Below are 144179 nucleotides of genomic sequence, written 5' to 3'. Positions count from 1 at the left end.
GCACACTGAACCACCATGGTTACCACAGCATCCTGCAGCAACATGCCATCCGATCCTGTTTGCGTTTAGTTGGAGCATCATTTATTTTTCAACAGGACAATGACCCCAAACACACCTGCACTGGAGTGATGTGCCAGATGGCCTGGCCTCCACAGTCACCTGACCTCGAGATGGTTTGGGATGAGATGGACTGCAGAGTGAAGGCAAAAGGGCCAACAAGTGCTCAGCATCTCTGGGAACTCCTTCAACACTGTGGGAAAAACAATTCAGATGACTACCTAATGAAATTTAAAAACTAATATTGAAAGAAAGAAAGTCATAAATAGATAAACATTCTTAAATTTACATATGTACATTGTGTAATATGCAGCATTATTGCATATGAGAAGAAGATAAGCAACACTAAGCACCAGTACCAATGTTAGTTTTTTGCAGCATTGCAATTACTGTATTGGGCATTGTATTACAGTGATGTGACCAGGGGCGGATCTAGAAGGGTGGCATGGGGTGGCAAGTGCCACCCTAAAATGATCTCTTGCCACCCTAGTTTTGCATATGGCAGTGTTGTTTATTAAAATAAGACAGAATTAACACTTTGTGCGTAGTTACAGTTAACAGTCAATATAAATGCTAAAACTGAATATATTGCCAAGTGTTACCCCCATCCACCATTAACAAATGGCTCAGCCCATAGCGCAGACTGTCTTTTTTCTTGTTTTCAGTAGCAACCGATGCTTATGATTGTGCCAGAGCACATTTTGAACAACACCATGGGAATTTCAGAATCCAAATGGAAATGGAATGAAGGTGAGTGTTATTAGTTAGACTTATGTTTGTAAATGAACCGCCCCATGTTGTGTAGCTTTCTGTATTTTATTCTTATTGGGCTACATATTTATTTATTATACAGGCTACACAGTACATAAGATCAAAACTCACATGTTTTATGTAACTAAAGTGTTTAATTATGTGGGCTACAGACAGTAATTAAGTTATAGACTATATTTATATGAAAAGCATGTATGCTTACTCCATTTGAATAATTTTAACCATATGTAACCACCTGCATATGTGTTTGAAAAAAATGCTTTGATTTTGCCACCCCCATTTGATTTCTTTGCCACCCTCATACCACCCTAAGAAAATTTCTCTAGATCCGTCCCTGGATGTGACAGTGTATGTTGGACTATATTTGACCATACTTGAAGACAACAATAGGACCAGAAACAGTGCAGTGAGATTCATCAACTGTGGCAGTTGAGGAATCTTATGACTTGATAATAAAAACTGTCCTTTTGTCATAGTCACTTTGTCTTGGACCCAGAGATTAGACCCTTTTACCTTCCAAGAGAGTTCAGTTTAGTTCCTCTTCTACCTGTTTACATCCCGCCACAAGCTGACAGATCAATTAGGAATAAACTGTACAGCATCATTAGTGGTTTAGAGAACTCTAACCCAGAGGTGGTATTCCTTGCTGTAGAGAGATTTTAACAGAGTCACTATCAAAGAATTTTAATGGACAGCAGCTCAAGAGCTGAAGAGTAGGGCATTACTTAGACACAGACATCCTTGGCACACCATGAGCTAAGCATAAAGCACACAAATCCTCCCCCTGACTTGCCCAAACCCTTCGATCTGTCTGAACAGTGAGCCCATTGAGTGTAATGACGCAGTCTAACACATTGGGCCCCAGCCATGTTGCTGTGAATGCCAAAACAAAGCAGTTCCTAGTGTCTTTTTGATGTACATCCACGTGCTGAGGTCATCTAGTTTGTCATCCAGGGACTGAATATTAGCAAGCAGGGTGCTGAGCAGGTAAGGCTTGTGTATTTACTTGGTTTGACAAAGAACTCTGGTGTGCTTCCCTCTCTTTCTTTTTCTTCATTTTTGTGTAAGTAAACCAAAGAACCAAGATAGAGCAAGGTCTGTGATATCAAAAGTTGTTATAAAGTCTGAACTGACTAATGAAAAATAGCTCCAAATATGTTACTGGTCATAGTGAATGACTAATAGTGCTGTACCCACAAAAGGAGCTACTAAATAAAACTTGAACAATTTAGAAAGGTCTCGTTGGTGACATTAAAAGTAGAATTTAATTGTTCCCATAAAAGTGATTTTAACGCGCTGACTCATCACCTTCTGATATACGTACAATTGCAGTTGGAATAAGAACAGCACAAACTGAAAGAGCAAACACAAACACAAAGTTTGTTCATGTTAATCTTTGGGCTTATTTCACCTTCTGTTGTATCAACAAAAATGACAGTTATTATTTTTATTGCTCACCTGCATCAGGTGAAATTACTTCAAGTGGTAACAGGAGAGGGTTCTCCAGGAGAACATTATGAGGCTGATGGAAACTTTCAGAAGCCTTTGGAAGGCTGGGCTAAAGGCCATTGTTCACACCCAACTGTAGGAGAAAATGGAAAATAATTGCAGCTCAGATGCCCCAAGAGCAAAAGTTCAGAAAAATTGAATCTTGCTTTTTCCCCCTGCTTTTCATATTAAATTAAAAGGTGAGGTCATTATAAAGTTCAACAAAGAAGGAAAGAAGAAAGAAAGAAGGAAATAAGTGCAGAGAGTGTGGAAGCGATGTGTTTTAGCTTCCTCAGACCTCAATTACTCGCTGATGAGGGATCTTTATCAAAACATTAGATTTCCTGAAACACTACTTTAAAATTGACCTTATAGAGTTTTGTTAATACGCCAATTCAAACACTTTTAGTATTTTAAACACTAATTTAACAAATTCCTATCACTGCCATATTTTTGAACAGCATGAAAATGAAACAGCATATAATGGGTGCAAAATTTCATCAATGATGAAATTGAACATTAACAAAATGGTTTGAGTAAATAAAAAAGAAAAAAATAACATAATCTGCACTTTTCTTTGCAGTGAAGTATTATTTCATTTAGGATAACAACAAGAATGAACATTATGCTTTATGGATGCTACAGCTCAAGCTTCCAAGGCTAGACAAGGAGGCATGAGAGTGACTTAAAGCCAGTTTCATTGTTAGGATAAAAACAGTTACACAGTTTCTGTTCAGATCCTGAAAAATGGAGCACTAGTGCTTAATTATGCAGGCAAAAAGATCATTTGAAGTAAAACTAATTTACATTGGAATCCAGCCCAAAAAACACCTTTATGCTGGCATGTTGAATGTGAAGTATCCATGATGGCACCTGGACTGCTCCTTTTGTGGGCACAATTTGTAAAAAATCTTTTTATTATCATATTTTTCAGAATTTTTTCTCCAACAAAATCTGCTCTTGTGACATAATAACAACAATATTTTGAGAAAAAAAATTGAATTTGTCAGCAAAGTTTTAATGCAGTCAGATTTGACTGGCCGTTCAATAAGTGCAATTATTATTTCCTAGTACCTTGAGATAAGTTAATTTAGATACTTTAAAATAGACAAAGAGGAAAAGAAAGGCTTACCAATATACGGGAGGCTTTTCAAGATGACTGCTTAGTTGGGATCCTTGATTCCTGAAGGACTTTGGTAACACTCAAGTATTGTAGCTATAGTATGTCTTCTTTTAGTGTCAATCAGGGGCGATTTTAGCCCATTTTGGGGGGTGCTGAAGAACCCCCAAAATGAATCAAAGCACCCCCACAGATTTCTTACTTTTTTGACAATATTTGCTGTTTGTGTGACACACTACTAAAAATATAAAAAGCATACAGTACTTGGTTGAGACGTAACATTTTAACAACAAAAGTATAGAAATCCCCCCCCCTCCTAAAATGGTTTGTTCCAGCTCACCTCTCCCCTACTCTGACTCTAGCGCTCTAGTGGCTGAGATGCAGCAGAGCGGAGGTGTAAGTGCCTGGCTTAAAACAGGACATATTAGCTGCATTTAACCTTGAGTTACTCTTTATATAGTTAGGTAGTTATCAGACCATGTTTCTTTTTAGCTGAAAAACATTACACCCAGGTAACCTGCAGTGTTGAAAACATGTTTTCCGACAATGTTTGCTACCCTACAATCCATCCTCCTGTAGTAAAATCAGCGACATTTGGCCATCCTGTTGCTCCCATTGAAATTTATACAGCCTATTTAAAATCTAAAACTTAAAATTGTTCGTAGCCTACTGTTGTTACCACTGTCCTGTTTGAAATGGATACTAACTGACTGAATGCCCATTAACCTTAGAACACCTGTTGTGTGTGTGTGTGTGTGTGTGTGTGTGTGTGTGTTTGTGTACAGAGAGACAGCCAGGTTCATAATAGATATAAGAAAGTTTTTTCAAAAAAAGGAGCCACATTCAGGTAAAAATGTAAAATCAAATGACCTGTGAATCAGGAATAATGTTGGATCAGTGTTTCAATATTTATCTTTTATTAGATGTTCATGTGGTTTGGTTATTTGCCTTTTGGTTTAAAGTACACTGAGAGAGGACTTTTTGTTAGTGATCTTAATAGAATTTTTTCATATTAATATCATTTTTCATCTAATTGAATACAATCTATTTCTGTATGATTGTCAGTCCAAAGAGGGAGAGAGGAAAGAGGGGAACGTGAGGAGAAAGTACAAGGTCAGGAAGAACCAGGTAAGAAAACAGACAGGGAATAGTGACAGGCACAACAGAAACTGTTAAACTGACAAAGAGAAAAAACCTGATTTTACTCACACAATCTGGAAGTTGTGTTCTCCCTATATTAAAGCTGTTATACAGAATCGGCAAAACAAACTGGGTTGAAACATTTTTGACCCTCTTTAACAACATTCCAACATAACATTATAATTGATTGGGGAGATTAAAATTAATGATATATTTTTAAGTGGTTCAGCCACAACTCTACTAAAACCTCAGCCAGTAATAGGTAGGCCAACTTTTCGACCGTCCACTTGTCTGTATGACTGCCGCAGTACGTACATCACATTTGCACACTATCAGAAAGTGCCAAACAGCCCTGGTGGAGTGAGGAGCTGTAAAGAGAAGCAGAGTGCTCTGTTTATATTCTAAAAATGTTTTAAGCTAGCTTGTTTCAAAAGATTCTGTACTGCAGCTTTAAATGTTTTCCAAAAGCACACATACACTTATCAGTGTTTCTCAAGCGTTTTACAGTGTGTACCACCTGATAAAATGTCAAGCTCTCCCAAGTACCACTATGAATGTATGAAACTCATAAATCTTACAACACAAAATTAGTATTATTAAATTAGTAAAATTAGCATCTGCAGTAAAGATTTTTTCATACATGTTATACATTCTACCACAGGCAAAGTTGCCTCCATTTTTATAGTTTTTTAAAATTAATATTTTGTAATAATTTATTTGTAATAATTTATGATGTTTTGGGAGTGTTTTTGTATGTATCCAAAAAATGCACTCAGTTTACTTTTTACTCATGTCAGATTATAATATTATTTTATGCCATGTTAGACCCTTAATTAAAGATGGTGAATTATTATGTAGTTTTAGTTTGCATTATTCTCCTGAATTAGAAGAAGGTGATAACTATTGCATTTGTTAAGCTGAGTTGCATTACATTAGACTGCTGGTTTATTGTGAATGAATGATATTGTTTTATGATGCATTATACTGCTGAGTTATGAGAAATACTGTTTGCAGAAAGTCATCGCCTTATTTGTCTGATTAGAAGAGAACAGAACATACTGGAGTTTTCTGCCCCATCTCAGCAGGAGCAGATAAACAGGGAGCCAAGGTTGTAGCTTAGGCACTGTGTGAGAGAAAGAATGTGAATGTTTAGGCTTTTATGATTAGGTGGGGGCCACTAGAGGCTATAAGAGTTTGATCAATGCTCCACCATTTTGAGATCTGATGCTGTCTGCGTACGGTGCCCATCTCCCACGCGTGTGATCATTAAAATCATCGTTTGACTCAACCCGGCCGGACCAGTGTTGTTATTTTGGTTTTTCCTCTTGTATCCATCCCCAATATTTACACAATATATTAAAAAGAAATAGTAAGTGGATGTTTTCAGAATCTGCGTGAATTTTTGAATCCGTAACACTCACTATGAGCATCATTCATTATTCTCCCCCAGTAATTAAGGGTAGGATTAGGGATGGGTATCGTTTAGGTTTTATCCGATACCAGTACCAAACCGGTACTTTTGAAACGGTGTCGGTGCTTAAACGGTGCTTGAACCGGTGCTTAAAGAATGGAGAACACAAAATTGGTCCAAAAACCTCTCATGTTCAGCTGTTTTTTTGTAAAAAGATAACAATGTTAGCCTTTTCTGCAGCTATAGGGGATTTATGGTATCACTCTTGGCTGGAAGCAGTGCTTAATCAATGGAAGAAACACAAACTTTGTCCAAAAACCTCTCATGTTTAGCTGTTGTCCACTTTTTCTTTGGTCATTTTAGCCTTTTTGGCCAGTGTGAAGGGAGTATCTGCCATCAAACAAGAAGACAGCCGCATGTAACTACGAAGGTGTTTGCTAGTTCACCTTACATGCATTAATTTAATAACGTGGTTAGCCTACACACGAACAACATTAAGCTACTCACGCAGAGAAGAACGGCTGCTGCTGCTATCATCATTCGTCATCATTTCTGCTACACTGGCAGGGCTAGGGGCCAGGACTCTACTCTTCGAGTTCTTGGGGGATGTTGCTAACTCCAGGTCCGATAACAGGCACCACACCCGCAGTAGATGTGCTCCATGTGAGGTCTCGCAGCAAGCTATCAAATACGGCGCATTTCTCGGCTTTTAACAAAATGCTATACGTCGCCAGGTGTTTCATCAGATACGAGGAGCACTTGTTGCAGGCTGCTGAGTTTGCATCTTTTGCTGTGAAGTACAGCCAGAATTTGACCGCTTCGCCTTGGGCATTTTTAATCTGTAGCTCTGCTCTAAAAGAACGTACGTACCTGGGCCTGCCTACTATCCTCGGAAAGGTAAAATGATTGGCTAGAATCCAAAGTGTATGACATCTCAGGAAAAAAAAGCACCGAAATAAAGCACCAAAATGTGCGCTGCTTTTCGGTATGGTTACTACAGTTTATGTCAGAACCGGTGCCATTACCGGTACCCATCCCTAGTTAGAATATGTATTTTTTTATTCCAATCCATTCTTCTTTTGCAGCATTTAAATAACCTTTATCAGATTTGATGGTTTTGCTACAGCCTTTTCAAAAAAGTGTTTTGCTTTTCTTTCACAAATGTGGGGATTAAATTGTGTTAAAATGTACAAAACAGTGATGTCATGTTTTGTGACGAGGACCCAGGCACAGAGAGACTTGATGAATTTAAGAATCTTATGATTTAATAAAGAAATTTGCAGACTTGCACAGAGATGGTAAAATTATGATGACTGATAGCGGAGACAAAGATAACAGACGGCGAGGACAGGGAGAAACAGGGGTTTTAATGCACCAAGGAGACATTCAGAGACAACTTGGGACAACTGGAGACATTTAAGGATGCAGGGACTGACAGAGATGGGGAAGAAGTCTCATCATGATGTGTAAAGTTTATCTTGCCTGGCTGGGCAGCTCTCTGGGTGCTCAGCACCCCCAAAGCTCTGATCCTAGAATCGCCCCTGGTGTCAATACATTTTGTTCTTTTTTCAGTTTTTTTCTTTATTTCTATGCTGTCTATTCTGTAACAACATGTACTGTCTGTCATAGTGAAGGGAATTCCGGCTCTTTTTAGAGAACTGGCTCTCTTAAAATACAAAAAACTAGTATTCACAATTCAACTTTAATTTAAATTTTCAGATTTTTCTTTTGAAACCAATTTAAAAGGAAACAACATAAGACACTGCAAACCACAACACAATAAAATATTGATTAAAATATGCAAAACAAAAAGAAAAAAAATAAACGTTGGCATTTAGAAATATTAATATCACACTCAACTGACTGTGTTTTATCTTCCCATTGCACTGATGGGTGGACAGTTTTCAGGTGCTTGTGCATGTTGTTTGTGGAGCCGGCTCTATATGATAGTCTTTTCTTGCAGACTCTACTCTCTGCCTTTGTATTGTCATTAAAATTGAAATGGTTCCAGATTTTTCTTCTTTTCTTGGTGTCACTCATTTTCTTTACTGTACCTTTCCAATGTGACGGTGTTGTCTCTTGTTGTTGCTCTCGCCTCTCTTTCTCTCTCTCTCCCTCCTGCTCTTTTCGTGTGCTACTGCTGTTGCCAGTGTAACTACCGCCCCTGCGTTAGTTGAGCAGAGGGGGGGAGGGGCACAAACGCAAGGCTCTGTTTGTGCCCCTCCTGTCTCTGCTCAGCGCAAACACAAGGCTGACGTGAGAGAGAGGGCAAGAGAAAGAAAAAAAAAAAACCCAAAAAAACACGAGCCGGCTCGCATTGTTTACTTCAGAGATCCGGCTCTAAGAGCCATTTCATTCGCGACCGACCCATCGCTAGTCTGTCAGCAACCTTTAACACCCAAAGAGCCATTTGGACCCGGTTTCCACGCAAAAGAAAACACTGGGAGCCGCAAATACTTTTTGACATCTAAAATGAAGATAACATTGTGTATATATTGTTTTTTACCTTTATGCTTTGTGTGAACAACTAAGGTGTGTTGCTTATGAAATCCATGAAGTGCTACAGAGAAAATTACATTTTATTTATGTAATTAACACATTTTGAACTCTTAAAGAAATATAACAAAAGGAAGGAAACCCCGCTGAACTAAAATGATCCATTTAGCAAACAAAAACTGTTGTGAGCCCCCACCCTTATATCGCCTTTGGGCTTTTGGAGCCTTGACCTGACTTTAAAAAAATAATTTGGAAAAAAAGTATTATGCTGCTAAAAAAAAAAAAGAAAAATAGATATTTGCAAAATTCTGCCTAAATATGTATTTTACCTGGTTAATGTGTGTGGCGGGGCGTGGTCTGCTGCGCCGCTGCAGGGGAGGCGGACGCACGTGAGCGGCACCCGCAATCATGCCTTGCCGCCTTAACGTCTGTGCTATGTTGTGTTGGTATGTGTCGGGCTGTGAGCTGAAAAGCTACAGTATGCGTACAGCAACCGTGTGTGAAAAGTGGTCAACTGTAAGCTGTCATCTGTGAGCCGTGAGCGGTGTTTGTTTTTAACATAGTTCACAGTGGAGAATAGCTGCTGACATAATGTGGATCCGAAGATCCATAATTGGCCTACCTGGGGTTGAAAGTCTTGATAAATGCACAGCGTTTTGGCGGGTATACCGGCTTCCGCGAGTGTGACGCTTATTTTGAGCGATGAAAAAAATAATAGAATATAATTTTATTTTTATATTTCAATATCACAATAATCTTCCAATTTAGAACTACAAGTTAAAAAGAGCTAACATAAATAAAATACACTTCAGCTAAATACTTCTAATTTATTTTCCGAGCCGCACTATAAGGACTAAAGAGCCGCAGGTTGCTGACCCCTGAAATAGAGCAATAAATAACTGGGATCTCACTGTTTTTTTCACATTAGCCATCCCTATAGTCACTAAGATGTAAGGTGAAGTGAATTTTATTTTATTTTATTTTATTTTTTGCCTGTCCCGTTTGGCTCTTTTACCATCAGAATTATTGTCTAAAGGCGAAGAAAGATGCCCAACGGATTTACTTTACCAAATGGACCATCCTGGCCTTGCCGTAATGATCTATTTGATTCACCTTTTATTGTTTATTTTATTTTATTTTCACTTGCTAAATACGGGACAGACTTGACTGGGGAAAAGAAAGGGGAGAAAGAAAGAGGGAAAGAAAAACAGCGGGGAAGAGGGACGGGGATAAAGGGCAAAAAACAAAAACCAACAAAATAAGCAGACAAAAAATACATATCAATCACCTGGATCACCTGTTGAGAAAGAAAAAAGAGAAAACAAGCAGAAGGAAAAAAAAGAGCAACATAATAAACAACATCACGATGATCTATGTGAATATAACAGTAAATACTAAATATTAAACATTATTGTGCAGCACGTAAGATTGACAGCACACAGTGTGCTTTGAGGTAGGAGCCAAAAAGGGTGTAGTTTGTGTGTGTGAGCACCCGTGTGTACACCTGTGAGCATGAGTGGGCTTGTATTTAAAAAGTTCCTTCATATAATGATCTGCTAGAGGGTGTGGGGAGCCACAGCCCCATCCTCCAGGGCATGAAGCAGGTATGGAGGAGATCAAGACTCCAGACATCCAGAGGTCCTCAGAACACAAGAGACCAAGGAAGACCAACAGAGGGGCAGCCGCGCCACTATCCCAGAAAGAGCTGAGGAGAGTCCCAGATGAGGGGTCACTCAGCAGCCGCGGAGCAGAAGCCAGGGGGGGGTTGCAGTGACGTGCCCGTGAGCTCCGCCGGCAGCCAGCTGTGCCAGAGTGACCGAGCCTCAGGCCGAGGGCACCCCACCCCCGAAGTGGCCCGAGCGAGCCCCAGGCTCCAGGCTCCAGGCCCCAACAAGCAGCCACCAAGGAGTGAGCCAGTGTGTACCTGGACGCCCACCCCCGGACACAAAGAACCACCAACGCACCGATGTCTGAGGGCGTCTGCCACTGGCAGGGGAAGTGGTGGGGGGGAGATAGGCCTCCATACCTTGGAGGGCCTGAGATGTCCCCAGAGAGGTGGCGTCTGATACCCAACCTGACATATAGACACAGACATACAGGCACACACAGATACAGACATCCATTCCCACCCTCATGCTCTCATATGCAATTACTCAACACTCACCCAACGTGGAGGCAGCCATAAAGAGACACTGTAATCACAATCACACTCCCCAAGCGTACTCTATACCCCAGGTCTAGGTACCCCTGCCCCTGGAGGGGGAAACTGCACCCAGCTCCAACAGGCTGCAGAGAACAGGGGTGTGTGAAGGTGAAGTGAATTTTAACAACACTCAACGCTCATCCATACTCATCCAGTACAGTCACACTCTACAACACACCAGCTCAACATCGCACCTTCAACATTGAGGGGGGAAGGAGGGGCATCTTCCTACACTCCTGTTTCACACACCCTGCCTGGGACCCAGGTCTATAGGCAGTTTGTGGCACGCTTTGGCTTTGTCCAGATTTGCTGCAGGGCGGCATCTGCTCACCGACACCACAGGAGAGGGGTTATCAATGTGTCCATATGTGTCCTTGTCCTTCTGTGTGGCACCAGTGGGTGGGTAAGAGTGGGTGAACGAACGGTGTGTGTGTATGTGTGTGTGTGTATGGCGGGCCTGGGGCTTGCTGGGCCTTGGCCCCAGGACAAATGTCACTGGATGCTTCTGCCCCTCCCTTGGAAAGTGGATGCTTGTTGGTCCTGGTCTGCGTGTCTGGATGTTCTAGTGTGGTCGTTGGCCCATTTCCTTGGTGGCTCGGGTTGTCGTGTTGTCCTGGACCTCCCCTGTATCAGGGGACCTCCCCTTTATCAGGGGAGGTCCAGGGGAGGTGACTGGGGAGGTGCCAGGGGAGGTGCCTGGGGTCCTGGGACCCTGCTCTCAACTTGTACTAGGGTGCTGGCCCCTAGCAGGGTCGACTGCCCATTGCATCCAGTCCTCTGGGACTCTCACCCTTTCGTCATAGTCACCCCATTTGGGGCCTCGCCCCTTCTCCTGCTGGATGGGCATACACACACGTACACACACGCACACAAGCACACACACTGTGTACTGTGTACTTTCTGATTTTTTGTGTTCCAGGTGCTATATGTTTTGTTTGTTTTTTTCCCTCTTACAGGTGCAGCAGTTGGCGATACATTGTGCATTTCTATTTTATTTCAATCCCCCCCATTTCTACCGCCTCACCCCCACCCCTCTCTTGTCTTGGCCTTAGATATAGTCATTATATATATATATATATATATATATATACTGTAGTTACTATACGTAGCCATTTTATACAATAGTTGCTGGTTTTACTTACTTTGCAGTCAAATGCATTCCAAACCATCTCACTAGGGTTATAGTTATTGAGACCAGCAGGTTTTTTTTTTTTTTTTGAGCAGATTACAGGGCAGCAGTCTCGGCAAAAACGCGAGTACGCAAAATCTGCTTCTAAATCAATAAAGGCTGGTGTACTGATGTGACTGTGTTAGGAAGGTCATGTAGTTCTCACCTGGAGTCTTTTCTTATAAACTGCAAACCTTTTAATTTAAGGAGCTTGGAAAGAAAAGTGGTTGGACTTCTTTAAGTTTCTTCAAGACGTTTCACCTCTCATTGGATAAGCTTCGTCAGTTCTTCAGATTCCCAGGTATTTAAGCTCTACTGGGAGTTGTCCCTTAAGAGAGTCGTTCATGTGCCTCATCACGTGAGTCAAGGTGTGATTTGCTGCTCAAGTGATATATAAGGCCCTGTCATGACAATGACTGATGTATATTGCACATACTGCCTATTTTTAAAATAATTCATTGCATGCACAAGACAAAATTGAACTGCAGTCGAATTCCTGTTTTGACACTTGCAGTTGGGATGTAAAGTGAAATGATTAGTAAGAGTTTTGCAAAAATAAAGATGATTCTGATTCTAGTTCTGATTGTGATACAGCTTCTCCAAAGTCAAACACTCCTAAAGAACCTTAACGTGTGTTCTGCTGGAGTGTAATGTTGTGAGAGGGCCAAAGCAGTTTGCTCCTATGTTCTGATTCACAGAGTCTGCACCCAACAGCTGATTCTGGGCACACATTAACATTAATGGAACCTACATCAGTGCCCAGAGGCATTTCGCTTGGTTCTAATCAAAACTGCTGTTGACTATTGATTTTCTGAGACTGTTCATGCTAATGAAGTCTGCAGGAGAGAGTACTCTTGCTTCTTTTTTCCTGGGACTGTCTTTTTTCATCAAACTGGTGATTTTCTTTCCTTGTCTAAAGAGGCTCTTAAATATCTTGATTTTTTTTACTATTCATGTATTCAGTATTCATGAACTGTCTACTCTTTAAAACACTAAGATGTTACTGATTAATGTACTAAAATAGGGATAGTTTTCTGGATACCAATGCAAATGTAAACAACTAACATTTTCAAACACATTTAGGTCATGAGAAAGTTATCTTGTCTTATCTTTTCAAAAATAAACTGAATATTGTCACTAACACAACATCTAGATAAAAAAGTCATACATTTACATCTAATTTTGGTGAGAGGCACTCTACTCTTCTTCAAATCTCCACCAGCTTTTCAGGCAACCAGAACATTTTTGCTGTCAGGTGTTACTGATTAACCAGCAAGTTGTGAATGCCCAGAGGCCCAAATAAACAAGTTCAGAATGCAATGCGCAGACATATAGACATATTTTTAAAGGCCCTGTTGCTGATCCACAATGACTAAACAGAAAAGAAATTCTATGATGATGTATTGTCCCTTTTGGGTTACCAGTTACAAGGAAATGTATCATCATTACAAATAATGACTGCTAAACTGTGAAATGTTTGATGAGTCGTTTGCTTGTTAATATTGCTGAAATCTCAGGTGATCATGTGACTTCTTAAAGTTTAAAAAAAGGATACAGGAAGATTGATAACCAACTGGCTATCAATGGAAACACAATTGCACTAGTAATTAGCAGGAATAGAGTGAGCCATAGTACCACTAATCAAAACACAGTGGGACTCTCTTTTAATTAAACACAAACAACCCTGTTGTTAAAAACTAAAAATAAGTGCTTCAGCCTAGGAACAGCATTAAAGTTACTAATGAAAGTCAGATTGTTTTTGACGTCTCAGAAAAATGTGTAAACATTTCTCAGGAAAAAACACTGGCATCCTCCATGCCAACAAGCGTCGTCTCTCTCAACCAAAAATAAGAAAAATTAAGAAAAGTACTGTGTGTTCTGCGTACATTTCAACTTAAATGTTGATTTTAGATAAGAGAATATTCCTGTTGAAATTATTTTTTCATTATTTATTTACCATTTATGATTTTAGTTAATATCAATTCAGTAATTCACAATAGAAAATAATCATTTGTTGCATTTCATTTCACAAAGTCAGGAAAGGAATGTTTAAGTCTAGACTGCTCTAATTTCCAATTCAGTTAAATTCAATTTTATTTCATTTTATCGACTGGAAAAAGACTGCACAAAGCAAACAGCAAAAAGGAATTATTTAATTATGGTTAAATCCAAAAACAAAAAGATGTATACAGAAAATATAAGCTAGGCACAGCTGTGTCTGCAGGATGGATGCAAAAAATTACAGTTTCAGTGATTAGTATTGCTGCAATGTAGCTGTTTTCTTCTCCTTTCTGTATTACATTATGTTACACTCCAATAAACTGTTTTAATCTCTCACCCTCTTTCTATTTAATATCTAATTATACTAGTACACGAAAGAAAGTCTTCATTGGGGTGTACGTTTCTAAATAAATAAATACACCATAAAAACTAGAATCACATTGATCCGTAATCATGCAGTGTTGAAATTATTCCAGGAAAGCCACTGTTATGATGAATTTATGACTTTGAATTTTTTATTCTCAGCAATGTATTTATTGTCCATAAAAACAGGCTTCCATCTTAATCTAAAAAATGTTAATGGGGCAGACTTTAAAAGCCAGAGGCTCATGTATCACTATGCAGGTCATCAAACATGCTCTGCATGAGGAATATGACTGTTCATAATCCACTTTAACATTATAGACTAATAATAATTTTCTATGAGCCATCCACATTTCATCACACATCCCTTATCATGTTTATTGTTTTCTTCAGTGTCTGTGTATTGCCATTATACATTAAGGAACACTAGAATTAAGGCCTTTAGGTCTTGGATTATTGATAGTTGATGCAAAGACACGACTTCAAACACCCAGGAAACGATGAAAGAAAAGCTAAAGTTTCCTCCTTGTCTATCATCACAGTATCAGACTGCTTGCTGTTTAATTTACTAAGCATCCTACTTTTCATGTAAATGTCAGATATCCTTCATGCCACTACTACTTATTTCCAAGGTATATGGTACAAGGTATTTGGCATTGAGGGGATGGAAAATTTTGATGAAAACACTAAACCATAACCTGTGTTATTAAAATATGTAATATACCTTTTGTAAGCGTTAAGCTAAGTCTTTGAAATTAAATTAATTTAAAATAAATAGATTTAAGAAAATGAGTTTTATACTAAATATTGATAATAAAAAAAAATATAAGAAAAAAATTGAAATACAAAATCTATGCCAAAATACAGAAGCAGTGTCTGATGCATGTTGAACAACCTTTAGCAACAATAACTCGAAGCAATCATGTTCTGTATAACTTTATTAGTCTCTCACGTCACTGTGGAGGAATTCTGCCTACTCTTCTTTGCAGAGCTGTTTCAACAGAGCTCTTTTAAGGTCCTGACACATCATGTCAATTGGGTTGAGGTCTGGACTTTGAAACACCTTTACTCTTTTCTTTCTTAAGCAGTTCAGTTGTAGAGTTGCTGGTGTGCTTTGGATCAGAACTCAATTTGGACCAAGGTTTAGCTCTTGGACAGATGGCCTTATCAATGGTTTGAGAATACTTTGGTATGCAGAGAAATTTGTGGCTAACTTAATGACTGCAAGCTTCCCAGGTCCTGTGGATGCAATGTGCTGATATTCTGTCTTTCATTCTTGCTAAAAAAGGACACTGTGCATTATGGCCAAACATTTCCCACCTGGTCCTGTTCAAATACACCATTCTGCGAGTGGTTTGTTCAGATATAAACCTAAGCCCTTTTCCTTTACAGAGGAAAAAATATTTTCCTGGCAACTCTTCCAAATATCCTATACTTATACAATCCTCTCCTGATAACAATGGCAACTGTGTTGAATGTTTTCCACTTGTGAGTAGCCTTTCACACTGTAGAATGATGGATTTCAAATTGTCTGGAAATGGCCTTATAGCAACCCAGTATCATGACAAAATGTGTAATAGACACGCATGTCCACCGTGTCCATTTCACACTTTGCCTCTCCAAAACATGGAATGGACACATATGAAGAAGTTGCTCAACTGCATGCAGAATTTGCATTACCAGCATGGGGAGATAGTATGGTTAAAATCCACAAAGTCTGTAATGAGCAAAAAATGTATGAAGTACATTCCATGGTCCTTAATCGCTGTGAATGATTAAGCTAGGCAGCTAATATGTATTTACAAGTAAATGTGCTAATTATATCTGTTTAAATTCTTTCCAGTGATTATTTTCATGTGGGCTTGAAATAAAATATCTCCCTCTGCTGTTACTGCAGCTTCCTGCAACTTCTGCATGTGTGTACATTTCACATTTTGGATAGGTAAAGCATGAAATGGACACACCAGCATGTCTTTTACACGTTTTGCTTATACAGTACAGTGGGCAGCAATACTTGCTTCTCTAAGATCCTTCTTCACAGTGTATAGATGTTACAGTAACTGGAGGGACTCAAACGCAGGACTCCTTTGCTCAAAGGAAGAACAGAGGGTTTATTCACAAACACCAGGTGAAATGTGTGACAGTGACAAAATGCTAAATACAAGGGTGCGGGGATCAGGGCTCCAGGGAATCCACAGGGAAAAGCAGGGGGACACTCTCACTCCTCTTCAGTCTCTCTTGGTATCTCACCAGTCTCTCCCTCCTCTCTCGCACCAGGATCTCTGTAGGGAACAAGGGCAGGTCCAGGGTGTCTGTATACAGGGAAACAATGTGTTAACGCAAGAAGCAAAACCACGGGAACTAGACTGCAATGTCCTAGCCAGGATTTCACTGACACAGGTCAAGCAAAGATTCAGCGAAGAGCAGTCTCGCTTCTTCCCTTTAGTAGAGGCCAGTGAATGAGACGCAGGTGTTGATCATCTCCCAGGTATGTAGGCCAAAGGTGGGAGCCCACAATGAACTCTGCCCAGGCGACAGAGGGAGAGAGGGAGAGAGAGGAAGAGAGGAAAAAGAGAAAACAAAGCAGAATTTCTCAGGCAGATCTGCTGGACCGTGACAATAGATAGATATAGATAGATATACATATATAGCTTATGTCTTAATGTGCACTTTTTTAAAGGGACTTTTTTTCACATTTTCACATCAGTCCCTAAGGCTCTCAGTATTCACCTTATGCCTTTTAACATCCTCAACCACGAGCAATCAACTTGCTAGTGGTTGAAGTAATTTTACCTTTTAGAGCTGGATATTCTGCCCACACTACCAGCTAAAAGTGGCAGAAAAGTAAAAGACCTTGCTGATGACTTGTCCAAAAATGGAATTGGGAAAGGGGAAACGACAAAGGACAGGAATAATATGATGAAAATAGATGGGCTAATGCAGGTAGGAATGTAAATGACATAACATAGGCAGAGTTTAAAGAAAAAGAACACAATGTCAAGTTGTATTTTTGTTCAGTTTTTTCTTCGTTGTTGTTTTCTTTTAGGGGTGTACGGTAGAGGGTAGCTTAGCTCCTGAGTGGTTTCCTAGAAAAGCCATGCATATAAGCTTTGACGATGTAGGAGTTTATGGTTTATCAAGGCTTTTGAAGAGTGTCCTTTTAATTCTGAACCATTAATGGAAAATGGTAATTTGTTAAAAAAGAATAAATGCACCACAGTATGTGTGAGACCTTGGGAAAGCTGCAGGCATCTGAAACATACGATGTCTTAATGTGCAGTTATAATCCATTGCCAATTAATTTTGTACTTAAGGTGAAGAATCTATCTCACTTGCTCTCCCTGTTTTCATGTAGTAGTTAAATGGATTTTATTGACGTGGGAAAGGCAATGCAAGGGACAACAAATATTATATAAATATTATTAGTTCCTCATAGTGTGTGCGGCCAACCCATTTTAAAGGTGTCTGTTAATATCATTTTGTCAGAGCCACTGACTCGCTTAAACACAAGGTATCCTTGTGTATTACTTGACACAACATATCTGTCATTCATAAACCTAACCAAGACGTTTTCAGTGAGTAAACCTAATCACTGACTTAGAGCTAAAGAAAAAAATACAATTTTTTTTTTTAATTAAAGTGAAAATAAGGCAAAAAAGAGTAGCTCTTTTAGGTTTTAGTTACAAATTCATACAGACCAGCCATTTAGTCAGCCAGTGCACACCGTAGCAACTTCTGCTCGCTAGGGAAAATTGTGTGTTTCTCAACTAGAACTACACATGATTGTTAAAGTTGCCCATAGTTTACATGCGAAACATCAGCTCCCCTCGAAACACTTTCTTCACTCTCTCAGCTGAGAACATGTAACTTCATATTAAAGGTTGGACCATTTGAAATGTGTTAGTTGCAGTGGTTAGATACTTGTGACATGTTGTCTAAATAGGGAGATGCGGGCTGATTCTAACAAAATGGTACTATGAACAACATAGTATGAACCAGGATAAGAACATCTTAGTATTTCTCACCAATGGACAATAAAGAAAGAAAAATGTGTACCACATAAATCTGAAATATTTCCAAAAAACAGGAAAAAGACCAAGGCTGAGTGTTGGCATATGGTCTGGAGGTACACAGAGCCACGCACAGCAAGCTGGGATGCACTTTGTCCTGACACTTGTCTATCAAAGTCAGCTTTAACATTTTGAGTACTGCAAGCTTCTTTTTATGGTCCATGGGTGTCCATAACCCATTTATCATTTTAGTATCTACTAACCTAAGTATTTAATACCCCACAAGACACTGGATCAAATTTGACCCAGTACCTATCACAATTTAACCAGCATATTTAACACACCTTTTAATAAATGCTACTGTAGCAAACTAAAGATCCTCTTCACTATATATTATTTATTTTATGCATATTTTATGAATAGATCTGTATTTGTTGTTGGGTTTTTTTGCAGACCATTTCAAGATTAGTGAAAACACTTCCTTTGCATTTGATTTACCCATTGCATATCTGAAGTTGCTGCAACTGCTATACTTTCAAATAATACAAAAACAGTTAGTCAAGCACTGTGTTATTATGGCAGGCAGGCCACAAAGTTAATTTTAGCTGCAAACCTGGCAGATTAGCTGAGCCCACATCAACTAAAGGATCAGCTGACACCATCCGACATATCTAGTTAGCATGTCTTGTATACTGTGTGCCATTTAAAACTAGGTGTTTATTATAGCACAAGAGTTTTAATTAAAGGTTGATTTCTCAACACAGCTTGACTAAAGTGAGTGCTGGTGGACTGATTTACTGCTATGTATCAAGAACAAAATGAAAAAGCTAATATGAAATGATGAAAATATCACAATACAAAGGTGCAGTAATAACACCTCTTCTTAGTGTGTATTTGAGATCTCTCAGTAATGTGTGGTGTGACTAATATACAGAGCTTGCTCAACATCACACAGGTTCAAGAGCTGCAAAAAAGACAACGAGCTTTTGTCATCCTTAGAAGATCTGCCAGAGAACAAAGACAGCACACACATGCTTTAGGGAATAGCACAGCAGAGTACTTTACATGCACTCAGCAAGTAAAGACTCAAACTGAAAGTGTAAACTTCAAAGATAGGGAAAACTTCAAAGTAGGAAAAATAGGTTTTCTGTCACGCAGAAGAAGTCCATGCTAAATTATGCCTTTGGGTGAGGAGGTGGGGTATTGTAGCTACTGTAGCCTCATGTTGGCTGTCACTACCGTATGAACCAAAGCAAAGCAAAGCAAACATGCATATCATGTTGTTGTTGTTGGGGCTTCGTCCTGATTGGTTGATCTTTGCGATGCTATCTAGCTCAGTATCAAAGGCAGTGACGTAACTCTGGCAGCTGCTGTACTACAGCTGACAGTTTCTCAGCGTTCTGAAGATGCTGTAGTATATCTTCACACTTGTGTTCTTTGCTTATCTGTAAGCTACATCAGCAGTACAGCAATCACTCCTACATGTTCCTCTGCTGCCATACTACAATCATAAACAATATATAATAGTAAAACATATGAAACATTAGAGTTAAATAAAGTGATGTTGAGCTTGGAGGGAATTGGATTGATATATTCAATCTGTCTTTCACTGTGGTTTACGATTAAATACCCTCAGCTTTGTGGATATTATCAAAATTTAGCATGCGAGCAAATGGAACTAGAATAGAATAGAATAGCTCTTCATTGTCATTGTACATGTACGACGAAATTGTGGATGAGATCATCTATCCATTAGTAGTTTAAAAAGCAAATTTTCACTGTAATAGCTTTTTTTTTAAGTAATAAACAATAATTACAATAAAGTGATAAATACATTCCAATAAAATACAAAAAATTATTTAATAACTGAGTACTTTTTCTTTGAAGGAGGAATGATGGTGTGTGTGGGAAAACAATATATGCCAGAAAGCTGCAACTAAACAGGGTAAGCTTCCACCCTTCAATGGGGGTCTGTTGGCAAACAACGAGAACAGCCAGTATTGATAAGTGGTCGCTCATGCCACCAGTAACCAAGCAAATGCCACCAGCAAAAGCACTAAATCAGAGTTGGCTTGACAGATAGCAAACCCCAGCATAACAATAAATCAAAATTTTAATACCTTAAAAATTTCAAAAATAACTAGAAAATAGAGGAAACTGTTTTATGCACATCTGTGTGGAAATATAGAAACCAATGAGGAATGAAAAAACTGAAAATATGCAAAGACATCTTTGTTTACCAGCTGTATTCTTCAGTATGATTGACTACTACAGTCAAACTTAGCTTTGTATGGAACATTTATAACACTTGTTTAATGTGTTATAATGTGTAATGCTGCAAGAATGCAAAACATTTAATTTTTGTGTACAGTGATAAAAAGCAGAAGATGACAGACGTGGCATCTGGATTTCTTTACCACAGTAAATGTAAATGCATATTAACCCTGCACAGGCTGTTCCTGTTCATACTAGCCAGTTTTTGTTTAGAATCTGAATATGTTTGAACACATGTTCAAAATCAAATGTGAGGAAAAAATATTCAAATTGTATTGACTCTTATTAGGACGAGTAGCACAATATTTTTGAAATGCAAAGACCTTTTGAGCTAATGAAAGTAAAATGATATCAATGAAGCACCCTTTTAGAGGTTTGCTAATTGTTTTTATTGGCTACTGCATCATGCATTTGGATCTGCATTAGTTTTATCTCATTCCAGGTTTAGATTATATAAAGCTTTTCATTATTTGAAGCGCTTTTTCTTCCTGTGAGCAACCAAGTATTTAAATACAAAAAGGATCAATCAGTTTAAATACTGTAAGGCTCAGGACGGTACACTTGCTGGTGTATGATTACATGAGGGTTAGAGGTAGGATTATGGTTTGGTTCAGTTGCCCTTTTATATCGAATTTTCTGCTTTAATTATAATATTTTCAACATTCAGGCTGGAGAAAACAACTCATTATCAGGCATTTTGTTAGGTATAATTATCATCCCAATAAACACCAGAAGTCTCATGGAGGTTTCCCCACGAAGGCAAAATTAAATGCATAAAAGTTAGCTGTTCAATGGCAGTTTTTTTCCCCCATTACCAATTTCGAGTTCAGGTTTAGTCAAAGGACTAGAAGTATCACACTGTAAATTTTGTAAAATGAATCACCTCAACACTTAATCACAGATCATTACTTAGCCAGTGTTCATGGCACAGTTCAGTTTTCATCTGGCAATCCATACATTTGTTTAAGGCAGTGTTTCCCAACCACAGTGCCACAGCACATAAGTGTGCTATGAGAAATGATCAGATGTGGCATGGAAGATCCAATTTCACCTTATTGGTGCTCTAAGCGAGCGGTGTATATTGACAGGACAATTACATTCTCTTCCACTAAAGAGCAGTACAACTTCTTGCAATTCCAGTTAAGTGGGTTGCCAACCACCAGTGAAATGGATGAAGACGAAGAAGAAATATGATAGTCCAAAGTCGAATGGCATAACGGGGAAAACCTGCAGTCAGCTGAGACTGAAAAAGTCACTTGGATGAGTGATGAAACATTTCTCTACATCCAGATGAACAGAATCAACCTTTTGGGATTTACTTACCTGGATGATTGACCATGCATCAAGACATTAAAAAGTACCTGAGGCTTGTGGCTATTTGTGGACACTAGGTTTGAGACTTTGCCGTTTTTACAGCCTCTTGGTAAGCAGAAAGAGAGTTCCTAAGAATCTGTAAAGAAACACAGCCTATCTTTTTTCCATCTCCTCACAGCACGTCTGTAATCGCATCTAAGGGAGCACGTATGTTCATTCAACCATGGCTCTGATAATAGCTTAGTGCGCACAGCCCTGAGTGGAGCAATTGAGTCCAAGATATCAGTGCAGGTTAAATTAAAAGTATCAGAAAGGTCCTTGACGCTTTCACAGCTCAAATTCATTATTCCAGAATCCATAAATGCAACTGAAATTTTAGGCGCTATTAAAGCATTAAGCGCCCATCTTTTGCATGCTGGAGCATACGGCATGTGCTAAAGTGAACAGCAATGATAAAGTGAACAGTGCAGGAAAATGATCAGGGAGGCACAAGCCGGATGTTTCTGTGATGCACACATCCAAACCCTGGGTTAGCACCAAGTCCAGTATGTGTCTTTTCTCATGAGTAGGACCGGTAGCCCACTGAATCAGGTTAAAAGAGTCAATAACATTTAGAAAGTCCTTGACCAGAGGTTTAGACTCAGAACAGACATGATGCTGCTGTGACTTAAAGAAGTTGTTTAATACTAAAGTTTTGTTTACTAGTGATCTTGCATTCAATAAAGCCATTTGAAGGGTGCAGATCTTAACATCCAAAGCACCGGTATGGGCAAGGGGTTTCTGTGATCCACAGGTTTCTGTGATCCACACCGCATCCAGAGGTCCAAGCCCACTTAGGAAAATAGAGTACTTGGAGCAGCAGATCCAATGTTGTGGGAGCCCCGGGGGACAACAGGCAGGGTCCATCTAAACGTGTACTCCCCTGGTCCTGTAGTTCCACGAGAGGCATGGTGGAAAACCTTGACTCTGACGAGTGTACCAGCTCACTTTCCTTCCTTGGATGCTTCTTCCAGGGTGTGGCATGAGGGTGGCGGCACAGGTAAACTGGAACAGGCGATTCAAAAGCAGTTGGAGGAAGTCCATAACCTTGTCCTGTCGCAGTTTGTTTGAGAATTAGATTTTAAGATGCTTTGATTTCTAAAAGCAACTGGCAATTATACACACGTAGTCCTAGGACATTTTGAGACACTATAAAAAAGAAGAGGGCTAGCGTCAACCAAGACAAAACTGGCAAAGTTGACAGACGCAATGCTGACAGACAGGAACTGGGTAACCGTGAGGGAGTGCAAAGGGGCAGGGGAGAATGTAGCTTGGTAGCATTGAATGAGTTTGGAAACCAAGAAGAGGAAGTGAGTAAAGGTAGAGCTGGGATTAAATAGTGGAAGTTGAAGAAGGATGACTGTTGCACAGAGTTGAGAAACGAGTTGAGATGGACAACTGGGCAAGTACAGGTGATGACCCAATGCGCAACAGGTTAGGGTTATTTAGGATAGAGATGGAAATGTATGATCAAATTAGAAGAGTGTGCCGAGAAAGAGTTATTTGATTTAGGGGGGCAATTACAAAATACTTTAAAGACATAAGCACTGCTAATGTTTTTAGAGTACTTTGAGGAGCTGATGAATGATGAAAATGAGACAGTGAGGAGGACAGATGGAGGACACATAGAGAGTCAGGAAGTGCAGAGGATTAGTAGGGAGGAAGTGAGGGCAGCTATAAAGAGGATGAAGAGTGGAAAGACAGTTCGTCCAGATGACATACACATAAAAGAGAGGGCAGTGGACCAGATTGTGTAACACAATCTTGGAGAGTGAGAGGATGTCTAACGAATGGGAAAAGGGTGATGTGCAGAGCTGCAGTAACTACAGAGGGATAAAGTTAAACAGCAATGCCATGAAGCTATGGGAAGGAGTTGTTAACGTATGTTAAGGAAAGAGATGACAATCAGTGAGCAGCAGTATAGCTTCATGCTGAGAAACAGCACCACAGATGTAGCGTTTACTTTGAGAGTATTGAGAAGGTCCAAGAGCTTTATTTGCATTCATTTGTTCAAAGAACTTTTCAAGATCTTTTCGGTGCCAAAAGAGTAGTACTGAATGAGGACATCAAGATTGCCAGAGAATTATCTGAGAATTCAGAACATGTATGAGGACAGCAAGACTTTGGTGAGGTGTGTGATAGGAGTGACAGATCAGTTTAGAGTTAGGGTAGGACAGTAGGTTACATCAGGGATTGTCTCTGAAACGCTCCTTGTTTGCAATAGGGATGAACAGGTCATATAGTTATTGTTTTTGTGACATTTAGGCTTTTCCAGATTGGAAACAGTCACACCATGTTGCAGAAAAACAGGGGGAAAAAATGTATACATACAGTTCTTGAATATTTACAATATTTAAACATAGCCAGCACACGAGTAGATCAGCAGAATGACAGAAATATGAGCACATATACCAATAAAATTATTTCATGATGACTTCATTTATGAGGGAGAAATTAACAATTACATTGCAACTTCTTGAGGTTTGCGCAGCATATTCCTTAACATCCTTTTCTTGTGTATTAATAGGCTGAGAAACATTTTCACTAAACGAAAAATAAAGGTATCAATCAGATAGTCCTAGTGTAACAAAGCAATGCAGAAATTTGAGTGCTATATTATTAGAAGGAAAAGCTATAGTAGAGGTTAAGTTCTACTATAGCTAGGTTATTTATTCCACAAAGTATGAGGTTTATTAGGCTGAGCTGGGAGGGAATCATACCCAGCACTGTTAAATGTAGAGGACCATGTAGTTTCAGCATGAAGATAAAAGAGGATTTACTGAAGACACTAGAGTTGCTTATTGGAAATAAAACTTGTTCAAGTTCTGTTAGAATGAGGCAAATTAAAGTGCGGTAGTGTTTCAATGGAAAACACAGTACTACAAAACAAAATCACATTTGTTTTGTAGTACTGAAAAAAGCATTTGAGGCAATAACAGTTGAAATTTAAGTAACAACGTCTGACCTGGAAAAAATAAAAATCCACATAAGCAAATGACCTGAGAACAACACTATTCTCCTACAAATTTACCACACATATATCTACACTAACACAAAGCTTTGCCAGGAGTAAGTGCATTATTTTCTGTAAGACCATTTGAGTACAAGGTCTTAATAACGATGTTGTCATCCCCACTATCTTGGGCAACCTTGGTATCACCCTGGTAACCAAGACAATGAAGGAGCAGCTGGTTGCCTTCTCTCATTTGGCATGTTAGCAACTCAAACCCAATAAAAGCACCACTATGTAAAGGCAGTATAGGGATTTTATGGATTCATGTGAATTCAGGCTATTCTTCAAAGAGAAAAATAATTTCTTGATGTTGAATAGATTCTAAAAATGTGTTTAATTTATATTTATACTTTGATTTACTTTGAAGTATTTCTTTATACATATAAAATATGCAGTATACCCACTAATAAATGATGATTGTTTGCTTCTTTTGAGCCAAAAATCAGTTTAGTCCTACCTCTTCCAAGTAAGAACCATCACAAGAATTCAGCAGATCCCCATGTGGAAAAAAAACATCATTGCTGGATTGGAGAAATCTTCTCAAAGAAATTTTAACAAGACAAATTTAAACTGGACCAGCTTGAAACATACCATGTTCTAATGCCTCTCATTTATTCTGTATTATGATCATGTTGACAGCGGCTGGCTGTACTCTTCTGGACATCTTCACCTCTCTACAATTAATGTATTACTTTGATAGTTTTCATTGAAACATTTACCATTAACTGTCAATGACAAGTGCTGGAGGATGTTTTAGAACCATTCATTTTCTAAGAATAGCAATACAACACTGAAAAGGTTTCACTACATTGGCAAATTGCATTAATTATCAAAAGGTGTTGTTTTTCTAAAATTTCCCCCATCAGATGTTTAAGGTTTAGCTTATTTTAAATTGATGATTCTGTGTGCATCACTTTCTAAAATAAAAAATGCTTGTACTCAACGTCCTGTAAGTATGTCTAAACAATCAGCTCTTAATAAGCTCAGAAAAACAGGCTTACATCTTGAAGTATTTTGAAATTTGAATTTATTGGAAACAGGAAGTGTAGAGAACAGTGAGAAAAGCATGCCTGCACTTTTGAGGCAATTTATGTAAAATCCAAAACAATCCTACAGATGAGTCCTGCAGAAAGTAATAGCTGTAAGTTCTATTAATTCTATGTTTATCTAGAAATTAAAAATAGTGTGTTTTGTGACATTTTTCCCCCTCTTTACAAATGTAGTAGTTTTGTACGTCGTAGCCTGTAAGCTAATGATACAAGCGTATGCTTACCTCTTGCTAGCTTGTTATCTGTTGTATTAATATTAGATTGTATATCTATAAGATACTTATTTTGTACTCTACTGTGTTAGTGCCTGATTATATGATAGTCTATTAAGAGTTGTTTTATGTGTCTTTCTAGTTTTACTCCAGTTCATTGATGTCACTTCACTGTGATTGCTGTGTATCAAGTCATCCAAGGAGCAAGCACACTCACTTTCCTGGCTCTTGAAAGGGAGTTTGGCAAGCTAATCAATGTTCACACTCAGAGAGTTTAACATATAGCTAGAACAGTACAGTGAAAATCCATATCATCAGAGGGATTCTTCAACGCAGTTATGCATGTCAAAACTGCAGACAAGAATGACAAAGTATCAACAGTCTCCAGCTTTAAGCACACCTCTTCCTTAAAACATTCAGTAGCCAGCGATGCTGCTAAAGCCAGAGCTGGAGCTGGAGCTGCGCATACCAGAACTATATGTGCACAAAGGCAGCTTGAACTAGTGGTGTGCGATACTGCAAATTTTGGTATCGATCCGATACCAAGTAAATACGGGCCAGTATCATCGATACGGATACTTTTCAATAAATAAGGTGGATGCATCATTAAATTGCTAAATCTCAATTAATTTTCGTTAACGTAAGTGTTTCTTGTCATGTTTCCTTTTTTTATTATTAAATAGTAAAAACCCAGGACATAATTAGCAAAGTTTATAATTAAATAGAAAATGCTTTATTATTGTGGTCTGCGATGCTGCTGCAGGTGTCTACAAGCCATCTACAATCACGCCTTGCCAGCTTAAAACCTGTGCTCTGCTTGTGTTGTTGTTGTTTTTGGTGGTGATGTGTACGGCTGGCAGTGGGAGAGCTGCAGCCGTTGAATGTACAGTTACAGCAACCGTGTGATTATTTTAAGGGTGAACAGTGCGCTGGAAGGAGGCACGGGCGGCCCCCGCAACCACCTTGTCACAGGTGCCGCTGGATGCGCGGGTGACCGCCAGAGTGGACAGTTCCCCGTCGCTGGGCCTGGGCATCGGGCACCAATGGTCCGGGCCGATTCCCTCACTTGCTCAGCGGAGTGCGGCCAGATGATGGGGGTATGTGGTGGGGCATGTTCTGTGATGCCGCTGCATGTAAGATGGACTCACCTGCACAGCATCTACAATCATGCCTCGCCGGCTTAAAAAGTGTGCTCTGCTTGTGTGTTGTGGTGACGTGTATGGCTGGCAGCGGGAGAGCTGCAGCCGTTAAATGTACAGTTACAGCAACCATGTGACTATTGTAAGAATAAATGATGCTGCGAAGCATGAAAATGCCATTGGGTCTGCCATGGTGTTTTAGTTATCAAGGTTTTTTTTTTTTTAAATATTTTTCTAAAATAAAAAGTCCACGCAAACCAGTAAACCAGTACTATAATACAACTAGTGAAAATATAATTAATATGTAAACAACTTAACAATCCCCAAAGCATCTAAGTCACGTCACGAGACAGCACAACACCTAAACAGAAGAGAGGGGAACAAAGTGAGCCTGCTCTGCGTTGACACAGGAGCGGCGAGTCCGGCGACCTGGCTGTTTCATCTTTGCCGAAAGTACAGCATTGCAAACAAAGTAAAGAATCGATCTCACCAGGCTAGTATCGATCCAATACCGATGCCGACTTGGTATCGATACAGTCTATATTCGGATCAATGCACCCACCACTAGCTTGAACTAAAAAAACAAAAGACCAAATTGAAATTGGAAAAGACCAGACTTGAGGCAGATCTGGAAGCACATGAAAAAGCAGATGCAGCTGCTGCTGCAGAGGCATAGGTTTTGGAGGCAGCAGCAGCTATGAAATGTGACGATATACGGAGCATCACGAGCAGTATCTCATCATCGATCATTAAACAGCAAACTGAAGCATACCTTGAAAATCACGTGCATGTCAGTTTCAAACCCATCATAGATTCTCCAGGCACCCCAAGTCTCATCTGTGTTAGGAAGCCATCACTGTCAACAGAACTCCCAGAATCTAATACAGAATATCATGCATCACCTTTCAAAACCAGGGTACTCACTGCTAATTGAGTATCAACCAGCTACAGGACAACACCCATTCTTTCTTCAGTACACCACATCACATGCTCACCATACTTTTAAGGCTTCTTCACAACAGAGTCCATGATGTATTCAGATACTGCCCAAAGGATATAGGATATATAGCAACATTCTCAGACTCCATCTCCACGTAAGCATGCAGGAAATTAGTAACTACAGGTTTGATCTAACTACAAATTCAATGAAGCCTGAGGGCTTCAGAGCTTGGCAGTCATCCTTCCTTAACGGCATTCAGGACTTGGAGCTGACAGCTAGTGAAGAGTTAGATCTACTTGTTAAATGGATTGGTAGGGAATCATCAGATCATGTAAAAAGGATTCAAGCTGCTTATATCATTAACCCAAAAGCACCACTTTATTTATCTTCAGAAATGTTATGCAACCCCAGAAGTGATAGAGTGCACTCTCTGTAAGTGACTTTAAGGAAAAACATAAAACTAAGGGAATTGAATCACCTATTAATGGAGTTGTTGGCAGCTGTTACGACCCGGCTCGAAACGATCGTAACAAGAGTGGGGTGTCCCGTGACTTCCCACGCCCAAACAGACACAGCCACAGCATCGGACTTTTAACAATAGTTTATTGACAACAAGGGCACTCACAGTAGTGGGAGTGTATAATTTCGGGGTGAGCTAAGGCCAACACAACAAACAAAACTCAACCTAGGCTTCGGTTCCCCTCTGACCTGTTTACGGAAAAGAAAAGAAAGAAACAACACAGTCTGACCTCCCTGGTCTACAAACACAGGAGAAAAGAAGGCTTCGCAAAATAATCGGCAGCTCACCCCTACTTGCTCCGCACTTCACACACATGCCCGACTTTTAACCAAACAGCTATTGCTACGGCTGCTACGGCTGCTCCGCCTGGACCTGAGGCAAGTGCACGGGAAGTCTGCCACACCCCCCACACCGCAGCTGTTCGGTCGCCCTTTTATAGTCCATGTGAACAGCAGGAACCAGTTACATCAGGCCGCTCCTTAGGTCCACCAATCACAGCCGAGCCCCTGCACAGGTGAATTTGCATACACACATTAAGACACAGATAACCCACCAACACAGGCACGTAACAGCAGCCAAGAAGGATGGGTATTTACCAGGTTTTAGTTATTTGGATACTCAGCGGAGCATTAATCCTATTGTTGTAAGACTGCAGGTAAACCTACAAGAGAAATGACTCTCTGCTGGTTCACAGTACAAAGAGCAGTACAGGGTATGCTTTCTCCCATTTGTTTTTTTGTTAACTTTGTCAACAGTGAGGCCAAGGCCAGAATGATCCAAGTTTTGTTTTGGAGAATAGCAGTCGTTTTTATGATCGGAATGAAAAACTGATGATAAAGCATGATGGTGGGAGAACGGCCAAAGCTGTAAAGACAAATGTATCTGCAGTAGCTGATTCAATCTTTGGATGTAGAGAAGAAGCAGGTAGGAAAGGTGCTAGTGATCCTGCTTAATACTGTCCACTTCGCTGTTGATCCCATCCTCCTTCCTACCTGCTTCACAGAATGCAAGAAGCTATTAAAAGACCACATACAGTGCTTTAGATGATGCTCAGTAACTAATATTGCCAGAAACTCTCAGGTGCATCTACAGTCCAACGAGTGCAGAAGTGAAGAAGAATTGCACTGCTCTTCATTAGAGACTATATCGCCAGAAGTGTTGCATCCCGCATCAGGGCCAGATACAGGCCAGCAAAACAACTCCACACCAGAGATTACCTCAAAGTGCACTAAAGTCTGTGGAGGTGGTTTCATCATCTGGTAGGATATGCTCAATGCGAGTTTTTTTCAAAGGGACAGCGAGAAGGCTTAATCAAGGTGTACGTTATTTTTGACGACCAGAGCAATTGCTTATTGGCCAAGCCAGCATTTTTCCAGCTCTTTGACATCTTTAGTGACTTTTCACCTTATTTGCTAAAGACGTGTGCTGGTAACAATTAGATGACAGGGAGGAAAGCAGTTGGATTCCAAATTGAGGCTTTAAATCGTGAAGTGTGCTTAGACCCTCCACGCAACAGGTGAAAAATCCCCACACCAGAGGTTGCGCTTTCACATGCCCACTTGGTACCATGGCACCTTATATTCCTGAGATAGACTCTAAAGCACAGATTTTGATCTTATTTGGAAGAGTTCTCATAAGGGTTCGCAAAGCAAAGCAACAAATTAACGGACCCCACAATGGTCTTTTGGACAGCGTTTAGATTTTGGGATGGGTCATAGTTGGGGAAGTTTGCGTTGACAGTACTCACAAACCCACTGTAGCTGTCTACAAGACTAACATCCTGCAGAATGGACACCCATCTTTCATGCTGCCATGTGAAAGATAAGCTGGGCTATGGCAGGGAGCACAGATCTGGTATCTACCGTCGCCCATACAGCTATGGGTCTAATAATGTGCCTGTTGAAAAAGAACTTGGGATAAGTGTATTTACAAGACACACAAAGGATAAAAAGCCTGTTTTGTCCATTGAAGACGAGCGCTTTCTGAACGTCGTGCAGGAGTTCTGCCAGAATGAGCAAAAGAGCTGGGTTGCTCCCCTACCATTCACATCACCCATACCATGCCGACCAAACAACTGTGGTCAAGCTCTCTCTCATCTCCACTCCTTGTATTGCACACTGGGCAAAAATCCTGAAATGAAAGTGCAGAAGGAACCTACTCTCCCAGAGAACATACAGCAGCCCTTGTCCACCGTTACATATACTGAGCTCTGTGTATTTTCTAACGCCTCAAACTGGGCCATAGGAGCAGTAGCTTATCTGAAAGTCATCACTACAGATGACAGCGTCAAGATGGTTTTGTACTCAGAAGAGCAAAGCTAGCTCCTAAACTTTTTCTCCGAAGCCAATTATCCTTCACATTGAACTCTGTGGGGCAGCGCTGGCTGTGGAAATGGCAGAACTAATCCTCGAGGAGCTTGCCCTTAAACCTGATGCTATGAAGTTTTTTTGTTTTGTTTTGTTTTGGGGCTTTTTTGCGACAGTAACATAGTTCTTGGATACATCCACAATGAGACTAAACATGTTTATTGATATGTGCACAATCACGTTCACTGAATCCAACGGATGACTGCTCCTCACCAGTGGCACAGATCAAAATCCAACTGATCTCGCCACCAGATCTGTTCCAGTGTCTCAACTGACAGAGACTGTCTGGGTTACAGTAAAGCTTCAAAGCTAAAGGAATGCAAGATGATGAATCAGTGAATCTTGTGTAATTAAGTGTTAAAAGACAGAATTATGACTTCACAATTAAATTCATCTCCCAGCCCTGTTATTAATTATTGCTATATTATTATTGCTATAACTGTGGGGAAAATACTGTGGTCTCAAAGATCCATCTTTTAGCACTTGCAAACTTCAGGCATAAGCGAACAACTCAGATATGGACTAACAGCATGTAAACAGAGTGCATCTTATTATGCAATGCTATACGACAGATCAAGACAAAGTGTAACAACTTTGGTATACACTATATCCATAGTGATCGTTTTTGATGTTACAATGGCCCATTTGCTTCTCAAAAAGCCCAAAACAATTATTACTTAATGTCTTTTTATGCATAAAAAGCCAAATAACTCAAAGTCAAAAATCTCCTCAGTCTCTGATAACAAAGTTGATTTATTGTGTAAAATCTGTAGCTGTAGATACAAACTCCATCAGGTTTCTTTGACTGCAAACTTTATAAGTGTTTGCAAAAACAAAATACGAATCAACTGAGCAGTTAGAAACTAAATCACATCTCCACTAGCTCTACCACACCTGCAGCGTAACTAGCAGATGCCCCACTCCTCTAGGACTGGGAGCTTTTATCACATAGAAAATGAATATGATTCCTACAGGAATTTTACTCTAAAAGACATTTCAAAGTTAACTTTATCATAGACAGTGAACTATGAAGTACACAGTGGTCTATTAAGAGTTTAGCAGCTTGTTTGATCTCGCCAGGTTTCCATTTAACCTTAGTATTAGAATTAAAAATGAGATGTGTAGATTTGGCAACTCTAAATGATCCTTGTGTGCAGTAATACTGACAAGTTTGTCAGTACAATTTGCCCCATTGTCTTATTAGGATAAAACAATTCAGATTTTTACTTTACTGGTTGGGATGCACTTGTTGGGCTAGTAATTTTATAATTTTATTTCTCAGTCAAAACATTTGATATGGTTGCTACATGTTACTGTAACTAAAATGTGTGTTTGTGGGATTTGCAAATCATTGCCTTCTGTTAACTGCAGTTTACAGAGCCTCCCAACTTTTTTAGATTTGAGGTTGTATTTATTTGTCAGTGACAATGTAGAAAAACATTAATGTTAGTAAGAGAATCAATGGATTGTATTAGATCTAGCTGCTAATTTCCATCCATAGTCCTTGCAGTTTCCGGTGTTATGCACAAGTGATGCTCCAAATGGATGCCCCACCTCAATTTCTTTGACTTCATGACATTACCAGCCTCTTAAAAGGGATGCTTGCTTTTATTCACCCACTAACCAACTAACCATCTTTCAGCTCTATTGGACATGCTAAATATGAAATACACAAAACTGTCTATATTTGGGCAAAGAGTGGAATTTAAAGAGTGCTTTAAATAATTCATTCTATCAGGAGTATTTTTGTTTTTAAGAGAAACCATTTGTATTTCCCATATGTCTCTTTTACACTTTTGTTTCCATATTAAAAATAGCTATGATAGTAATGATCATAATCGCTTCAGTGTGATGTTGTTGTAAATTCCCTCTAATCTTCTATACATTGTATTTACCCTTCACCCCTACCTGGTAATTAATACTTGCTGGCAGACCATGGGAATGACGACAGTGGTAGTGTCACATCATCTCTATGGACAGTAACACTGCAATGAAAAGGTTATTATTACACATATTACATAACATACGTATCATCTTTCTGGCATTTCTGTGAGATCTGGAGATCACCAGCCAGGTTTTTCACAGCTTCTGACCTGCTCATTTTGTGCATCTGTTGCATACATAATGAATAATAACAGATATAATTTCCAATGATAAAATAGCTCGATGTTTGTATGCAAACAGTAGCAAATTGAACAATAATACTTTAATGAAATTCATTTTTGGCAAGATTCTGGCTCTCCTGCACTAAATGCTGCACTTGAATAAGATCCTTGAACTTGATAAAATAACTCTTAACTGTTAATTAGTGAATTTATCTTATGGTTTAGAGGAAAAGTTTGGCAACCTTTAAAGGAGTCAGGTGTATTTGTCAGCTTGTGTGAAAGTACAATCTCTTAGTTTTGATGACACAATCGCAGAGTTTTTTTTATCCTACATTAAATCAAATGGGGGGTTTTCTGCCACCACATTGCAGGCATACAGACCACACTGCCTCCACATTAAGGTATGCAAGAATATATCTGTATTTCAAGTGAAAAACTGTTTTTTATTATTCTTTTATGTCCAACCCATCAACTGACGTTCAAAGAAAAGCTCATTAGCTACAGATTAGCTGCAGCCCTGCCATCCTTTCTAAATGCCAGTCCATTCCTCCTGGTAAAAAAAAAAAAAAAAAAACCCTCAATGAAAGGAAAGATTTAGAATAATTACAGCTCAACTTTAAAAGCTATTTTTTAAATTCTGGAGAAACCCGTTGCTTATTTCATTTGCTAAGCTCACCACAAGACTGGACACCTTCATAAATAGTTTAATTTCAGAAGCTTCTTCTTGGCATTCATCAGTCTTTTTGCCCACACGCAGCTTTGCAGCGCAGCAAATGGGGCAAATAACTCATAATCATTCAACTGGGGCAGGGGATGGCAACTTTTACTATCAAACAACAACATGCTTAAGGAATTCTTGTGTTATGCCCCATTGCAAGCCATAATCTTTTACCACGTATGACTCCACAGTGGGATATTCATGATTTAATATGTTAACTTTGCATTTTCATTACATTAATACTATCTTTTTGTTGCTTTCATTGAATTCTAGAATGAAAATAAATCAAATTCTTTGTTAATCATTTACTTAATTTTGTGACCAATGAGTGAGGGGAAGCTTACATTAAAACAGAAATACTATTAAGTAGGGGTGCAACGATACACAAAATTCACGGTTCGGTTCGGTTCGGTTCGATACTTTGGTGTCATGGTTCGATATTTTTTCGATACAAAAAAATGTTCATGCCTTTTTAATTTGTCATTTATTAAAATTATAAATATATATTTTAACTCAAAAGTACAGTTATTAAATTTAATGTTGCTGAAACAACAAAATAATAATTAAAAAAAAATCTATCTGATCGAGAAATCACTCATCTTTGAAAAAGAGAGTTTATTACAGAGAAATGGCTCTTTCCAAAATAAAAGCTATACTATACGCTTCTTCTGGGGTACACTCTCAGCAGCATATTAAACATATCAGGTCCCCATAAGGAGAATCATGTGCTAACGGCTGTCTAAATGACTCGGGTAAAGTTTGTAGCATGCGTGCTTGTTGTTTTTGTCTGCTTCCACTTGTCTTTGAACTAGGATGATGTCGGCGTAAATGTGCAGTCATATTCTTGTGTTCCCACTAGTGCTGTCAGCGTTAATCTTGTTAAAATGACATTAACACCATAACGTGGAAAATCTCCGTTAATGAGTTACCGCAGATCGCCCCGTGCGTGGGGCTGGACGGCGTCAACACGTTAACAAGCAAGCTAACTGCGCTAACGCACTAGTTCCCACCAACTGAGCATTGCGTGACACATCCGACATACTGTTTTACTTTTGTCCATGACGTGCTTACCATCAGGGTCATGTTTCACATGAAAACCAAGATAGTTCCAAACGCCAGATCTGAATGAGGGTGGGGGAGGTTCAGTTTCGGGTAGCGTTGAGGCAGTTGCCATGTTGCAACGAGCTTAGCTTCTGTCTTGCTAGCTTGCACTGCGCTCAGTGAACTCTCAACACAGACAGCATCGTCCGAAGAAAAGTTGATAAAATAAATAAAAAATTTTGTATTGTTCGATACATATGTGTACCGAAGCGAAAGCGCTGTATCGAACGGTTCAATATCGATACGAGTGTTGTTGCACCCCTACTATTAAGCTATGTGAGCTGTTTTGACCCCCAGTTTTGTTTGTGCAAATTAATAAAATTAAAAGTAACCTATTTTAATAATAAAAGTATAAGTCTGACGTTATTAGCTGTTTCCGGGTCCAAACTGGGTTTCAGGTCCCAAAGTCACAGTAATACAATCTAGTAAGTGGTCAGTGGTCAGTAAATTTTAATAAGGTGAGGAATAGTTTGCCCAGAAACTGGTGAAGAAGATATCCCTGTTTCACAAAAAGTCATTTTTTCAAAAAAGTCACATTATTGCTCTGTGGTTGTATCTATTAATGACCAACGCAGAATGAAGGCTCTGTATGGATCAATTTGAGTGACACTGAGAGTTTTACTAGTCCTCTTGACAACAGTGTGACAGATAATCTTTGCATGGCTCTATGTAGATGCTACCATGACACTTATTCATGTATTGACAAAATTAAGTGAAGCATATATGCTTGGTATTTAACGATCACGCACTTTGTTTCAGGCTAAGACAATTTCTATCTCATTTACTATCAGGCTAACAAGCAGTAGTTTTCAAGCATTTTGTGTCCAAGACACACAGAGGTGATAGGAAATATTTTAAGACACACCTGTATATTTTTATACCATGCATATTTGGTGTGGAGCAGCCACAATTAAGGGCTATTTTGTTCTGTTCTATTTTATTCTGTGTAAAATAGCCTCTATATCATAGCCAAGTTGCTAGGTCTTAATGGTATTGTCAAGGTAGAATACTTTTGCAGCATCTGGATCTACCTGCAAAATTTGTCTTTGGATTAAGCTCCACTAAAATACACCTTGCATCTACCTTGTATGTTCAACCTAACATGGTTTTACAGCCTGTAGTTTTGATCCAGCACTTCTCTAAAATAGGCCAGGTTTGATTTTGGTTTTCCAAGTAAGACGACTATTGATATCCTTAGTTCAGCTGAAGCCATAACAACTTTAACATTAAATAACTACTACATTTTCTGTGATAGCTAAATGTTTGGTTTATGCTAGCAGCTAAGTTAGGAAGCCACTGACCTCTTTAGGAGCCCTTCTCACTGTTCTGGAGACTACCCCCAGAACAGTCACCGAGACACTACAAATATTTATATGATGTTATCTTCAGTGAGCAATAAAACTCCAAGAACAGTGGGGGACTAAGAAAGCAACTCGTCATGATGTCATTTTCCAATTAAGGAGAGAAATGCAGAAGGCCAGATGGTAGTGGATTTAAACAAAAAAGGATGTAAATGGCTGTTGTGAAGAGATATTTCAGGAAGAAAGAGGGACATAACATGACAATGTACAGCATCTTATGCAAAAGGTTTAATATGAAAAAGGTAAAAGAAGGCAAGATGGTGGTAGGAGACAATGTAGCACACATTGAATTGTAGTCTACAGGATGACTTTTGACATGAAGACAGGGAAACAAGTGACAGTAGAGGCAAGGAATAAACGGTGGAAGTAGAACAAGAAAGGATGTTCTGCAGAGTTTAGGAAGGAGATAAGACTGGCTCTAGGTGGCATGGAAGTTACCAGATGACTAGGAAGGGAAACTGCCAAAAGGTGTTGGGCATATCTTTAGGTTTGAACAAAACCAGGTCTGATGTCCAGTATCTTGATATCATGATGTTATAGTGCACCCATACAGAGGTGCTGCATGGTTCAGCAGCAGGTTTGTCCTTAATGAACGAGGCTTGAGTTCCTGATGCAGGAAGAAAATTAAGATTAGGAATGGAAATTTTCTTGTAGAAAATCAGTTCCCAGTAGCCCATTCCTTAGAACGGTTAGTCTGCCTGCGCGCTACAATCAGCTGATTTCAGTTCACAGTCAGAGGAAGAAAATAGCCACGCAGTCCAGAGTGTGAATATGGACATTTATATTTATTGCACAAAAAGACAAGATACATGGCAATCTAGTAAAGAAACAACCACAGCATGCTAATACTAAGCTAGCCAAGAACCCAGAGTGAAAGCTGGGTGAATGCCAACCCCAGCTGCTGGACCCTTTACTTCAACAAGTAACAAAGAGATGAACAGTCAGGCTGAAGCCTCCCTTTCTACCTGTTCATGTTTCTAAATCCGAATCTCTGTGGCATTCGTTTTGTGTGTGTGTGTGTGTGTGTGTGCTGGTTTTCATCTTTGCTTTGTGCGGTCAGCTTTGTATTCTACTAAAAGAAAGATCTTAAAGATGTTTGTCCTTATTAGGGATTTGTGTCGGTTTGCGGGGTTGTGGCTACAGATTTATGTTTGTTGAATGGTGATTATGAAACAGTGTGTTTCAGCTATTTTACAGAGTAACATGAAAGTAATGTAATGAGTAATATAATGAATTATTTTTTCCTGTAGTAGTTAAGTAGGGTACTGGATTACTGTTAAGAAACATGTTCTGCATAATATGTGTAATAATTACTTTTTTAAGTAATGACTCCTACATTGATCACAACAAATAGGGAAAATACCTCAACAAACATGCAGAAACATTTGATACACAGCATGCAATTAATTTGCATGAATGTAATTTCTTTATTGCTGCTTAGCAATGGCAGTTACTCAGAAAACAGAGCCACTAGAAACCCAATCACAATCAATAAGAGAATTGATGAGGAATCGAATCGATAATTAATATCTATAATGGAATCGGAATAGCTAAATTCTTACCTATTCCCATCGCCTAATGAAGTTGCACAAATGATCCAGCAGGTTGAGAGTGCCAGGGGTGATTTATGACACAGGAATAGCAGCAAGATAGTAGTGAGATAGGTCTCACTACTATCTTGCTGCTATTCCATGATGTATGGTTTGGAAACAGTGACGTTGACAAAAAGACAAGACGCACAGCTAAAGGTAACAGAGGATAAGACAAAGTCAAAGAGACAAAGCTGAGAAGGCTAAAGAAGACAGAGAGTGGATATAATGGGCAAAGGATGTTGAATATGGAGCTGTCAGACATAAAGATAAAGAGGGATGGCTGGTTGGTTTGACAGAATAGGATGGTATGGATACAGTGAGGTGGAGGCAGATGTTCTGCTGTAGTCACCCCTAAAGGGAGCTCCCAAAAGATGATGTGCAAATTTAGGTTTGCTTGCAGCTTTCTGTAGCTTTTGTAAGAATATGCTGTATCTATGATGTAGTGATGAGATCTGGCTCTTTTCAAAGATTCTGCTCTTTTGGCTTGTTTCCCACTTCAGAACCTTCTATTTAACCTAATTTCACAATTATGAATGGTTTGTGTTTTGTGAAGCAATTTTTTCTTCAGTGTTTTCATAAAAACTTAAATTTTATGCATATGCAACTGCTAGGTAGAAAATACATGGAGTTTAAGGCCTGGAAAAAAAGTTTTAAATCTATTGTCCTCCACAATGGCAAATGGTTGAAAAAATAAATGTAATTTTATCTTTGCATTTTCCAATACCAGTGAAATGCAGTCAGATGCTTCTTTTCATGTTTCACTCATTTCATCACTTTTTAGTGAAAGTAACGTTGAAAATATTGTTATTTTCCCAACATGCTGTCTCTGAAATCGCTGCCCGCCTTCCTTCTTTCACATAATGGTCTGTCTTTGCATGTGATTGGCCACATGGTATGGCAGTCAAAACAATATCCCATCCCTACATGCATGAGTTCTCAGTAGGGTATAGATGTGGCTCTCCCTGGCTGGAGTCAGCTCTTGTCATTCGCTAGAAAGAATCGTCTCTTAGAACCAGCTCATTCACAAACGACACATCGCTACCATTATGGCACCTTCACTTTCGTTTTCTCTAAGGTTCTATTTTCTTTTTCATTCCTTTCTGCCTGTGAACTAAGAATAGGGATGCCATGGAAGACTGTCAGATTTTAAAACGTTTCCCTGCAATACTCTCTAGCAGAACATATTTGCTTCATTTTTTTTAACTGTAGCTGTGGATAAAATATACATATGTCTGACAAAAAATTGGGGTGGCTTTCACACCAGTTTTATTGTGCCCAAATTTTACTGAGAGACAGCAACATAAGATACTTGCAATATAAGTCACAGGGGCACTGCTAAAAGGGTCAACAGTGGACAGTCAGAGACATGACATTTCTTTTAAAAGCTTATATTTTAGATCTTATATTTTAATTATAAAGACTTTCTAAACATTTTATGCTATGCCTAAAAGCAGGTAGTGCTTATAAATGACTTTTCAAATTCCCCACATTTTTAATAACAACTAATTCAGTCATGAAGGTTGAATAAGTGCTTAAATTGTCTTTTCATTATTAAAACTAAGAAGCTTCTCCTTACAATTTAATGTTGACACACTGTTTTTCCTTTAAAACAAACCTAGGGTAAGTGACTGCATAGAAATTGTACATGATTCAAATCTGTTTAAGTTAACTCTGTTACTAAACATTATAAAAAGGAGTTAGCACTATTAGTATTTTTGCCTGTTATTACTATTGGATTGTTATCTTATATCACACCAGTAAAATGTGTTTTACAAAAATAGGAGAAGAAGAAAAATATATTTTTTCCACAAACAGTTCAATATTCAATCAATCAATATTATTCTTTAATTTGGTGAATTTGGGATAAAAAAAACACATACAGAAATGTGAAAAAGTCGTGAACAACCCCTCATGTCTATATTTTGCTCTCCTCCACGGTGTAAATTAGCTTTTATACGTGTTTCATGTTTTTCATGTCCACTTTAAATTGCATCATTAGGCACCTTAGTATCAGCAAGGTGATTCCCAAAGAGCTAATACCTGAAAATTTACCTGAAAGCATGCTGTGCAGTATGTCCATATAAATTTGAGGAAACTGGACAAGTGGAGGTCAAAAGGATAAGCGGTGAATAGTATCTGAAAGTCGTGTTATTAAGCAGTATGAAATAAGGCGCAAAAGACCTGACACAGCACTGGAGACATGCATCTAACCCTAGCCCCTCATTTGATCCACCTACTGTTTGCTGAAGCCTTATCAAAAATGGTCCCAGTAGAAACATGGCTGTTAAGAAGCCAGTAGCAAGTCAGAAGCAACATGTCTTATGACGTGATTAAACAAAATTTGAAATTTTTGGTTCAAATTATCATTAAGGATGGGGTGAGGAGAATGGTATCACAGTGTGTTTCTATAGTGCGTAACATCAGATTTTGATTGACTATGCAATTTCATCTGGAAAGCATCTGATTGGCAACAGTTTCAATTGTCAGTTCAATGGTGACCCAAAACAAATTGTCAGTGCGGAAAAAGCAGGTCTGGATACAAAAGCATACATCAATCATGAGCTGGCCTCCCAGATCCTAGACCAACATAACATTATTGAAGCAGTGTGGGATCATCCTGACAGAGAGCAGAACAAAAGGCAGCCAACATTTCCATTAGCCTGAAGAACTATTCCTTCCTAAAGAAATTACAGGAAAGCTGCCTAAGAGAGTGTTGAAGCATAAAGGTGATCATACCAAATGTTGACTTTCAAGCCTGTTGCAACTGTAAAAATATATAATTGTTTTCCTATCAAAATATACAGAAATCATAAGTGGCTCAGACTTTTGCACCATGCTGAATGTTGCATGTTGGGATTTTTCCTTTCCCCCTTTTTTAGACAAATGACTATGAAATTATCTTTTTAGAGAAATATTATTTTATGAATCCCACAAATCTTAATCATATAACTAAAACAATAGCCACTGTTAAATAATCCACTGGTTCTATTTCTATTATATACATTTGTATTGCTTTGTAGGGGACCCAGGGCAGCAACGAGAAAGCTATGTTCTGTTTCATCAGAGTTTGGAGGGTGTCATGGACAGGTTGTTGATGCTCAGCAGAGTCACACAAGAGAAATTATCTTGCAACACATAAACAATGCTTTAAAGCCTTATATAATGTATGAGCAACACATGAGCACCCAGGCTTGAGGGAAAACTGAAATGATATGCATAAAAGAACATTAAAATCTTTAGATGTACAACTTTGCGATAAACAATGTGGGAAAAATGTCAAAAAGAGGTGAGCCTACTGCTGTGAAATAACCATTAGAATCATTTTCTCCTTCTTGTCCAAAGGAGTTCACACTGGGAGTGGATCATGAGCATAATCATTATCTGGGGCCCAGAGTAAAGTCTGGTACCCTGTTGTGGAGTCTCCGACTTACACATAACATCATTTCTTTCTGCTTGTAAGGCTGACTGAGAGAAGAAAGAGGACAAAAGCTTCTTGGAGAGAAAGTTAAGGGTTCAAAATAAAATAACAGAGAAAAACAGCAAAGAAGAAAAAAATTATATTAGAAACCATACTTGAAATTAAATTCCTTTAATTCTTGATGCGTTGTTGCATCGCACTGTTTGTTTCCAAGGTGAACCATAAACGGACAAGATGGAACTAACGGACAAAGTGAATGGTCGTGCGTCATCGCAGCAGCACCAATAAGCGAGCACGCCTTCTGTCGTGCCAAATTATAAAGGGTGGTCTCCTCTGACTTAAACCAGAGCGAGTCGCGTCGGCACATATCCACTCGGCTTGCTCAGTTGTACCTTTTCGTTCCATACCTTCATGAAGAAAAGCAGAATGGATTTAAACTTCACGCTCTCGGGGAGCGACTTGATCGGCTTTGGCTCGTTGGCGCAGAAACTTTTTGCGAATAACTCACTGCCTCCATTTGATAACAGCACCGTCGGTCCCACAAGTAATGAGGAGGACCTGGAAGTTAATACGAATGTGTACGCAAAAGTCATTGTCACTATCATTTACTTGGCTCTGTTCGCCATAGGCTCCCTGGGCAACTCCATCACCATTTATACCCTGATTACCAGAAAGACGCTGCAGAACCTCCAGAGCACCGTACACTATCACCTGGCCAGTCTCGCCGTGTCCGACCTGCTCATTCTGATCCTCTCCATGCCCATTGAGCTCTACAACTTTATCTGGTTCCATTACCCATGGGTGTTCGGGGACGCCGTGTGCAGGGGTTACTACTTCCTCCGGGACAGTTGCTCTTATGCCACCGCGCTTAACATCGCCAGCCTGAGCGTGGAGCGCTACATGGCCATCTGCCACCCGTTCAAAGCCAAGAGCATCATGTCCCGCAGCCGCACCAAGAAACTCATCAGCGCCATGTGGCTTGCTTCCTTCGCTCTCGCGACACCGATGCCCTTCATCATGGGCCAAGGGATGCGTAACGGCGAGAAGATATGCACCACTGTGGTCTCTCCGGTCACGGTGAAGACCGTGCTGCAGGTGGGTGTCGTGGAAAGCTTTTATTATCGCAATTATCGGTCCCCACTGTGGTTTCTTTACGCATCGAGACAAAGTAAAAATCTACAGTACAAGTAGTACTTGAGCCACAAGTAGTAGGTGAGACGGCTGCGAGGGATCGTTCTAAACATGTGGGAGTGTGTGCTGTAGCGCTTTAAAGAACAGGGCTTTACGCGCAACTTCGCCTTTACCATTATCGTCTGTGCCCACCTATACATGTTGTTGTTATTTTGAGAGAAAAAAACTAAATGGTGGCCTGCTCATGAAAACATTTTAGTTATTAAACCGTGTATGGTCAACGAAGTCTGTCAAAAACAGTGTTTTCCTACTGCAAGCAAATGATCCGCAAATCAGTAAATAATTATTTTAGTCAAATTATTTAAACTATCGCGTCCTCAGTTTTTTTATATTTATATATATCTGTTGAAAATAAACATTTGGTGAGCAAATTCACTAAAGCCTAAATCATCTTCACATGTGAAGAAAGCACAGCATGTATGCCGCTACAGATGTCATTGTCTGTGTTGGCTCACTTTCTTCTTTGTTTTTAAGCTGGTAGAGTTCAAATGATTAGAGATTCATTCATAAACACACTTGAAAGTCAGATTATAGCTATATTTTTTCATACAGAGCACCAGAGATTTGACCATTACAGCTTATGCAAGCTGTGAAAATGAACAATACATAAATAAAAATGATCAGGTTCCAAAGATATTCTATTTCTTGAAATGCTTCTTGTAGAAATAATATCAGACCTTGGCAAACTGAATATTTTGAGGGTGGAAGCACCCACAGAACTGCTGTAGGTTGCTTTCATGTAGGGAACTAGCCGTCTTAGTAATGCATTATGCACTCTGTGATGGTGACAAGAGAAGAATATGTCACTTTACCTTCATTCATACAGTCCATGTTATACGATATAATATAAAAGCACAGGAGGACACTAAGGGAGTATTCTTTTTGAAATTCAACTCATCATCACAGACTAAATATCTTAACACCACGAAGTACAGGTACTGCCAAGGAATAATAAAAGAAATAGCCACTTCCCAAATTGCTAGAGAACTATAAAATACAGCAAAATGACAGCATAAAACAACATAAAGCACAATCCTATACACAACCCCCTGACCAGACCAGTTACAAATATAATTCAAAAAGGGTGTTGCTGTTCGTTTTTCTTTCTTTAAGGAAGTACAGCAGTTGAAATTATAAGTTACAGCATGCGGGACCTCAATGTGAATCGGTGGTCTGCTTCACAAAAAAAATGGGCCTGTAAGCGGGCATTACAGTTTTATACCACAACAAAAACAAGTATTATTACGACTATCTTCTTCTGGGAAACTGTCTTCTCCCCTGCAGATCTTCTCCTCCACTCCGTCCACGTCTGACCTCATCTACCATCTGCTCCTTTTCTGGAAAAAGATAGAGAAAGAAAAACACCTCCCTAACCTAACCTTACTGCATTAATATTATCTAACAATTCTCAGCCTACTGATTCTACGTATTATCTAAGACATTCTGTTCGGACTCCCTTGGCCCGGAAAAATATCAGCTAGACCCTATCTCTACATATGATGTGCAAGCATGTTTGCAGAGTCCCTCTGCAGCTCTATATGCCAGTCTCAATAATTCAATTCAATCATAGCATTGAATTAATGATTCTGACCCTTATTACATGTGAAATGTCACAATGTCAAATGTGAAATTTGACATGCATAATGTGAAACTTATCAATGATGGCCAGCTGTCTGGCCTCAAACCATGACATTACCACCACTGTGTCGCATTTAACCCATGCAGCCCTCAATCCAATGTGTCCCCATTAAATTGGCTTTCAACCACCAAAACTTTGAGAATCATAGCTTTAAACTCTGTGAAATTAATGGTAATGGACAGGGACACAAATTAGGGCTAAATATCATGGTTCTGTTTTCTCGAGCAACTGTCTGAAATGCCAGAGAAGAGAAAATGCCTTAAGTGCCTCAGTCCATGGACTATGTGCATTGTAGGCTGATCTGTGTCTGACAGTAGTTACCCTAGGAATAATCTACAAGTGCCTTATGGCAGTTGTCCTTTGAGCTCTGGATGTGTAGGTGACTGATAGAAGTCAAGACAATGAGCTTTTACTGAGAGCGCGGCACCCACATCTAATGAAAAGATATTTCTCAAAACTGTCTCCAGGCCTTCCCACAGAGCAACAAGCTTAGAGGTTGTGTAAGTGATTAGGCCAGTCTCCCTTCGCTTGACAGTCCACATACTTCACATTGACTGAAAACTTGTTGAGGTTGTGGAGAAAAGCGATTTTGGTTCCAGTGTAATCATTAGCGATCATCATGGTTAGTGCCCCCTGCTTCTCTGCATCGTGCTGAATATATTTTTCCATATCTGTTTTTCTGCTCTTTTGATGTCCTTCAATGTCTCATTTTTTGTTTTTTCTGTTTTCATCACTCCTGCATGACTAACTGAAGCTGTGCCAAGGATAGAAATTGTTATCTTGCATTGCTTTCATTCAGGCTATAAGTGAGCCAGGCTGCATTAAAAAGTCCACATTTTCCACACAGTTCTCTGTAGAAATATAAGTTGGAGTGGTGGGGTCTGGCAGCAGATGGTATCACACAGTCGAATTGCTACAATAACATTTTGAGTGTTTGTGTACATATTCTCTTTTGTCCATCTATGATACACTGCTGCAGTAGAGGGTCACCGCGCACACGCTCGGTCTGTTTGGACAACAGTGCAATACTCTGAGGGGAAAGAAAGGGTGTGTGTGTGTGTGTGTGTGTGTGTGTGTGTGCGCGCGCGTGGTTGCATGAGAAAATTGAAGAGAAGGAGAATGATGAAGTGGTCAGAGAGTGAGGAGGAAGCCAGAAGGGTGATTAATAAGAGGAGCATGGCTCTAACTCTGCTTGGGTTAGGAGTTCAGTCCTCTTAAAACTGCAGCACAGTGAGTTAAACTGTACTTTAAATGGCAAATATAAATAATGCAGGACTCCTGGATCTGCTTCTTAAAACTGTCAAACAAAATCTCTCAAAAATGTTAAATATTTTCTATACTTGTACTAATATTTAACTAAGATGTTAGTCCTTGTTGGCATTGTTCTCTCACTAGAGCTAACAACAGCTTACAAATGTGTTGGATATGGTGTTGTTCCTACAACATCATAATTAATGTCATTCCAACTGACCAATCAAGTTGGATCAGGACTGGGAAAATGATTTTCCTTCATGGCTTTCCCACATGGCTTACACTGTTAAAGGATCAATCAACAAAGCATTAAAAACATATCATTTAGTAAATGCTGGTATGTTCTAGACACACCAGGTGTACTTTAGCAGCAGTGCATTAGTGAGAAAGTGCTCTCTTCCAACTCCTTATTTTTTTTAGTGCAAAGGGTAGCTGCTGCGAAGGTGTATGTATTTTTACTGAACTTCCTCACCAAGTAGTTCTTAGTTCCTAAACCTAAGCAGCGAGTGAGAGTGAAAAAGACAGTAAAACCAAGTGCAAAACACATGAGAAGGAGACTTTATTATTTTACTTTATTCCACAGCCACCATTGCAATGTCCTTATGTGGCCTTTTCACATCTCTAACATGAGGACTTCCTCTCAGTGCCATTTAAAATGCTTTTTTGTGTTTTTTATAACAGAAATGGCTGAAGATTCTATTCTATTCTGTTCTGGTGACTGTTTAAAATAATTTATTGTCTCATCTCAGTCTTGATCTTGCCATGTAAAAATAAACACAGCAATTTCTGCCATGTAGCAAAGTTTAATTCTAAAAGAACTTTGGGTTGGTTATGAAAGCATTTTAAACAACAGAGGCTCTGTATCATTTCTACAATTTAAAAATTAAGAAAATAAAAATAAAAAAGGGAATGCACTGGGGGAAGCACCAGTCATGATCTAGTGAGGCTGTAGTTTGGGTATGTAAGGTGTTGTGGAGATGAACTAAAGCAAAGGACACCTGAGGCGTTTACTTCAAAATGGGATGTGGGCTTATCTAGCTACGTTTGGTGTTAACCCTGACTTTTTAGTACTACAAAGGCAGTTCAGGTCTAACTTATGCTGAAGGAATTGACCTTTTTCCAGAGCGGATAAGACATGAACTGGTATAATATCAGTGCATACTGACCAGTCAACTCTCCAGAAAACAAAGTCACCATTCAAGTCACCAAGAATTTCAGATCTGTGTGCACGGACAGTGGGAGGATCCAAAGTTTTGGCTATACTGAACTTTCTTTGTAGTACTGGGTCCTAGTATGAAAGGGCCCCTACCCTGTACCTTGACTGCCAACTAAAAAAAGCAACAGGTGTGCAAGGCTAGAATCCAATAGAGTAGTTATATTTTATCAATCAGTCAATTTGACCTTTTATCAATTACTTGAAAAAGCTACCCGAGAAACAAATATTAGCTGGGTAAACTGGGTACTCCGCTAGATCAAAGTTACATACAGATGACAAGAGAATTATTGCCCCCTGTAGAACTGGCAGATTTCACATGTGAAAAAGCACCGTGGCAGCATGTATAATTAAACTTCCTGTACCTGAACAAAGTGGATTTTAAAAAGATAACAGCCACAATATTTGGACATTTACCATTAATATAAGTAAATGGAAGAAAACACAAATGATTTCCAGAATGTTCTTGATGTTTAGTTGGTTTTCTTCCATCATAGAGGAAAAAGAACTGTAAAATGTGTGTGTATGTGTGTAAAATATGCAAGGTTTCCTTGCACAAAATCTAAATGTGCAAGGATGTGAATTTGTTTTTGTTTTTTTATTTCTTAATTGTTGCAGAGCGTGAGGAGCCTGAAAGTAAAGAAGACATTCCAGTGTAGCAGGGATTCATCTATATGCAGTATTGTAGTGCAGTGCTGCTGTGTGAACTGCTCCTGGGTGGTATACCTGTGAGCATGTTTACTGCTATTGCACTGAGTGGTCTCAAGCTGTGAGGGAGTGGGTTACTCAGGGTCTCATTGTTAGTGCAGGAGATTGAATTTAACCTGACCAATTCATGGAGGGAGAAGGATGTTTACATTTTTTTTCTGCTTGACTGAAATGTTCCTTTCACTGTGTGTTTTTTCCTGCATTGTTAATCGGGGTGTAGTTTTATTTTTCCTTTCCAATAACTGTGCCTCGCAATATTACTTGCATTAGTAATGTCTGGCCACTGTACACATTTTTATGGGCTTTCAAAGTTCAGTACACATGCTGTTTCTTTAAATAGATCTTGAGTGTGAAATAACACTTTCAAATGCATAAAAAATGCAAAAACAAAACAAGAACAAAATGTTTAACACTTCATGATCTTTCAAATTGAAGGTTTTAGTCTTTTTAGTTACAAAAAGAACATTTAATTCTATACGTTACAGGGCCCTATTTCAGAAAGCAGATTTACAACAACATGAAAAAATGACTATGTCAAGCCTAAAAAACTCCAGGTTTTCTCTTACACAAAGTCACAGTTAGGTATTTGTTTGGTGTTATATTTCACATGAGCGTATTTATAATTAAACAGTCATGAATGGCCGCTGGACAATGCCGATTTATTTTCAGCTAAGAATCAAATAGGCTATCTACATTTCTAAAACTTTGTGACTTGTGGACAAGTTCTCCGCTGCTGAACCATTTACTCTGTGTTGCTGCTTACATAAAATTAATCTGTATAGAGTTCAAATACACAACACACTAATGAGCCATGAATCATTTGTTGCTGTGTAATCAGTCACAATGAAGGAAAAAATCCTGTCACAGCTGGAATCTTGAAGATGTGACTGAAATGACTTTCAGTCACTATATGTAGTTTAAAAAGCAGGTTGCAGAATCTGATCCTGCGTTCTATGATGAAATATGTTCACACTTTGAAATGTGATCATTAAATGCTGTTGAGTAACAATTTGAAAGGTTTTAAAATTTAATATCTGAACTGCAACATTATTTCCACTGAAAATTGTGTACATCTTACCAGGTCTAAATAATTTGATACGTCATATCGGTGTATGTGTGTTCATCTGCTTTGTGTCCCTGTCAGGTTACAGATGAACAGTTTGATGTAAAAATCAAATGTGAAGTGTGGTATGCTTCCAGCTTTACCTATTAAGGAAAATTTGGATGACTGAGCGGATATGGTTGAAAAAAACATTCCACAATGCCATTTAGTATCTGATCTGTCCTTTTTACACTTTGCATTCTTAGGTACAATGAGCAATGTCTAGAAAAGTTTAGAACTGAAGTGCCTATGTGAAAAACCTTTAGTATGATCCCTTGCGATATATTGTCAGACTCCACTTTTCGATGGACCTTCTCTGGACTACGTGTATAATATTTTCTTCATGCAGACTATTCTACATATTCAGTATCCACATGTATTTTGTCACTAATCACTTTATCTTTACAAATCCAAATTGCCTTTTACCAGCTCCCATTTTGGCTTCGAGAGACAGAAACCCTCTCTTCTTTTAAGATTAGGCTTAAAACTTTCCTTTTGATAAATTTTATAGTTTGGCTTGGATCACGTGACCCTGAACCCTCCGTTAGTTATGCTGCAATAGTCCTAGGCTGCTGGGCCTTCCCAAGATGCACTGAGTGCTTCGTCTTCATTGGCGTATGTGTTTATATACCACTATGCATTTAATCATTAGTTATTATCAATTTCTGTCTTTCTTCCACTGTGTTTCTTTTGCTCTGTCTCGCTCCCCTCACTGCCAACCAGTCACAGCAAATGGCTGTCATTCCTTCCTCTGTTTGTGCAAGAGGTTTCTTCCTATCAAAAGGGAGTTTTTCCTTCTCAAAGTCTGATTGTTGTGGCTTTCGTTCTATGATTGTAGCATCTTTACCTTGCAATAGAAAGCGCCATAAGGTTTGGTGCTATATAACCAAAATTGAATTGAACTGAAATGAGATGAAAGTAGAATAAAACCTATCTTTCCTGGTGACAGTGAGGTCCTGGGGAATTTTAGACTGAGATAAATCAGAAAATGTATCACTTGTCCAAATAAAGTCAGCACTTTTTATAACACCCCTGCATTTCTTGCTCCCATCTCCTATTGTGTATGCTGTAGAGAATGTGTTTTTCCCACCTACCCATGACTGCAAATTCTAGAACCTTCAGCTGAAATTTAAGTGCAGGAGTATTGCATTCATTATGGTTTGTGTCAAAACCAATCTGTCTTTGCTGACATGAGCCATATTTTCCAGAAAGTCCCATCTGCTGCCACATTTTGCACAATTAATTTGAAAAAGAAGCAGATGTTGCTTACAATAACTGCAAGGCTACAACATAGTCTCAAAAATGATTTTACAAAGTTACATAGCATCTGCTTTGTGACCAAACGTATGGTTGATCAGCTGAACACCCAAGAGTCAGCTGGTTGATCGAATGGCCTTTGTACTGCAGAATGAAGTCTGAATAATGCATCGAATTGGTGTAACTACAATCTCACTATTGTCCTGTGTGTCTTCATGAAGTAAGAACCCGTTTTTTAGACATCTCTTCTCTGACTATAGTATATCCAGCCTCTCGTGCCTGGTCTTCCTCTTCACCGGAATTGGTCAAGACCTTAATGGACTGCAAGAAAAACAGAGCTTTGGTTATGTTTACATTCTCATAGCAGTGGTAGTTGAAATCTAAATGACATAATAAAATTTGGCCTCTCTACCAGCCTCATTGAAAGCAACAGAGTGTATTCACTCAAGTGCTGTGCTGCTTTGAAGCCCCTGCTGGTATTTGACATTTGATTTTCTAGCCCCATACAGAGGCTACTTTATGACAACTCTCGACAGATCTTTTAGATCTGTTTTACTAGTGTGTGCAATATCTTGTTGCTTCTCACTTGTTATAGTTATTTTTGGCTTGGAAGAAGCAAGTTGTGTAGGGTTGACAATTATTTTCCTGGTAATTCCTTCCTCCCACAATAGGAATTTTCAGGATCAGATGGAGATTCATCACCAATGTCTTGCGTTGTCTGTACTGCATGTGAGAAATATTTAACTGATTTCTATTCATAAAATGTTCACATAATCAAACTCACTTCAAATCCTATTTGTGGCTAGTGTTAAATCACTACAGAAGATAAGCAGTAGTGGTCAGAGGTTTGCACACACTCATCATAGGCATGAATGTTGTGTTATTTTACATTTTTAATGATTGATGAATTGCACAGCATACATATTTAATAACTTGGAAAAAAAACAAGATTTGGTTGCACAAGTTGGAATCCACACAGGGTCATAGTACACAAACACTCCCACTAATATTTGGTTAAATGTCCATTAGCAATTTGCAACTCAATTAGGCAATTTTGGTATGAACATAAACAAGCTTCTGACATAACTCTGGCTGAATATTAGAATCCTTTTCTTGGACATAATTGGTAGAATTAAATTAATTAATTTCCTGGTAGTATAGGCCACAAAATTTCAGTAAGGTTGATATCAGGGCTTTCAGAAGGTCATTCCAGAGGCCCAATGGGTCATTTCTAGACATCTGCATAAGAACAAGTTGTTAAAATGTGTCACCACTTTGTCAATGTCCGGAAGATGACCTAAGATCACCCTCAAATGAGAGGAAATTGGTTAGGTTGTTGAGGAGCAAAATAGTAAGCATCAAGGCTCAAGTCTGCAATGAACTGGAAAATCCTGGAACAGCATGCGTCCTAATCTGCTGCGTATCCTCTGTCTTTGCCACCTCTGTCTTTGCCGTACACCTTGCCTCAAAGTAATCTTCTCTTCCTTTTTCATCTCCCTGACTATCCCACTTTCTTTGAGTGCTTTCTTGTACTTCCTCATTCCACCATCAATTCTCCTTGTCCACTTTCTTCTGTCTCTTGCAGATTTTGCCTTCTGCATAAGATGAAGTCCACCTGTGTGCACCTTCCTCTACTCTTTTGTTACTCTGTTTCTCCCTTTTCTTAAATTACATGTTCACGACAGCCATTTCCATCCTCCATCATTGTAAAAATCCACCACCATCTGCCTTTCTTCTTTTCTCTCCTTAACAAAAAATAATTTAGAGGGAACAGTTGTGCTCTTCATATTACATCACCTCTCCATCTCTCTGCATGTATCTGCTCCACGCCATGTGCATGATGGAGAATAAAGAACTGCAGCAGAGTCTTGAAGTAAAATCATTGCAATAGAGAAACAGACACACCTATGTCATCGAAAAAGATAATAATATCTTATTAAGGCAGATAAACTTTGTTTCCCATTGCCAACTTCAAAGTTAGCTAGGTCGCATTGATGCAGGAACTTTTATTGATTAAACTTTTTTAGGTGAAAATGTTGACGACTGATTTCTTCATGTGTCTTCTTGCATATGTGAAAAACTGATACTGGTTTTATTTTGGAGGAGTTCATTAATATATAGTTAAGTTTAAAATGTGTAATTTTGAACCACTTACAAATTATAAGCATAAGCTCTCTTAACTTGAAACAAGTCTGGGGATGAATCAACAACTGAGAATTTGCTAAATTATTATAGTGTCACTGACGATGACTTTAACCACACAGCTGACAGAAAGTACTGAGTCCAAAGACCGCTTCACAGAAAAATGTTTTGGTGACATTATATTATATACATTATATACATTTGTGTGCCACCAAGTTCTGAAGACCAGGTACTTTGATTTGGTCTACAGTTTAAAAAGTCAGCCTTACCTTCTCATATTGTGTAGTGACTTAAAAATATATTCTTCTATTGGAGCTCGGGGCTTTTGTTTTTGTTTTGTTTTCTCAGATACCTCCCCATAAGAATTAAAAATTATGACAAGTTATTTGGTACTGAACATTTATTGTGAAAAAAAAAGAGAGAGCAAATCTCTCAATTTGCGTTGTAAATTTTATAATATTTGAAATAGCGTAAAAGCATATTTGTATTTCTCTGGGTTCTGCTTTAAGGATGTTAGACATAACACCAGACAAAAAACAGATTTGTTTACGTCAGGGATTGGGTCTGCATACAATTATAAAACAGCACATGACATGTGGCATGTAGCCTCTGCAGAGTGTTTTGTTTAAACTATGTCAACATTGATACAAATATTTGGATTATTCCCTGCTGAGAGTGACAGAGAACTATTACAAGCTCCTATTTTTACGAGCACAGTGTTCCCATAATGGCCTCAAACTGGCCATTATGGGAACACTGTGCTCGTAGAACAGATAAACGGCCTCTCAATTGGTTGTAAACAGCATGCCACCACCGCCACTGCCCGTTTTCTATTGTGGTCTACTAGATTCTGATCTATTGTGTTTACTGCTTCTCTTCATGAAATTCACAAAATAGATAAAATAGCTACAAATTTTAACACACTGCATTGACAAAAGTATTCACTTACACATTCAAATCATTGAATTCAAGTGTTACAATCACTTCCATGGCCACAGGTGTATAAAATCAGGCACCTATGCATCCTATGCTTTTATACACATTTGTGAAAGAAGGGGTCGCTCTCAGAAGCTCAGTGAGTTCCAGGATGGTTACGTGATTGGATGCCACCTGTGCAACACGTCCAGACATGAATTTCCTCACTACTAAATATTCCACAGTTAGCTTATAATATATTATAATATAGTATTATAACAGAGTGGGAGCTATTGGGAATGACAGCAACTCAGCCAGTCAATCGCTATAGACCTCTAAACTTCATGTGGCCTTCAGATTAGCTCAAGAACAGTGTGTGCAGAGAGTTTTATGGAATGGGTTTCCATCGCTGCTGCATCCAAGCCTTACATCACCAAGCACAATGCTAAGTGTCAGATACAGTGATGACGTGTTTTCAGGAGCAACGAATCATGATTCTCCATCTGGCAAGCTGATAGACAAGTCTGGGTTTGGTGGCTGCCATGAGAATGGTACATGTCTGACTGCACTGTGCCAAGTGTAAAGTTGGATGGATGGGGTATATAGTGAGTGGTTGTTTTTCAGGGTTTGGGGCTTGGCCCTCAGTTCCAGTAAAAGGTCTCTTGATGCTTCAGCATACCAAGACATTTTGGACAAAAAACCTGTGGAAAGCTGTTATAGCTGGGAAAGGGTTGGCCGACATCTTATTAAACACTATGGATTAAGAATGGACTCTCACTCAAGTTCATATGCATGTAAAAGCAGACAAGAGCAAATACTTTTGGCAATATAGTACATATTCATACATGAAGGCCAGTTATATTGACAGTCTTAAATAACTAAAACATAGTAACAATACTTGAATAATGGATTTAGAAGGAGTAAAAAGACACAAAGGACACACTTGCATCCTCAATTATAGCTCCAGGTGCATGTTAGGGATTGAGAAATCTTTAAACCTTTGTGTGGTCTTCATAGACAGAGTTATTTGATAACCACGGTTCAAAACAGAAGATGGCTGTACCAACGTACAGCATATGATGGTGGTAAAGCATATGTTCCTCCCATCCAGGCAACCATTATAACGTTTGGCAATGATGGTGCCCTTCCAGATCTGTAAAATGACAATTCCATAGGCACTGATACACCCCCATACCACCAGAGATGCAAGCTTTTTATGTGAGTGCTTTTTTAGTATCACTTACTTTTCTAGCCCCTTGTTGTCCTCTTCCAAACTTTTCTGAGACATGTTGCTGCCATCAAATCCTGTCCCAATATTTTTTCGCAAAATGTCTAAATTTAAACATTTAATATGCACTCTCTTTTATTGTGAATAAAATATGTGTTTATGAGATTTTTACTGATTTTTGGGGAGAAGTGAGGTTGTGCATTTAATATGAAAAGAAAAAGCTATGATACACAGTTGACAGTGAACCGAAGAGGAGGCAACATAGATATAAACAATATCCCTGTTCTAAGGTATTTTTGCCAATAAAAACCCTTCTACATTCTAAAAGAAGGAAAACCATCCAAAAGTTTGAATACTATTATGTGAGCAAACTGATAATAGTGTTCAAAGATCAATATTTAGGTTTTCTATTAATGAACATTCAATGAACAATGAACATTCAGTTTCATTGCAGCCTTTCCAGTCTGGATATTATCAAGCCCTACTCAGAAAGATCTGTACAACAGTAAAGCATAATTTATATACAAAGTGAAAAATAGTGGACCTGCTATTGAACCTCAATACTTACTTGATTATAAGCAACCATAGTTTGAACTTTATCACAGTTATATAAGATATTTGATTAAAGCTGGTTGTATCAGACATCCTAGCCCTATTATTATTTCACAAATTGTCAAGAGAAATATACAAACAGTGCAGCAGAGTGTGACGTTTTGTCAAATGAGTTATATAGGTAATGGATTGTGATTGCACTGGTTTTTAAAGCCTCACTGCTATAGTAGACGATACTGTTATGCTCAAAAACTTGTTGTCTCAACACCAGATCCAGATATCCATGGTTGGCTAATCTTTCCCCTGGAAAATGTCCTATTCTATATCTAAGTTTGATTTTTATATCTAACAAAAACCCCGCCTCTCGCCCTATGACAGCTGGGATCGGGTCCAGCGCCCCCTGTGACCCTGAGAAGGAAGCGAATGGATGGATGGATGGACAAAAAGATGACAAGTTTTTTTTTCTTTAGGCTTTTAAAAAAGGCTTCACTTCTACCTCATTTTAAGCTATTGCCAGTTGAATTATACAATGTGCTCATATTTTTGTAATGCTGTTCTAGTGTTGTTGACTATTCAAAGGGCTTTGGACTACAAGCCATGTAATCAAAAACTATGATATTTTCACCTGCAACTCAAAAAATTCAAAAACCAACACTTCTCTGCCAGAACATTACAAGGAAGCTCTGAGTAACATGGCAGATCTGAAAGCGTGGCTAATGGAACTAAAGACATTTAGAGCTTTGATCTAAACTTGACAGTATCGATGACCACTTAGTTAGGAATTGCAACGCTGTCACAACCATTGCCAGTAACATGACAGAGATGAAACAAAAAGTTGATTGCCATACCACTTAGAAAACAGTGGCTGAAAATTCAGTAACATTTTATAGTATATAGTATAGTCCTGAATTAACCAAAGCAATTAAACATCCATCCATCCATCTTCTTCCGCTTATCTGGGGCCAGGTTGCGGGGGCAGCAGCCTAAGCAGAGAAGCCCAGACCTCCCTCTCCCCAGCCACCTCCTCCAGCTTGTCCGGGGGAACACCAAGTTGTTTACAGGCCAGCCGAGAGATATAATCTCTCCAGCATGTCCTGGGTCTGCCCCAGGGCCTCCTCTCGGTGGGACATGACGGAACACCTCACCCAGGAGGCGCCCAGGAGGCATCCTTGACAGATGCCCAAACCACCTCAACTGCCTCCTTTCTATGTGGAGGAGCAGCGGCTCTACTCTGAGCCCCTCCTGGATGGCTGAACCTCTCACCCTATCTCTAAGGGAGAGGCCAGCCACTCTTTGGAGGAAGCTCATATTTTATCCGCAATCTTCTTCTTTAGGTCACTACCCACAGCTCGTGACCATAGGTGAGGGTAGGGACGTAGATCAACCAGTAAATCAAGAGCTTTGCTTTTACACTCAGCTCTCTCTTCACCACGATGGACCAGTACAGCATTCGCATCACTGCGGCTGCAGCACCAATCTGTCTGTCAATCTCCCATTCCCTTCTCCCATCACTTATGAACAAGACACCAAGATACTTAAACTCCTCCACTTGGGGCAGGAACTCATCCCTGACCCGGAGTGGGCACTCCACCTTTTTCCGGCTGAGGACCATGGCCTCAGCAATTAAACAAATCTGAGCCAAAGAAGAAATGTATGTTAGCTGGTAAATACTGAAGGAATTCATATAAAAAATAGTACTGGCTTGTTGAACTTGGATACCATACCATTAACAGAACTTTTGAGAAAAAAAGGCTTACAAACAAAATGTAAAATGTGCTCATCAGCTGCTTCCTAGCCTGATATTACTCGTTCTTCAGCTTGATGGCTCCGTTCATTCTGGTGTCCATCATCTGATTTTGGGCATTACCATCACAACAGGCACCAACCATCTTGCAGCCACAGCTCCTTGGAGCAGCGTCAGTAGTATGGTCCCTTTGGACTCAATGTCCTCAGACTCCCCAGCATGGTAGAGTAGAGTTTTTGCTGGGGGTGGGAGAATATAAAAAACTGCAAGTTTGAATGCCAGGGGATTAAGTAAACTGAAAAGAATTGAAGAAGGTCATAACTCAGATCAACCATGAGAGTTGCAGATATAAAATTGGTACAGAACAGATGGCCCAGTCAAGTGATACATACAGTTTCTTAAATTTAAACTTTAAAACTTAATTTTGTAAATTTCATGAAAATTTACAATATATGTGCAAAGCAGAGCATGAGCTGGCCTCCAATGATGACGTTTTCTTTGTGTCTATTTGGCTTCTCAGTAGGAGATAGGAAAAAGTGAAAGAAACAGCTGTAGTTAACAGACTTTGCATTACTTGTGTTTTCTTCTTGTCACATGTTGTTTCCCTCTTCGTTTATCATTTTGTATTCCTCTCATATTCTTTACTCCAATTGCTCCCAGTTTTAGATATGAGAAAGGAAAAGGAGACCGATGTAAAGAAGGGCTTACCAACGGGGGTACAAAACCCAAAACATTTTGTGAAATGAGAAATTCTCAAAATAACCATCATCTTCAGATCAGTTCTTTTAAGGCGAGTGTACATTATAGATTCAAAAGTGAAGCAGTCGTGTCAAATTAAGATGTTTTTAGCACCTAATCCAGGGGTGTCCAACTTCAGCCTTCGAGGGCTGGTGTTCTGCAGGTTCTAGATATCACCCTAGGTCAACGCACCTGAATGAAATGATTAGTTCATTACCAGGCCTCTGGAGAACTTCAAGACATGTTGAGGAGGTCATTTAGTCTTTAAATCAGCTGTGTTGGATCAAGGACACATCTAAAACCTGCAGGACAGGACACCCCTGAGGACTGGAGTTGGACACCCCTGACCTAATCTAAGTCAGGCTGATCTATTCAATTCAATTCAATTTTATTTATATAGTGCCAAATCACAACAACAGTCACCTCAAGGCGCTTTATATTGTACAGTAGATCATACAATAATAGATACAGAGAAAAACCCAGCAATCATATGACCCCCTATGAGCAAGCACTTTGGCGACAGTGGGAAGGAAAAACTCCCTTTTAATAGAAAGGGAGGGGCGGGGCCATCTGCTGCGACCAGTTGGGGTGAGAGAAGAAAAACAGGATAAAGACATGCTGTGGAAGAGAGACGATGTATGTTTCAGTGCAGAGGTCTAAATCTGATCTTTAATTTTCCTCAATAAAAACTTCAGCTTTCTAAACTCTCAAAACAGGCTTTCTTTAATGCAAATTTAATTTTGTAAATGTATCTCAATCCAGCTGTTTATATTTTACTTTTTTAAATATGACCTTGACATTGTCATACTTCATTTGGTTTAATGGCCTCCATGTTGAGAATTAGCCTGATTAACTCTGCTTTGACTCACCAAAGATTTACTAACTAGCAGAAGTTGATAGAAATCCACATAAATTCAAAATGTTGCTACTGAGCTCCTCAAAACTAGATTGATTTCTTTACTCACCACATCTGAGTTATAGATATCAGCAGGAGCTATTTTCCAACACCTTGCAAATTATCTAATTTCACTGGTTTTAGAGCAAAAATAATAAACTAAAAGTATAAGCAAACCCATTTTGAAGCATTTTGTTTGTTGATTACCATCACTAATCAGAAGGTCACTCAGCAATCATATCCTCCACCAAGACAAGTGCCAAATTTTGCAGTTACAAAAATGTAACTTAATTTGAATCTAATGTCCACTTTTTATTCAACTCCAAAAGCATTCTGGAAATTCATCGTCATCTTATCTTCCTGAAAAAAAGGAAAAAGCATTTGAAAAATGTATTAAAAAGCCTACTATTTGGCTTTCCAGTCAACCAGTTGCTAAGTTGCTAACTAGCTTACACCAGTTGCTAATGGTTACTTGCTACTTCCTATTGCTAGGGAAGTTTATATGTACATAAAACACAACAAAATGAATGGTTATCCTATTAAAGATATTAATATTATATGTCTGCATGTTCCCAGTATCAAGGTATGTGATTGACTATAGAAACATCCAATCTAATTTCCCTGGAAATGGACTGGTTGTACCTTTTAATCACACTGGGAGCATTTCAGGGCATTTAATCTGCTTGGGGTGTTTTATTTTGAAAACTGACCATCTTCTCTGTGACACTTATGTGTTTTGCTTTTGTCTGTAATAAGAGTCCGAGAATGCTTAAGTAAATAAATCCCCACATCCTTGATGTTGTTGAACCGAACAAAACTGCCATGCATTATGTGTTCTTGCCATAACTCACTGCCCACTAACTGACTACAGAAAAAATATTCTATTTGTACGATTAGAGACTCTTTGGTAAACAATAAAACGTCTGTGGTTGAGAGACTGAAAAGCTCAGAGATAATTATTGTCTCCATGATTACTTTATTCTCTCTGTGTAAAACCCTAGCATAGTGTGACTGATAACACTTTTAAATATGCATTGTGTTTCCTTAGAAAACGACAGATGCATAACACAATGGATGCAGTAGTTCTGAAGACATGAAAGTTGTATTAACTTCTGTTCTTCAACAGCACTGCAGTCCTGTACATGCTTCCATTGAGAAAGCAACAAAGGTTTTGAATTATGCTGTTACCCAACCCTGTGGGGATAAACTAGCTTTGTGTGATAGAAAGGTAAGACGTACAGCTGGTTCCATGATGCAGCGTGCCCATTCCAACTAAAGATTAAAAAAAAAAAAGAAAAGAGGTTGAGATTGAGATATTGTATATTTACCATTGTGTGTTATAAACGATTACTGACCACGCTGTGTGTCCTTTTGGCCAAATGACTGCTATCACTTGCAGTATATTACTGTGTGAATGCAGTGGGTCCAGAAACCAGAATGATAAAGTGCGTGTTTACTGAGCACACAGCATACAGCATTTTGTTCTGGTAAACAGCATTCATCATGTGAGACCCTGAGAGGTAGAGAAAAAAAATACAATTTCTTCCATTTCACAAAATATAACAGTCGTTGACAATAACAGTTTGTGGGAGCATTAAAATGTATTGGCAACTTTTTCTCTGTCCTAGCTGGCAGTGCATCCCTTGTTTATCAGTTCAGTTGAAAACACAGCGAGTATCTGATTATAAGTGAGGACAGTGAAACTGTCATCTCTATTGTCATTACTTTATTATGTTTCTGGAACTGATCTGTAAATCCCTTTTCTCTAATTGTTTTATTATTTTCTAACCAAATGTACATTTGCACAGTAACAGGTTAGTTATGTTCTCTTCAAACAGGTACCAGAAAACATTGGGTGACATTATGGTTGCGCTTTCCATTTTTCTACAGTGTGTTTGGTTTATACGGTTGTCTGGCACTTCAGCGTAGCTTCGCTAAAGCCTTTCCATATTAGGGAAGTTCTGGATCTACTGCAACCTATAAATATGTCATTATTAATAAAGTCACTTAAAGTAGGCTGTGTTCATGATTTGTGCTACCGGTGCTGAAGTACAATCTGCAGCCGCAGCAGAAATGGAGATTCCTATACCAGTTTTTGTTGAGCCTGTGCTACTAACATACTGATAAAACTGTCTTTTAAGTTGTAATTATTTATCAAATGACTGAAGACATTGCCAGCTTATTTACCTACAACCTGGGATAGACTGGACATTTTGTTCAGTCTGTTTTTTATGCACTAATCATACCATGACTGCATTCTGCATAAATTTGTTATGACCATGTAGTAAATGACACGTTCCAGAAAGAATATTAAAAGCTTTTTTAAAATGGTGGTGTGATAATAGATATCAATTAGTTTTTGGTATATGACTTTAGTGACCACCATATTTGTGCTGGATAAATCAAGCTGTAGCACGAATGCGAAACCTCACCAGAGAGATAAATATTAACGCAGCTTTATCCATAGGGGCAGCTCACAGACATGAAAGCAAGTCTGTTAACACCAATCGAGCATCTGCCATCTCTCATGAGCTTTGTCTAGCTGATCCAAGCTGAAAGCTGAGCTGCACAGGGCCAACATCTAAAGAGGCTGTTAAGAACAGTGATCAAAACTCAGCTGTATCAAGGGGCAGCTGTGTGGCTTTGGCTGCATGATGTTTGTGCCAAGGTGTCTGTGTTTATTTTAATAAGATAAGATCATTTATGCCAAAAACTTGAGAAATTTCTTTGTTAAAGAAGCCAAAACATTAAACATAGCTCAGTCATATAAAACTGTTAAATAAACATCTAAATACAATCTAAATTCAACAGAATATGACGTATAAACCTGAATATACTTGTATAATAGTATTAAGGAGCTAAAATGCTGTAGTATGATACAATAAGCTGCTGATCTGTGGCAATGTGCAAAAGGACCAGATGATGACAAGAAATAGAAATATGCTGCAGACAAGGTAAAAGCTACAATACATGTGATAGATTTCAAAGATTATACTTAGTTTCTAAAAATGTTCAATTTTGTGAGAAATTATGGCAACTAAGATTGCACAAACTGGATCATCATCACCACGAGTGAGTTAGACTCAGGAAGAAGAAAGCCTACAAAAGTCCAGGCAACAAACCACAGTGATTTTTCATCTTCTGGACATACTTGAATTTAATTTCAAACGTTGCTAAATGTTGCTGCTCACTCTGATTCTCATTTTCCCCAAGAAATCTGAGCCACTGTAGCAGTACATCAACTTTTTCTTCTTTCTAATGGTCTGCAGTTGGTGCCTTCTTGGGTAAATCCATTAATGGTGAATGGTGATAGTTAAATGCTAAAGTCAGGGCTTCACTATTAGTCCGTGTCTAAGAAGAGAACTAAGAACTAATGAGGCTGAGTGTTCTCTGTCCCACTGGCCATCATTCATTATTAAGGCAAAATTCCCCGAGCTTTGCAGCCATGCAGCTCTCAGCAACATACATGCCTGTCAGTATATTTGCCTAGTAGTGTAAAGGGTCTTGTGACTAAGGTGATGGCGTCGAGAGACAAAAAAATGAGAATAATAGCTGATGCTTCCATTGTTTCCATTTCTGGCTCACTTTGCAGTTATTATGAGAAATCTAGCAGAGGTTCCTTTGATTTTCAATTTCCTGCTTTAATGGAATATTAATGGGTATTCCAGGTGAAAATTTTCTCCATGAGGCATACAACGTTGGCTGTTCTACATGTGAATTAAAAAAGCATTAGTCCTCTTGTTTGTCGCGAGCTGGAACCCCTTCACACTCGTTCAGCAGTCAGATCACGTTTCCATTTGCAGACACTATGGGTTTACACCCACACATTTAAATCTGAGCTAAGCACACTACAGTATATCTCCTGCTCTGGTGATAACACATTATTTTGTGTGCTCAGTCGCACAAGCATTTAAAATTCGCAGCAATATCTTAATTGGAATGGATTTGCTCATAGGGATGAATTTGTAAGAGAAAAAGAAGTTTTGCATCTTTAAACTTTTGAACACTGACACTTTTAAAACTTAAAACCTCAAAGCCAAAATAATCTCTAACCACGGATGTAATTTATTGTCACATAAGGTGGCCAGTGAACAGAGAAAACTGCTGAAAGCTATTGGAGGAAGCAGACCAGCTCACTTATCAAGCAGAAGGAAAAAATGCCACATCTGATGTATTTTGGCACTTCACTTTGTCCCTTTGAGTAACAGCAAGATGTCTTGAAAATACTGACTTTTTAAAGAGAGAACTTCTTGTAGTCTTGATTGAGCCTCAGCTGACTGAGTTTTTGCTACAATTTCCTATAGCAAAAATCCATGTTTTGAAAAAAGCTTTGTGAAATGGTTCAGTAGGAGGTCACTACCTTGACTGGGAAAGGAAAACCATGGTCAAAACATGAAGCCAGACATGTGAGTGAAGCACTGCATTGAGCATCTTATGAGCCTTAACCACTGAGACTTATCCAGAAATACAAAACTGTAAACAAATGGTTATTTTCTTGGTATGTGTAAAACTGATTCAAGACAAAAACCTATTTTTTAACTGCAAACATGAAATAATTGCCACAAATTTCAGTTCTGTTTTCTTTTTAAACTGGAGTTTTTATTGAACCCTCTGACAAGTCAAAAAAAGAAGAAGAAATCAAATAGTTCATTTTTGCTACATCCAACATTTTTGTGCAGTTAATTGCTTAAATATTTATTGTGTAATTTATTCAGGTTTTTCAGGATATAAAAAAATCACAAAAGCTCATCAAATATGATACACTTGGTGTTACTGGGTTAAAGAGAAGGAAGCGCGATGAACACCAGGAAATAAATTAAATGTCATGAACGGAATGATTTGTAAAGGCAATAGAAGATATAATGACAATTTGCTAACGAACCCTGAAGAAATATAGGAGCATGGACATCTGCTCCTGATGCAGCATTTGACACTAAAATAATCATTCCATGGCCATAAAGAGAGCTACTCATGATAATCAAGACAGTTATGTCATCTAACAGAAAGCAGAACCACTTATACAAATTTGACCACAAGGTTCCAAATGTGGAACTGATTTACAGAGTTTCATTTGCCTCTCTTCATTCTTTGAGCCCGCTTTTGTAATCTTTTTCAGAAATTTCTGCAAAACTTATTTATATGTGTATGCTTTTGGCAGATGCTGATTGGTCCTCCTTATATTTTAGTGAAGCATGACTATAGTGACTTCCACAGTTTGACTTGGATTACAACCTGCCCCTCCTTGTCATATATTTTATTTTATTTCATGTACGCCAAAATGAAAAATGTGTAAAAGTTCATCTTGTAAGACTTGGTTTGGCGCGGTGAACAGCACTGAAACAGGAAGACAAATAAAAACATATTAAAAAGTCACGAGAAAGAAATACAATTAAAAAAAAGTGTATGTAGACAGATAGGTTTGATATTTCTTCTGCATGTGTCAAATGTCAGAACAAGGTTTCACCATAATTAAATGTCTAATATTTCAGTTTTCTTGCACTTTACTCCCAATTATCCACATTAGCTCGCCCCCATTTTTTTGGCTTTCCAGAATTTCGCATTAAAGCTGGAGTTTGGTCTCACTCTAAAGCTAAGGGTTTGATTTGCTGCACCGCTTCTGCTGTTCTCCTTATCAGCTTTAATCAGTCATTCTTGTCTAGGAGGCAGGGGGAACCTCAGAAGTCAGCCAGCCTGTTCATTAAAACCATTAACATTTTTCATTCATGATTATCCCTTTGAAAAACAACAGCACTGCATTGCTGTGTGCCTCTGTGCGAGTATGTGGTGGGTGGAGAGTGAATGCCTTTGGGAAGGAGTGATGCCAAAGCTGTTACACATACATTGATTAAGCGAATATCCACACAAATTAACAAGTCAGACATCAGCGCACGTTTTCACCACACAGGCAGCTCCACAGCAGCTGCAGCAAGATGTCAAACAGCACCTTCTCTCCCTTTCTTCTTTTTTACCCTTTCATTATTTTCCCTCATTAGTCTTTAATGCTGACTTTATTCTCCATTTTGTGTACAGCAAAGGTAGCACAGTTGGATGAAAATTATTTGGCCAAAAATCAAAGTTGGCACTAAAATGTAATTTTATTGAGGATTTTAAATTATTTCTCAGTGGAACTGTTGATGTTTTCATCATTCCTCAGTAACAGTAAACAAGAACTTCAAACTACTGCTTCATGCATTTGCCAAATTGAATAAATAAAAGATGCACAACATCGCATTTGTTGCAAAAAGGTTTTCAACAGCACCAAATCTCACCACTCACTTTTGTTGTGCTCCATCTCTCTAATTTTTCTCTGAATGTGCTTTTAATACCTTGTGTTTTCAGCATTCTTTTTAGATACTTTGTTTTGTCACTATCTCTCACATTATCTCTATTAATAGGCTTCCAATCTTATTGCTTTTCCACCAGTCAACGCAGTGGTTGCTTTAGAAGAATAATCCGAGATAGTTCCATAGAAATGTATGTTTGCATTGAGATGGCAATATATATTTTCACTGACTTCATCAAAATGTTCAGACAAGACAGAAAAGGTTCCAGTGAGAGTGATGCCATACAGGGTGATGTTTGGCTTTATTTAAAGTTTCATTGAATGGCAAATCACAAAAGATGCTGAAATACCTTTGAATCAGAGCGTATGTCAATTTTTCATCTCTTTGTTTCAGTTCTATTGTCAAACACAAGACTAGCATATAGTGTGTGTTTAGTAGCAATAAGCAATTTTCCCTGTTTTGTTAAAAAATTAACAAAAATATCTGATATATTTTTTGTGTTTCTTTCTGTTGCCGACTCTGTGGCACTCAGTCGGTCCTATTGTTGTAACCACAAGCCTGATGGCAGAGAAAGAGCGCTGTTACACTGTGGAAGTATTTGTACTATTGTCTGCAGTAATCATAATAAGTGTCTGGCAACTGCTAAGGAGGAGGTCATGTAATATCATTTAATTTGGGACCTCATGTCTACTGTGATGCAGCATGTAAAAACCAAGTCCAAAATTGGCTTCCTAAAATTTAAAATTGTTGGGCTCAACAAGCAAGAAACAGATTTCATTTATCAATTTATTTATTTATTTATTTTAAACTTGAAAATGTCAAACATTTAATTATCGTGGTCTAGTAACAATGCAAAAAGAAAATACACACTTGAAGCCAAGGTTCAATGTAGGCCGGAAGAACTTGGAACACCATTTAGCACTTTCAGCAAATCAGTATTTAAATCTTAAATTAACAGATTAAAAACTGTGCTGCGGTTTATTCCAGCTAATGGCAAAAAAAATATTTGCTTAGTACTGAACATCCCATGAACCACCTAAACCTTTTTTACATCCCTTTCCAATGGTGAATGTGTCAAATTTGGTGCAGGTGTCTTAAACAAGTAGATGCATTTTTTTGCAAACAGCTTAACAGATATCGCCAAACAGACTTTTTCTGTGCAGTTTGCCTCTGCAGCAGAAATACATTCAGAGATCTGTAATCAAAATAATAAGGATCTTTCCACAACTGTTTCTAATAATTTGCTGATAAATGGCAATTTAATTTAAAGACCAATAATTACCAAAAAAGATGGCATGAAGATTTTTTTTAAGTATAGGAGTTACCTCAGCATGCGTACAGTACGAAAGGAACACAGCTGAACTGTTAATAATGGTTAGCAATGAAGGCCAAATGCTTGTACTATAAGACTTCCAAATTGTTCTCTAATGAGAAAGATGAAGGCTTAATTTTACCCATTATTGCAGTGAAGTCATTTAGTGGAATTGGAGCTAATAAGGTAATTGACTCAGGATGCTGAGGGCCCTCTTCATAAGGGGAGGAACTTTTAGATCTCAAGTCCATCACCTTATTAACGAACTGATTACGGAATGTATTACAGCCATCATCACAGAGTATGACAGCCTGCTCAGGTGTGGACAAAACAATGCTGTTAATAGGCTCAAATAATACCCTAGTTTTTTCCTGTTACAATTTATGAGATTAGTGAAATTAGAAGACCTGGATTCTTTCACTGCCTCATTATGAGAATGGAAAAATTCTTTAAAATATTCTCTATGGACAATCAAACCAGTGGTTGTCCATAATGCTTTTTGACGGGAGCGTCAGAGTGAGCTAGAAACAAAATAGTGATAAGTGGTTTTGTAAGGAGAGACCTGTTCTATAATTACAAGATAATGTGCACTAAAAGAATTAATAAAGAATGAGCAAAAATAAAGAATTTACAAATATTATCATTAGAGAAAGATGAAAATTGAAAGAGAGAAGAAAAAACAGAGTCAACAACAAAACAGAATCAATAATAAAAACAAGTAAAAAAAAATAATTCTAAGACACACTGCAAGGTTACTGAACGCAATTTAATTTAAGTACAAATGGTCTAGGGTAACACCGTAAGTGAAGACCAAACTATGCCCTACAAATTATTGCTAGTAACAAAGTATGTATGTGCAGGACAACAAAGTAACAAAGCAGTAGGTATCATACTAATACTATAATATGATGTTATTAACTCTAGCCCAAGCACTAAATTTCTGTCTGTGGCACAACAGTGGGCCATGTACTTTGCTAGTGCAATAAAAATGTTCCAAAAGCCGCAAAAGAGCACAAACACAGTCAAAAGACCAAGTTCAGTAACTCCAGTTACTGGATGAAGAATAGCAGTTACCTGCTGGCTACAGCTGACTCACTGAGTGACTCCGCTAACTCCCGTGGATGAGTTTCAAAAAGCAATAAACAGTTGTCTAGGTGGAAAGTCATTGAGGCCAAAACTGTCTTTGTGCTAGATTGCAAAACACACAGGCATTATAATCCTTTTGTCATTTTGTCAGGCCACAGGGATGTTTTAAACCTAGTCTTATCCAGTGATTCACATATAATCTGTGTTGTAGTTTCCAGTTCAGCATATACTAGTGCTTACAGCAGAAAATACATAACCTAATGTGATAGAATTCTGAATCTTTCTCCTCACCCCTAAAGATTTTCTCATCTGTGAAGTGAGGGTTTTTATCTGTAATGAAATCACACCACTGGAATCTGCTTAAGGCCAGCTGAAAATGAATCTGATAAAAGTTTGTTTTAAGGAAAGCCTGTTCGGCTTGATTTGTGCAAAATTTCCAGAAACTTCACTTCAGTCGTCAGCCATCAGGGTATATAGAGCCCACTCTGTGTCACAGAGCGATCTCAAAAATATGAATAATGCGTCTCAAATATCTCATCCAAGCTTTTTGTCATAGCACCTGTTCATCTTCAAATGTAGTCTACCAAAGCTAAGGACTGGCTCCACCATTTCACATGTTGAAGTGGTCTAGAGCAAGAAAACTGAAATATTAATGAATAAAGAAATAACTGCAAGTGATGTGACACAAGTGTAATATACGTATAATATACTATAGAGAACAAAGCGATCTAAGCACTCCACCCTCTACATTGATGGGGAGGAGGTACAAAAGGGTAGAAAGCTTTAAGGAGGTAGAAAGGGTAGAAAGCGGCCGAGAGTCTACATCTCGGCCAACCTTACCTGGTTAACAAACATTTCCCACCAGGTAGGGAAAGCACAACAAAGACTGTACTGGGCCTGAGGCAAGAAACTGCTTCCGTTCCACCACCAGAGCCTTCTGACTTACTGCTGCACACTCTGGTTCAACTGCTGCACCGCAGAGGACAAGAGGAAACTGCAGCGGGTGGTGAAGGCAGCAATTGGCACCTCACTAACCCCCCTCAGAGACATTTATACTGGCAGACTTCAGCAGAGAGCCAGCATCATCATCAAAGACCCCTCACACCCTGGACACTCACTCCAATATCACCCCCCCCCCCACACACACACACACACACACGTACACACACACACACACTCACACACACACTCAATGTGCAATATCACTGATCACAATGCACCTGCTCCTCAGATGGCATGTATGTGTATGTATATATATGTAGGCGTGTATGTGGAAATATGTGTGTGTAAGTATGTACGCATGCATATATGTATATATACAGTGGCTTGCAAAAGTATTCAGGCCCCCTTGAACTTTTCCACATTTTGTCACATTACAGCCACAAACATGAATCAATTTTATTGGAATTCCACGTGAAAGACCAATACAAAGTGGTGTACACGTGAGAAGTGGAACGAAAATCATACATGATTCCAAACACTTTTTACAAATAAATAACTGAAAAGTGGGGTGTGCGTAATTATTCAGCCCCCTGAGTCAATACTTTGTAGAACCACCTTTGCTGCAATTACAGCTGCCAGTCTTTTAGGGTATGTCTCTACCAGCTTTGCACATCTAGAGACTGAAATCATTGCCCATTCTTCTTTGCAAAACAGCTCCAGCTCAGTCAGATGGACAGCGTTTGTGAACAGCAGTTTTCAGATCTTGCCACAGATTCTCGATTGGATTTAGATCTGGACTTTGACTGGGCCATTCTAACACATGGATATGTTTTGCTTTAAACCACTCCATTGTTGCCCTGGCTTTATGTTTAGGGTCGTTGTCCTGCTGGAAGGTGAACCTCCGCCCCAGTCTCAAGTCTTTTGCAAACTCCAAGAGGTTTTCTTCCAAGATTGCCCTGTATTTGGCTCCATCCATCTTCCCATCAACTCTGATCAGCTTCCCTGTCCCTACTGAAGAGAAGCAACCCCAGAGCATGATGCTGCCACCACCATATTTGACAGTGGGGATGGTGTGTTCAGAGTGATGTGCAGTGTTAGTTTTCCGCCACACATAGCGTTTTGTATTTTGGCCAAAAAGTTCCATTTTGGTCTCATCTGACCAGAGCACCTTTTTCCACATGTTTGCTGTGTCCCCCACATGGCTTGGTGCAAACTGCAAACGGGACTTCTTATGGTTTTCTGTTAACAATGGCTTTCTTCTTGCCACTCTTCCATAAAGGCCAACTTTGTGCAGTGCACGACTAATAGTTGTCCTATGGACAGATTCCCCCACCTGAGCTGTAGATCTCTGCAGCTCGTCCAGAGTCACCATGGGCCTCTTGGCTGCATTTCTGATCAGCGCTCTCCTTGTTCGGCCTGTGAGTTTAGGTGGACGGCCTTGTCTTGGTAGGTTTACAGTTGTGCCATACTCCTTCCATTTCTGAATGATCGCTTGAACAGTGCTCCGTGGGATGTTCAAGGCTTGGGAAATCTTTTTGCAGCCTAAGCCTGCTTTGAATTTCTCAATAACTTTATCCCTGACCTGTCTGGTGTGTTCTTTGGACTTCATGGTGTTGTTGCTCCCAATATTCTCTTAGACAACCTCTGAAGCCGTCACAGAGCAGCTGTATTTGTACTGACATTAGATTACACACAGGTGCACTCTATTTAGTCATTAGCACTCATCAGGCAATGTCTATGGACAACTGACTGCACTCAGACCAAAGGTGGCTGAATAATTACGCACATTCCACTTTGCAGTTATTTATTTGTAAAAAATGTTTGGAATCATGTATGATTTTCGTTCCACTTCTCACGTGTACACCACTTTGATTCATGATTGTGGCTGAAATGTGACAAAATGTGGGAAAGTTCAAGGGGGCCGAATACTTTTGCAAGCCACTGTACATATATGCATGTATGTGCGTGTGTGTATGTATGGGTGTATCCATATGTATGCAGGTGTATGTATAAATTGGACATATCTTTCTTTTGTAAATGTACATTTGTCTGTGTTATTGTCTGTGTAAATACTTACGATATTGTGTACTTCACACACGAAGAGATGCCAAACTGCATTTTATTGTTTTTGCAACAATGACAATAAAGATTAATTCCATTCTGTTCTATTAAAGATGCCTCATTGTGGTCCATTCTAAATCCATGGAATCCATCGAACCAGCACAATTTACTTCTAATATGGTTTTTATGCTATTAACTGGTGTGCTCTGAAAAAAAAGAAAGAAAGAAAAACTGAGAATGACCTCCTGTCTAAAGCCTGAAAAACAGAGCCCATGAGGAATAAGAGTTCCATTCTCCCTCAGATCGCTTCAATTACAACATGCCGAAAGGTTATCATGGATTTTTGTCCAGTGGCAGGAAAACATGTTGCCTTTAAAGCCCTCAAGCCTGTGCTGCAATTTGCATATTCCATGTGTCTGTTTTTATTAGAGTTGCATGTTGCTTGTTTGTGGCAGCGCATTCACACTCACAAGCCCTCTGTATAGCATTTAGCTCACACAAATCCTGGCACTAGTTTACAGACCATCATGTCATTTTTAGCCCCTGGTACAATTCCCTTTCATTTATTAATGATGCACATATGATTGACAGAAGTCAATAAATACTGCCCACCCACCATCAAAAAATATAACAAATATTATTGCATTATTATTATCCATCCATCCATCCATCTTCATCCGCTTTATCCGAGGCCAGGTCGCGGGGGCTGCAGCCTAAGCAGAGAGGCCCAGACCTCCCTCTCCCCAGCCACCTCCTCCAGCTTATCCGAGGGAACACCAAGGCGTTCCCAGGCCAGCCGAGAGATATAATCTCTCCAGCGTATCCTGGGTCTGCCCCGGGGCCTCCTCCCGGTGGGACATGCCCGGAACACCTCATCCAGGAGGCGCCCAGGAGGCATCCTTGTCAGATGCCCGAACCACCTCAACTGCCTCCTTTCGATGTGGAGCAGCAGCGGCTCTACTCTTAGCCCCTCCCGGATGGCCGAACTTCTCACCCTATCTCTAAGGGAGAGGCCAGCCACCCTTCGGAGGAAGCTCATTTCTGCCGCTTGTATCCGCGATCTCATTCTTTCGGTCACTACCCACAGCTCATGGCCATAGGTGAGGGTAGGGACGTAGATCGACCGGTAAATTGAGAGCTTCGCTTTTACACTCAGCTCCCTCTTCACCACGACGGACCGGTGCAGCGTTTGCATTACTGCAGCTGCAGCCCCAATCCGTCTGTTGATCTCCGGCTCCCTTCTCCCGTCACTCGCGAACAAGACCCCGAGATACTTGAACTCCTCCACTTGGGGCAGGAACTCATCCCCGACCCGGAGTGGGCACTCCACCTTTTTCCGGCTGAGAACCATGGCCTCAGATTTGGAGGTGCTGATCCTCATTCCCGCTGCTTCACACTTGGCTGCGAACCGTTCCAGTGCGAGCTGGAGGCCCCCACCCGATGAAGCCAACAGAACCACATCATCCGCAAAAATCAGAGATGAGATTCTGAGGCCACCAAAGCGAAAGCCCTCCGCCACTTGGCTGCGCCTAGAAATCCTGTCCATAAAAATTATGAACAGAACCGGTGACAAAGGGCAGCCCAGGCGGAGCCCATCACCCACCGGGAACGAGTCCGACTTATTGCCGGCAATGCGAACCAAGCTCTTGCAACGGTTGTATAGGGATCGAATGGCCCGTAGCAATGGGCCAGACACCCCATACTCCCGCAACACCTCCCACAGGACACCCCGAGGGACACGGTCGAATGCCTTCTCCAAGTCCACAAAACACATGTAGACTGGTTGGGCAAACTCCCATGCACCCTCAAGTAGCCTCGAGAGGATAAAGAGCTGGTCCAGTGTTCCGCGACCAGGACGAAAACCGCATTGTTCCTCCTGTATCCGAGGTTCGACTAGCAGACTAACTCTCCTTTTCAGCACCCTGGCATAGACTTTCCCAGGGAGGCTGAGGAGTGTGATCCCCCTGTAGTTGGAACACACCCTCCGGTCTCCCTTCTTAAAGATGGGGACCACCACCCCGGTCTGCCAGTCCAGGGGTACTGCCCCTGCTCTCCACGCAACATTGTAGAGGCATGTCAACCAGGACAGCCCTACAACGTCCAGAGCCTTCAGGAACTCGGGGCGGACCTCATCAACACCAGGGGTTCTGCCACCAAGGAGTTGTTTAACTGCCTCAGTGACCTCGCCCCCGGAAATTGGCGGGTCATTCCCCTCATCCCCAGACTCTGCTTCCTCCTCGGAAGACGTGTCAGTGGGATTAAGGAGGTCCTCGAAGTATTCCTTCCACCGCCTGACAATTTTCTCAGTCGACGTCAGCAGCGCTCCGCCAGCACTATATACAGTGCAGGTAGAGCACCGCTTTCCCCTCCTGAGGCGCCTGACGGTTTGCCAGAATCTCTTCGAGGCAGTCCGAAAGTCTTTTTCCATGGCCTATCCGAACTCCTCCCACACCCGAGTTTTTGCTTCAGCCACTGCCCGAGCCGCATTCCGCTTGGCCTGTCGATACCTGTCGGCTGCCTCCGGAGTCCCACAGGCTAACCAAGCCCGATAGGACTCCTTCTTCAGCCTGGTGGCTCCCTTCACCTCTGGTGTCCACCATTTGCTTCGGGGATTACCACCACGGCAGGCACCAACCACCTTGCGGCCGCAGCTCAATGCAGCAGCTTCGGCAATGGAGATGCTGAACATGGTCCATTCGGACTCAATGTCCCCAGTCTCCCTCGGAATGCTGTTGAAGCTCTGCCGGAGGTGTGCGTTGAAGATCTCGCGGACTGGGGCCTCTGCTAGACGTTCCCAGCACACCCTCACTACGCGTTTAGGTGCACCGGGTCTGTCCAGCATTCTCCTCCGCCACCTGATCCAACTCACCACCAGGTGGTGATCAGTTGACAGCTCAGCCCCTCTCTTTACCCGAGTGTCCAGAACATATGGTCGCAGGTCTGGTGATACGATTACAAAATCGACCATCGACCTACGGCCTAGAGCGTCCTGGTGCCACGTGCACTTATGGACACTCTTATGTTCGAACAAGGTGTTCGTTATGGCCAAACTGTGATTTGCACAGAAGTCCAATAACAAAACACCGCTCGGGTTCAGATCAGAGAGGCCGTTCCTCCCAATCACGCCCCTCCAGGTCTCGCTGTCGTTACCCACGTGAGCATTGAAGTCTCCCAGCAGGACAACAGAGTCTCCAGGTGGAGCATCTTCCAGCACCCCCCCCCAGGGACTCTAAGAAGGCTGGGTACTCTGAACTGCCACTCGGCGCATAAGCGAAGATGACAGTCAGGACCTGTTCCCCAACCCTAAGGCGCAGGGAACAAACCCTCTCATCCACCGGGAAAAACCCCAACGTACCGGCAGCAAGCCGAGGGGATATTAGAATACCCACCCCAGCCTGCCGCCTCTCACCAGGGGCAACTCCAGACTGAGACAGAGTCCAGCCCCTCTCCAGGAGACTGGTTCCGGAGCCCAAGCCATGCGTAGCGGTGAGCCCGACTATATCTAGCTGGTACCTCTCAACCTCATGCACTAACTCAGGCTCCTTCCCCACCAGAGAGGTGACATTCCATGTCCCTATTGCCAGTCTTGGCAGCCGGGGATTAGTCCGCCAGGGCCTCCGCTCCTGGCCGCCACCCGGCACACAATGCACCCGACCCCTATGGCGCCTCCTGCGGGTGGTGGGCCTGCGGGAGGATGGGCCCATGTCTCCTCTTCGGGCTGTGCCCGGCCGGGCCCCATGGACTAAGGCCCGGCCACCAGACGCTCGCCCTCGGGCACCCTCCCCGGGCCTGGCTCCAAGGCGGGACCCCGGTAACCCTATCCCGGGCAGGGTAAACTGTTCCCCCGATGTTCTCTTCATAAGGGTCTTCTGAATCGCTCTTTGTCTGGTCCCTCACCCAGGACCAATTTGCCATGGGAGACCCTACCAGGGGGAAAAAGCCCCCAAACAACATAGCCCCTGGGATCCCTGGGACACACAAACCCCTCCACCACGATAAGGTAGCGATTCACGGAGAGGTGCATTATTATTATTAAAATATATTCATTTTATTGTTATTATTATTGCCATGTACAGTGGCACCTTTCAGGTATTGTGCTGTATCAAAAATGTGAAACTGTAGACTTTCTTGTGTTTGAATTTTTAAGCCCAAAAAACATTAGCATTTTTATGTGTTCCATTTTTTGTTTGTTTTTGGTGTTCTTTATGTTTGCTTGTTTATTTTTGAACCAGAAGTGACCGTATTTGAACAACAGGGTAATGCTAATTAATGAAACTAATGATACATTAGCAATACACAAATTTTGGAAGCTTATGATATATTAGCCATACAATAAACCAAAAATTCACATGAGGGTCCTCTACCAGGGTCCTGCGCAGTATCTTGAGGCACTGCGCTCTTCTGGACAGAGATCTCAGGCATCGTTTCCCAGATGAGCTGGAGCCACTCACTCAGTTTCTGCCCAGAGTGCAATGATTACCACATCTCCTTGAGCTCTTCTCTCAGGCCTTGGTGTTTCTCGAGCTTGCCAGCTATGATAGACCCTAGCCTCTATGGATCTTGTGGTTAGTGCATGTTCCCATGCTGCCATGATTAATGTTTATGTGCAGTCTTTCAATTCAGTTCAATTTTATTTATATAGTTCAAAATCATAACCCCCTCCGTGAATCACTACCTTGTTGTGGTATAGGGTTTTGTGTGTCCCAGGGATCCCAGGGGCTATAGGCATAGGGTTACAGGGGCCCGGGCTTGGAGCCAGTCCTGGTGAGGCTGCTTGAAGGCCTGGCTCAAAGTAGGGACATGGCCCACCCTGGCACCACAAGCAAGTGCGGAGACCCTCACGGAACAATCCCCAGCTCCTAAGACTAGCAACTGGGACATGGAAAGTCACCTCTCTGGTGGGGAAGGAGCCAGAGCTAATGTATTACGTTGAGCGGTACTGGCCAGATATAGTCGCGCTCACCCAACGCATGGTTTGGGCTCTGGAACCAGTCTCTTGGAGAGGTGCTGGGCAAGGGAACGGGAACAGGTCCTGACTGTTGTCTGCACTTATGTGGCAGACAACAGTACCCGGCCTTCTTCAAGTCCGTGGGGGGGGGGGGGTTTACCTGAGGACTCAGCTGTCCTACTGGGAGACCTCAATGCTCATGTGGGAAATGACAGTAAGACCTGGAGGGGCGTGATTGGGAGGAATGACCTGCCAGATCTGAACCAGAGCAGTGTTCTCTTGCTGGAATTATGTGCAAAACGAAGTTTGTCCACCACAAACACCATGTCTGAACATAAGGGTGCCCATAAGCACACGAGGCACCAGGACACTCAGGGGTGACTGAGGAATTTTTATATGTATGTGTGTGTGTTTGTGTGTGTGTATACATACGTGTGTATATATATATATATATATACACGTATGTGTGTGTGTGTGTATATATATATATATATATATATATATATATATATATATATATATATATATATATATATATATATATATATATGTGTGTGTGTGTATAGATAGATAGATAGATAGATAGATAGATAGATAGATAGATAGATAGATAGATAGATATGTATGTATAAGAATTATAAAGCAGAAGAAACTCAATCAAAACAATAATAAGGGTCAAAAAAGGAAAAAAGGAGGTAAGTTAAAATACAAAAAGCTACCCATATGGAAAAGAAATAGAAAAACTTATCAAAAAAAAAAAAAAAACTTGCATCAGCTTTGGCTTGCTTCATATAGTGAATCATATAAGGCTTATATGATTTACTCATGAAAGTGGCCACTTTCTCATTACTTTCATATATAGTTTTAGGAAGTATCCAAAACATACAAGTTTCATTTATATAGTTTTTCAAGGGATCTTATATATGTTTTCACTCTTGTACCCTTTTCATACAAGTTTCACAAAAGACAGATTTAAACTTTATAAGATTTATATATATATATTTTCCATACGGTTAATCTTGACATAAAACAAGAAGTAAACTGAAAGAGTGGCCAAAGATATACTTAAACATTCAGCAAGATGCAAACAGACGAAACACGGAAGCCATCTTTAATCTGCAACCTATTATGGCGGAAGGGCCAATCATCAGCCTCGAGGGACACTGGGTTTTTGTTTTGTTTTGGGGCTTTTTAAATAACATATATATATTTTATCTTAGTGAACCAGATACATAGTTTTTCTGTCAGCACTAATCTCCAGTGTTTACAGCCTTCTCTCTTTTTGAACAGGTAAATGCATTCCTGTCCTTTGTCATACCGATGGTGGCCATATCTGTTCTGAATGGGGTCATTGCCAATCAGCTGTTGCGGATGTTCCGTGAGGCTGAGCAAGACAACCGTGTCTGCATGATTGGTGCAAATCCCACCATGCTGAATTTCACTGTGGAGTCCAACCGTGCTCAGTCGCTACGCCATGGAGTTCTTGTTCTCCGTAAGTAAACACTCCAACACTTTTCTGACAGGAATGGGATCTGGTGTGGTCTTCTGCTGCTGTTCAAGGGTTAGCAGGTTGTGCATTCTTCTGCATACCTGAATTGTAGCAAATGGTTATTAGTTTTCTGTTGCTTTGCTAACGGCTCAAAGCAGTTTGGTCATTCTCCTTTGACTTGAGGCATCAAGACATTTTCTGCTGTCATTGAACATGCAACTGAACATAGCTCTATTCATAGCATAGCATGTAAATGTGAGAGTAAAAATAGTGATATCTTATAATTATATCAAATTTGTACAAAGTATGTTCAGTGTATAGAGACAAACTTTTATAGCGGATCCTAGGGATCTATTAGGTAATACAAAAGGTGAAAACATGTTTTATATCCTCTTTTATTCATTTCTTGAGAGCTATTGATGTTTCTGTAAAACACTAGAATTCTGTAAATTCTGACATTTTGAAAATGCATATCATTTATTTATTATAGTTTATTTAAATGAGCAAAAATACATTTTCATAAATCTAATTTCTAAAAAGCTTTAAGCAATTACCAGTAATGGTTCACTCCCTGATAAAAAAAAAAAAAAAAAAAAGATTTAATTACAAATTACCAGGATTTATTTGACACCATTTGCAGAGGTTTTAGTGCAGTGGTGTTCTTTATTCATAGCCAATGTTCAGCTTGAAAATTAAATGATACAGATTTACTTATATGACAAGGTTATCACTATGAAGACCAACGTTTTTTAAATAAATGAGAAATGTTCACAAAATGTTATGATATAGCCTTGGATTTTAGATGCTGGTGTTAACAGACTTCAAGCTTTGGAGGATATTAATAGCCTGTTAAGCTGTCCTCAACCTTTTGTGCTTGGGTACACTCCATCACCCACTATGACAGGCATAAAACTCACTAAGCTTCCATGCACGCAAGCATGTGCACTTTATCGATATCCACCTGCATTAACTCAGCAGCTTCATCAGTCTGTCAGTGATCCACACACCCATCACTCCAGCCCTGCAAATGATTCAAAGGAGGCTTATCCTTAGACGTATCCTTTTAATCAAATGTGGATAAATTATGAGCTGCAAATAGTCATCATCGGAGACCCAAAGAAACAACCCTTTTAAACATGTCTTCCAACATCTTTTTATAACTACACCTACACCTAAAATTTTCCGGTGGATTCCTGCTGTTAAAATTTCCTCGATTTTCATCATTACAAAATGCTAAACTTCAACAGTGACAGTCTCACAACAAACTACATGCAATCTAATGATGTTATTTCAGGGTGATCTTGGCTGTACACAAGACTGGTCCTAAGCATGAGCAACTTTTGTGTAAGACAAAAGCTACAAATGTTTGTTAACGTATGTTCATTAGCCTTCAGTTCCCCTTAACTGCCACTTTTCTTTCCCCATCATAAAGTAAAACAGAGAATGGATTATTTCCATTTAATACTATCTTAGAACAACCAAATATATTTAAAAATGATTAGTTAAACTTAAAATCAAGGGAGTGCATCACTTACCCACCACTAGCCTGTCAAATAATCTAATCCACATCTATCACACTGTGATTTAGTCAAGTTTAATTTATATCTATATTTAAAACTAATGGTTATTTGTATTGTTGTCTGCAGTCATTTTACTTTTGGCACAAGCAATTCCACTGAAGTGTACAAAGCTTTTGAGATTCACAGCTGAGAGAAGCCTTCACTGATTCAATGCAGCATTACTACATTTAACTTTTTTTCCAACAGTGACAAAACGTTTGTCACTATCCATAGTTGGGACACTGTCAAATGTAAATAAAAAGAGGATGCAGTGGTTATCTTAAACCCATATTCTATTCAAAATACAACAAAAAAACCCCCAAATGTTTAAGCATAATCATAAAAACTGTTGGCATATTTTGAGTTTGATAAAAAAAACCCGCTGGAATCAGATTTAACTCCTAATTAGGTTAATTGGCAACACGATCAGGTATAAAAAGAACATCTCAGAGTTTCTCCAAGAAAAATAGGCAGCCGTTCACCAATCTACAAAAAAAAAACGCACCTACAGATTGTGAATCCATTTCAGAATAATGTTCATCAAGAAGACTATGAATGTCACATCTCTACGTGCAAGGGACAAGTCTGAAAATAAATACTGGATGCCTGTTATAGTTGGGCCCTCATGCAGCATGATTCTGGCATGTAAATCATTACATGGGGTCAGAAACACTTCTAGAAAACACTGTTTATGAACACAGCTCTCTGTGCCATCCACAAATGCAGGTTTAAGCTCTGATAAAAAAAAGCATCTTCCAGAAATATTGCTGTCTTCTCCTGGCCTACTTAAAATGGACAGAGGCAAAATGAAAAACTGTTAAAAATTTTTAGTAGAGTCCAGATTCTGAAGTGGCCTATCTGTAATATTTTGAGATAATCCAGCCTTTACAGCTCTAATCCAAAAATGTAATTTCTGTGTGGTAACAATTGTTCTTCTGACAATTATTTACCATGTTTTCAATAGTTGTGGTCAATAAAATGCAGCTGTATGAAAAAAAAAAAATACACCTTCTTTCTTTATTAAGGCTTTACACATCAGGACATAATTAAAAATAAAATCCTCAGCAATTGGGCACGCATAAGCCGAAGCAAAGAAGCACTGTGTGAAAAACTAAGTAGACTTTATTGCTTCCATAGAAATTACAAGGGTAACTAGCAACCAGGTACTGCTAATCAGGTGCACTTGATTAACTGATCATCAGTAAATATAAAGCAGAAGTTTTTGCAGTTTGCTGTTCTGAAGCATTCAGGTCTTTGCCACCCATCAATCTGGGAATGGTTAGAAGCTTCTTTCCAAATAATTTAAAGTCTCTCATTCTACAATGAGAAAGATTATTCACAAATGGAAGTTGCTAATCTTCCCAGGTTTGGAAGCCCCAAGAAATTCACCCCAAGGTCAGACCATACACTCCTCAGAGAAATTGTAAAAAAAAAAAAAAAAAAAAAAAAAAAAAGGATATTTTGATTTCACCCATTAAAAGAAACAGCAGAATTTCCAGAAGCATTTTTCCTGATAGGAGTCATATTCAACTAGCACAGCCAGCTACTTCATACACACATTTTCTAAAAGAACTGGTTCTTACATGGCAGTTTTCTACTCTGTCTTAGCACTCAGAGCAGTTTACACAACTTGCCTCAGTCATACAAGCACTTTTTTCTATGCTTTTTTTTCTATGTCATTACTTTCTATCATTCACCCATATTTATACTCTGATGAATGCATCAGAGAGCAACGTGGGGTTAGTATCTTGCATAAGGATATTTGGCATGCAGACTGGAGTAGCTAGGGATCAAACGACCAACTTTGCAATTGGCAGATGACCTGCTCTACCTCCTCTACCCGTAGCTCAGGAAGGGTGCAGTTTGATGAAACGACACATGATACCTGATCTCTGGCATTTCATGAAAAATTCACTGTGTAATAAAACATATAATGTCTTTCTATAATAATTCAATTTTCATTCTTCGGGCCCACTTTGTCAAATCACAGAATGACTTTCAAGCTTAACTGGAACGTTGTATTCAAATGGGTTCTATTTTTTCTAATATTCCCAATTATAGCAGTAGTTGCTGTGATCTGTCCTGCTGTACTCAAAGTAATGTCGCACTTTAGTGACAATCCAATTAGCTGGATAATGTCAGGCAAATTAAATACAGAAAAAATACATTTTGTAATGATTTCTCGTACTGTTCTGACTGAGAGTGCTATCATTATCATACAGAGACAGGCAAATCTTAGTTGTAATATGTCTCACATATAATGTGGTCTTGGGTTATGAGAACAGACCAGTCCCTCCCTTCCTTTTACTCCCACTCCATGTCCTTTACTTAATTAGAACTATTCTTCATATGTGTGTGCGATAATTACAGTTAAATAGGTCCAAATTCTGAACCCAGTCAAAACATAACCTGTCTTTGTTTCATCATTGACAATTCAAAAAAAGCTTTTATTACAAAAACCACAAATCTAATAAAGATTCATGAAATCTGCCCACAGGGTTTTGTCACTGATGTTTCTGCCTTTATCACCCATCACCCAGAAGATTTCAGTTGTCTTCCCAGCATTGCCAGTACATTATCTGTGCTTGCTTTTGGTAGAACTTTGAATTGGGTCATTATTAATATTGGTGGTCAGAGACTTGTTCAGTACTTGAATTTCAATTTTTGATCTTATTTTTCTTCAAATAAGTTTGGTCTGTTTGGTTTAGCTGTAATTTACTTTTTTTAATGCTCACATTTATGTATCTAACATCCAACATCCTACAATTTACAAAGCTTTTTGAAATATATACATATATATAGCTTTAAATTTTGAAGCTTTTAGAATTGTAGGGGTCTTGCAAGTGTTATTCTAATTTTAATGCAGGATAAACAGCCATACAGAGCAAATACTCCCCCAACTCATTCTATTTCAGTATAGAGTGACACTCTACTGCAATTTTCAGGTCTTTATGGTCATGCTGCCTTCTCTCATATGTTAATCAGATATCAATCTATGCCTGTGTGAGTGTGTGTGTGTACTTAGCACAGTAGTAGAACAAAACATGGCTCACTCAAGTTAATAACAATTCACCGGCCTACAATCGAGGTTTTCCAGAAATTGATCATTTGTCAGAAAACAAGAACCAAATCTAAACATCTGCAAATCTAATGGGCTGGGCCAGAGCACTATGAGGAAGGCTGTAGCTCTCACTTCATTTTAAAGGCATAGATGGAATAAAATAAAGAGACCTATTCACATAAACAAAGAATAAAATGTAAAAAAAAAATAATTAAATAAAATAAGACCCAGACCATTCTCAATCCGACGCGTAACATACCAACGATTTGTCACATCCTGAGGCGTCCCATAGGAACGCGAAAGGTAACCTTCTGCATCCCTATGATATGCGCTGGATTGTGGATGGAATCCAATAGAATGACGCTTCCGGCGGTAACACTTGTTCCAGCAGTGTATTCCAGCCCTAACCCTAATCTTAACCACAGTCTTGATCATATTATATAGTGTTTTCCAAAGTAATTAATGATGATAAAGTAAAACGAAATGTACATGTAGATTCATTCCAAATGGTTCTCATGTTTCCTGACGTTTCCAAACGTGTAACATAGAGACGTGTTGGGTGGCCAAAAGCGTAACATACCGACGATTTCTCACATGGCATAATATGTTACGCTTTGGGATGAGAACGTGTTGGGAAAATACCAAGGGGACAGGAAGGATGTACCTATCACTGACCGGAACAAGCTCTAACGGTCATATTCTTTGACTTTACAGGTTGATCAGCTCAAGCTTACAAGTACATAAACACAGTGAGGAAGTATTCATGAATACTTATAAGTTTCATAAGTTAACTGTCACGGCTGGGGCAGCAGTCGTGTGGTGATGAGAAGGAGGATCCAAGTAGCAGCGGCGATGATGTGAGTGAGTTTATTTACAGTGCACAATACATAACAAAAGCGAGGGCTGAACCAAACGTAAACCTAAACTGAGAAAAACTAATAAACAAACCTAAGGACACGGGATGATACATGGAGATGACACGGAGAAAGCAGGGCAGAGAGACGCGGAGAAACACTGATTAACACAGAATAACACAGACGAACCCACGAGGAGCACAGGCAGACACACACACTATAAATACACACAAGGAAATGAGGGAATGACACGCCAGAGGGGAACACAGCTGAATCCAATTAGACACGACGAGACACAAACCTTCAAAGTAAAACAGGAAACTCACAGACTGTTGGGGACACGAACAGAGCACAAGGGGAAGACACAGGTAGGGATAATAAAACACTGAACACCAGAACCAAACCCTAAGAACTAATATAAAAGCAGAAGAAACTAGAAAATAATAACAACAAACTCAAAACGCTGGGTCACCGACCCAGGACCATGACGTTAACCTTATACAATTCTAAAAACAACATAACGTTTTATTTATAAGGGAAACATGCTTTCAAGTGAAGTCCAAAAAGGTGGGGATAAGATGAGACAGACTTTTACACACACCAGAACTGTTTCACAGGTTGTGTTTTTTATTTTATATATATATATTTATAATCATAAATGTATTTTATGTTTACCAACATGCCTACCTCTATTTATAATGTACAATTTATTATTCACAAATGCCCCTCCAGATAATTTAGTGTGTACTAAATTTTATCGACACTCAGATAAATCTGTCCAAAAGAGTGAGTACACTTTTCTTTTGTTTGTGTATTTGCACAGTGGTAGTTAGGAATCTACACATTGGGCCCCAGGGATTGGTGAGCCAGAGTTGGGGGTGGGGGGTGGAAGGTTGCAGACGACCTTATTAGACAAGTACGGTTCCAAATATTTGAGCTTACTCTTCACCATAGTGCTATGGTTAAGTTCTACTTAGCAATATGAATAAAAAAGCCATGACCGAGGAAGGTACCATGGTTTCAGAATTGCTGAACAGACGTATTGACAGTGACAAATAGTAATGAGCAGAATGCTGAGGACTACGTTGTCATTGTGCTGGAGACTACAGAGAAAAAAGATCTGCCTCTGACTTATTGATTGACTATATGGGTGTAATGCAAACACGCATAAATAAACATGTTCATGTATGCATGATAGCAGGACGTTACATTAATTTAAATTCATTTTCTGGAGACTAATTTAGAACACAACCATAACTAATGTGGTAAGGTATCGTTCATGTTGTGGGGACAACAACTCATGCACACACAAATGCACACTGTTTTTACTTCTTCAGTTTGTTTATGTACTTAAGGTTATGGAAAGACAGGAAATTGCCCTGTTGAGGCTTGTCTCAACAAACAGCGGATGTTATTACACCCACTGAGGAATCAACAACAAAAATATCAATGTTAAGTGTTGCCAACTTTGTGGGATATTGTGAGACAAGTATTTCTTAACAGGGCACAAAAGGATGGAAAACAAAGGACTATCAATCACCTGCTGTAGACAGAATCTCATACCCAGAGATATAAAAGAGTAAATGTATGTTTGACCCAGTAATAATCTCTACTCACAGACATAAAAATCAGCACTTGAATATCTTTGGGGTCTATGTTCTGCTGCCTGCCTATCATGCAGTGATAGGAAATAACAGAGAACAATAAACACCGTTTAGAGAGGTTTCTTTAACTACATGCGTTATGTTGCATTCTGGATATGACAGCGGGGATCTTTAAGAAGCTGCTAGGAAACCAGCAGACATAAATGACAACAGTAGGCATTATCAGCAGCAACTGCCACCAATTATTCAGCCACACTGGGATTTTGAGGTAATAGATAATTAACCTAGGGAGATCACAAACTTTGCTGTATCACTAACTATTCATTCTTACAGGTTAGTCCAAAACAATGAAATCTGAATAAAAATGTTTTGTGGTGAAATCAATGAGTTCAGCCTGATGTCAAGTATGTGTCACACAAGTAAATGGACTGGTTCTTATAAAGCACTTTAGTCTACTTGAGCACTCAAAGTGCTTTATTCACACAAGCACTTTTTCTATACGTAAGTGCCTTCCTTCTAACAGTCACACTCTGATGAATGTATCAGAAAGTAACTTGGGGTTCAGTGTCTTGCATGCTTGGCATGCGGACTGGAGGAGCCAGGAATTGAACCACCAATCTTTAAAATACCAAGTTATAACTAATCAGGTCTTTAAGTCTGACATCATTAGCTGTGTCTGGGCCCAAACTCTGCTGCAGGTCCCTAAGTAAAACAATCACTGCAGCATCACTGAGAGTTGAAAAACTGTCTAAATTCTTTCATCTGTAATAAAATGATCAGTGTGGCTGCTCTACCGGGTGTAATAATTAAGTTTAACATCCAGGCATCCATGAAAACAGATTTTATTAAATTTAATGGAGTTGGAAGTTAGCAGGGAGTTAGCTTGCTAGTTTCCATCTAAATATGATATACCATGTTCAGACTGAGGGATTTCTGAAACATTTAAAACTTAAAGCTCTGCTATCACTTCCGACATAAATGAAGACAGAACTAAACAGCAGTGGCATTCGTAGGGTTACTGAAGTTTGGCTAGCTGGTATATAACAATGTGCTACGTTAAATAGCTATGTTAGCATAATATAAACAGTGAAGCTGGAGGATGAACGCTAACTTTTTTCCACTCGATAAAAGTTAATGTTAAGGGTTCCCGATGGTCAGGGACAAATGCAATCTAAACTAAACTTTAAAATGATTAGCGGTAATAAAAACTGAGAGAAGCCGACAGTGATCACAGACTGTTTTAGGGGCTTGTTGAGATTAAATAGAACAACATACAAAGCATTAAAACATTTTAAAAATACAAAAGCCTTATAAGAAGCAGCAGCGATGAGATGATTCAGGAGGCCGATCACATGGGAAGCGGCGGCAACTCCAGGGCAGGTCTGGGGTTTGTCCTTGATGGTGAGGCTCCTTAGCCCACAGATCTGGAGGACGATGGCGGCGCCAAATAAAACTTCAGGTGGCCTGGAAGGTGGCCTGTGATGGTGTGGTTGGTTGATGGCCAAGGAGGAGAAGGAGTACGTGCAGGCTGTGGCTGAGCAGGATGTGGACATGCATTCCACGCAGGATGTGATCTGGCAGGCGTGCAGACCAGACAGCGCAATGACCTCTGGTGGAAACATGGCTGGACCAGACTGCACAGAAACCTCTAGTGGAACAGGATGAGAACCAGACGGTGCAGAGAGCTCTGTTGGAGCAGAACCAGATGGTGATGTGGAGATGTGGAGGTCATATCTGGCTGGATAAGCTTGCCTGAGTTCCCAGCAGATGACGCAGGCGGCTGGGTCGGCTCGCTCAAGCTCTCAGCAGAGACAGAACAATGAGACTGCTCAGCTGAGCTCCCAGCTGAGACAGGTGGAGGCGGAGTTGGCTAAAGTTGTGCAGATCACACCCCCTGCACACAACTCCACAGCTAAGGCTACTGTGGAGTGTTGGCCATTTTCCTCATGGGAATGGATACAGTGCTGGTGCTTGCCGAACACCAGCCACCCCCTCCCAGTGGGTGCAATGACAGGCTGAGTGTCAGCTGTCCCCACCCTAGGGACAGGCGCAGGAACAGGCCAGATACCAGTTGCCTCCACTCAAGGAACAGATTCCGGTGCAGAGGAGGACTTGGCCATGGCTGCCGTCACCTGTGGAGTAGGTGACTGTGGAATAGCTGTTCAGCTGTGCTTCCCAGGTGTTTTCACTTTGCCCATTTCCTGAGTCCTGCATAATGGGTCCAAAACCCGTTGACAGCTTACCATAACACAACGCTAACAAGCTCTACAATTTCAAAATGGCCTGACCCAAAGACCAAAATAACAATCTTCACACATTTAATGTTACATTAATGTTTCATCACTAAGTACACACATGTCTATACTTTTCAAGAAACTTACACTTTCACTGATCTTTACAGTAAAAGGAAAAACAATCATTCATTCATTAAGTTAAAGTCAAAGTTAAAGTAAACTTTATTGTCATCTCTGCTATATCCAGTCCAGCATACAGAGAGATGAGATGATGAGGCTCTGGTTTCATCAGTGCAAAGCAAGCTAATAAATAGATATAAAAATGAGAAGAAAATAAATAAATATCCGCTTGAGAGTTACAATTAGAATTTACAATTTACAGTTGGTGTGGTTTAAAGTGACCAGTGTAGCAGCTTGTAAACCCAGTTCAACCCAGAGTGAATAAGATTGGTCATAGGGCAGCATAAATTGTCCATAGAGTAGCGTATCTTACAGAGGTAGTGGTGTGCAAAGTGCAAAAAAAGTCAGTTAACAGATTGTGTGGGTGTGTGTGTGGGGGGGGCTGGTAGTGAGTTCAGGAGTCTGATGGATCTGGCCCCGATGCTGCGGTAGCGTCTGCCTGATGGGAGGAGAGAAAAGAGTCCATGTGAGGGGTGTGACGGGTCGAGCACGATGCCTGAGGCCTTACTGATGCAGCGATTTGAAAGATGACTGTAGCAGAGGGAGAGATGTTCCAATGATCTTGGTAGCTGCTTTAACAATCCGTTGTAGTTTGCTGAGATCATCAACATTGCAGTTTCCAAACCACACGGAGATGCAGCTGGTCAGAACACTCTCTATTGTCCCCCTGTAGAACATAGTGAGGGTGGGAGGAGAGAGGTTGGCCCGCTTCAGACGTCTCAGGAAGTGGAGGCGCTGCTGGGCCTTTTTGGTGATGGAGGTGGTGTTGGTGGTCCAGGTGAGGTTGTCTGAGATGTGAACTTACATGTTAGGTATACAGTAATCTGATATTTGGGGATAATGCCTAGCTATAGCTGAGATCCAATGCAAGTTTCACATTTATGCTTTCAACTTTAATTGTCAGCCATATCTAGGTAATAATGGATTGCATTTATATAGCGCTTTTCGGGCCCTCAAAGCGCTGTACAGTTCCACTATTCATTCACTCTCACATTCACACACTGGTGGAGGCAAGCTACAGTTGTAGCCACAGCTGCTCTGGGGCAGACTGACAGAAGCGAGGCTGCCATATCGCACCATCGGCCCCTCTGGCCATCACCAGTAGGCGGTAGGTGAAGTGTCTTGCCCAAGGACACAACGACCGAGACTGTCCGAGCCGGGGCTCGAACCGGCAATCATCCGGTTGCAAGACAAACTGCCAACTCTTTACTACTACTCTAGGTACTTTGCTCTTTTGGAAAAAAGGAGTTTATGTGACACTGACACTGACAGCATTTTGCAAGATTTAAGAGGTCGTCAAAGCAGTTTTTCCATATGGTCAAATACAGTGGTCCCCAGTATGCTGTATCCAGTGACCAAAGAATACTGAACTAGGAGTCTTTCTTCCCTCCTGTGTTACTCCAAATCAAATACCCTTGTGTGGTGATGAGTTCTGAGGGTATTTATGTACTCTGTTGGATGGAATCCAGCAAAGTAGTAATCTTGGGGTTCATTGCACTTTTTTTCTATATGTAAATTCCCTTGCTCAACTTTTATCAATAAACTTTTGTATCATTCGCTCAGTCTCTGAAGGCTATTTACTGAGTTTATTTCATCAATTTTCTTACAAGGATTTTAGTCATATATAATGCAACTGATGATGTACAACTAATTTAAATATACCTAATATTAATGGTTCTTTTGTTCTGTCTGACTTTTACATACATTTTTCAAGTATTGAATTATACAAACTTAACCACAAGGTCCACATAAGGTAAACATTTGCATGAGCTAAGGGCCACTCAAATACTATACTTCGGTAGTATAGTAATTACTATAGCAATTATGGAGGTTCCATAAAAACAGAAACAGACTGGTCGAGCTGCAAAGATCTGCAGGAAAAAGGGGTAAATTAATCAAATAAATTAAGCACATAGTGCTGATAATAGTGTTTATTGTCTCAGTCTCTCTGTGTTGGTTTGAGCAGAACATTTATGATCCTGTCCAGTTATTAAAAATGAATATTCTACCTGAATATTTTTGACAGTGTATGAGTCCCTTTTGGATCAGAAAGACTCCTACAGCATTATCTACTCTGAGTTTTAAGTGAAACTGAAATATTTGCCAGATGGTTGACATAGTGCGTCATCATGAACATGATAAATAATCAGTACAGGGAATTTCCAATATCCATAAAAAAGGTCTCTCTTTTATTACAAAATAAATCATCTGGTTGTTAACAAATTATGGCAGGAGATACTGGATTCAATCCATGTGGTTTTTGATTTCAAAAATTCAACTGAAAAATAATTTCAGTGATGTGTACAGGAAATTTATAGACACTGTCACAATACTGTTCTGTTGATCTTTTAAATCAAACAAGTTCACTGGTTTCTTTGTTCTGATGTCCTTGATATAAATCAACAATCAAAGCATTTGTTTAAGCCTGATTCCTAATTACTTGTGTCAATATCCTGCACAGTGTGCAAATGAGTATTTTCCATTAACAAATCAATTTTCTGTTTTTCTGTGTCTGTTTGCCTAGTTACTGGTTTCTAACGCTTCCCCTCTTCCTTGTGTTCAGGAGCTGTGGTCATAGCCTTTGTGGTCTGCTGGCTGCCCTATCACGCTCGCCGTCTCATGTTTTGCTACGTGACTGAGTGGTCAGAGTGAGTAACGATTCCTCTCAGTCTTTCATGCAAGGGAACATTCACTACTTGGTTTAGTCCAGGGGTCAGCAACCTTTAACACCCAAAGAGCCACTTGGACCCGGTTTCCACGCAAAAGAAAACACTGGGAGCCGAAAATACTTTTTGAAATCTAAAATGAAGATAACACTGTATATATTGTTTTTTTTACCTTTATGCTTTGTGTGAACAACTAAAGTAAGTAAGTAAAGTTTATTTATTAAGTGCTTTTCACAGACAGACAGTCACAAAGCGCTGTACACAAATATTAAAATAAACAATACAATCAATAGGAATTATACACAATTTAAAAGATCAAATGTAAATAATGTAAAGAATATAAAATATGTAGATCAACAAAAGGCTTGTTTGAACAGAAAAGTTTTTAACTGCTTTTTAAAAGAATCCACAGAGCAACTAAGGTTTGTTGCTTATGAAATCCATGAAGTGCTACAGAGAAAATTACATTTAATTTATGTAATTAACACATTTTGAACTCTTAAAGAAATATAACAAAAGGAAAGACACCCAGCTGAACTAAAATGATCCAGCAAACATAAACTGTTGTGAGCCCCCACCCTTATATCGCCTTTGGGCTTTTGGAGCCTTGGCCTGACTTTTAAAAAATAATTGGAAAACAAGCACTATGATGCTAAAAAGTGAAAAATAGATATTTGCAAAATTCTGCCTAAATGTGTATTTTACCTGGTTAATGTGTGTGGCAGGGCGTCGTCTGCAGTGCCGCTGCAGGGGAGGCGGACGCACCTGAGCTGCACCCACAATCACGCCTCGCCGCCTTAAAGTCTGTGCTCTCTCTACTGTTGTGTTGTCGGGCTGTGAGCTGAAAAGCTACAGCCGGCTGTATGCGTACAGCAACCGTGTGTGAAAAGTGGTCAATAAAGAGATGTTGAAAAGCAGCGGGTCTGCCGTGGTACGAAGTCACTTTCATCTTTACGCAGGACTGTAAGCTGTCATCTGTGAGGCGTGAGCGGTGTTTGTTTTTAACATAGTTCACTGTAGAGAACAGCTGCTGACATAATGTTGATCCGAAGATCCATAATTGGCCTACCTGGGGTCGAAAGTCTATATTGACTAAAGTCATTATAGGACCAGATGTTAGCAATGCCTGACAAGACGGAGCTATATATATATATATATATATATATATATATATATATATATATATATATCATCCTAATTGGACTGACTTCATTTAAAAATCTCAACCTCTCGTTCTTGCCCCCCCCCCACAATTAACCTTTGCATTGTTTCATTAATCAAATCAAACAAACAACATCTCAGCAACTGAATGGTCCTACTCAAAAAGTCTCTTTCTTCTGTTCCATATGAATAATGGATAAGCAGCTTGTAAATGTGGCAGCTGAAAAATCATACATCCTGAGTAATTAAATACACTTGCTATTCAATGAAACACAGTAACCACACGGCTTCTGTGGCTGGCGCCCCATTAGAGCAACACAAGTTGCAGAGCATGTTTGCTTGTTGCAAAAAAACCCCAAAACACTTTAGATGATGTGCATAATAATTATGAATAATGAATAATTATCAAAATAGTTTATAATATATGTTTGGTGAATTAACCAAGGTCTTCTGTTCTGCTTCTGTATAATCTACAATTTATATTATTGACATAAAAGTAACTAATGTTCTCAGATAAATAATGAATTTAAAAAGTACTGCCCCATAAGTTTTAAAAGTTTTAAATTTTTAATACAATTACAACTACTCCATTTTTGTATTTTAGTATAGAACTTTATAGTTGTATGCACAGTCCCCTCACAGCAAGAAAGACAAACTCTCAGATTTAAATCTCCTGAGCCTTTCTATTCTGGATTCCTCCCAAAAAGCACATGAATGTTATTTTAAATGGTTAAGAAAATGGGTAGATGATAACGTACATTCCATCTCTCACAATACCAACATGTACCAACATTGCTCAAGTTGCCTAGGTTATCCTGATATGTGTCATTCAAAAGAATCCTTTTCTCTCATCTAGTGGAGTTCCCCCACTTTTCCAGCTGAGGACCATGGCCTCAGATTTGCAGGTGCTGACACTGGATCAGACTTTACTTTAAAGAAGTAAAGCTGTGTTAACCATCCTAAATAAGAGAGTTTCTGTGTTAATCTTTCATTGGTTTGCTGAATTGTGATGGTTGGGCCCTTTTTCCATAGCTAGTGTGGTTCGGGAGGGGGGTGAGAACTCACCACTTTGGGGAATAACGGCCTGTTATATTTGTTTTATTGGATTTCTTTATTTTTTTGAGTGTTTTGGGGTTTTTCTTTCTGTTACTTGTGTTCTTCAGGGCCCCGTTAACATTGGTGGACAGTGTAGGTTCACGAGGGCCAGTTGAACAAATAAAAGGGTTACACGTGATTTAAAAGTGACTGTAGTATGTTTCTGTCAAACCAGGTTGCCTTGGAATAGGGGCACCTGGGTTATCTGGTTGGGTACAGGTATGTGGGGCTAGGCTGAGTTAATGCTCGACAGCGTAGTGCACTCCGGGCAGCCGTTGTTCGCAGGTTTGAGCCCTGGAGCCCCCCCCCCCTTCTGCGCTAGCAACAGCTAGACAGCTAAAACCATTCTTACAGTAGTAAGTATCCAGGTCAACTGTACTAGGGGAGGTCACGGACCCAGATCCCACTACCCCCTAGTCGTTCAAGGCAGCTTGTGCACTTCTATACCCCTACATAACGGGGCTAGCAGCCCCTTACACAGGGACAGGACCAGACGGCGTGGAAACCTCTAGCAGATCAGAAATAGGACCTGAACCAGACAGTGTAGAACCCTCTGGCAGAGACAGAGTGAGGTGGAGCTGTGCAGGACACACAGCCAGCCCAGGATGCTATGGCTGGGGCTGTGCAGTGTACGCAGTCTGTTCAAATGGCTCCACTGGCATCAACAGCAATGTGGAGTATCTAGTTGGCTGGATAAGCTTGCCTAAGCTCCCAGCTGAAACAGGTGAAGGCTGGGTCGACTCATCTGAGCTCCCAGTTGGTGATACAGAAAACTGAGACAGCTCACCTGAGCCACCAGCTGACCGCAAAGGAAGCTGGGTTGGAGCAAATTACAAAGCCTGATCAGGATGCTCTAACGGCAGCAGCTGGAGTTGTTGTGAGGGGCTGGCCTCACAACAGCCAGAACCTGTTTCCTTCCTTCCAATTACCAGCCCTCCCCACCCAAGGAGCATGGATGGGTGCAAGGGCAGGCAGGGTCCTAGCTGCCCTTACCCTAGGAACGAGTACAGACTCATGAACAGGCCAAGTTGCCTCTACCCGAGGGACATATACAGGTGCAGAGGAAGACTGAGTCACGGCTGCCTTCACCTGGGGAACAGGTAACGGTTGGATACCAGCTGTTCCCACCCAAGGAACAGTTGGGGACAGCTAAGAGTGGGGACAGTCTCAGAGTACCGACCGAGTGGCACAAAACACTATACACAGTTTTTGAATGGGTGACCCTAGGAAAAGAAAACACAGCTTCTGAGAGCTGGGAAACACACAGTCCAGTTTATTTGGGGCCCAGTTTGGGTTCAACACAAACAGAAACAGAAACTTCTGCTTCTTCAGATTTAGAAACAAAATCAAAGTTTTCGAGCTTCAAAGAAAAACAGTCTGTATGAACTAATGAGTTTGGCCAGCTCCTGGGCTCACAGCGAGTGAGATCCCTTTCCCTCTCGAGGTGAGCAGAATCTGCTGGGTCCATGGTGTGGTCGCATTGTTCTGTCAAGATTGCGTTGTGTGGCTGGCAGGATTGGACATGGATGTGAACATCCGAGCATAGAAAACATAAAACGTAAACTAAACAGGAAACTAAACTAGAGAGCTAGGAAAACAATAAACAGAAAAACTAGGAGCCAGGAGCTAACTAGTAACCACTCGGGGAAACAAGGAACATGGGAGAGACACACAGCAACATGAGGGACGACGTGACAACAGGCAGAGGGAAACACAGGGCTTAAATACACAGAGAGATAACGGGGGAATAAGACACAGGAGGAGAGCACAGCTGGGAGTAATCACACACAACGAGACTGGGGAGAAGCAAAATTGAACACGCTGCACACACCAGACAAGGAACTGTCAAAATAGAACAGGAAACATGACAAACACGACACAGAATGAGAACCGGGGAAGAACGGACATGAAAACTTAAGTTGACTAGACATGACACAAGGAACACAGGGGAGACACAGAGATGGAACCCACGAGACTAGAAACTATAAATAACTATAAATAATTCAAAAACATAAAACACTTGGTTATAGACCCAGGACCGTGACAGAATGGCCCTTATACAACAGGGCCAAATATTAAGCTGTGAACCTGATTTGCTTGTAGCTGAAAGAAACTCTTAATTAATCTCTTTGGATACAGTAACACATATTTTATGATGATAAAAATATGAATGAAGTCTAAAAGAATGTATTGGCAGCTATCTTGATCATGTAGCATAACTGTCATCTTGTCAGGGAAACTGTGAGAAAGCTTTACTTTAACAAATAAGTCTGTAGTATTCAACCTCAGTAAAAACACCAGCCAATCACATACAGCTCAATTAGGACCTCTGAATTTAAATATGTTGAACTGTCAAACTGTATACCACAAAAACATATTTGTCAGAATGAACAACGACATGAATATGTAAATAAAGAATATAATGATGTGATCGAACTCTTTTTGACGCATTCATGCGGGGGTCAGTGTTACATTTATTCGGAAATGCAATTACTCATTATGAGTTAACATCAAGCAGATAGTTTAACATTTAGTTATTCATTAGAGATGCAAAACTGACTATGTTACAGGGTTCTTTAATATGACTTGAACTGTTCAGAAGACTTTCCAAATAAAATATATCATTCATGTATTTTTCTGAGTCGAGTCTGCCAGTTCATGTCATAGCTGATTTCTGTCTCATTTGATGTCTGACATCTCATTTCCATGTAGACATTAGCTTCAATATCTGCATGCAAATGGGGGGAAAAAAATCTTGAACATTGGCATGCAGCGAAGGTTCTACAGCAGAGGTCTTACCCTTCAGTTGAAACTAACAAAATATGCACAAAGTTCTCTGAAACAGGTGAGACCCGGGAGTCCGTGAGTGACATCTCAAGCCTCACTTTTGCACATCTAAACTCCTCTACCAGGCTAGGGATAGGCAATGACTATATCCCAACGCTGCTGAGGCATTTGGGAAGTCCAAACCACTTCTTAACGTAGAAGCTCACTAGCCTCTCCAATCGATTGGCATGATTGAGTGAGACCTTTGTCAACGGCCACGGTAGTCTGGGTAACAACCCAAACTGGAAGCACCAGAGCTTCAGTTTCCCTGGGAGTGCAGTGTTGTTAATCCGCCTGAGGTCATTAGCCATATTCTGCTGTAGTTGTTCAAGTTGCCAGGTATCATTGAGATTGGCATTATACCACCGTCCCAGGTTCTTCATCATAATCATTAGTTATTAATAATAACTAATGTTATTAATAATAACTAATGATTAAATGCAAAAATATCATATGAACACAGAGAGAGTGAAAAGAGGTGAGTGACGGAGTTCCATACATCATGGGAAGCACCCAGAAGGCTTGGCCTCTTACATGATAAGTACGTTAAGGGTTCAGAGTCACTTGATCAAGCCCTTACTTTAAATTATCAAAAAGGAAAATTTTAAGACTAATATTTAAAGTCAAGATGCTGTTTGTTCCTGAATCCAGACTGGGAGCTGATTACATAGAAGAGGGGCTCTAGGAACCACAAGTAAGCCTGCAGTGAGAGAGCAAAGTGCTCTATTCGTGTGGTATGCTACTATGAACTCTTCAAGATATGATGAGGCCTGATTATTCAGGGCCTTGTGTGTAATGAGAAGAATTTTAAAATTCAATTATGGATTTAACAAGTAGCCAATGAAGAAAAGCTAACATCGGAGAAATATGCGCTCTCTCTCTAGTCCCTGTCAGTACTCTCGCTGCTGGATTTTGGATCAACTGAAGGCTTTTCAGGGAGTTTTTAGAATGACCTGATATATAATGGCATACAATAGTCGACCCCTTCACATTCGGAATACTTTATTAACCCAAGAGAAAAGGATGTGGTCACAGTAGCTCCAACACAGTAAAAATAGCAATTAACTAAACTAAATTAAAAAATACAATATATTACAAAGTCACAAAACTGTTCTAATAAGTACAAGTATCTCTAATTAAAAATAACCCAGTAAACACAAAATTGAATGTATATATAATTGAACTTAAGTTTCCCTTCTTACTGACTTTGTTACTAAAAGTAAAAAATGCTTGAATTATTTTTTCTAACATCACTCTGAGACCCAATCTGTCTGATTTTAGAGACATTGCACAAATGCAAGAAAGCAGTACTATAAGTGTTACCCTCTTAATGCCATCCAGAGTATCTGGCTCAACATTATGTTTGAATTATTGTAGGGTCTCTACCTTACAGCAGCGGTCCCCAACCCCCGGGCCACGGACCGGTACCGGTCCGTGAGTTATTTGGTACCGGGCCGCGAGAGTGAGACTCGGGTGTGAAATGTATGGTTTTCAGGGTTTTTATCGGTTTTTAGTTATTTTGTTATCGTTTTTTCCGTTAACTCGGTTTTCCTGGGTCTTCCCATACGGTAAAAAAATATATTTTAAAATACATTTTGAAATATATTTCAAAATATACAAAAAATGGCCAAAAAATGTATGCGCTAAAATACATTTCAAAATATATAAATATATTTTAAAATGTATTTTAGCACATATATTTTTTGGCCATTTTTTGTATATTTTGAAATATATTTCAAAATGTATTTTAAAATATATTTAAAAAATATTTATAATATATTTTGAAATGTGTTTTAACACATATATTTTTTGGCTGTTTTTTTATATTTTGAAATATATTTATAAAATATATTTCAAAATACAATTTAAACTTATTTAAAATCATTAAAAAATATATAAATTTAACCTTTCATATATTTCTAAGAAAACACATTCACATGTAACAGCTGAAAGAAATCTTTATTTGATGTTTAAAACATACATATAGCATATCAATCAAGCAAGGAATATTCATTTTATAATTTTATTCTCATTACATACTTAAACATTCTAAAAGAAACACACACACACACATATACATATGTGTGTATATATATATATATACATACATATACATACATATATATATATATATATATACACATACACACACATATGTGTATATATATACATATATACATACATATGTGTGTGTATGTGTATATGTGTGTATGATTGTATGAACATAAGTCAACATACTTAAAATGTAATTTCTTTTCCTTTTCCAGCAGTCTCAGTTCCCCCAGCTTTCACTGCAATCCTCAAAGCCCTTCTGGACACATTGGGAAACCTCTTCCTTACTGCCACTGTAACAAACAAAAGTCACAGTTCTATTACTTTTATAAGTTAAAAGTTAAAATAAAAATATGATTTATGTTAGCTGGCTTCATTTAGCAAACAGATATTTCTGTTTATATAGATACAGATATTAATACAGATATATTTTACGCATAATTTTACCTCTTTTTTTTTCCTAGATGGAAAGTCTATCCAGTTCACATTACAGTAATGCTAACACCCCTTTTGGTTGTCTCTCCTTACCCTCCAGCATTCATAAATCTGTTGACCTTCTTTGTCTGAGACCAACCACTACAATGCATCATCACCTATTTGTATTGGTAACTTACTTTACAACCTATTTTAATGGTTGCAAAGTAAGTTACTTGTGCTGTATGCAATTTTAGATACACAGAAAGTCTTCACTTACTATATGTGGCTGTCATAGTGTCCTTATCAAGGGCAGTTCTTCACTCTGCGCCGATGTCCGTTTTGCTCTGTCCTCCTATAAAAAGCATGAACATTTGAGTATTTGACTAGTTTTAGATTTCCAAAAATCTGATATTTGTACAACTAAACATTTGAACTACAATGATATGCTATTGAGAGATACTTTTATGGGTACTTTTTGGTAAAGAAACTGGTGACAGAGTTGTAGGCTTTTTAGAGTACTATTAGCTAACCATTTGAACTGACTTTCAAAGCTGTTTACCTTTTAAATTGCTGTGGATCAAAACCTCCAGTGGGAAGGCGGCCATTAGAAGAACACGCACCATTGAACCTGAAAATAACAAAAACAAACAAAAAACAGAACAATATATAAGAGTCAGGTAGGGTAATAAATCTCTTCTGAAGCAATATAGTTCATTTTGGGTGAAAAACAAAACATTCCTCTAAAATATATATACTGACATCAGCAATCAACATCATGATTGTAATTATTTCCTTTTTAGTACATCTACTGCTGTGTGCATGTGTCAAGCACTACGACTGTATCTATGCATATAAATTCACTATATATATCCTGCAAAAATGTTTTGTTATACTCAAAAAAGGAGAACAAACAAAGGCATTCAATCAGAGGTGAGAAATTAATTGGGAATATCAATTATAGGTGAACTATTCTTTACCTACTAGCAATCAAGCTTCTTTAACCAAGAAGCTTGAAATATTTGAATGTAAAATAAAATAAATAAATAAATAATAAAAAAATAACATGATGTAATTAAAATGCACAACTTACATAAAGGAAATCTGCATTTGTATCCACAGGCTAAAAGTAAAACAGTAAATGTGTTAGTAATAGTCCAGGTATTTGTAAAAAAAAAAGAAAAAAAAGAGGCAGTAACTGTGACTCTTCTAGTAGGATGCTAAATGCAGAGATTTATATTTACAGTATAATACTGCATATACAGGTAGCTGTGTTGTGAACTGTAACTGAATATTAGAGAATCTCAGAGAAATTAAATGTATTTATTTTTTGAATTTATCAATCATAAAACCGTCTGTTTTGAAGGCCTGTTACAATAACGACTTTTTGTTGGTCGGTATATTGCCCCATAAACAATTGCGACAAGTTATGTCATTGTCATTTTAAGACCATTTTATGTCTTTGAATGTATAATCATATAACACCATAATAATGCAAGATCTACACACTTTCAATTGACAAACCAACATCTAATTCTTAACGTATTTAGATCATTGAAATTAGGAATCAAAATATTAGATACCTTAAAAACTTGAATAAATAGTAAATTTTCTAACAAATAGAAAACAATGTTATTTAATGTTATTGTTTTGTTATCATTATATTTTATTTTTGTAAATATAATGGCAGATAAATTACATCATCAACAATTATTGAGGTCATGTACATGTATTGTGTGTTAAGTCGATATATCGATTATTGTGATAGGCCTACTGTTTTGGTATCATAACGAGCTTGTCAAACATGCATGACCACTAAGCAATGTCTAAGCAGTAGTATTGGTCTGAATGACAACAAACATAACTAGTGTTTTGGAAAATCTGTTAGAAAACAGTTATTTCAATAATTATGATTAGCATGTGACACAGACACTGCATAAAAAACTACAACAACAAATACTTACTTTAGGAGGATGGGGGAGGGCAGCATGAGGTTGAGACTTTGACATCTGTAAGAAACAAATTCATGTATTACAAACAAGTCACTTAAAAATACATTAATGTGGCAGACTGTTCCCTGTTCAGATGCAGTGTATAAGTACAATCAGGGCTGTCACAACAATGGGGTGGGGCCAAGTGGCTGCAACCCTAGGTACAATGTGCAGGTATATATAATTACATATAATATATGTGAATAAAGCAAGAATCTGTTTAGGTTAGTCACTGTGCTGACTGATGCTTGCTAGGTTTATATGATTGCAAACTGCACAAAAACAACAACAGCAACAACATTAATGACAATGACAAACAAAATTACTTACATTTATGTAAATCTCACATCAGGAAGATCTGCATTCGATTTCGTGGGCTGAAATAAATAGGCAGAAACATTACTGCTAAAAAAACGAAAACTCTAAAAAGCCTAAAAATGACTTAAAAAGTAAGGAAATGTGGAACATTGTAATTAGCGAACATTAATAAAGCATAACTGTGCTTTGTTTCTAACCTTGGTAAGTACTCTGTAGCCAGAAGGAGAGGTGGGATTTCTGTGAAAGCCAAATTAAATGTGAATAGGTTTTGATAGTTATTGTATATAACAAGTGTAAACAGTTTTATTTGTATTTTTTCCCTTTCTGAGAAGGCAGAATAATAAGAAAAGGCAAAAGTACGTCACAATATAATTAATTAAGTTACATATTTTGATTACCAAATTATGGAAGCGTGGAGCTGCCACCCAGGCAAAAGAAAAATAGAGCTATATCACGTTATAACGTGAAATGTTTATTGTTCTAACATTATGCTTTTCATGTTTGTATAATATCACGTTATTACAATATATATAATTATCACGTTCGCACAATATTGTACGGACGTGATAATTATGTACATTTTTCGTACAATGTTGTTCAAAACATGTTGTTCAAACATGAAAAGTATATTGTATAAACATGATAGTATATTGTTAGAACGATAAACTTTTCACGTTATAACGTGATATACTTATATTTCTCTTTTGCCTGGGTGGCAGCTCTACGCTTCCGTGCCAAATAAGCGAGAATAAAGTAATATTATATGAGAAAAGGCACCTGCTAGCTTGATGATGGAGGCTTCTTAGACTGGCCACCCGCCTTTTGGCTTCTTGTCGCCACTCCACCAAATAAAGGTCCGTTTCCTCCATGCCGGCTAATTATTCATCCTCATTAAAATCTCGTATATGTTCAGTTGGCAGAATTGAGAATTTTACATCTTCCAACCACTTAATTAACGCGAACATAATCGGCTTGTTTCTTCCCGTCTCCTGTATCCGGCCGTTCCTCTCACTGTCAGAATTCGCGCCTCAGAGACGTCGTTATTTTTCAAAAAAAAAAAAGAAAGAAAGAAAGAAAGAGCAACAACTACTAAAGAGAGTTTTTGCACGTTCATTGCACATTTGTGGGAATGTTTAAATATTTAATTTTTATTAATTACTTTTCATTATATCTTTATTTTTTAAACCACCGTGGCAATGCGCATGCGCATACTCTCCTGCACGCAAAGGGCTTTGGAGTTGACGTAATGTCACAATGCATTGTGGGAGCGCAGCACCATCTTGGCAGGCCACGAATCAAAACAAGATTGCTACGAACCATTCTGAAACGTAGCTCAAAAGAAAATGACGGTATAGAGACAGATTGTGTCCAGATGCAAAGAGACGGTACTTGATTGTTGAAATGTGGACCCGTATGAAATATAGCCATGGAGTAGAAACCCTGAAGACCAAACCGCTATTGACTTAGCATGATCTACTCTCATACCTTGTCTGTGGAGTCAGAGCATACACGGCGCACCAATTTCGCAATTATAAATTTCTGGAGGCGCACATCCAATTCACCAAGGACTGGGTACAAGATTTGGCTATTTTTAAGCCTCCACGTTGTGAGTACGCCGTCATTCAAGCAAAGGTAAGTCAGCTTGAGTACTGCAAGTAAAATGCGTTTGATTCCCCCCGAACATTCAAATTAGTGCTAGCAAAAATTCATTCATGAGGGGGAAATTACAGTGAGAACATGTAGAGGCTCTGTTAGAGGGATAACATAGTGAGTTCAGTGCATTGATGTGACATTGTCCTGAAGGATTTAGTTATTCTTTATGGTTAAAGAAATTGCCCTAATTAATTCATATTTATTATAAATAATCCTAATTACACATCTTGCTTCCTTGTTTGTGTCCTGTGTCACTAAAAATACATTCTGTTTTAGTTTTATACATTGATTAATGACCTGCAGAATCTCCTTATCATATTAGGTGTCCATAATTGTCACTTAAAGTCGAACTTTATGTTTTCTCCCTCTTGAAAGTGATTACATCCTTGCATTACATATTTTAGGTTCATTTTTTGCTGATAGGTTTCTAAAAAGAAACATGCAGATTTAGAATATAACATGCAGCGTTCTATAGATGGATACATAAAAACACTTTATTTGTTACATTTATGATAAATGGATTTGAAAGTAAAAAAAAAAAACATTTGTGTCGGCCTTGGATTATTAAAGTTCTTGTCTTTAAATGAACTTTGTCTGTGTGTGTTTTAGGTCCTGCACTGTTAAAGACTGAATTGCAGCATTGCAGCCACAGGTCATTGTGAGCATCACAGGGAAGGTTGAAGCCGCCCACTGCAGCTGTATGGCCGGAGTCGTGGAGACCTGCAGCCATGTCCCTGCTCTTCTGTTTAATGTAGAAGCAACAGTGAGGATCTGTGGCACAAGGACTGTTACAGATGAACCTGCATACTGGGTTTTGCCTGGTAATATGACCAAGATACAGCCAGAGGTTGGCCATAAGATAGACTTCTCCTCTTCAGCTGCCCAAAAAAAGGTTCTTGATCAAAACATAAACAGACCATTCGTTGTGACAGGTAAAAGAAGCCATCCTCAAAAAGAAAAGTTCCACCTGCTACTGTGGAGGAGTTGGATCAACTGATGGGACAATATTTTTCCAAGCATAGTTCTGTTCTGAATAACCCATAATGTTTTAATTTAGGGGGCCATGTAAATACTTTGCATTTACTGAATATGTACTTACTAAATACCACTGTTCAAAAGTTGAATAAAGAAACAAAGAAATGTTTGCCTCTTTTTAATTAAAAGCACTTTGTAGAACATCACATCAGTTACAATGTAGAATCAATGTTATGTATAGTTTACAAATGACAAAATGTTCACATAAAATCATGACAGCATTTAAATAATATCACCCACTGCTAGCATTCTGTAATTTACTGTCTCTCTGCCTTCAGCTAATCCAAAATGCTGCAGCAAGAGTACTGACAGGGACTAGAAGGAGAGAGCATATTTCTCCTGTTTTGGCTTCCCTTCATTGGCTTCCTGTTAAGTCCAGAATTGAATTCAAAATCCTGCTCCTCACATACAAGGTCTTAAATAATCAGGCCCCATCTTATCTTAATGACCTTGTAGTACCATATCACCCTATTAGAGCACTTCGCTCTCGCTCTGCAGGCCTACTTGTTGTTCCTAGAGTATTTAAAAGTAGAATGGGAGGCAGAGCCTTCAGTTTTCAGGCCCCTCTTCTGTGGAACCAGCTTCCAGTTTGGATTCGGGAGACAGACACTATCTCTACTTTTAAGATTAGGCTTAAAACTTTCCTTTTTGCTAAAGCATATAGTTAGGGCTGGACCAGGTGACCCTGAATCCTCCCTTAGTTATGCTGCAATAGACGTAGGCTGCAGAATCATATCTGTTATTAACCTCTGTCTCTCTTCCACAGCATGTCTTTTATCCTGTCTTCCTTCTCTCACCCCAACCGGTCGCAGCAGATGGCCCCGCCCCTCCCTGAGCCTGGTTCTGCCGGAGGTTTCTTCCTGTTAAAAGGGAGTTTTTCCTTCCCACTGTCGCCAAAGTGCTTGCTCATAGGGGGTCATATGATTGTTGGGTTTTTCTCTGTATCTATGAAGCGCCTTGAGGCGACTTTTGTTGTGATTTGGCGCTATATAAATAAAATTGAATTGAATTGAATTGAATCTTTTGAAAACTTATCACTACATAAACAGCACAAGACTTAAGAGTATTTAACAAGAGCATTTTTCCCCTGGTTTTACTACCACACTGGGGCACATGTTCACCAAAACGCAGCAAACCTTTGCCATCTTATCCAGGAAGGTCACCTTTTTACCCACACATGGAAGAAGTAATCTGATTGGCATGGTGGTATGTAGCATGTAGTTTGAAGCAGGGATTTCGTAGTGCCCCATGTGTAGTGTTGGAACCCAGTCAGGATTTGTTTCATTCATTTCATAGGCTGGTTTGCTGCAATAATGCCAAATAATTAGCAACTCTATAAATAGAAGGTAGTTCTGCATGTTTGTTCTAAGTTTGTGCTATGATCTCAGAGCGCATTGAAAATAAAATTAACAGGCTATAAAGAATAATATGAACTTATTTAGAACTTACCTGAATGAAAATACTGGAGCACACCAACAGATATCTGTGGCTGGTAGAGAACTGAATATCAGCTCGTCTCGCAGCTGCTATCCAGGCTAGACGCCTTCTTTTGGTAACATCCAACACATAAGCTCCCTCGTGATGCTTCCAGGTGAGGAAACAATGAAAAGAGAGCCTGTTTTCAAGCTTATACCTTTGCCGGTAGTGCAATCTAACATTACAACCGACCACACAGCAAGCATTTGTTTGGCCTGCTAATATGGCGCCTCGACCAAAAATCCTGGCTATGCCCCATCCCGTAAGATCACGCTCCAGAGTCCTAACGTACGGATCTAGAAAGAAGACGCTGCATTTTTAACTCTGAGGGAGATGGAGAATGAGCCTATTTCCAAAAAAGTGGAGTGTGTTCCTTTAAGTACTAAATTGTATATATTGTCAAAAACTAAAGTGTACATAGCAGTTGTTGTATCTTGTTTACTGTATCACTGACAGATAATTTCAAAGTCAATGAACACTACATTATAGTGAGATATTGTGTAATGTGAAATACTGTAAGCAAATGAATAAACAACCTAATTCGTGATAGACCTTTGACTCTGTTTTGTTTGAATCCAACTGTTTTTTGCAGATGTGCATAAAACATGTTCCTTTTAGTATTATTATCATTATCATCATTATTGCACTAAATATATTTTAAATAAAGGATACTTTGATATACATTCTACTGTAAGGTTGGAAATGTATTTTCTTCACCCTAAAATATGTTTTGAAATGTATTTTGGTTTGAAAGAAATATATTTTCAATTTCAAAAATATATTTTTTTGGAGCATCACAAATACAAAATATATTTACCATATATTTGAAATATATTTTAGCCAGGAAAAATGTATTTTTTTACCGTATGGGTTTTCACGTGTGTTATGAATAAATCAGATTTTTTTTGGTACCGGTACTAGTTTTATTTTGTTGTATTTATCCACGACACCTTAAAGGCCGGTCCGTGAAAATATTGTCGGGCACAAACCGGTCCGTGGCGCAAAAAAGGTTGGGGACCGCTGCCTTACAGTATAAAGCACCTTGAGGTGACTGCTGTTGTGATTTAGCACTATATAAATAAAACAGAATTGAATTGACAGTTTCTAAGATTTTTAAGGGCTGAGTACAACAACCTCAGTTTTATGTAAGTTTTATGCAGTACCTTTTTTATCAACAGCATGTTCTTATCTCTGTAATGGTGTAAACACTGTGTCAACAGTATCAAAAGCTACACTGGGGTCCAGAGATGGGCAGTAACGCGTTACTTGTAACGCGTTACTGTAATCCGATTACTTTTTTCAAGTAACGAGTAAAGTAAGGGATTACTATTGCAAAAACGGTAATTAGATTACCGTTACTTTCCCTTAGGAACGCTGCGTTACTGCGTTACTAAAACCATGATTTTTTGCGAGAATGTCTCATGACAGTGACGTAAGCGAGTGCAACGTTCGTGACAACAGCTGTGTGCAGATCAACAATGGATAATATATCGAGTGCGGGAGAGAGTATGAGCGTGCAGCGTTTAAAGCGTGGAAGTACTGACCTTACTTTGAGTTTGATTCCATAAAAAGTGACAAAAACATTAGCGTCCATTAGCATTGTGTGTGGGAAGAAAACTTCTTTTTACAGCGAAAAAAACCCCCTAAACTTCCAAGCAAGCACCGAGTGCGCTACGACGTAATGGGAAATTCACAGAGAAACTCGCGGATTCTTCCACTGACCGCTGCGGCACACCTGCACCAGGATAAACCTCCGCCTACCCTACTCTTGCTTTACAGGTGAAAATAGAGCAAAAGGACCGCTAGTCTTTGACTTTATTTATTTTCTGCTGTGTTTTACTTGCATCTATTTGAAAGACTGAGTGTAAACACACAAAAAAATTATTTTATGTGCTGGAATGTGCAGAAAATAGGTTTAAATATTAAACAAATTTCTTCCAGTCAGAGAATGTTGCATATAATTAAATTTTTGCTTGATGCATAAAGTTAAAAGATTAAAACTAATAAAACAAGTTTTAAAAATGGACTTTTTCCATTTGATTACATTTTGTATGATGGATTATGTAGAAAAAGTAGAATTGGGCTGAAAGATCTATCGCTTTATCACCTATTCAGGTTGTAAATCGTGTTTTTAAAAAGTAACTAAGTAACTAAGTAATTAATTACTTTTGAAAATAAGTAATCAGTAAAGTAACGGGATTACTTTTTGGGGAAGTAATCAGTAATTAGTTACTGATTACTTTTTTCAAGTAACTTGACCAACACTGCTGGGGTCTAGCAGGAGAAACATGAAGAAGAGTCCACTGTCAGAGAGAAGATCATTTGTAACTTTCAGTTCAATTCAATTCAATTCAATTCAATTTTATTTATATAGCGCCAAATCACAACAAAAGTTGCCTCACGGCGCTTCATAGATACAGAGAAAAACCCAACAATCATATGACCCCCTATGAGCAAGCACTTTGGCGGCAGTGGGAAGGAAAAACTCCCTTTTAACAGGAAGAAACCTCCGGCAGAACCAGGCTCAGGGAGGGGCAGGGCCATCTGCTGCAACCGGTTGGGGTGAGAGAAGGAAAACAGGATAAAGACATGCTGTGGAAGAAAGACAGAGGTTAACCCTTTAAAGCCGGTCGGAGCGGACACGCTCTATTTTGCATAACTATTTTTAAATCCCTGTAGAACCGTAACCGCGTAAGCTAGCGCAATAATCTGTTTTGCATATGAAACCGGAGGAGTTGTACTTACATCTTATGCCATCAGCTTGTCCTAGGTCACGGTTTCCTTCCACATATAGCTATGCAAAAATTGCATAAAAAGCGCTTGCAGGAACAAAAACATAATATTCCAGAAACAGTCTTTGCCGATCTGATCAGTTGTTCCTAACACTTCCCACATTGAAACAGACATCAGCGCGAACGATGGCATGTCCGCCATTTCCTGCCCGAAACCGGAAGTGACGTCATTTTCGCGGAAAATGTAGTTTTTTACTTGTAGGCCTTGAAAGCCTATACTGGTGTTTTTATAAGTCATGTTTGACTTTATGCTTTTCTGAATAGTTTCTGGGATGCTTAGGACTCAAATTGCACTGCTGGAAATAGTTTATTTTGATGCACATGCTGTTTTCTTTGCAAATTTGCATCATAGGATTGTTTTTCGTTTTTCCTGCAGTATATAAAAATTGGTGTATCTCAAAAATAAAACTATGAAGACACTCAAAATAAATTTCCTGTTGTTGTAAACTATTTTTTGCAACTTTTTTGTATTTAAAGTTTTGAGGGATAAACCTCTTAAAATTCTCCAAGTAGAAATATATGTAAAAAAAAAACCAAAAACGATTTTCAATTTTTTTGTAGTTTATTGTACTTTTTTGCAATTAGTGTAGTTACTATGGACTTAATGCATATATATTATTAAAATATGGGCTATAACAGTTGTATTGATGTATAGCAACTTGAAATGCTCCCAAAAATGGCACTACAGCATGTAAAAATATAAAGTAACCTCTGGCGGACTTTGTTCTATGGTAGGTCTTAAAGGGTTAATAACAGATATGATTCAATACAGAGAGGTCTATTAACACATAGTGAGTGAGAAAGGTGACTGGAAAGGAAAAACTCAATGCATCATGGGAATCCCCGGCAGACTACGTCTATTGCAGCATAACTAAGGGAGGATTCAGGGTCACCTGGTCCAGCCCTAACTATATGCTTTAGAGGAAAGTTTTAAGCCTAATCTTGGAAGTAGAAATAGTGTCTGTCTCCCGAATCCAAACTGGAAGCTGGTTCCACAGAAGAGGGGCCTGAAAACTGAAGGCTCTCCCTCCCATTCTACTTTTAAATACTCTAGGAACAACAAGTAGTTCTGCAGAGCGAGAGCGAAGTGCTCTAATAGGGTGATATGGCACTACAAGGTTATTAAGATAAGATGGGGCCTGATTATTTAAGACCTTGTATGTGAGGAGCAGGATTTTGAATTCAATTCTGGATTTAACAGGAAGCCAATGAAGGGAAGCCAAAACAGGAGAAATATGCTCTCTCCTTCTAGTCCCTGTCAGTACTCTTGCTGCAGCATTTTGGATTAGCTGAAGGCTTTTCAGCGAGTTTTTTGGACATCCTGATAATAATGAATTGCAGTAGTCCAGCCTGGAAGTAATAAATGCATGACCTAGTTTTTCAGCGTCACTCTGAGACAGGATATTTCTAACTTTAGAGATGTTGCGCAAATGGAAGAAAGCAGTCTTGCAGATTTGTTTAATATGTGCGTTGAAGGACATGTCCTGGTCAAAAATGACTCCAAGGTTCCTCACAGCGCTACTGGAGGCCAAGGTAATGCAGTCCAGAGTAAGAATCTGGTTAGATACCATATTTCTAAGATTTTCAGGGCCGAGTACAATAACCTCAGTTTTATCTGAATTAAGAAGCAGAAAGCTAGCGGCCATCCAGGTCTTTATGTCTTTAAGACATTCCTGCAGTTTAACTAATTGGTGTGTGTTATCTGGCTTCATGGATAGATAGAGCTGGGTGTCATCTGCATAGCAGTGAAAATTTATGCTATGTCTTCTAATGATGCTGCCTAGGGGAAGCATGTATAGTGTAAACAGAATTGGTCCTAGCACTGAACCCTGTGGAACTCCATAATTAACCTCAGTGTGTGAAGAGGACTCTCCATTTACATGTACAAATTGGAGTCTATTAGATAGATATGATACAAACCACTGCAGCGCAGTACCTGTAATACCTACAGCATGTTCTAATCGCTCTAATAGGATATTATGGTCAACAGTATCGAACACTGCACTGAGGTCTAGCAGGACAAGCACAGAGATGAGTCCACTGTCAGAGGCCATAAGAAGATCATTTGTAACCTTCACTAAAGCTGTTTCTGTCCTGTGATGAGCTCTGAAACCTGACTGAAACTCTTCAAATAAGCCATTCCTCTGCAGATGATCTGTTAGCTGTTTGACAACTACTCTTTCAAGGATTTTTGATATGAAAGGAAGATTGGAGATTGGCCTATAATTAGCTAAGACTGCTGGGTCTAGAGATGGCTTTTTGAGTAAAGGTTTAACTACAGCCAGCTTGAAGGCCTGTGGTACATAGCCGATTATTAGAGATAGGTTGATCATATTTAAGATCGAAGAATTAATTAATGGCAGGACTTCTTTGAGCAGTTTTGTAGGAATGGGGTCTAAAAGACACGTTGATGGTTTGGAGGAAGTAATTATTGAAGTTAACTCAGAAAGATCAATTGTAGAAAAAGAGTCTAACTTAACATCAATGGTACTAAAGGTAGCTGTAGATAATATTACATCTGTGGGATGATTATTGGTAATTTTTTCTCTAATGATTAAAATTTTATTTGTGAAGAAGTTCATGAAGTCATTACTAGTTAACATTAAAGGGATGGTTGGCTCAAAAGAGCTCTGGCTTTTTGTCAGCCTGGCTACAGTGCTGAAGAGAAACCTGGGGTTGTTCTTATTTTCTTCAATCAGTGACGAATAGTAAGATGTTCTGGCTTTGCGGAGGGCTTTCTTATAAAGCAACAAACTATTTCTCCAGGCTAAATGATGATCCTCTAAATTTGTGATACGCCATTTCCTCTCCAGCTTACGAGTCATCTGCTTTAGGGTACGTGTTTGAGAATTATACCACGGAGTCAGGTACTTCTGATTAGAGACCTTAGTTTAGCAGTTAGCAGTTAAGCTGCTGTAACTTTGTTAGGTTGAGCTGACTAATGAGTAATTAATACCTAATTTAATTACTCTTTATTGTCTTTTTGTTGGTGTGACTGTTCTACTTCACCTAGCTCCTTTACTCACAAGTGTTACTGCATTGCAGTTTGGGGCCCTATTTCAGCTTAATTATATTTTAAATACAAATTGCACAGTGGTGAATAGTTTTGACCACAATTATATATAGATTACAGGTAAAGTAAAATTCTGATATTGTGACAGCACTAGTGCAGGGTAGGACCTCGGTTTCCTTTTATTAGTGTCTGAAATCGTACAGTTTACAACATTTACAAAATGGACTGGGAATTTACAAAAATGTTTTATTCAATATAACTCGAAATGAGTGATTGAGTCTCAGGAGAGTTTTTACAGAGGTCAGGGCAGAGGGTTGCCCCAGGCGACTGTTAAAAGATGCGGGTTTAAAGCACTACTATGTTGGCTTTATTTTCAGAACAGCAAAATAGATTTTTCTTTTATACCGAGTATGTCTGAAATATTTAATTTTGCTGTGGTATGTTCAAGATTTAATGATACGGATGACAAATATCAGGACTGACATTTGTAATTGTCTTCTTTGCGGATGTGAATCCGGCGAACAACATTTTGCATTGTATTTGTTTTTAGGAGATTTCAGAGGTATCATTAAGGAGACAAAGACCAGGATTGGGGATATAAAAAAACTTCCAGCACCTCAGATAGCACAGAGTTTACCAAGACCCAAAAGTCGGATATAACTGGACCGTCCCAAAAAATGTGTAAGAACGTGCCTGGTGACGAATCATTACATATGTGACAGTGATATGTAGCCTGTAGTTTCATCTGGAATCTCTTAAAGGGTGTAATATATGTTCTGTGTATGGTTTTGAAATGAATTAGTTGATGCGCCAGGTTCCTAGAAGTCAAACTCAGATTAGACCACACTGTATCCTGTCTATATTAACCTGTAGATCTCCCAGTTCCCTAACCCAAAAATTGGCAGTTTTTCTTTTTAACACTCATGGTCCACTTTGAGCTAAAAAGCAACTACATCTACATCCATCTATCTATAGACATATCTGTAGACAATTTTGAATCACTAATCAATATAATATGCATGACTTTGGATTGGACAGGGAGCACATGCAAGTTCCACAAGGAAACCTAGATCCTTCATGCTGTGAGGCAACAAAAAGAAAAAAAAGAGAAGAGTATAGTAAATCGTGCTTATGTGTTGATTCAGCAGGAAGCTCTAAGGGACAATGAACCTCTGAAAACAACACATATAGCCTAAGAGCTTTACGATTATTGCTTAACTGATTTAAGATAATTGCATTATTGCTTAATTTTGTATTTTCCTTTGCATAAATAAATAAAACTACGCCAAGAAATGAATGTGCACTGGTGTATAAAATAATCACCAGACTGCAGGAAATGAAGTGTCTGTCTGCTCAGAATATTGCAGGGAATAACCCCCTGGCCACATCCATGCCCTCCCCCCAACATGCAATCAAAACATATGTCTTGCCTTTCTGTTTCATTTCCAGGTTTCCAATCATATTCAGTTGTCTTTGTTACTGAACATTGTGGTCATGACATCAAAAAATATATATATCAATATTGTTCACTGTATTTCTTTTTGTAAGAAATTTAATCAAATGGTAAGTCATGTAATGCATGTTTAAAAAAGTGAAATGAACTCTTTACTCATACTTTAAAATAAAAATGTAATCTTTAAATGTTATGTTGAGTTTTGGTCAAATTTGGCCGATTTAGTGGCTACATTGTTTCAGTAGCATTGAACTTTTTTTCTAGCTGTAGTGTTTAATGCTTTTTTGATGCCTTGCTCACAGTTAACTGTGTGATGGCATCGTGGCATGTCAATAGACCCTAAGTGAGGCTCTTGATTACATATTTGATCGACACACTAATGAGGAAGACAGAGACCAGGAAACTGACAGTGAGGATGCATTAGAGGAGGAAGTGTCAGGAGCGGAAGACGGCGCAGACCAAGAAATGACTGATGAGGAGGAATTCAGTGATAATTGTCACAATTAAATCAAAGAATTGGAAATGATCCCCACCTGAGAATCAAGTTGGGCTTTCAGCTGAAAATGTCTCAGGACCTAGAATATATGCTGTATCCTGGACTGATGACAAATCCTGCTTTGAGTTGTTTATGACAGTCCATCAAAACCACAGTGGTAAACGTGACCAGCCTGGAAGGGAAAAAACAAACTTACAAAGACATTTGAAAGGAAATAATCCAGAATGATGTGAAAGCATACATGAGTCTTTTGATTTTGAGTGGTGTGCACAGATCCAGAATGGATTCTACCAGCAGTTTATGGGATGCAGAGTATGGTCAGACAATTTTTCAGGCCGCCATGTGATTCAAGAAGTTTAACATGTTGTTATGGGTGATTCGCTTTGACAATCATGATACATGACCAGGTCGCCGTCAACAAGACAAATGGCAGTGATCAGAGAAGTCTGGGAGAAGTGTGTGGAGCGCCAGCCACTCATATATATCCAAAGTCGAAACGTCACAGTTAATGACCATTTCGCTGTTTTTAGGGAGAACTCTCTTTTCAAATAGTATATGCCAAGCAACCAGTTTAAATATGACATAAAGATATGGGCAACCATGATACCAGAATGTTATGCCTGGAACACGCAGGTTTATACCAATAAACCTGCAGATGGTGTTCCTGAAAAGAGCCAAGCATAAGATAACGTGAGCTGTCTCTGACACAAATGTAATTTTGTGATAATTTCTTTTGTTCATTAATAAAATGTTCCCAGTCACTTTTGACGGGGAAGACAACAGGTGTTACTTTATTTGACTGTATAAACATTTTTAAATGGATTGAAATCAAATGTTCTTGGTAACTTTTTATTATGTTTCATCTGATTATTTCCTAGAGACAAACTATTCCAGATATGATGTTTTTTAGAATTCTAATTCAAGGCACATAACCTCAGATCAATGAAACTTACAGGCCATAAATAACAAATAGAAGAAGAACAAGACTTTAGGTTGAAGAAAAAAATCTAACACAACAACTAATGATAATATATATTTATAGTTTGTATCATGAGTCTTAATGTAATGGCCATTTTTGACTGAGAACACAAAATTGTTTGAAATGAACACAAAATGAAGGTTAAAATAAGTGTCAACACTAGAGTGGTGTGATGGTTTGGTGTGCCTGCGCTATGCCTCCAGGGGAGGTATTATTGAGAGTAGTGATGGGAATTCCAGCTCTTTTTAGTGAGCCGAACCGAAAGAGCCGGTTCTCTAAAAAGAGCCGGCTCGGCTCACTAAAAAGAGCTGGCTCTTTCGGCTCCCAACCGGCTCTTCAGGTTGTTTTGTTGCTTTAATTAATTTATTATCAAAAACAATATAAAATTATGCACAAAAGGAATTACTAATGTAAAAAAAAAAACATGGTTTTATTTATATACGTTTATATATAAATATATACAGGGGCCCCAGACACAAAGCACGTACAAACTCCCAAAAAAATTGCTAGCATTAACTGAACTTCCAAAACAGAGCTACCTAGATCACTTAAATTACACAGTTGAAAGCATATGTCTATTGTTATTTGAATATATATATATATATATATATATATATTAGGGGTGCAACGATACTCGTATTGATATTGAACCGTTCGATACAGTGCTTTCAGTTCTGTACGCATATGTATCGAACAATACAAAATTTTTAATTTATTTTATCAACTTTTCTTCTGACGATGCTGTCTGTGTTGAGAGCTCAGTGGATCTGCGTTCGACTACTCCGCCTAGGCTGCACTGTCGAGCGCAGATCCACTGAGCGCAGCACAAACTAGAAAGTCAGAACCTAAGCTCGTTGCAACATGGCAAATTGAACCTCCCCCACCCTCATTCAGATCTGGCCTTTGGAACTATTTTGGTCTTCATGTGAAGTATGACCGCGTCATGGACAAAAGTAAAACAGTATGTCGGATGTGCCACACAATGCTCAATTACATGGGTGGGAACTACTGCGTTAGCGCAGTTTGCTCGTTAAGGTGTTGACACCGTCCAGCCCCACGCACGGGGCGATCCGCGGTAGCTCGTTAACGGAGATTTGCCGTGTTGTGGCGTTAACGTCATTTCAGATTAACGCTGACAGCACTAGTGGGAACACAATGAATATGACTGCACATTTACGCCGACATCATCCTAGTGCACCTTCTTTACAAATCTTCCCTCCAGCCTGAATTCTACCCTACCATACCCTAACATTCATTCGGTATCATTGTTTCATGCACAAGAGAGTCTTTGAGTGGCTGATGTTTCTGCACATGGCAGTCTTGCTCAAATTACTGGTGACAACCTGAGAATGCATAACCCACTCAGGAGTCATTTAGAGAATTTTTTTTTGTCAGTTTTTATTTTGAAATCTTCCATTCAGTAAATTGAGATGAGACCCATGTTTGACATTAAGATCACCAGTTCTCAACTGATCAACATTATGCTTCTTTTGGTTGATGAGGGTTAAAGCAACATTAATTTCTTCACTTAGCATAAAGAGAAGGAGTGTACCAGCATAATGTTCTACAAAATTAAAAATTTCCATGCATTTACATCATACAGAATATTTTGGAAGGGGTTGGTCAGTTGGTCATGAAGTCAAAGTATTATTTGACTATTTTATTAAAAAATTTGTCTCTAAAGAAAGCTTTTTAAATAGAATATATTTTTTAACTATGGCTACCTGGACAAGAAAAGTGTGTGGAGGACATGGGATAGATCTGATGTCAACACAAACATACCTTTAATATTTGGTGACTTGTACCAGAGGATTTGCTCTGGAGCTTGATTTTGTTGCTCTTGAACTTTATAAACATTGTGTTCTCATACTCAGTCACCAATGACAGAGTATTTAAAGCCCATTATTATGCAACACGACCGAAGCCTCAAAGAACTCTACCCATCAAAAAACTTTATCTGAAACATAATTTCATGGTCCACTAATCTAGGTGAATTCTAAAAATTGGACCACTCATTCATATTTGGATAATGAGATTTGAAGCAAAACATAAATTTTTCAGAGACTGTGTGAAGAATTTTAAGAGCTTGACAGTATCAGAAACAGTTTGCAGTTGCGTATCACTGGGAAAGCTCGTCTTCAAAAGCTAGTGAATCTACTGTCAAAATGTGTTTACTTGAAATACTAGAATATACAGAAGACACAGCTGGATGTCAGCCTTACACGCTGGGTAACGAGATTTGAATGTCATCTTGGCCTCTTTGAACAGGCAATCATAAAAGCATACAGCTTTTTAGCAAAATAACCTTTTGCACAATGATAATGAAAAATTTTTATGTATTGGTTGAGCATCATATTTGTTTCCATAATGTTTTCTATGCTTTTTCAAAATTAGTGAAACCATCACCATAAGGATACTAGTTATAGAAGGGGAGACTTTTCCATTTCTTTTGTCCTATGGTTGCAACTTGTCTGTCAGAGGGTTGTATTATTTAATTTGTCAACATTGCTAATGGAATCTGATACAATTTGCTTTCATACACAATGTTATGGACTTAAAGTGCAGGTCAACATTCTGCCTTATATTAACAAAGTCCTTCACCGCAGGGTTCTTTTGTATATAATGATGTTAAACTCCTCTAGAATGAACAAAGTTGTTATAATGTTTGCATTTAAAGCATATACTATATACAATATATGTATACGTCATTAAAAGTTAAGACACTTGAAATGATAAACAGGGATGGTTTTTGTAGAAACGTAAACCTAAAATATTTTTGGTATTTGAAATATAAACTTAAGTTAAACATTTTTTTCAAACACTTAAAGGCTACACTATTAAAGAGCATGCATCAAAGCCATTCAAGGTAAGAGAGCCAACATCAGATTGTCTGTAAATGACTGTAAATCAACAAGAAGAAGTGAGTGAAGGCAGAGGGAAGCATTTTTTGAGTAAGCTGGTAAATATGTTTGGTTTTGTTTAAAAACTTAGGAAACTAGTGTAAAATAAATCTGAGGGATTCAAAATTCTGTCAGAGACTCACTTATTGTCCATGTCAACCTTCCTTAAATAAACGTTGTATACAGAATTACCTGAGTGCATATTTAACAAAAAGGTCGTGTTCAATGCTGTCCCTTTTGTCCCACGCAAAAAAAAAAATGTTCTTGTAAATTAAAAACTTTTTTCTGAATTGATATTTTTTTTCTGAAATATGTAATTATGTCTGAATTTATGTATTTTTTGTTGCACCACAGTAGTGCAAATATTTGTGAAAGGAGTGTGATATTCAGCTTTTCATATGAAATGTAAATGCTCCTTTTATTTAGGATTCATTTCCACTTGCAGTAGCACTCTCTCTGTGGTTATCCATGCAGACAGGAATCAGAAATACTGTGTTTTTTCCAGCCAACTGAAGATTAGGTTTGTACCACTTGGACTTGAAAAGCCGATCTCATTCTAGCGTTTGTAGGAAATTGTTTTTCTTCCTTTTTTCGTGCAGGGGCTTTGACATCATTAATAAATCTGGAGACTGGCGGGCAGCCTAGATTACAAATTTGGAAACACTTCCTCAAAAGTTGATCTGATAATGACATTGGAAGGGTTTCTGGTAGTGGACCAACAAGGATTAAAATCAGCATTATAGGTTCAGTGTAACACAGTGCTGTGAAAAGTATTTGGCCCCTCACTACTTTTTCATGTTACACAGAGAAAAATACAAAATGTAGCTTTTAAATTATTATTTATTAAGAGGAAAAAGTGTCTATACACACACACACACACACACACACACACACACACTCTAATTGCTGCCATGGATATATAAGCAGTACGAGTGTGTAACCTCTTCTATTCCTTCAGTTGTTGTTTTGGAGTTAAGTGTAGTGAATGTAGCCTGTGTGCGACTCTCAAACTATAAATACCTATAAATTCTTTGGAGTATACATAGACAGTAAACTGGACTGGGTTAAAAACACCACTGCACTTTACAGGAAAGGCCAGAGTCCTCTCCATTTTCTGAGGCGGCTGAGGTCCTTCAACATCTGGACAATGCTCTGGATTTTCTATTATTCTGTTGTGGCCAGTGCTAGCCTGTATGCTGTTGCATGTTGGAGCAGCAGGTTGAGGGTCACAGATGCCAACAGAGGCCAGTAATGTTGTGGGGATCGTGGTGGACTCCTTCCCGGAGAGGTGGATGCTGTCCAAGATAAAGACAATGTAGGATAGTACCTCCCACCCACTCCATGACGTGCTGGATAGCCACAGGATAGCACGTTCAGTGAGAGACTGTGATTACCAAAAAGCACCACTGAACGGCACAGGAAATCATTCCTGCCTGTGGCCATCTCCCTGTACAACTCCTCCATACACTGTAAACACTGCAATAGTTACATCCTTTTTGCACACACTCTTTTCTTACTCGGTAATGTTGCTGTCAGTTTTCTTGATATTTATTTATACTCACCTCTGTCACTCCTTGATATTTATTATTGAGTGATTTGTATATATTGTGTTATTTCTTTAATCTGTAAATCTGTAACATATTGTATTGTTAAATAGTCTAGTCTGTTTCTGTTACTGTACTGGAGCAACTGTAACCAACATAATTTCCTTAGGGATTAATAAAGTATGCTAATTCTGATTCTGAAATAGGTGTCTTTTAAATTCAACTGCCATTCTATGCTCCTGCAGGAGCAGCTGCTTCAGCTCAGTTTTCAAGTCCCCTTATATATGAAATATGTACTCCAGCTACAAGTCGCTTAGAAAGACATTCCTATTAAGGTCTACCAAAGAAGCGTCTATTACTGCACTGCCACCACAGGTGCACAGCAAATTCAAAAGTGTTAAATGTTTTGGTGTTAGTAGTCTTCTTGCAAAAGTAGAGTTAATTTTACTCTAAGTAGAGTCACATTCTTTTAATGTAACTCTGAGGTGTAAAATGATAGTAGTTAAAATCGAGTGTTAAAAATGAGTGTTTCTATGTCAAATCTGGAGGTGTTACAATGGAAACATTAACTCTTGACCTCTTAACTCTGAACTCCTACAGGGGCTATGACACAATAGAGTAAATTCACAGACTCCGCCCCCAGCACCACAGGCTCCAATCGAAGCTGAAGTGAAGCCGTTTCAGAACATTTTGCTCTACATATTTGAGTTGTTTGCCATGCTTGGTAAGTCATTTTTTCAAAGATTGTTTCAATTATTATTATTAGCTTTTACTTCTGTGGCTCTTTGGAGTTGAGACAAAGCTGTGTGAAAGGCATTAGCCATGTTGCTCGGTGATAGCATAATATTCTGTTTTAGCTAGCTGAAAGGTATTGTTTGCGGGCAAATACCACAGCCTTGAAAAAAATCTTGCATGTGAATTTTCAGTCAAACCTTTGGTCAAATACACCTATAACAATGTCTAGAATGTGAAATGTTGGTATAATGGTGCTACTTGAAGCCTGAAAACGATCTCCCACAAAAAACCGAGCAAACAGCAGTAGCAGATGTCCTGACTGGGTTCTACGTTAGCATTTAGATCCCTCCAGAGTTTTGTGCACACGGTTTAGGTAAAAATGAAAAAAGTTGAGGTTTTACATTTAGTTCAGTATTACCTGTTGCCTGTGTCCTTGTCTTTTGGGAAAATACTTTACACAAGTAATGGCTCAAAAAGGATTCCTTTTTTTTTACTGTGCTGCAATTGATTACAGGATTATTTGTGCCATTAATTAGTGTCAACTAATTTTTATTCAATCTCCACATAGGATATGCTTGTGAAGATGGAATATGGGGGAGAGCAGAAGTGCGTTGAAGTTCCACAAAGTGATGAATGAAGGACATGCATATTGTATTGAAGAAATAAGTGATGAGAATGCTGTTATTTGCATTTACCAGCTCACCTATGTCAGACCTTTTGATAAACAAAATTGTAATGAAAGTGAGAACATGTACATTGTTACATCTTTCAGAAAATGTTTTGAAATTGTGGTGTACAGTTCAGAATAAATGTTTTTCAAAGACCATTGCATCTTTTTAGTAAATGTTTATTTTCAAAAGAAATTTCTAGAAGTTCAGAACAGTAAAATTCCCGCTTTTTAGAATTAATTAGAAGATAACTCTTACGTAGTTAAACTAAAATACTCTTTGAGAGTTAATATATAAACTCTTAACACCAAGTGTTAAATTATCAACTCCAGACAGATTTGGTGTTTAACACTAAATCAGAGTTAACGTACCAACTCTCCAAAAAAGAGTTAAATTAACACTCTCTGGTATGGACCCATATAGACACTTTAATAGTGTTGAAATCAAATCCGACAGTGTTAATTTGGACATGCTGGATTTGCTGTGTGGTGTGTCTTAAACACAATCCATGTGAGTTATACTGTTCGAGATCAGTCCACACATACATATGAAATATGTAGCACGGAGATATAGTCCCGCCACTCAGAGAACCTGGGTTACTATGTCACCATTTTTTGTAATTTTTGTATTTAAAAAAGCTTAGTTAACTTTAAAATACAGCACTTTATTACAAAATATTAATGGTCATGATTATCTTTGTAATTTTGTAATATAACATTTAAAATAAATGTTCATCACCCTGCAGCTGTTTTTATTTAAGTCTACCTTCAGGAAAAGTAGTTAGCACTGTTTACTGCAAAACTACTCATTTTCTGTTATGTCATTTGTTTAAATCACAATTTCACTGTAAGTACAATTAATGAATTGAAGTCTGCAAGTTAAAGATATTAAGAGTAAGAGACCAAAAACTTAAAATTCCCAGTAAATCAGCGGGTAATCAGGTTCTAAAGATTGTATTTAAGACTGCAACATTGTCAAGGCAATACACATCCACGGACAATTACATCCACGCTCTTTGGTTCTGTCCACCAGTTCAGAAGTTTTGGCGCAGGATATGTGAAGACTTATCAAAGTGTCTGAAATGTAAAATTCCAACCTCCCCTTTAGTGTGCTTGTTGGGCAAATTGGATGATGTCACTAAAGAAATGAATACAGTCCACATGGTAAGGTAAGGTAAGGTGAGGTAAGGTAACTTTCTTTATACCTATAGGTAAGGTAAATTTACTCAACAGAAAAATGATAGCATTTGGCATTTCTTCAACAACACACATACCTAATAAATATAAACCTCATGGTTTTTACTGCCCTATATACAGGGAGTGCAGAATTATTAGGCAAATGAGTATTTTGTCCACATCATCCTCTTCATGCATGTTGTCTTACTCCAAGCTGTATAGGCTCGAAAGCCTACTACCAATTAAGCATATTAGGTGATGTGCATCGCTGTAATGAGAAGGGGTGTGGTCTAATGACATCAACACCCTATATCAGGTGTGCATAATTATTAGGCAACTTCCTTTCCTTTGGCAAAATGGGTCAAAAGAAGGACTTGACAGGCTCAGAAAAGTCAAAAATAGTGAGATATCTTGCAGAGGGATGCAGCAGTCTCAAAATTGCAAAGCTTCTGAAGCGTGATCATCGAACAATCAAGCGTTTCATTCAAAATAGTCAACAGGGTCGCAAGAAGCATGTGGAAAAACCAAGGCGCAAAATAACTGCCCATGAACTGAGAAAAGTCAAGCGTGCAGCTGCCAACATGCCACTTGTCACCAGTTTGGCCATATTTCAGAGCTGCAACATCACTGGAGTGCCCAAAAGCACAAGGTGTGCAATACTCAGAGACATGGCCAAGGTAAGAAAGGCTGAAAGACGACCACCACTGAACAAGACACACAAGCTGAAACGTCAAGACTGGGCCAAGAAATATCTCAAGACTGATTTTTCTAAGGTTTTATGGACTGATGAAATGAGAGTGAGTCTTGATGGGCCAGATGGATGGGCCCGTGGCTGGATTGGTAAAGGGCAGAGAGCTCCAGTCCGACTCAGACGCCAGCAAGGTGGAGGTGGAGTACTGGTTTGGGCTGGTATCATCAAAGATGAGCTTGTGGGGCCTTTTCGGGTTGAGGATGGAGTCAAGCTCAACTCCCAGTCCTACTGCCAGTTTCTGGAAGACACCTTCTTCAAGCAGTGGTACAGGAAGAAGTCTGCATCCTTCAAGAAAAACATGATTTTCATGCAGGACAATGCTCCATCACACGCGTCCAAGTACTCCACAGCGTGGCTGGCAAGAAAGGGTATAAAAGAAGAAAAACTAATGACATGGCCACCTTGTTCACCTGATCTGGACCCCATTGAGAACCTGTGGTCCATCAAATGTGAGATTTACAAAGAGGGAAAACAGTACACCTCTCTGAACAGTGTCTGGGAGGCTGTGGTTGCTGCTGCACGCAGTGTTGATGGTGAACAGATCAAAACACTGACAGAATCCATGGATGGCAGGCTTTTGAGTGTCCTTGCAAAGAAAGGTGGCTATATTGGTCCCTGATTTGTTTTTGTTTTGTCTTTGAATGTCAGAAATGTATATTTGTGAATGTGGAGATGTTATATTGGTTTCACTGGTAAAAATAAATCATTGAAATGGGTATATATTTGTTTTTTGTTAAGTTGCCTAATAATTATGCACAGTAATAGTCACCTGCACACACAGATATTACCCTAAAATAGCTAAAACTAAAAACAAACTAAAAACTACTTCCAAAAACATTCAGCTTTGATATTAATGAGTTTTTTGGGTTCATTGAGAACATGGTTGTTGTTCAATAATAAAATTATTCCTCAAAAATACAACTTGCCTTATAATTCTGCACTCCCTGTATTGCCAGGAAAATTGTCCTCATGAACTGGAAAAATAAAAACAATCTTAATTCTAACCAATATAGAAACCATCTAATATATAACATTAGTCGATATATTCCTTTGGGCTCCTTTGATCGGCTCCATCACCTAGCTGGGGTGGGGGTTGTAGTTTGGTCCTACCTTCGCTATTGTGGTTGATCTGGAGGTAGGGACGGGTTTAGGGCATTTGGAGAGTTCCTAGGGACGTTATCCCTGGAGGTTGTGGCCATGACCTGGGTAGGGATTATTTATATAGCGCCAAACTGTCGCCTCAAGGCACTTTATATTGTACAGTAGATCATACAATAATAGATTCAGAGAAAAACCCAACAATCATATGACCCCCTATAAGCAAGCACTTTGGCGACAGTGGGAAGGAAAAACTCCCTTTTAACAGGAAAAAACCTCCGGCAGAACCAGGCTCAGGGAGGGGCGGCCATCTGCTGCGACTGGGCTCTGGAGGCTCTTAGATGGTGTTTTCCTCATGGCTGCATGCAGCAGGGCTGGTGTAGGGTGGGGGCTTGGGGTTCTCAGGGTGCTCCGCCTCCGTGCTGGGGCTCTCGCTCCTCCTTGGTGTGTTGCTGAGGTTGTGGGCGGGTGGGTGCACGAGTGCTTCCTAACTACATTGTTACACATTCAGACTCTTGACATGCAGACTGGAGGAGCCAGGGATCGAACCACTAACCTTCCGATCAGTAGGTGGCGTGCTTTAGCTCCTGAGTTACAGCCACCCGCTGGCTGGGCATGAGTAAACCATCACTAGGTTTTGGATAAAGTGTACACTCACAAACCTGTCAAACCTGCATTTGAAACGTTGGCTACCATAACAGTATAGTATTGCAACATGGCATTTGGATCTTCTAACTCAAATAGGAAAATAAGAACATAAATAGTACCATCATTGCCAGACCTGGCCCACATCTGGTTGACATACACCCTGCCATGACACCAGTCAGTCAGAAGTCCCGGCTTGATGCCGGATCTGGGCCAGACCTGTTTTCTATGAGCCTGGGCCACATACACCAAACCACAATCAGGCCAGATATGGCATGCCATAGCATAAACGGTGGCATCATTGCCAGACCTGGCACACATCTGGTTGACATACACTCTGCTATGACAAAGGGTCAGTCAGAAGTGCCAGCTTGATGCCAGATCTGGGCCAGATCTGTTTTCTATGGGCCTGGACCACATAAACCAAACCACAATAGAGCCAGATATGGCATGCCATCACATAGACAGTGCCATCTATGCCAGGCCTGGCCCATATCTGGATGACATACGTCTTATCATGCCAGAAGTCAGCCAGCAGTGCCAGCTTGATACCAGATCTGGGCCAGACTTCCTTGCTATGTGGGATGGGGTGGATACAGTTTCCTCTGCGGTGGGGTCAGGTGGGCTGCTCCGGGTCTGTGGAGCTTGGCGGTGCTGCTGCCGTGGGCCCCGGTCTGGATGGCCTTGGTGGGTTCCAGATGGCGGGGGTGCCTATTGGGGTCAGTGGGGGAGCTTGCCCCAGGGAGGGGCTGCTTGCCCTTCCCTGACTGCCTTCCTCTTGTCTTCCCGCTCCACCACACCCACCCACACAGGGGAGCCCCCCCATTGTTTTCCTATCCCCTAGCCATGTCTGTCCTGTCTGTAACAACTGAAAATAAAATAAAATAAAATAAATAATAACAACAAAGGTCAATCAAGGCAAGGCCCCGATGATCCACTTGATAAAGTAAATCCGTTTGGTATCTTTGTTAGTCTTAAGACATCAATTCTGAAGGCTAAAGAACCAAACGGGACAGGCAAAAAATAAATAAATAAATGAAGACTGCAACATTACTAGTCTATCTTGATGTCAATATTGCATTTTGAATGTCAGTTATTAAAGTTAGTATTTTGAAACAGACATGTTTTTTTTTTTATTGATTTTATTGTTTTTTGGCAGTACAAGTACCACATGTAGTTGAGATTTTTTTTTTTTTTTTCCCAGTTTTGGATGAGTCTCAACACCATGTGGTGCTCCGGAGGCTGTTCAAATGCACTAACTTTGCTGTACAAGTCACAGTGCACCTGTGTATCTTTTTTATACAAAGCATTAAAAGTAATATATTTATGTTTAGCCTTAAACATTGGACATATAACTATTTCCTTATACTTCTCTCTTGTGTTTTCTTCCAGTGAGTTATATGACTTCTACCACTATTTCTACATGCTGACCAATGTCCTGTTCTACGTCAGCTCGGCCATAAACCCTGTCCTGTACAACCTGGTATCAGCCACCTACCGTCAGATCTTCTTCTCCACGTTGCGGTACTTCTGCATGCCTTGCCGTCACACAAACAGGAATCAACCATACCCTCTCAACCGCCACTCCATTAGCATCTCCAGTAGCCACACCCTTTCCACTAACACCATTAAAGAGACGGCATACTGATTAAGCTGCAGATAAACACACTTTCTTTCACTTTGTCATAAATTCATACATTGCCACATCTTGATTACATTTTCCCAGAGGAAATTCTGGCATTGAGTTGGAGAATGTGGTCACCATCATCGTCATGTGAGGTTAAATTCTCACTCATTAAATGCTCTGATTAAATTTCAGACACATTTTCTCATGGATTATTGTGTTTCATACCTTTAACATGAGATTGTTAAATCAAAAAAGAAAATACGATGGATGGAAGAAGAGGAGGGGGAAGCAAGACTTTACAAAAGATACTGATGTAAATTATTTATACTGTATGTTTGTACATATATGTTTTTATTTCACCAATCACTGAAATTAATTTAATGGGTGGTGTACCTCACTGATTCAGTTTTTCTAAACATTTAGCTTATATAACTCCTAAAAGTATTTTCTCAAAAACAACGCCTTATAGAAATACTTTGACCACAACAACAGCTATGATGTAACCTTCCTTTCGGATGGATTCATCTGAGGAGAAACCTAGCTTTGATGTTAGCAAAAACAGTGCAAGGAACATGTATTTCTCTAAAATCTAAGTTGTATTGACAGCTGTATAGGAAGAATTTCTTGCATCATTAAAATGTACTTCTCTTGTGTGATTTGGCTTTTGCAGAACAAGCTTTTCAGCTAAATTCTTGGTGAAAATGAGGCAAGTCTACATAATAGAGAGTCCTCATTGCTTCAACGCTGATATTCATTTAGCAATTTTACATACTAATCAATACTATTGGCAGTTTTTAGAAACTGTGAAATTACTGTGGCCAGAACAGAAGTGGCTGTAATTGATTATTTAAAGTATTTCAAGAAACAGTAGAGGCCATTTGGAGGAAATTGCAATGGATGCATGGATGCAAATATCCTCACATGGAGAAAAGAGTAGTAACCGATACAGTGCTGCAGAAGCTGACAGAGATGTGGGAAGCAAAGATTTTCTTCAGGACCAACACAATGATGTAGAAACAATCTGAATGGTTAAAACACACAAGCTGCTAGAAAGGATTAACAACATGATGTTGGGAATTACAAACATTGTGATTTAACTTGGGGTTATTGTGTCAGATAACTAAACACCCTACCCTTTTTCACTTCATAAGGGACAGTCTGATCACACCTATCTTCTGTGTAGGAATAACATCGACATCTGGTTGTCTGTGATTCTTTAGCCATCATCTGGTCACCAGTTTTAATCAGGGAGTAGTTTATGTTCAGAGTTTTGATTAAATTTTCATTCTTTTCCTGGTGATATGCAGACTCATTGCTGATATGGAATAAGTGTTATACTTGCAACCTGCTGAATGAGAATTTTATCTACACAAAAAAGGGACACAAAAAGGGGGAAAAAAATCTGTTTATAGGCTACTTATCAGTGAGGAGGTGAACAGTAAAATAAAAACCATAAAAAAAACACTTTGATTTCCCCCCCCCCAAAAAAAAAAGAAGAAAAAGTACATAAATAAAACCTAATATGATTTCCTGATCTTTATATTTCAGGCCATGGGGCAGTACTGAGGTAACACACTAATGTTTGAATACATCAAGGTCAAAGTTTTAGCTCTAATTTGAAGCTGTGATGCTGAAGAAATAAATGGCAGAGAGCACTTTGCATAATACCGTGCACAGATCCCGAAGCACAAAGACTGGTTTAATAAGGAAAGCTGATAACCAGTGTTGTGATAATGCATTAATAATGCATTATGCATCTCTAATTGGGGTTTTAGGTTTTGTCAAGCCAGCTTATACTGAAAAAGCCCTGCTATGTTAAACTTGTTTGTTGTATGTTGTAAAGTCAGAGAAACACTTTAATCACCGGCTCTTAGTTAATACGTTGTGCATGTAGTGCAAGTGATTTACAACTTATAGCACTAATTTATACAACACCACCTATTCTGATTTAATATATACGGTGGTGTCAGTGAATTAGCAGCAGTTAACCATGTGATGCACAAGATGTTATTTTCAGCAGCTACCAAGAGAGCCCATGCTTTTAATTCATTTATAACAGAACCTTCTATGCACTGATGTAACCTACCTGGAGATATCAATGATATTCATAATAGAAAAAAGCAGTAATGGTAAAGTGTGAAGATCACAGAAGTAGAATCACTCATTGCAAAAGTCTTACTTTTGAGTTTTACTTTTGCAGCCTGCTTTTATGTTTGCCAGCATACATCAAAGGATCCTGTAGCATGCAAGCACTGGCTAAATAGAAAGTGCAGCTGTGGCTGATGGGTGTGTCATGGGTTTTCCAAACATTTAGGTATAAATCAAAGCACTGAACAAACTAATACCTTGACCTTATGATGGAAAAATAAAGTGATAACCCCCAGATGATTGCAGTTTTTCCCAGAGGGAAAAAATAAACAAAAACAGCTCACATCACCGCCCCTCCAAAAATACAAAAAAACAAATCAAGGCTACACTTTGGGGCCGAAATATGCAAAATATGCACAGAATATTCTGGGATATCAATTTCATAGTTGTTAATCCTTTTTTTCTCCACATAACAACAACTTTGTGAACTACATGGTGTTGTTTCATAAATAGAAAAAGGTTGTCAGTGTTTTCAAAAAGGTTTAACCTCTGTGTCTTGTTTGTTCCTTTTAAAAAACTGACCCTTTTTTATTATTATTGGTGACAGTTATATGCTGTTTGTTGTAATACGACTTGAAATGTGTTCCTATGTGTTTGTGTTTGTATATTCTTTTGCATGTGCCTCATTGGAACTTCAGCCAGACAATAGATTTCCTAAAACAGAAATTGACCCAAAATCAATTGACCCTAAATCAAAAATACACAAAAAATTTACAAATTAATAAAATGCACATGTACTTGTTGTTTTGTAAACTATACGGTAAGAACCTTTACATAGATGTTTTCTAATTGTTATTTTTCCTAGTCCAGAAATAATTGTAATACCTCTGCTACAGCGAATTAAGTGGGACACTGCGTGAAATGCCCATCCAAGTGATTGGCAGCCAGTGTCTATTAGAGACTTACATATTTGAGCTATGTAGATCTTATATCCAGTGGAAGTTGTGGAGCTCACTTCCATTAGACCAAAGATCAGTGGACACTGTTGATACCCTTAAAAAGAAACTTAAGCCTGTTCAGGCTTTTTGCTTTCATTTAGTTTGATCTATTTATACAGTTTTAATTGTTGTATCTTATTCTGTATTGTAAAGCACTTTGTGAATTTTGTTCTAAAAAAACACAATATCAATAAACCTTAATTACTTATGTTTTTGTAGAATATTTTTTGCCTTTTGTGAACATTCAAATAAGAGTTGGCAAACACACAGCTTATGAGAATGTGTCTATTTAGCAAGTAGCTATAATGAAACCCAATCAGACAATTATCTTGTGACATGGTGAAGGTGAGATTTTTTTTTAGATGATATCAAATGTTAAAACTGTGGCTGCTTTATTTAAAGCAAAAAAACATATGCTCATTTTGAATTTGATTCCAGCTACGTGTATCAGAAAAGACTAAACATGACATTTTTTGTATTGTGGTGGACCACTAGAGGGCTCCACTCACACCCAGTGTATAGGAAGTGTGTTCCTGTGTTTTGTGGCGCGATATGCTCAGTTGATGTTGGAGACGAATAAAGAAGGAGTGAGAACTGAGAGCTCTGTGTCGTTGATGCTTACCTCCACATTGGTGACCCCTGACTCGAGCATGCAACGGGCCGCAGATATCGCAGACTCCGCTATGGATGCATCAGCAGCCGCCGGACCTCCGCCTCCTGTTGCAGCTACGTTCGCTGTGGCGCTGAAACTGCCGGACTTTTGGCTCCATGACCCCCCGTCATGGTTTGTACACGTGGAGGCTCAGTTCGCCCTTCGCGGCATCTCGGCTGACGACACGAAGTATCACCATGTGGTGGCCTCGCTCGACCCACTGGCCACCCGTCGCGCGATGACGCTCCTCCGGGACCCACCCGCCCAAGGGAAATACGCCGCCCTCAAGGAGCTGCTTCTTCGGCACTATGCCCTCTCCAACGCTGAACGAGCCGAAAAGCTCCTCAACCTGTCAGGCTTGGGTGGCGGTACCGCGCTCGAGCTCATGGAGAACATGCTATCGTTGCTCGGGCCGGATGACGGTGGTTTCCTCTTCGCCCACCTCTTCCTCCGCCAACTACCGGCTGCCGTGAGAGCTGTCCTCGCCAACTCCCCGCTTCTGCCTGCGAAGGATTATCGCTCCCTGGCTGAAGAAGCGGATCGCATTCTCCTGGCTAGCCGCACTTTCGACGTTCACGCCCTGGCTACGGACTCGCCAGTGGCACCTTCCACGCCTCCACCTGCCTCCCCTGGAGCATCCGCCCCCTTGCTGACGGCAGGGATTGCTACACGCCGGCACCGCGGAAAGAGCATCTGTTTCTACCATCAGCGTTTTGGCGACAGAGCGCGTCGCTGCCTGCCGCCTTGCGCTTTCACGGCCCAGGGAAACAGACCCGCCAGCGCGCCGTAGCAGCCGCGACCGCTGGCAATACAGAAAGGCTGCTCTTCATAGAGGACTCGCGCTCCGGGAGACGTTTTCTCGTGGACTCCGGCTCCCAGAAGAGCCTCCTTCCCCCTACCGCTGCCGACGGACTAGCAGCGAACTGTGGGCCGCAGCTCATTGCAGCTAATGGCTCTCCCATCAAAACGTTTGGGGAAAGGTTGGTGACTGTTTGTTTTCATGGCCGGGATTTCCAGTGGAACTTTGTTGTTGCCGCTAGCTCTGTACCTATTTTAGGTGCTGATTTCCTGTGTGCTCATGGACTGCTTGTCGATGTTGCTAACAGACGTTTAATCGATGCTCTCTCGTTTTCTTCGCTACCCGGTTTTACTCGGGCCGCCGAGCCCCTGATTCGGGCTAATGTAGTGACCTCTGGGGATGCTTTTCAGCGTTTGCTTTTAGAGTTTCCATCGCTGTCTGTCCCTAATTTCTCTAGCACGGTAACGAAGCATGGGGTTGAGCATTATATTCCCACGGTCGGGCCACCGGTGTTCGCGCGCGCGCGCCGCCTCGACCCCGCGAAACTGTCCGTCGCTCGGGAAGAGTTTGCAGCCATGGAGCACCTCGGCATTGTACAGCGTTCGAACAGTGCATGGGCCTCTCCGCTTCACATGGTGCCCAAATCGGACGGTCGGTGGCGGCCATGCGGGGATTTCTGCCGTTTAAATAATGCCACGGGGAATGACCGTTACCCCATCCCCCACATTCAGGATTTTTCTGCCAATCTCGCCGGAACGTCGATTTTTTCTAAAATTGACTTGGTGCGGGGGTATCACCAAGTTCCCGTGCGCGCCGAGGACGTTCCTAAAACCGCTGTCATTACCCCCTTCAGCTTGTTCGAGTTTTTGCGCATGCCGTTTGGCCTGAAAGGTGCCGCCCAGACCTTTTAGCGGCTGATGGACTCCGTTTTGCATGGGCTGCCGTTCGTTTTTGTTTATCTGGACGATATATTGGTGGCCAGCTGCTCAGCGAGCCAGCACGAGTCCCATCTGCGCCAGGTTTTTCAGCGTTTGGCAGCGCACGGCCTGATCATCAACCCTTCCAAGTGCCAGTTTGGGTTGCCGGTTCTGGATTTCCTCGGGCACCGCATTTCCGCTGAAGGTGTGGTTCCGTTGCCCGACAGAGTCCAGGCCGTTTCGGCTTTTCCGCGTCCCACGTCGGTTAAAGCGTTGCAGGAGTTCTTGGGGATGATAAATTTTTACAACCGCTTTCTCCCCAGAGCTGCCCACCTGCTACAGCCACTCTATGCTGCCTTAAAAGGTAAAACGGCCAAAGATCCGGTTGACTGGCTGCCGGAACGCGTCCATGCGTTTTCCGCAGCCAAGTCTGCGCTGGCTGACGCCGCCCTGCTGGCCCACCCGCTTCCGTCGGCAGAGAACTTGTTGACCACCGACGCGTCCGACGTGGCAGTGGGTGGGGTGTTGGAACAGCGGGTTTCAGGTCTCTGGCAACCGCTCGCCTTTTTCAGTCGTACGCTCAGGGATGCTGAACGCAAGTACAGTGTTTTTGACAGGGAGTTGCTGGCCCTGCACCTCGCGACACGACATTTTCGTTTTTTCCTCGAGGGTCACAACTTTACTGCGTACGTTGACCACAAACCTTTGACGTTTGCGATGTCCAAGGTCTCTGACCCATGGAGCGCATGCCAGCAGCGCCAGTTGGCGGCCGTTTCAGAGTTTACCACAGACATTCAGCATGTGGCTGGTAAGTCCAATCACGTCGCTGACTGTCTCTCACGTGTGTTGGTTTCTCCGGTGTATGTCGGCGTCGACTACGCTGCCATGGCTGCCGAGCAACGTGCTGACCCGGATGTCCTTGCCCTAAGGTCAACAAAAACGGGCCTCGTGCTGGAGGACACCCCGGTGTGGGACGGCGGTCCGCACCTTCTTTGCGACGTTTCCACCGGCCGCCCCCGCCCGGTGGTTCCCCTTTCGTGGCGTCGTCGTGTTTTTGACTCGGTGCATGCCCTCTCTCATCCCGGCGTCCGGGCCTCGGTCAAGCTGGTCAGCGCCAGGGGGTCAAGGTCCACCGCACCACAGCATACCACCCGCAAGCTAATGGGATGTGCGAACGGTTTCACCGGTCACTTAAGGCCGCGCTCCGGGCTTCCTTAACAAGTGGTGACTGGGTCGACCGTCTGCCGTGGGTTTTGCTGGGATTGCGTAGCGCGGTTAAAGAAGACCTCGGGGTTTCCCCGGCTGAACTGGTCCTCGGCCAGCCTCTCCGGGTCCCCGGGGAATTCTTACCTGAGAGCCCTCCCCCATGTTTCGATACCTCTTTGTTGCCTTTTCGCCCCCCAAGAGACTCGTTTCCTGTTCCTGGTCCTGTGCACCACTGCCTGCCTGACACTTTTGTTCCGAGTTCGTTGGACTCTGCTCGTTTCGTTTTCGTCAGGCACGATGCCCATAGAACTCCGCTGCGTCCACCATATGACGGGCCATACAGGGTTCTTAAACCAGGTGACAAACATTTCACTTTGGACTTTGGCGGTCGGCAGGAGGTTGTCTCTGTTGACAGACTTAAGCCTGCACATGTTATGCAGGAGGATCAGGTGGTCCCGGCCCAGGCCCCTCGCCGCGGCCTCCCACCTGCCACCGGGCTGATGGATTCTGTTTTTTCCCCCAGGAGCGACCCTAAATCAACAGAGTCCGAGTTGTCTGCAGCTTTTTCTGACCGCCAGTGCCAGCCTCGCTCCCGGGCTGGGTTGCCCTCTGTCAGTTCCCCACCCCCCCGGTTCAGCCGTTCCGGCCGTTTGCTTAAGCCCCGGGTCCGGGACTAGTTCTGCTGGGTGTTCGGGGGGGGGCATGTGTGGTGGACCACTAGAGGGCTCCACTCACACCCAGTGTATAGGAAGTGTGTTCCTGTGTTTTGTGGCGCGATATGCTCAGTTGATGTTGGAGACGAATAAAGAAGGAGTGAGAACTGAGAGCTCTGTGTCGTTGATGCTTACCTCCACAGTATTGTCCTTTCCTGATGTGCCAACTGCTTCCAGCGGGTGACAGGTGTGGAGAGCAGGCAGGTCAGTTTAGTACCTAGACTCTTTTACTGTGCTTCCATGCTGATGAAATATGCACAGAATATTTTGACATTGTCTTGCTGAATAAAAGAAATGGCCGTTCTCTCTCTCTCTCTCTCTCTCTCTCTCTCCTAAAGTTTGCCTTTTGTCCTATCTCTTTTTGCTCTCTCCTCTTACCCCCCAGTCATGGTGGACAGATGTGAGCTTGGTTCTGCTGGAGGTTTCTTCTGCCAGAGGGAGTTTGTCCTTCCCACTGTCGTCAAGTGCTTGCTCATAGGGGGTTGGGTGGTTGGGATTTCTTTCTAATATTGTTATCTTACAATATGAAATGCCCTGAGAGCACTGTTTTTATGAATTAGCTTATATATACATATATATATATATATATATATATATATATATATATATATATATATATATATATATATATATATATATATATAAATGAAAATGAATTGAACTGAATTGGACATTCTTCTGCATGCAACATATATGTGCAAATTACTTATGTGCACTATTATTATTTAAAGTTTAAAGCTAAATGGGCTCCCTATTCATAAGCTGGAAGAGTGCATGGTGGAGTTTAAAACACTTTTGAGAATTATTATTGGAATTATGAACCAATTCCACAATTTCCTTAATCTTTTAATTAGATAACTTACAGCAAATGAGGGATTAAACCTATTCTCTGTCATTTTACACTGAAAAACAATTACAACTATTTCTGTCACAGAGTAGATCTTCCCATCTTTACATTAGGGGGATTTTTTTTCACACCCAATGTTTTGGCTCTTGCTAATTTAGCTAGTGAGATCCACCACTTATATTTGTAACAGTTAAAATTTCAGTCTTTTATTGCCCAAGTCTCAGTTTAAAAAAACAAACAACAAAAACATGTAGAGCCATCAAATTAAAAGTGAGCATATAGTACTTAAATAAATAAATATAAATGATAAACATCACTAAGTTTATACATATGATATGTTGTTTTTTTTGTTTTTTTAATGTACATTTTCAACTTGCTGTTAAAATTAACAATGTATTTTGTTTTTTTACTATATGATTCTGTTCTGCAGATGTGTATAACATTTCTCTCAGAATGTGCTTTTGTTTCTATATAAAAAGGAATAATAAAGAATGGAGAGATGCAGATTACAGTTTGTGTCTGTCTTATTCCTGTCACACTGTCTGGGATTTTCTGGGATAACATGAGGTATTAGCACCTGTTTGTCTGTGAAGCAGGTAATGAAACTCTACAGAAGCCTCTGGTCTGAGCCTCCTGTTTGATTCAGTTTTCAGAACCTCAACACTGCAGCTCCTCCACTATCTAAAGTGAACAAAGTTAAGCTTTTATTTCTCTAATTAATCATTACACATGATTAGCAGAGGTTCAGCTGTTCTGAACACTCACTACAGAGCACATCTTCTCCATAATGCTGGTCTGACAAGAAACAAGTGAGATTTTACCCTGTTATTGCTGCAGAAATCAACAAGTAACAGATAAAGAAAGTTTCACTTTACCAGCAGCTGTACAGCCTGGTAATATTCTCCTGAGAACCACCCTGTTTATTTATGTCCTCTGTAATGGACATTTGTGTTTTGCTCTTTTTTCTTTTGACTTATTTGAGCTATCCTAATAAGTCCTGGCATACCATTAATACCTCATGCATTTGGGTGGCCTCTTTTAGCTCCAAAGAGGAAGGAAATTACAAAAGAAAAAGTTAAACGGGAAGATTTATTTTTCCTCTGCTCTCAGGAGGATATAAAAATATAAGGAAGATTGAAGAGTTACATTATTTTTTTTTCTGACCCACAGATTTTAAATAGAATAAAAAACTATTTCTGTTGAAATAGATGGAAGTTGTACATTTAAATCCTAATTTAGTTGTATGATTTTTACTTCTAGTTAAGGGAGCTAAATTTGTATTATCTAACAGATAATTTTGCTAACAAATTTCATAGATTCCTTAGAACAAATCTACTTTATCTCTAAATCTCTTTTTTTTATCTCTAACTTCAATTTTATATTTATTGTTGTTAAGAGTTTATCTACAGAGTTTGATGAAAATATTTTCATTATTTCATTTCATTTTATTCACAATTTTTTTAAATATATTTTATATATATTTTACAGTTTCAATGTATAAAATATATGTATATGTAGATAACCAACATATAAAAAATAATGAAGTTTAATGAAGTTTTCAGTTATCCATTTGCAGAGGTGGAAAGAGTACTAAAATATTTTACTCAAGTACAAGTAAAATTACCTGTCTAAAAATGTACTCAAGTAAAAGTAAAAAGTAGCTCATTTAAAATGTACTCAGAGTAAAAGTTACATAGTTACTTTTCTGTCAGCAGGAGGACAGCCGCTTCTGAGTAGTGCAAAAAAAGACAGTGGGATATAAATCTCAAAGTAGTTCTTTTTTAGTGAAAAGAAAAACTTACAAATTAAAGTGCAGTGGCAGTTAAACTGCAAGTCTATACATGAAAATGGATAATGGTCACCAAACCAATCAACCAAACTGTCAGGTATCACAGTGTTTTCAATACAAAACCATATCATTCTTTCACATGAGAATGTGTTCTAAACTGTCAAATAAGAGAACAAGTACTGAACTGAACGGCAGCTGCTTTAAAAATGTTTTTTAATTTTTTAAACTTGGCCCTGCCCTACTGTACCTCTAGAATAAAGTTCCCTTGTATCCATCCTAGAGTGTTACTCTCTGAACTTCCTGTTAATTTTGAGGAGCAGTTGATTTTCAAAGTTAGTAGAATTCATCCTTGCTCACTTTGCAGTGAACAGTAGTCCAGCACAGCTAAAGAGACGCTCGAAGGCAGCTGAGGCAGGCAGGCCAGTGTTAAGTTTGAGAGAAAGTTTTTTGACGTCCCTAATAAGACATCAATGCATTACATAGCTACCGCTGGTAAATTATACCAATATACCTCGTGTTTTTTTTTTTTATTGGACAGTAACAGGCTAGTTAACGGGAGGTTGCAAGTGCTAATTAACAAGTAACAGAAGTCAGCTGTCTTTGACTAATCTAAGGTAAGTGAGCGCTCTGTTATTCTTTTGCCTGCAGTGTGAACATATGTGGGTTAAGTAAGAAAGTAGCCGCTTCTGTCTTTAATTTAACTATTTTTTTAAATAAATTATTATTATTAACAAACAGGAAAAACGTAGGTAAACACATTTTCTTTTGGCAATTTACCAACCCAGTAAAAAAAATGTAAGTTGCGTGGACAACAACGTGCCCGATTACAGCAAGTTGCTAGTACCAACCAATGTTATCTGTGTTCTTCACAGATGTCTTAACTTAATGTGATTAATTTGAACACAGCCTTTTTGCTACCATAACGGTACGAGTTGTATTTAACTTACCTCTACATGCTTGCGCAGGTTTGATGTGGAATTTTTAAAAGCTGATAACTCTGTCTCTCTGGGCAAACACAGCTTACACTGAATAATAAAGCTGTTGCCTTTCTTGCACTTGAAGCTGAAATGGTCCCTTAAATACGGCCAGGGGTTCACATCCGTTTCTTCGAGTTCAGGGTCAGCAGAATTCGACGGGGCTTCTTTTTTCACTGGATCCGTAACACCGATGTCAGACTCCATCTTTAACGTGACCTTAGCGCCAATTTGTTCTATTACCCATCATTCCCTGCAGTATTTACGAAGCGCAATGTTTTTTTTTTTATTTTTAATTTACTCACTAACGGGTGTGATTGAAAACGTAGCGAACTACAATACTTTTTAAAAAATATACTTAAGTAAAAGTAAAATTACAGACTTGAAAAATGACTTTAAAAAGTACAAATACGCAAAAAAACTACTCAATTACAGTAACGCAAGTAAATGTAATTCGTTACTTTCCACCTCTGTCCATTTGTTAATGTCAAACACGGCACTATAGACCTCACGACCAATTGTTAGTCAGTGGTGCTAGGATCAGTCATTATGCAAATGTACAGTTTATAAGGTTAGAGAAACTTGCATTCAGCTGAGACTGAAGAAGTCACGTGGATGAGTGACGAAATGTTTCTCCCACTAAAACAGCTACATCCAGACCTCACAGACTTCTTGAGAGAACAGAACAGATGCAAAAACTTGTTAAGTATTTTATACTATTCTTTGGCAATGTCATTTGTTGACATTGCTAATGATCAGTGATTTCCAGTGTTGTGGTCTAACATGCACACTGGCCTCTGGAGCTCTTGATTCTGGAAGCAGACCACCTCTGAGGACAACGTGCTCCTCATTATACCAGTCTAGAAGATTTACTGCTCGACTGAGGCTTGAGCCAGAAGTTGCCAGTCTGGGTAATCCATTTGCTAGAGAGAACTGTGGCTGGCACCAAGCTAACATGGGTTAAAGCACTGCACCTCCGGGGTCACCATGGCTCTGTGTCAAATGTAACTCAATGGCAGTGGTGGACTATGAAGCAAATTGTCCCAGCTCCCTATTTCCACTATTCAAGGTTCCAAAGGAGCAGGCATGGAACAGCATGTCTTTATCCTGTTTTCCTTCTCTCACCCCAACCGGTCGCAGCAGATGGCCCCGCCCCTCCCTGAGCCTGAAAATATTACTTTTTACACACACACACACACGACGTAAAGAACAAATGAAGTACAGTGTATTCAGTCAAAGTCAGCAGCTCTGTTTTGAAGGAAGGCTCAGAGGAGGTTGGAGATTGTTACCATCATGGCTCATCTGGTCAGGATGAGAATGAACAGTCAGCAATCACTTGCAGATTTCTCATTTTATTCAATAATGAGGAAAAGGAAAGACACACATGGACTGCTGACTCTGAAAGGAAATAAGTTGTGATTTAAGTCATTCAGTATCTCTAATACATGAACTTGGGAAACTCAAACAGAAACTCACCTCAGCTGCCGCCCAATGTGGGAATGAAGAAAGAGTTATCTGCGGGTGAATGTAGCCCTTATATAATGGGTGACAGGTGAGTGCAATTAAGGGCAAGCACCACAAGTTGCATCTGGCTGTTTTAGCAAAAGTTCAGCAAACACTTTTCCAAATACACATGATGGGACTTACAGTTGTTGTTTTTTTATGGATTTCGGCGCAAATCCATAAAAGGGCAGATAGAGTTGCAAAGGAGGCCACAAAACATGGGGTGGTTGACATGGCTGTTAGCTTTGGCCAAGCAGAGATACAGAGTATTGTGAGGCAAGAAATGAGGAAAAGATGGCAAAAACAGTGGGAGGAAGAAAGGAAGGGACGATGGCTGTGTAAAATGCAAAGATGGTGGGAGGAATGAGAACCACCCAATGAGATTTGGACATACTGGCTTGAACACTACATTATTTATGATCAGAGATGGGCAGTAACTGTAATCTGATTACTTTTTCAAGTAACGAGTAAAGTAAGGGATTACTATTGCAAAAACGGTAATTAGATTACCGTTACTTTCCCTTAGGAACGCTGCGTTACTGCGTTACTAAAACCGTGATTTTTTGCGAGAATGTCTCATGACAGTGACGTAAGCGAGTGCAACGTTCGTGACAACAGCTGTGTGCAGATCAACAATGGATAATATATCGAGTGCGGGAGAGAGTATGAGCGTGCAGCGTTTAAAGCGTGGAAGTACTGACTTTACTTTGAGTTTGATTCCATAAAAAGTGACAAAAACATTAGCGTCCGTTGTGCGTGGGAAGAAAACTTCTCCTAAACAAGCTCCGAGTGCGCAACAACGTAATGGGAAATTCACAGAGAAACTCGTGGATTCTTCAACTGACCGCTGTGGCACACCTGCACTAGGGTAAACCTCCGCCTACCCTACTCCTGCTTTACAGGTGAAAATAGAGCAACAGGATCGCTAGTCTTTGATTTTATATATTTTCTGCTGTGTTTTACTTGCATCTATATGAAAGACTGAGTGTAAACACAAAAAATATTTTATTTTATGTGCTGGAATGTGCAGGAAATAGGTTTAAATGTTAAACTATTTTTTTAAAGTCAGAGAATGGTGCATATAATTTAATTTTTGTTTGATGCAAGTTAAAAGATTAAAACTGATAAAACAAGTTTTAAAAAAAGAGACTTTTCCATTTGATTGCATTTTGTAGAATGTAGAAAAAGTAGAATTGGGCTGAAAGATCTATCGCTTTATCACCTATTCAGGTTGTAAATTGTGTTTTTAAAAAGTAACTAAGTAACTAAGTAATTAATTACTTTTGAAAATAAGTAATCAGTAAAGTAACGGGATTAATTTTTAAATTTTTTGGGGAAGTAATCAGTAATTAGTTACTGATTACTTTTTTCAAGTAACTTGACCAACACTGTTTATGATAGGGAAAGATAATAACTGTCATGGTCCTGGGTCATTTTGACCCAGCGTTTTGTGTTTCCTTGAAGTTCATTTTTGTGCCTTGTGTTTATTCTGATTTTGTATTCGTTTAGGGTTGAACCTGAAGTTTAGTGTTTTATCAGCCCTACCTGTGTCTGTCCTCGGTGCTCTGTTCATGTCCCCATGTTGTGTTGTAAATCAGTCTGTGTGTTTCCTGCTTTACTTTGAAGGCTCGTGTTCTGGATTTCCTGTTCTATTCTGAAGGTCTGTGTCTGTTGTCATTGTGTTCAGCTTGTGTCCTCCAGTCATCGTGTGTATTAGGATCAGCTGTTCTCCCCTCCTGTGTGTGATTACCCAATTACCTTGTGTGTGTATATTTAGTGGGTGTCGGTCTGTGTTCGTTGTCGGCTCGTCTGCGTTCTATGGTGTTTCGTTCCTGTCTCTGTGTCTCTCTGCCCCGCACCCCTTTTGTATGCTCTCAGGTTTGTTATTTAGTTCTCCCAGTTTAGGTTTCTTCAGTTATTTGTCATGCCTCACTGCTTGCTTGCCACTATCCCACCTTGTAAATAAACGTCACACTCTTCATCAGTCAGCTGCCTGCATTTTGGGTCCTTTTCATTCCACAACACGACTGCTGCCCCAGCCGTGACAGTACGAGCCGACCAAACATGGACCCAGCAGCATCCGCACCTTCCCAGGAGTTTCGGGAGGAAGTAATTGACTCTGTTCCAAGGTTGGTTAACCTGTGGCTCGAACGTGAGGGAGAGGAATTTCACCGCGCTGTAGAAGCCAGGCTACAGCAATTACTCTCTGCTCACTCCTGGCTACTGGACTCTCTTCACCCGCTCGCACAGGACTTTATTCAGAACGAACTCCATCTTCACCCTCCAGCTGCTACCGCTTCCCGACCCAGCCCGGCGGTGAATGTTTTGCACTGTCCGCCGGGGAATCTGTGGCCCGGCCCGCCGGATGTGGAATTACCCGGCCGGTCGGAGCTATCCCCGAGAAGGAAGCGACGTTCACGCCGCCGACGCCCATCGCCACAGCCGGGCCCCGAGAGCTCTGAGTTGCCGGCTGTGGTGAGTGGAAAAGACACTCTTTCTGTTCCGCCAGACCTTGTGACTGTTTATACCGGGGCTGTGTTTTTTGAGTCAGCTGCCCAGCCAGTAGCTCAGTTATCTGCCCAGCCAGTAGCTCAGTTAGCTGCCCAGCCAGTAGCTCAGTTAGCTGCCCAGCCGTCACCTCCACCCCATTCAGCCTCACTACCCATAGCTCAGTTACAGTCACAGCCAGACTTACTACAAACTATGTTACAGTCCATAGCCCAGTCAATAGCTCAGTTAGTAGAGGAATCATCAGCCTTATTGTCAGCTCAGTCTCCAACTTCACCACCATTATTTCCCAACCTTTACTTCAGTCGCCCTCTGCTCGGCCACCTATTCAGCCATCATCTTCACCTACTCCTCCTGTACAACAAGCTAAGTCAATTCAACCCATAAAGAACTGTTCTACACCCGCTAATCCTAAGCAGAGAGACAAACCACACAATATTGTTATCAGTCCTCAAAAGCTGGCCGTTTCAGAGACTGTGACACACTCCAGGGCCTCCCCAGAGGCTGGGTTTCAACCCTCAGCCCACTCTGGACCCCTGGAGGCTAAGAACCCAGCTGAGGACTGCACCCGGCTGTCGCTGCCTGAGCAGGGTCAGTGCTCCGCGCAGCTGCAGTCAGCCATGTGTGTGCCAGGGGCCCCTGTGCCCGCTGGTTCAGTGACTGTTTCCACTGGGGGTTCTGGAGAGCCCGGCCAGCCCGTCCTAGTCTCCGCTGGAGGGTTCGAGGGACCGCTCCGGCTTCCTGTCCCTGCTGGAGGGCCCGAGGAGCCCGTCCAGCCTCTTGCCTTGTCAGCTGGGGGTACTTGGAGGACCCAGCCAGCACATCCTCATGCCTGCTGACGGTCCCGGGGAGACCGTTCAGCCACCACTTGCTTCACCGCCTGCGGCTCCCATGCCGCCGCCTGCAGCTGCAGCTTCGTCTTCAGCGTCAGCTTCGCCTTCATCCTCGCCTGCAGCAGCCTCCGAGCCATCATCCTCGCCTGCAGCAGTCTCTTCATCGGCTTCATCAGCGTCGCCTGGTCCAGCTTCAGCATCGGCTTCATCAGCGTCACCTGGTCCAGCTTCAGCATCGGCTTCACCCACGCCTGGTCCAGCTTCAGCATCAGCTTCGCCCTCGCCTGGTCCAGCTCCAGCATCGGCTTCGCCCTCGCCTGGTCCAGCCTCCGAGTCAGCTTCGTCCTCGTCTGGTCCAGCCTCTGAGTCAGCTTCGTCCTCGTCTGGTCCAGACTCCGAGTCAGCTTCGCCTTTGCCTGGTCCAGCTCCAGCCACGCCTGGTCCAGCCTCTGCCTTGCCTGGTGCTGCGGGGGCCACGCAGCCTTTGGGTCCCAAACTGCCGCCTCGACATCAGCGGTCATCTGCCAGGCCGCTTGTTGGGCGTCATCGCCAATATGGACGACCTCCCAAACGCCGCCGTTGCCGTCTGCACGGTCGGCCGCCTGAACTGTTTCCCCGTCACCGCAGCTGCCGTGTGCACAGTCGGCCCCCTGAACTGTTTCCGCTTCGCCGCCACTGCCTTCCGCGCGGTCTGCTTTTGGATCTGTGTCGTCAACCTGGCCGGCCTCAGAAGATGAATTGTCCTGGAGTTCTGAGTTGTCAGCCTCCGGGCCGGCCTCCTGAACTATGTTTTGGGTCCCTGTTCATGAACTCCAGTATGTGTGTTTGTGTTTTGGACAATTCATTTGGTTCGCTGGAGCTTGTTTTTGTTCGGTGTTGGTCCCTCCGTCCTGGACCCCCCCTCCGCCCGCCCTGGGTTGGTCGTCTGTTTTTGCTTTGGGCTGTCTGGAGCCTGCCCTTGGAAGGGGGGTACTGTCATGGTCCTGGGTCATTTTGACCCAGCGTTTTGTGTTTCCTTGAAGTTCATTTTTGTGCCTTGTGTTTATTCTGATTTTTTGTATTCGTTTAGGGTTGAACCTGAAGTTTAGTGTTTTATCAGCCCTACCTGTGTCTGTCCTCTGTGCTCTGTTCATGTCCCCGTGTTGTGTTGTAAATCAGTCTGTGTGTTTCCTGCTTTACTTTGAAGGCTCGTGTTCTGGATTTCCTGTTCTATTGTCTGTTGTCACTGTGTTCAGCTTGTGTCCTCCAGTCATCGTGTGTATTAGGATCAGCTGTTCTCCCCTCCTGTGTGTGATTACCCGATTACCTTGTGTGGGTATATTTAGTGGGTGTCGGTCTGTGTTTGTTGTCGGCTCGTCTGCGTTCTATGGTGTTTCGTTCCTGTCTCTGCGTCTCTCTGCCCCGCACCCCTTTTGTATGCTCTCAGGTTTGTTATTTAGTTCTCCCAGTTTAGGTTTCTTCAGTTATTTGTCATGCCTCACTGCTTGCTTGCCACTATCCCACCTTGTAAATAAACGTCACACTTTCAGCTGCCTGCATTTTGGGTCCTTTTCATTCCACAACACGACTGCTGCCCCAGCCGTGACAATACCGGGAAATATGATTACTGTGGGGAAGAGGAAACTATAGAACATGTCATATTGCACTGTCAGGTTGAGAGGAGACAATTGATCCAAAACCTCAATAACATAAAAATCAAACTGGACCTTATTGATTTAAAAAAGTAAATGTTATCAGGCCTTATTTCAGTTTTTAAAAGAGGGGAAACTGTTTTAAAAACTTTTTTTTTTTTTTTTTTGAGCGCTGTTCCAGACCACACTCCATATCAGTTGGTGGCGGTAATGCACCTTTCAGTAGTTTGCCAACCGCCACTAAAAATGTAGAAGAAGAAGTTGCAGCATCTGGTGAAGTGAGTGTGCTGAGAGTCTTTACAGCGAGCTCTCCACACACATTATACACAGTGCAGGTAGAGCACTGCTTTGCCCTTCTGCGTCGCCTGATGGTTCTCCAGAATCTCTTCGAGGCAGTCTAAAAGGCTTTTTCCATGGCCTCTCTAAATTCCTCCCACACCCAAATATTTGCTTTAGTCACTGTAGCTTGCCTCCACCAGTGTGTGAATGTGAGAGTGAATGAATAGTGGCATTGTAAAGCGCTTTGGGTGCCTTGAAAAGCGCTATATAAATCCAATCCATTATTATTATTATTACTGCCGGAACCGATTCAGCTTGGACTGTTGGTACTTATTGGCTGCCTCCGAATGGACCCAAGTCCAACAGGACTCCTTCTTCAGGGTGATGGTTCCCCTCATCTTCAATGTCCACCATCTGGTTCGGGGGTTTCTGTTACGCCCGCAAGGGCCAGTGCATGAAAAAGGACCCAAATGCAGATTTAGGCAGAGGCAAAACTGCTGGATTTTCAGTGAGACTTTATTTACAGAGACACAAGTTAAATACTTAAGTTCAGAAAACATGGGACGAGCATCTAAACGTAAGTCAGAAGCAATTGAGGGTTGTGGACAGAGGTCGCTGAAAGAGAAGGAGAGAAATGCCAGTGGAATGCTGAGTGAGGTGATGAGGAGGTCACTCATTTTGGGTTATAATGTATAAAAGTTTAGTCTGTTTTGTAAATCTTCTGTTTTGTAAACTATTCTGTGTATGGTCAAAATATTGAGAATAAGTGACTCTTGATTGACAAGTCATTAGACAATGAAAGAGTGGTTTCATTGAAATTATTTATGCTCAAAAAAAAATCTTTTAGAGAAGAAACTTTATACTCAAAGATTAACCCAACTGATGCTGCCACTGAATAATATCTTAACAATAAAAATCTACCGTACAGTGAGACAGGGGAAGAGGGGTCCAGGGGTTCCGAGGGTATGTCCAGGGCTCTTCGCTCCGTTTGAGAAAGGAAACATGGTCAGTCCAGAAATCCCCGCCGCGCCTCACACTCTCCATCAAGTAGATACCAGGGAAAACTGGCTGGGGTCCAGGGAGGCCTGTGCAGGGGAGACGGAGAACAACAATTAACCAGAGAACTAGGAAGCACATGGAAGAAAACAACTGATAGCCGGGCAACACTAACTGAGCGAGGACCAACACTCCAAAGAGGCCTTAAATGGCGTCAGGGGCAATCAGCCAGAATGACCATCAGGTGAGATAGAGGGTGAGGATCCAGGGAGGGAATGTCAGTGGAGAGTCATTTTTAGATCTCTCCACAGGTGTTCAGTTGGGTTTATGCTTGGGGCCCTTTAAATGGGCTCCAGTGAACTGCTTTCTTTTTTTGAACAGAGCTGTTTGGGGTTCTAACTTTCTTCAAGCACGCATCACAAATTAATTTCATTAATTAATGCCGTGTTCAGTGTCCAGATCACTAAAAGCCGTCTAATTATTGATCCAACTTCAAATGGGGTTGGAGAGTCTGTGAGAATAAACAGCTACATGTCACATGGTTTCTTTTTTATTTACATCACTTGCTGAATGAGCCATGACTCCCATCTTTCTCCTGTTCATTCTCCCAGTTACATTACGCTAACGCAGATGGACGCAGATGTACATAGAAAAATGTCAAAGGAAGACTCTGGAAAAATAATTGACAGTTGAGAGAAAGAAGAGAGAGAGAGAAACAGAAAATTATATGGACAAAGAGAAACCTGGATGTATAAATTAAGCAAGAGAACCAAGAGGACAGACAGGGAGAGAGGTTTGGTCAAGCGTATGAACAGCATGTTACTGCCCAGTCATTGGAGGTAGGTAAACCAACACAGGAGGTACTCAAATCCAATCGCTGGGAATTTGCACAGCAAATAGTTTTCAGAGCCAACACAGGAGCTTAGAGATGGCTTTCCCACAGGTTTTTATGAGGGAGACGTCACTCTCATTAGCTGCAGTCTGACAGAGAAGGGAGACCAGTCACTTAGAAATGGCCGGGTCACAGACAACATTCCTCACTGTTCTCCCTTTCTTTTACTTCACTTTATGTTGGTACAATGATGCCAAAACTAAAAGCTGAAAAGTAATTTACAACTATACTTAGTTTGGGGAGCTTAGCTCCCAATCATAATGTCATGCATGCGGTGTCTTCTAATTACTTTTGATGGAATATGCTTTTTCCAAATGTAATCAACCCTTTTTACATTTGCAAATCTCAATTCAATTGGATAGACATTGCAAATATTACCTCCAAAAGCAACCTAATTAATTGGATGGGCCTATTGTAATTTCTAAGAATAATTTAGAGTCAATAATCAGAGATTTTAATCTAATCCACCATTTTTACAGTAGTGTCTTCAGTTATCAAAAATGAGGCAAAGTTAAAGTTAAAGAACATCAATATAGTGGCAACCATCCTGTTCGAGCCATGTTTAGAGTGGTATGGATCCTGCAAATTGCCACACTTCATATCAATATGTTCTCTTTAGAATGTCCACAGACATGTTTAAGTGTCGTACTGGAAAGCACTCAAATCATCCATCAACTACATGAAAAATTACTTCTGTTTTTCCAACTAACTTCATTATTTGCTACCTTGTTCTCTCTGTTCTTGTACAATCTCTCTGTCCTCTCACTCTGTTTCCACCCTCCTCACTCAACTAGAAACTGGAAAATGACAGAAATATAATCTTATAATAATTATTATAAGAGTAAGTGGGGGATCCACAATCAGCAATAGTACAACAGACTGCTTAGCTATGTAAAATCATTATCAATGAATGTGGGTAAAGCAGAAACTACAGCTTTATAATTTTTGTTAAATTTAAGTGTTACAGTGAATAAAAAAACGAACTGATCCATATCAGTTTATTGCAGTATCACACTGAATACAAACTGCTGCGGGACATAGACAGGTAACATCATTCTGATGTTTTGTCACCTGGATCTAGAGCTTTACTGTAAACAAAGAGTGAAGCTCAATTCAATCAGAACAGCAATAAAAAAAATTTAACTAAAATAATAATGCACATCGACTCTTTGGCATACCAGCAGACTAGTGAATCAGAAGGTTCAAACTACATTCGCTAACGCTTTGGACACTATTTAGAGAACAAACAAAAATAAGCAGATACTTTAGACGTCACAGTAACGTCCCCGTACAATCAAAGCAGTTTAAACTTTTGCTGTATTTCAGTTAAAGTGCGTTTTAAATCTGGATCACTGATGTGTGTCATGGAATTCCCTCTTTGTCGTCTTTCTCCCGCAGCAATGAAAGTCTTATTACTGATGACAATCCATGACAAGCAGCAACGACAAATTCCAGAAAATAATACTAAAATATGCTATTAGTTATTTTTAGGGGCCCACTGTACAAATTGGTTTTCGGAATGACGTGTTTTAATAGTCATTTTTGGATGTACAATTTTGGTCCACTGAGGGGGTTGTTTTGTAACTTCAGGCGACATCTTCTTTTTGACGTCTATTAAACTTCTAGTGTTATTGTCTGTAGGACCACCGTATACGGGCTGTTCAAATATGGTTGACATCTTTTCAATGTCAAACTTATTTTAGGCGTCATTTTTATAATGCTTCTACATGTATAGGCTCATGTTTCCAGAAACAGTTATGTGTGAAGGAATGCATAGTGATTAGCAGACATCTGCTAGATGGCGGAGACTCTTGAGCTAAGACAAAAATGAGCAGCTGTGTGGTGGATTTGGAGCAGAAATGTCATCTTCTCACAGGCCAAAATGTGCGTACAGACAAAGACTGTCGAGTCGATAGTTGGGTTCATACATCCACACTTCTTCTACTTGCCATGGCAGGCTACCAATCACAACACCATTCACTTCCTCTTACAAAGCTCTTCACAATAGAACAGTGAATAAATAAAAACATTTATAAACATTTATATGTATTTATATGTATTAATCATATAAATGTCCTGCACCTGTCATAGATGTTCATATGATGTAAATAAAATTAGGCAGTCCAAAGTTCAAATGTTGAACTGGATTGATGTCCTGGTTAGGTCATGGTTGGACGTCCAAATTGTGGACCAGTTTTGGACGTCCAGAATTGGTCATTGATCGACGAACCCAAGACATCGTCTGCACATCTATCCAATGTCCAATGTTTAGAGTGGGCTCTGATAAAATTTAGGGGGGCCTGAGCACCCCCGAAAAAGGTCTAAACTCACTAATGCTTAATGAACACTGTATTCAGCAATTTTCTTGCTAAAAAAATTTGTAAAGAAAGGGTAATGCAGTCAAATCAAAAGG

The 144179-nt window shown here is 39.9% G+C and overlaps 1 protein-coding gene and 2 long non-coding RNA genes across 6 annotated transcripts; 1 reads left to right on the top strand and 2 right to left on the bottom strand.

The window, feature by feature from the left end:
- Positions 1 to 41725: 41725 nt before the first annotated feature.
- ntsr1 (neurotensin receptor 1 (high affinity)) lies at positions 41726 to 130069 on the top strand. Of its 4 annotated transcripts, none has more exons than XM_084916311.1 (6): positions 41726 to 42484; positions 75888 to 76089; positions 88142 to 88226; positions 121907 to 122038; positions 129658 to 129718; positions 129900 to 130069. In XM_084916311.1, exons 1-5 carry the CDS (start codon positions 41801 to 41803, stop codon positions 129671 to 129673), a joined length of 1119 nt encoding a protein of 372 aa, XP_084772437.1. In that variant the 5' UTR covers positions 41726 to 41800; the 3' UTR covers positions 129674 to 129718; positions 129900 to 130069. The 4 variants fall into 4 exon arrangements, with proteins under 4 accessions (XP_084772437.1, XP_084772436.1, XP_084772434.1 ...); XM_084916310.1 differs by having other exon boundaries at positions 129853 to 130069; XM_084916308.1 differs by lacking the exons at positions 129658 to 129718; positions 129900 to 130069 and having other exon boundaries at positions 121907 to 125435.
- LOC146364332 (uncharacterized) lies at positions 95461 to 96641 on the bottom strand. The gene is made up of 3 exons (XR_014798855.1): positions 96355 to 96641; positions 96073 to 96147; positions 95461 to 95671 (listed from the first exon to the last, which is right to left on the bottom strand). It is a non-coding gene; the product is annotated as an uncharacterized LOC146364332 (long non-coding RNA).
- Positions 97484 to 99193, bottom strand: LOC146364331 (uncharacterized). Its single transcript, XR_014798854.1, has 3 exons — positions 98879 to 99193; positions 98299 to 98338; positions 97484 to 98160 (listed from the first exon to the last, which is right to left on the bottom strand). It is a non-coding gene; the product is annotated as an uncharacterized LOC146364331 (long non-coding RNA).
- Positions 130070 to 144179: the final 14110 nt, after the last annotated feature.

The sequence above is a fragment of the Perissodus microlepis genome, chromosome 20 (genome assembly GCF_051167445.1).
Source record: "Perissodus microlepis isolate ML-2025 ecotype Zambia chromosome 20, ASM5116744v1, whole genome shotgun sequence".
Taxonomy (NCBI): domain Eukaryota; kingdom Metazoa; phylum Chordata; class Actinopteri; order Cichliformes; family Cichlidae; genus Perissodus; species Perissodus microlepis.
This window is presented reverse-complemented; position numbering and strand designations above follow the sequence as displayed.

Bases quoted from the DNA above. Each gene is read 5' to 3' on its own strand.
- ntsr1 (XM_084916308.1), top strand. From the start codon at position 41,801: ATGAAGAAAAGCAGAATGGATTTAAACTTCACGCTCTCGGGGAGCGAC. The intron at 42,485-75,887 runs GTGGGTGTCGTG...CTTTTTGAACAG, and splicing joins CGGTGAAGACCGTGCTGCAG to GTAAATGCATTCCTGTCCTT. The intron at 76,090-88,141 runs GTAAGTAAACAC...CCTTGTGTTCAG, and splicing joins CCATGGAGTTCTTGTTCTCC to GAGCTGTGGTCATAGCCTTT.